General features: G+C 40.0%; 6 protein-coding genes across 10 annotated transcripts; 3 read left to right on the top strand and 3 right to left on the bottom strand.

Annotated features, from left to right (window-relative positions):
• Positions 1 to 72,545: 72,545 nt before the first annotated feature.
• Positions 72,546 to 91,400, bottom strand: tspan11 (tetraspanin 11). 3 transcript variants are annotated; one of them, XM_063501211.1, is made up of 9 exons: positions 91,310 to 91,400; positions 88,316 to 88,423; positions 84,131 to 84,322; positions 80,952 to 81,026; positions 78,540 to 78,644; positions 77,978 to 78,136; positions 76,629 to 76,715; positions 75,564 to 75,685; positions 73,318 to 73,389 (listed from the first exon to the last, which is right to left on the bottom strand). In XM_063501211.1, exons 2-8 carry the CDS (start codon positions 88,400 to 88,402, stop codon positions 75,608 to 75,610), a joined length of 783 nt encoding a protein of 260 aa, XP_063357281.1. In that variant the 5' UTR covers positions 88,403 to 88,423; positions 91,310 to 91,400; the 3' UTR covers positions 73,318 to 73,389; positions 75,564 to 75,607. The 3 variants fall into 3 exon arrangements, with proteins under 3 accessions (XP_063357283.1, XP_063357281.1, XP_063357284.1); XM_063501213.1 differs by lacking the exon at positions 75,564 to 75,685 and having other exon boundaries at positions 72,546 to 73,389; XM_063501214.1 differs by lacking the exon at positions 80,952 to 81,026.
• A 3,101-nt stretch (positions 91,401 to 94,501) lies between these two features.
• On the top strand, positions 94,502 to 96,752 carry LOC134615708 (E3 ubiquitin-protein ligase TRIM39-like). Its single transcript, XM_063460297.1, has 2 exons — positions 94,502 to 94,572; positions 94,691 to 96,752. Exon 2 carries the CDS (start codon positions 94,693 to 94,695, stop codon positions 96,322 to 96,324), a length of 1,632 nt encoding a protein of 543 aa, XP_063316367.1. The 5' UTR covers positions 94,502 to 94,572; positions 94,691 to 94,692; the 3' UTR covers positions 96,325 to 96,752.
• Positions 96,753 to 100,109: 3,357 nt separating this feature from the next.
• prmt8b (protein arginine methyltransferase 8b) lies at positions 100,110 to 113,743 on the top strand. Its single transcript, XM_063501255.1, has 10 exons — positions 100,110 to 100,848; positions 101,477 to 101,701; positions 102,859 to 103,014; positions 103,648 to 103,711; positions 104,825 to 104,967; positions 105,313 to 105,400; positions 107,603 to 107,718; positions 109,280 to 109,430; positions 112,222 to 112,343; positions 112,968 to 113,743. The coding sequence occupies exons 1-10, from the start codon at positions 100,780 to 100,782 to the stop codon at positions 113,049 to 113,051; spliced, it is 1,218 nt and encodes a 405-aa protein (XP_063357325.1). The 5' UTR covers positions 100,110 to 100,779; the 3' UTR covers positions 113,052 to 113,743.
• A 108-nt stretch (positions 113,744 to 113,851) lies between these two features.
• cracr2ab (calcium release activated channel regulator 2Ab) lies at positions 113,852 to 124,162 on the bottom strand. Of its 3 annotated transcripts, none has more exons than XM_063501252.1 (18): positions 124,049 to 124,162; positions 122,974 to 123,347; positions 121,885 to 121,996; positions 121,016 to 121,205; positions 120,742 to 120,888; positions 119,138 to 119,228; positions 118,486 to 118,581; positions 118,025 to 118,212; positions 117,851 to 117,922; positions 117,491 to 117,539; positions 117,322 to 117,404; positions 116,440 to 117,091; positions 116,218 to 116,350; positions 115,681 to 115,762; positions 114,830 to 114,944; positions 114,544 to 114,645; positions 114,386 to 114,462; positions 113,852 to 114,291 (listed from the first exon to the last, which is right to left on the bottom strand). In XM_063501252.1, exons 2-18 carry the CDS (start codon positions 123,127 to 123,129, stop codon positions 114,204 to 114,206), a joined length of 2,433 nt encoding a protein of 810 aa, XP_063357322.1. In that variant the 5' UTR covers positions 123,130 to 123,347; positions 124,049 to 124,162; the 3' UTR covers positions 113,852 to 114,203. The 3 variants fall into 3 exon arrangements, with proteins under 3 accessions (XP_063357322.1, XP_063357324.1, XP_063357323.1); XM_063501254.1 differs by having other exon boundaries at positions 113,863 to 114,291; positions 116,218 to 116,347; positions 116,440 to 116,998; XM_063501253.1 differs by having other exon boundaries at positions 113,870 to 114,291; positions 116,440 to 116,998.
• A 269-nt stretch (positions 124,163 to 124,431) lies between these two features.
• On the bottom strand, positions 124,432 to 126,408 carry ccdc59 (coiled-coil domain containing 59). Its single transcript, XM_063501294.1, has 4 exons — positions 126,188 to 126,408; positions 125,589 to 125,955; positions 125,001 to 125,109; positions 124,432 to 124,899 (listed from the first exon to the last, which is right to left on the bottom strand). Exons 1-4 carry the CDS (start codon positions 126,333 to 126,335, stop codon positions 124,735 to 124,737), a joined length of 789 nt encoding a protein of 262 aa, XP_063357364.1. The 5' UTR covers positions 126,336 to 126,408; the 3' UTR covers positions 124,432 to 124,734.
• Positions 126,409 to 126,749: 341 nt separating this feature from the next.
• mettl25 (methyltransferase like 25) lies at positions 126,750 to 143,832 on the top strand. The gene is made up of 12 exons (XM_063501114.1): positions 126,750 to 127,053; positions 127,612 to 127,791; positions 127,945 to 128,051; positions 128,174 to 128,743; positions 129,051 to 129,198; positions 132,362 to 132,456; positions 134,503 to 134,532; positions 135,085 to 135,158; positions 137,847 to 137,940; positions 138,883 to 138,957; positions 139,383 to 139,454; positions 142,899 to 143,832. Exons 1-12 carry the CDS (start codon positions 126,837 to 126,839, stop codon positions 143,004 to 143,006), a joined length of 1,770 nt encoding a protein of 589 aa, XP_063357184.1. The 5' UTR covers positions 126,750 to 126,836; the 3' UTR covers positions 143,007 to 143,832.
• The last annotated feature ends 347 nt before the right edge of the window (positions 143,833 to 144,179 follow it).

The following is a 144,179-nucleotide window of genomic DNA, read 5'->3' as shown; positions in this document are numbered from 1 at the left end:
TACTACTCAAAATCATGCGGTGCACACACTAGCAGAGAAAAATATTTGCAGCTCTATATCGACTCTTAAATACTTGTTGTCTATTAATCACCTACAGCTGAAGTGTGGTGGGATGAAAAGGGCAAAGAACCCAGAACTAAGTTTTTATAAGGGGCTGAAAGGAAAAACTGAGCGGATACAGCCTTTGAGACATCTGCAAGAAAAATGGAAAAATTGCGAGATTCTGACACCTACACACACACATACACATTGTATGTGTAGGTGTACAGAAAGCATTTTGTCACCGTCAGATGTCCAAGTATCAGTTTTAGGCTAATTTATTTCTGTAAGTTGAGCTAAAGCTTTATCACAGATTCAAACTTCTATCAACAGGAATATTAATCTATGAGAAGTACGTAAAGTAAATCTTTTTAGTTATAGCTACAGGATTGTGCAAACTTCTAATTCCTTTTTTTATGGTCTTGAGCAATAGCTCTCCAGGCTTTCTGAAGGCCTTCTAAAGTTTTTCTTTGGACATTGGCTTTTTCTTTCATTTTCAGTCAGGTCTTTGTATCTGACCATTTTTAGAGGGTTTTTTTTATCTGTTAGTTAGACCACTTAACGCTGACTTATCAATTATTAAAGTAGAATAAGCACTTAACTCAAAGAATGAACCAGTATCGTGCCCACACATTACCAAAAACTTAAAAAAGAACCAATTTTAAATTGTAAATTTAGTATTGTCTAAAGTATTGAAACTGGACAAGAGGGTAAACCTATCAAAGCTTTTAAGATAAAGATCATTTAAAAACTATCCAAGCAGATGAACAGGGTCATGTCCTTAACAAATACAGAAAAATGTAGCAAAGAGCAGACACAGGACATCTGGTGCATCTGGTCCTTCAGTAGATCCAACTACTGTTCACTGAAGCCTCATCAAAAATGGTCTCAGTGGAAGGATGGCTGTCAAGAAGCCATTCTTAAGGAAGGGAAATGAAGAAAAGGCTGACGTATGCCAAATTACACGTCAATCCAAACTGGACATTTTGGGCTAGAATTGTTCTCAGTATGTTCTGAAAGAACATGATTTGGGTCTGCATTTCATCCACCAGTGTTGGAAATTTTGTCAACAGTGATGGAATTATGAATGCAGCAAAGTACTGTCAAATTTTGATCCACCATGCAATATATCTGGAAAGTGTCTGATTAGCAACAGCTTTATTTTTCAGCATAGCCACTGCCAACGTAGTGAACGCATACCTGGACAAAAAAGCACGCAGTGGAACATTTTCAGTCATGTATTGGGCTCTCCAGAGCCCAGATTTCAACAATATTGAAGCAATGTGAGATGATCTTGACAGAGAACGGAAAAAAAGTCAGCCAACGTCCAAAAATGAGCTTTGAATCTCATTAAATGGGGCTGGAGGACTATTCCTGAAGAATACTTTAAGGAATGACTAAAAAGCTGAACAAAGAGAGTTCAGGCTATGTTGAAGAATCATGATCATGCTAAATATTACTTTCAAGCTTGTTAAAACTGTACAAACACTATTTTTGCCTTATTTACACATGAGGTGAGCTTTAAGAAAATTGACCCAAACAGAAGACAAGCCATTTATCAGTCTGATATTCAAAAAAAAAGTCCAAAAAAAGAGCAAACAGAAGTCCAGATAATCACTGAGGTAGGTACATGGAAGGGAAACCGCTGGGGAGCTAAGCAGACAGGAATATAGTATCTTGTTATAACAGAGGTTAGAGGGAGACTGGCACTATATATACAGAACAAGGGAAGTGGAAACAGGAGGGTAATGTGAAACAATTGAAACTAATCAAAGTAATGAAACCCAAGAAATCAAACTAAATGGAGGCAAATGGCTATCAAAATAAAACAAGAAGAAACTATAACTGAAACAGGGAGATACAGAGACAGGAATCAGTAACACTGAACAAAAGTGAACTAGACACAGGGTAATAAGATAAGATAAGATAAGATAACCTTTATTAGTCCCACACGTGGGAAATTTGTTTTGTTACAGCAGAAAGTTACATAGCAAAAATTAGAAAAATGATAATGAATAATAAAAAGGAGGGTGGCACTAAAGACTCAAAATACTTAAGGAATAAATTATGATTAAAATGTAAATAATAACTAAAATTCAAACTCAGAATATTCAATAATAAACAAGAATTTTGGAATTCAATGATTAGCGGCAAATTTGAATGCAGCATGGGAAATTCTTTTATTATCATTCTTTAGAGAAAAGGAAAAATAGTTTGCTCAATTTGTGAAATCAGGTGTCAGCATTTCATTCTTTCCTCCTTTATCTAAACTAAAATGTGTCATTCCCCTAATTAGTCAGTGTCTCAGCATGTCCTCTTTATTCTCCTCTAATAATTTCAACATATTTCTTTCTTCTAGGCTCCTACGACTCTCAAAGTAAAACCCGCGTTGACCCAGAGCTGTGGAAACCAATCACCCACAGCTATGATGCTAATGGTCTTCATGGGGCGATGGTACTGTGCACAATGCAGTCATAAGGGATTAGAGCAGCTCTCTGCACATGGACCCATCACTCATGGGTGAGGACAGCTGAGAGAAAAAGGGAGTTTCAACAGAAAATGATTTAACAACTTTGCATCTGCCTTGAATTCCATTTCTCTGTGTGATTGTGGATTTCCTGCAATGTGACTGTTAAGTAACCCCCCCCCCACCCAAAAAAAAAAACCCAAAACAAAAGCAAAAACACGGATTAGCTTTATTATTTGTGCCTTTTCTCCAACACTTATTCCTTCTGCACGTCCCAAGAATTAGACCATATCACAGTCATATGTATAAATAATCCATTGGCTCACAGTCTGTTATCATCACACTAATCTTCTTGTCTGTTTAATATCAAATGCAATGCTTCTGGAATCAGCTGAAATAACACCGCTGGTGTTTCAAGCAATTAACCTTTTCCACTGTGTAAATGGCTCGGGGGGGAAAGAAAGAGGAAGTCAAGTGGGAATGAATGTCTGCCTGTGCGCTTCATCCAATCTGGGAGAATACATGGCACATTTCAGGGAGGCCCCCGCTAAGTCAGGAATCATGCAAGAACCCTGCACAGTCTGTGCGTGTGTGCGTGCGTGTGTGTATGTTGAAGGGTTTGTGACAAATGCAAAAGAAATCAGTGTGGTCTCCAAAGCGCCGTTTGGAGCTAATATAATGGGGTGAAGGGGGGGGTTGATGTGTGAAAGCTGATGGTAATGGGGAGAAAGGGAGGTAAGACATTAATAAAAACCAAATCAGTCAGGCTTGACATAAACACCCCTTTGTTCTTTGATGTGACGGCAGCAGCCACACAGTCGGGAACGTGATACATCACACACAGGACCGCTGAGGAGTCCCCCCCCACACACACACACACTTTCACCATTCCCTTTCTATTGCTTCATGAAGAGCGCATATACTCACGTTCTCTTTGGCTCGGTCTTCAACTTGTCACGTACACACATACACACCCTCTGAGGTTTAATATCCCCTCCACCTCCATCTCCTACCTAGAGGCCTAATACCCAGAGCTTGATAATAGAGCGCTGTGTCTGATTCGTGTCTGCAGGAAGGAGCCATGAAATTACCTTCCTATGCATCAAGGGCTATAGCATAAAGCTGCACCTCAATCACCAAGAGAATAAGACCTATTGTTACAAGCCAGGGCTTTTAAGAAAGTAAGCGATTTGACTTAGAAAAAAAAGAGAAGATGATAAGACTTGATATCCCTGAATAGTACGACCATCGCTCAGAGTTAGAGCTTTACAAAAATCCAGGTCAAGCCTCTCTGTGTCTTTGAGATCTTGGAAGAAACTCTGAGCATGTGATTATATATTAACCCCTAAGTGCGGGAGATGCCCTGTCTTAAGGTTCAGAGATGTTTTATACTGGTTTCAGTTGGGCTGGTTCCTTTTGTCTACTTGGAAGCTATAGTTGGGGTTATCAAACCTGACAAGAACAAATGGCCATTATCCTCTTTTCTAACGATACAATGGTGTGCTCCATAGAAACAGTGGCATTCAATGACCCTGAACACTATAGGTAAAAACAGTTTTGCTTGGAAGGTCTTTAATGGGCAGGGGTCAACATGTCATGTTTGTGTTGCCTGGAGTGAATAACAATAGAGCGGGGTGGCGATGGACAGGGGACGGCAGGTAGACAGATAATTAGATGGATGAGCAGATTTGGTGCTGAATCTTATCAGCAAGGAACAACAGGGAAGCAGACAATATTTGATGTCCCCGTCTCTTTGGTGGAGCCACATCCACATAAGTCCTTACATTCAATGTGAAGCTAAACAGTACCCGCCTACAAAACAAAACCTTCAAGGCAAATAGTTGAACTGCAGTGTTTGGGATTACGTTGAATGTGTCTGATTGAAGCTTAACAAAGTCAACAGAGACTGAGTTGCAGATGCTTTCTAGTACATTAGCTACACATGCTTTCCATATGGAAAAAAATCATATATCTAGTTTTTGCTGTAATACATATTTTCAAAACAAAAAGATTTTTTATAATTTGTGACTAAAGGTACTAAGTTGCTTTCAGGCTACTGTTTAGCCATTCAAACTGGCTCTGATCCAAGGAGAACATGATGATTTAGTCTGGGGAGGACTGAAATTATTTTTTGATAAGAAACAGGAACAGACCATAATTTATTTAATTTTAAGTAGAATTACTCAGGCCCTCTGAGCAGAAGCTACTCTCAAAACACTAGTGACCAAAAAAACATTATATATGTATATTTGTGTGTCTTCGTAGAAATACCACCCAGGGCTACAATTCAATATATCACATTTAGGCATGTGTCATCTTAGACTGAAATAATAATACAATTTCCAATAAGGTTTATGTAACTTTTAGCGGCAATGTTAAAGCAAGTGATTTAAAATTCATCACTCATGCAGCATAGCTCTGATAGAGCAAGCAGCAGAATAGCCTGTCAGCCTGTTTCCATGATTAACCTCTATGGTCCTTGGGGTTAAGCTGTATAGTATTTTCTTCTTTAATATACTTTAGTCCAAGGTAATATTTTGTCATTTTATGTTTCAAATGTCTGAGGTTTTATTTTGTGTGTGTTGAATTGTGGAATTTCCTGTTCTGATTCCTTATTATTATTGGACACCTTTGAAGCTGTGGAGGAGAGGAAGTCACTGAACAAACTGTTATTCATCATGGATAATCCCGACCACCCTCTGCACCTCTTCCTGGACAGGCAGCACAACACTTTCTCTGACAGACCGATTCAGGAAATCTTTCATACCACAATCTAACAACCGCTATGATACAATACTCTATCATTCTGCCAGGGGATCATCTACCAGATGTTATAAATACCTATATGTATTAAACTTTTTACTAAATATGAGATAAATAAAGAATTTCTCACTCTCACTCATTCATTATTCTAGTATTATGGGAGTCTTAGCTCTTGGATGTCCATTCTAGTGATGAGTGTTAGTTTCACTTGATCTTGTGTTTTGGTTTTTGCCCATTATTACTGATATTTGTATTAGTTTTGCTATTATTTATGCTTTGTGTTATCTAGTTAAAGGTTAGTATTCATATCTGATTTTATGTCTTTTGGTTCTTTCCTGTTTTACTGTTTTAGTTTCCCATTCTGTGTTACATCCTATGTGCCCTCCCTTGATTCGCTGATTGTTTCAACCAGTTGTTGGATCAGTTCACCCATGCCTCATTTCCCTGCTGTAAAATTACCCCTTTTGTATGTTTAGCCCTTTCTCACCTTTGCCCTTTGTTGTCCACATATGTTGCTGGGGCCTGTACTACAAAGTGAGTTCAGCATACCCCAGGCATCTTTCTGTTATCTGGATTCATTTACTGTAACATCAGTAATAAAGATAATTGGTTCTACGAAGCTGGTTATCAACTCACAAGAAAGTGGCAGTGCTGTAAGCATCTGACCAATCACAAGCATGGATACCTGATATAAAACTATAATATTAGAAAACTCTAAAGAGGTTAAACACATGATATAGAATGAAAAAAAAAACATACTGTAGCTGCTGCAGGCAAATCAGAAATTAAAGAAAGTTGACAAACATATTAATTTCGCAACTATATTCACAGACTCTATGTGATCAGCAATGAAAATATGGTGCTAAGTTGAGGTTTTTAACATCTATTTTTACCCCCCATGGATAAAGCTGGGGAGCGAGATTAATTTTGTTAATTAGGAGTCAGATATTCATCCTGAAAGACAAGCTCAGATAAATGTTTACTTAACTGGCTGAGCAGGAACAGTAATTCAAGCGATGGCTGTTGGTGGTTAATGACTTGAGCTCGGCTGATGAGTTCTGTTGTGGTGACAATACTGTACACGGCGATCGATCGAATTTTCATTAACACTGAGCGTCAGGCGTTTCAGAAGGGTCGATCCCGAACCGGGACTGACATTGACCCAGTTCCCTCCCCGCACGAGACCTATGTCAGCGCATGTCCATCATCACCGCCATCAATAGTCAAAGCCCCTGGAGGCAAAATGTGTGTGAATTGATTTTTATTACTTGTGGAAGCACTGGACCTCATCCAAAAACCTGCATCCATCACTATGAACCTCTGTTATCAATTCACCATTATAGTTAAATTAAAGCTCAGCAGATTCCCACTAAAATGTCTCGCTTCATTTCTTAGGTGGTTTTGCTGTGGTTTGAGTGAAAGCACACTTAACTGTGGTCTCAAATAAAATGGAAAATCGTTTGTTGCTTTCTTTGTAAAAGCAAAGCCTCTCAGTGGCTCTAATTGAACATGCAAAGGGTTATATTCCTTCCTCTTGTCTATGTGCTCACACACCTTACAAAGCAGATAACATTGGACAGAAACATAAAGCCACCAGCATTAATAGTATTTTTGTTCTTATTAACATTCAACATGGCATGCAAAGAACAATACAAATTTACCTGTACTGTATTTACTGTATTTCAGTCCAGTCCATGCACCCTGGACTGAAATACTGTATCTTTAAGCACTTTGCTACTGGCAGCTTATTGTAAAAACCTATTAAAAATGCCAAAGATAATGGTTTGATGGGCGTAAAAAAGCAGTTTTGCACCAACAACGTGATCCCAAAAGAGCTATTAGCCTAAAACCTGGCAAATCTCAGCAAGGAATTCAGTCTGTGCTTAAAAAACTGAGGAAATTGGACAACTGGACAAAAAAAGAAGTGACAAGACTAAAAAGCAGATGGACAGGGTAGCTGTCAAGAAGCCATTCTTAAGAAAGGAAATAAGAAGATAAGGCTGAAGTATGCCAAATAACACAATCACTGCACTGAAAATCAGTGGCAACAGGTATTTTGGAGTGATGACTCCAAATTTGAAGTTTTGGCTCAAATTGTCATCAGTATGTATGGAAGAGGTCAGCATGAAAATGATCCCAAACACACTGCCAATACATCAAAAGTATATTTGGTTAGAAAAAATACACAGTGGAACCCTATCAGTCATAGATTGGCCTCCCCAGAGTCCGGACCTCAAAGTCATTGCAGCAGGTTGGGATCATCTCGACAGAAAATAGAACAAAATTTTGCAAATTCGATTATCACTGGAGCCTTTTGGTGTCTGTCAAATCAACATTGTTGATGGTCTCACACCATTTTCAATTTTTTCCGTGTACTGTAATGGGAAAAGTCTTAGCAAAGTCTCTCTTTCTCTCAGTAACAGCCTCGACTACCTCTCCCTCCTCCCAAGGGAGTCACTCCAACAGACAGGACCAATTTTCTGCTAATTGGGCCTCAGGAAATTGCTCCTCATTTTAATTTACTGTTGGATAGCCATGAAGACATGCGATCCACTGCTGCTTTTTCCCCTCTCCCTCCCTCCCTTTCTTCTCTACAGTGCGTGCAGGTGTGAGGATGACAGAGAGGCGTACAGCACAGCACCTTCTCTCTTTCTCTGTTTGGAGAATGAAAGTATGCAGGCGGAGATTAAAGCCAAGCTAAAAGGTTAATTCACCGTGGCACACATATGCATTAAATATGGCACAGTTTAGGTTAAGAGGTTAGACGGTTACACAGTAGAGACTTAATTTAAAGGTATTTAAAGTTTTCCAAGACAAAAGTAAGCTGAAAGAAAACAATGAATGTGTAGAGGCAGAGCGGGATGAACTAGTCCGGATTGACCAATCAAGCTATTTTAAGAAATACAGACTGTCACAATATTATCCAAAGCACCAGGGCATGTTGAACATGCTGTCCAAACAGGAAGTGTATTCATTGGTGAGCGTATTAAGACCCGTTATCAGGTGATGACAGCCAGGACTGTGAGCTCACCAGGATCAAATGACGATATCTAACAGAGCCGCATTCTCTAGACGACTGTCCAGATAAGATTAATTGCCATATAGTGACAAAACTAACACAACAACTGTAACATTAGCAACAGAGATTACTCTGCTAGCAATTACCGAAAAAATATCAGGGAAAATCTACACCACACTTAAGATTTTGAAACCCTGATAGTGATAGATGGGTGTAACACTTGTTCCCTCCTCCATGGCTTACAGGATAAGAGAGCCACATTTATGTTCAGACCACGCTTTAGAAATTTCATTGGAAACACTGACTGGGAAAAGATTCGCTTGGAAAGGAATTTCTTTCAGGCTGCCCCCATAAAGAAAATTAATGATGGTTTCAGTTTGATTTTTGGTGTTCACGAATACATTTTTACAAATAAATACAGCCTATAATGAATGGATACCAGTACTCTGCGTGTAGATTTACAACTTCAATTTAACGACTCACAAATTGTCATACACATTTGTAGAGCTTGTTTCCATTTATGAACTGTGAGACTTGCATTTACCTCCAGTACTGCAATTATTTCTCTCCATACAACAACAGCGCTGCCAATGTTCAACTCGTATAGCATAACTCCATTAGGCTCAGCTGAGACATTTTCTTGCCCTGTAGCATGACAAGTTCCTGACCTAAACATATGACTATTTATTTTACTAAATGAAAGTGTCAACCTTCCTGCTGACAGACAGCCTGCCCACTTCAAGGGCCCATGGATCAGGGAACAATCCAAAGTGTCTGCAGAAGTCAAAGAGAAATGCCTGCGCTTGAACAGCTCTTAATGGAAAATTCCTCTCTGGTCTTTCCATATTTTATTTAGTTTCTGTAACAACATCGATCATTTTCAGATTAATCTATTGTTTTTGTGTTTTTTTAGCCAACGTAAGCAAAGTTAGAAACACTGGTTTGAAACTTCTCAGGCTTATCAGTTTACTTGCAGTTTATAAACTATGATAATGCTGACAGTAACTCTAGATGGTGTTGATCACATTAGCATGGACCATATTTACATCAATAATCCAAAAAAGGTTGGGATACTGTGTAAAATATAAATAAAAAATGAAATGATTTGAAAATCTCATAAACCGATATTTTAGTCACAATAGCACACCGAAAACGCCTGGGAACTGAGGGGACCAGGAGCTGGATTTCTGTGGGAATGTGGTCCCATTCTTTCCTGATATGGGATTTTAGCTGCTCAACAGTCTTCTTTGTCACATTTTCTTTTATATAATGTACCAGATGTTTTCAGTTGGCTACAGAGACAGTAGACAGTATTGTTCAAAGCTATGCTGTTGTAATAGATGCCGCATGTGATTCAGCATTATCTTGCTGAAATATGCAAAGCCTTCCTCAAAAAACTGTTATCTAGATGGTACCTTTCCAAATGTGCAAGCTACCGATTCTAATGCAGTAATGCACCACTCAAATTGAGAGTTAAAAAACAAGCCAGATGGTCCCTCTCCTCTTTAGTCTAAAGGACGTTTTTCCAAAAAGATTTTCAAATTTCCATTCATCTGACCACAAAGCAGTTTTCCATTTTTCCAAATTAGTTTCAAAATGTTCCTCCAGCTTTTTCTTTATATTGCTACTTACTTTTTGTACTTATAAACTCTTATTTTGTTGTAAATAAAATAAGAGCTTATGAGATTTGAAAATTGTTGGGTTTTTTTTTGTTGTACACAATGTCCCGACTTTTTTAGAACTCAGTTATAAAATACAATAGAAACAACAATATAAAAAATCTCTACCAATTTATCTTGTTTTGGCTGTAAGGTATAAGACTGATTACAATGCAGTAATATTTATTTGTGTAGTTTAATGCACTGTAGATTTTGTAGTAGAAAAAAAGAAAAAGGATCTGTGCCACATATACTCTTAAAAAGTGGTGAGTTTGCATGTTCTCCCCGTGTTTGCGTGGGTTCTCTCCGGGTACTCCGGCTTCCTCCCACCGTCCAAAGACATGCAGCTTGTGGGGATAGGTTAATTGTATAATCCAAATTGTCACTAGGTGCGAATGAATGTGAGTGCGAATGGTTGTCTGTCTCTGTGTGTTAGCCCTGCGACAGACTGGCGACCTGTCCAGGGTGTACCCTGCCTCTCGCCCTATGACAGCTGGGATAGGCTCCAGCGCCCCCCGCGACCCTGAAAAGGATAAGCGGAAGTGAATGGATGGATGGATGGATGGAAAAAAAGAAGGTGTAATATGTTAATAAATGGGTTTTGTGCAAATACAAGGACAAAATGGGTGTGAGCATCAACACCCAATTTGCATGTTATCAGTGTGTTAAATGACCATTATCAATTTTAATCAGTCCCACAGATATGGCCAGCAGACACACTCCTACACCTATCACCACGCTCAGCAGGCAGTTATCATCTGACGCAATGAGTGATAAACAGAAACTGATTATGGAGGAGACCACTGGTGATCAAGTATACAAAATTACTATGTGGTGAGAACCTAGAAAATTGGACTTTCTAACATGTGGTAAACATTGTGAAAGGGTATATTTGACCTAAAATGTGATCTTTTTCTAAACATAACCAAGAATTTTTGGAGGATAAACCTAACCAAGCACAGTTTAAAAATGAAAGTAAACAGTCAAAACGCAAATTAGGTCCAAGAGACAATTCTCTGTGTCACTCTGTTACACCACCCCAACCGCTGCTCTTATTTGACCGCTGTTTTAAATTGGAAACACTCCACCAATTATTTCCACTCAGCAAGGTGAAACCACCACTATTTACTGAAGTGACAATTGCTCACTGAGTCTGCTATCAGATGTAGAGTAGCATCTACTGGCAATATACATGTGACTGATAACAACTGATAAGAACTATTGGGTGGAAAGGTAACATTTGAAATGGATACCATCAACATGTATCTATATTCAAAAGTCACAAAGATAAACATCTATGGAGCAATGCTACAGACTCACATAGCCTGCAGAGTGTGCTCCTAAACACGTGTTGCTGAATGACTGGCTCCAACCTTGGCTGACATTCACGCCAACACATCCACAACCCCCTGAGGGCCTGCTCTGACCCTCACACTGTGGTTCATTTGCATCAACGAATCAATACAAGCGAATGTTTTAACACAGAATTCCTCCACTGCTGCCTATCGATGCTGATGTGTTACCCAAGCCAAGCATCCATCAGGCAGACTGACATGTTTTTGAGCCAAGCATGACCATCCATCAGCGGAGGACTTTTATAAACCTAACGACCTTATATGAATCAATAAGTCATGTTTTCAAACATTCTCTGGAGTCGATATTCAAAGACGCACTCCAACGGGAGCAGTGACCTCCACCCAAGGACCTCAAAACACTTACGACAAAGACTTACCCCTATACAAAGATGGCCTTTATGGTATTTATGCAGCAGGCCACTGTGAACAAGCAGGAAATTAGGTTGAGCCTGACTTAATAGTGTTCATTGATCGCGTATTTGCTGAGATTAGTGAGCAAATAAAAGTCTGGTAAAGTAGTCAGGACTGACAAATCTGCAGTGTTTGCTAAGCTATTTTGCCCTCTTTCCATTAAAATGGTTTTCTGAGTGACTTGTCTAAGTGTGTGCAAAATGAAACAGGAGAAGGTGTGTAAGGAAAGGGCAAAAAATGACTATAGAGCACAGACACACACACACACACAAAAGATGCACACATTCAGGCACGCAGACACTTTCAAAAATACCTCTTTCGTCTCATAAATTCAGAGACACACACTCACATGCACACAGAGCTCATTACATCCACCCTGCTGCCTGATGGCTTGTTGACAACTTAGCACCTTCAACTTACTTTTGCACTTTCCAAACTTCCTAACTGCTTGGCCTCTGTGCACAGAGGAGCCTATTCACCCGAATCCCCAGTGGACCGACAGAAAACTTGCAAAATCTGTCTTCCCCAAACCCACAAAGTCTTATCAGCTCGAACTCCTGACTTTCTGCTAGCACTGTAATTGTTCACACACTGACCAAACAACGCTGTTCAAAAGTACTCCCCTGTAAAAGTGCAAAACTCCCCCCCCCCCCCCCCCCCCCCTCCAATGCAAACAAGGTGTTCTGTTGTGACTAAAATCTTCATCCATCGTGCAGATAGGTATGTGTCCCTCAAGGGGACAACAGCACTCTGGCTGTTGTAATAAAGCAGAACCATCAGTCAAGATAGAGCAGACTTATTACTGTCTGTGTGGCCTCCTAATGCTTTACACACTCTGTAAACCTCCCCGCTGCTTCCGCTCACTGTGCAATAACACCACCATTTAGAAACAGTGGGAGTCAAACCCCAGAGTTGCCATGCAGAGCAGGGGGGAAATATATCTACAGTTTACAAACTTTAATGGTCAGTAGTGACAAATTTATTAATGCATTGAGCAGCAAATCTTGTAAAGAAAAGTTTTCATTTCATATTTAATATGTATAGCATTTTAATAATGTAAATAGTCATAAATCAGAGGGAGAGCTGTTTAACTCAGGCTGACTGCTTTTGCCTGTAATTTCTCAGTTCTCATTTCATTTTTTATGTCAAAGGGATTAATTAACTGAACTGACAATGGGCAAACACATTCTGCAACCAAAGGAAAATAAAACAATACGCTGCACTGCGGTCACCACAAAAAGCCCGTGGCTACAGCAAAAACACAAGAACACTTATCACAGATGCAGCAGAACTGCAAAGACAAACACAACTTTTTGTTTTCCCCTTTTCACAAATCTCCCATAAAACACCGCCACTGTCAAAACTATGATTTAAGCACACTTTGAATGAGACTTTCAAATACGGCACAATAGCAACATAGCCTTCACCCTGCTACTTAGTGTTCAGTCCTGTTTACAGTGTAGCTCCATATAAAATTATACTGAAAAACACACAATTACCAGAGTCACCATTTTTCCTTTACCCTCTGTAACTGCGAGGCGGCTCAATAGTCCAGCAGTGGTTTTCTGCTTTATAGAATTTATTTCACAAAGATAAACTCTAGGCAAATGAAAAGCTGAAAAAGCTTGGTGAGTTTCATGGCGTGGTCTTCTGCACTATGTTAAAAAAAAAATCCCTTGGGGCAAAGGGAAGTAAAAGCACTCATTCAAAAGTTCCAGTATTGCTATATGTTCTGCCTGGGTGGTGAGCAGTAAAGATACAGTGGGAGATCAGTGGGAAAGAATGCTATGGGTTTTATGCATGTCAGGTATCACTTGTCAAAAAGAGGTGATATATACAGGTTGAGATCTATAATAAAGAGGGCAGCGCCTGTAAATGAGGTTTCCATATTCGACGGTTAAGGCTATTTTCCACTCTTTATCACGCCTGTGCTTATGTCTTCAGATGTGAAGTGTTTTTATGAATCATGTAGTTCACAAGAAAAGTATCTTATAATGTTTTTTACTTCTTTGTCAGACACTTTTTAAATTACTGGACTGTTATGAGCTCTATTTATTTAATATTGTACCTTTCACTATAATACTGTATTTTACCATCTTCTTATTTTACTTACTTATGTACTCTGTAAAGCAATCAGTGGTAACTAGGCAGAGCTAGCTTACACCTTGGATCTATGTGCATATGAAAGTTATTTGAATTATACTGAAAAAGGAATACTTAGATTGCAAAATATCTTGAAAAAGTTCTCTGTAAATCTCAAAAAAACATTTTCATTAGTGACAATGTTAGCTGGTTGATGAGGATCCTTCTCATGCTAACTAGCTTCCTCACAAGCGTTAGCTAATGTCCCGGCCATTGAACAAAACAGTAATGTGCCATAAACTGACAGAAACCAACTTAAATTAATTAGTTTGGCTATGTATTTTCATACAATTACTAGTGTTTATGTGCTTAAATGAAGTTTGTATTGTGCTGGTAGTCAGCTGTTTGTTCAGAATGTTACCTAGTGATGCAACTCAGCAGTATAGGGAAGAGAGGCATTGATGTTAGGAACATGGTAAGTGATTTAAAAAAAAAAAATCACATCCTTTGGATTTTTCCTTAACAGAAAATCCATCCACAGTCTGTTCAAGTTTAAAAGGCCTTTCACCTAACTCACAGAAGACATTTTAATGGTTTGAAGTAGCTAGAAACATTTGTTTATGCAAACCCTAGCTGGCTAAAAATTAGAATCTAATTTGTTGGGTTTTTTTTCTTTGTCAAATAATTTAAAAACTACCAATTTATATTTTTTAAATTGCTTATGTGCCAAGCATAAAGGCTGACAGAGGCAATGATGATTACAAATGGGTACAGCTGGCTTTAGGTCTTATAAACTGACCTGCCTCAGATTTTGTGTGATAGCTTTTTCACAGCCCAGTATCCAACGGGATTACAGAGGGTGTGGGAAGTGGCGAGTATGTCTTTGGTGTAAATAGGAAGTTCTATATGTACAGAGGTGTAAAATAAGTGAGGTTAGGCTGGTAGCTTGAGCTAAAACTATAAAAACAATACTCAGCATAATTAGAGATTTTTAACATACAATTACAATGTTTTATTTTTATATAATGAAGCAAACTATTTGCTCTAAATAAATTCAGTGAAATACTAGAAGACATTGCAGGTGCTGTGTCAAGGTCTTATCACTGTTATCCCCTGAGCTTCTACTGTCCAAGCAGGGAACATGCTGCAATTCCCAACCCTGGCCTAAAGCAAGTATTTCAGGTCATCTTTTGAAGGACGACCTCTTTCCCTTGCATCATCACATATACAGTCTTACGCTCATCAAGAGCTTTGGGGGAAAAGAGCATCAGGGGTCAGGAAACGGCAATAGCCCTATCTTGATACCCATCACCTGTCATTATATGACCCAGGTAAAGCAGTCTATAGAGCCTTGGGGCTCTATAATCCGTTGTTTTAAGTATCCACAGTCAAAACTCCTTAAAATATCACTGGTTTCCCTTGAGGCTAGGTGACCTTTGACCTCAGGGTCAGGAGACTAATTAGCCAACACCTCTGTGGAGCGCTGGAATGCCCTGAGCCCAGGGCGAGAAAAACAGAAGTGGGATCAGTCAATTCCCTTCACTGAGACTATAAACACTCGCGGGAAGATTCTTGAAAACAGGTGATTGTTATGAGAGTACAGTCACTCATGTGTACAGCGCAGTGGCAGCGGTAAGTGTCAAGTTCAAAACCACAGCAAGGAAAGAGGAGATGGTACGGGAAATTTTATGAGGGCATCTCTAGCCAATAGTACATTTAAAAAATGCTTGTCTCATTGGAAAATCACTCTTTAACTTCACCTCTATTTCTGTGAAAAGTACACTTTTGTCCAATATTCTAACAATGTATAGATATGTGAACCATCAGTACTTTTACATAGTGGTTTCTGTTAGAGAGTTTAACTAATTTTATATGCATATGTTTGTTTTTAGCTTCTGTTTTGTTTTTAGCAATTTTTTATACTTAATCAGTTAATAATGAGCACTATTGCTATAGTTTTTATCTATTTTACCATATTTCTCTTGCTTTGTTCTATCTTATCCTCTTTTATCTTCATTACCAAAGAGTCTGTGCTGGTTGGTGAAAAGGTACAGAATAATTAAATGTGTTTAGACAAAGGGCATGAGCTGAGTTCTAATGACATATAATGATCTGTGTCCTACAGCAGTTTATTGGCTTTTCAAGGACATAATGATATTCAATGGCCATGCATTACATTTCAGACCATGGCCCCCATTAGGTCCAAAAGAATCTTTCATCTTCTACATTCTTGCTTGTAGCCAATAGAGGATCCTATGTCATTGTCAGGAAGCTCTCCCCAGGGTACGGGAATCAACTCCAGGCCACCTTGACAAAGAATTCAACATGATTGATGGTAATTGCTTTTTGTAAAATGCCATGGCCACCAAAGGCTCTCTTTCCTTGTCCTCTCTGCCTTTTATGAAGACCAACTAAAATACTTTATCTGCTCTGCGTGAGGAAGCAGTGGGCATCATATGAAATGCATGACACATTCAGCTCTGTGCACTAAATGGCTTAATTATGCTGATGACATGTTGCAATTCATTGGCCTACTTGGACACAGTGGCTGTGGTCACGCAGGGCCAAATTTAGAAGGGATAAAAAGACTATTTTGTGTGTGTGAGGATGAACGGGAAAAATATATATGGAAAGGCATTCGAAACTGAAACCAGATGTGTGCGTGAGTATGTCCTTGTGTGTGTGTCTTCAAATTCAGACTGCTGGCCATGCCACTGCTTGGCCAGTTATTTTTAAAGAGTTTGTGGTTTTGAAAGAAGAATGTTTGGTGCAATTAGAGAATAAAACGAGTAAGAAGTTACTTGTAAGAAACTGGCTAAGGTTTTGATCTGATTTGTGACCAAGGAAATGGACGAGGCTACTGGAAACATAATATATCCAGAAATGCTTTCTTGACTCAACAAAACAGGCCAAATTGGAGGACAATCTGGGTTCTCGTCACTGTAATAAAGAATGGGCACCAAATTTCACCCGTGAATGACCTGCATGAAACAGTTGTCCTACATAAATGACTGTCCCCCCTAAAAAAGAAAACTCTCCCACAGCAGCTGAACAATGTTCAGCCTATTCAGAACTGCTCACCGTGTCTGTTTAACAACCACATTGAGCACTAGAAAATAATTTCTGTTTGGGGAAGTAATGAAAAAGTGCTCTGGCAAAGCTCAGGACACCATAAGCCAAGAGACTCATTCCAGCACAACTCCACAAATGTCCCCTTCCCTTCCCTTGCACCTTGAATATTTCCAGCCGAGCCAAATAAAATTGTTCCAGGTGCACCAATGAAAAGGACGGGCCCGCTTTCGTGAAAGCGAGGCCAAGGGCTGTTAAACAGAGAGGCGTGAATTCAGCCAGGCTTTGTATGAGCTTGAAGTACTGGCCAGTGGCCCCTGTGAAGGTTAAGTGTGCTCTCTCACAATAGAGAGTCGTGTTTTACTGACAGGTGTCTGCTAACCATTAGAACACATGGCAGATTAATTCAGTCTCATAACATTTGACGGAAATAAGGGTGCGTAGTCCAGAATGGACTTTTACAAAGATACTTTTCCAGTGATACACAGTTTAACTGCATGCATTTGCCATAAGGAGGCTGGAGCATTGCAACTTCATGTTTATGGGATCAAATATCTCACAGATGGCAGAATGTTAGCAGGATTTCAGGAATAACAAGCCACAATGGATATAGTAGATGAGGCCTGAGATGTCGGTTGTAGAGGTGGTGGTACCTATAAAAAAAGGCATAAAATGTCTGGTTACTGTTGGCGTTAACTATTCCTTAATCAAAGCAAGTTTTAGAGGACCTTTAAAAGGCCATGGTGTTAGTCCACAAGAAGTCAAACACTCTAAAAAAGGAAAAAATTCATGACTGCTCTCCTCTCGCTATGAGTGCACATCCCGAAAAAGATTAAACCAAAAAAAGAAATGTGCAATTCTGGTGTTAATGGATGAACTTCAAGCTCTGAAGAAATAAATATATGGATAAATATTGTGATAGCTCTGCAAAAGTCTACCCAGAATCCCACAATACGTCTGGGACAAAGTCCTGTGGGCAGATTTTAAACTTTATGAAAAATGCAATTTTCTTCTCCAATATTATACTTGCAGAGAAAAATATAATCTCAACTCTGTAGAGGTTCATAGGAGCATGGGGACGTTGGTACAGGTTTGGTATTTCAGGGCCTGGATGCTTTGAAATCAGAGAGGGATCAATGAATTCAAAATGTCATCAATTCAACTCAACTCTATGTGATTACTTGCTGTTATTACTCTGTGTCTGTCTTTAATTGTGATTTAAATGATTATCAGACCATATGTTATGAGTAATCAGTGCGGAAATCAAAGTAATTCCAAAGTGTTTACAGCATTTGTCTTGCATCTGTATAAAGTGCATAACGGCCTGGCTCCACACTACGTTACAGATATGTTCTCAGTGTAGAATTACAGCAGATGTCTCAGGTCAGAAGGTGCCCTTCTTTTTGTGTTCCCAGAACATTTTATTAAGTCCAGTTATATAGTATTTATGCACCCTAGAAATGAAACAGTCCAGCTGTTAATCTTAAGTTTAGTCCAACAAGAACCCAACTATCTGAATTACATGTACTTTTGCACAGTTCTATCTGCGCAGCAGTCAAGTCAGCTTTATTTGTTTAACATGTTTAAAAGGCATCAAGTGTCGGACAAATTGCTGAACAAAGGGACAATGCAGTCAAAATAAAAGAAAGAATTAAAATGCTATATCATGTCTTATTTTTATAGGGATTTGTGTAAGTGTAGACACTTTGTTCTCCCATGGTTTTAATAAATGAATAACATTAACACTGTACAATACTGTTCAAAAGTCCTGAGTCACCCCTCTTTTTATTATTATTTTGTTTTCAAAGAGACAGACTTTCTTGTCATTTTTAAAGTGTTTTGAGCAACATGTCTCCAGACTTCCTGAAGGTCTTTTACATTTTTTCTTTCGATTTTTTTTTGTTGCATTTTTTAAGTTACTTTTTTATGCTTGAGCTATGAATCACTCAAGCATAAAAAAGGCACCTAACTAACGAGATGAACCTGTGTTGTTTCTACACATAACAGCAAAGAATCAGTAATAAACTGTATATTTATGCACTTTGTTTATGTGTTTTTGTAACAAGCTACTAGTATAACCTGTTACAGAAACACATAAACTGTTCTCATTTCTTTAGTTAAAGCTATGAAAATTATGTAACTGTTTGACAGACATAAAAAAAGGTGATTTCCAAAGAACTATCAACTGAAACCTTGGCTTATCTCAGCATGGTGTACAGTGTCACATTAAAAATCTGAGGAAAATGGACAAGTGGAGGAAAACAAAAGTGTTGAGTCTAAAAAGAAGATATCTACTAAAGGCTGAGGTATGACGGATGCCAAATTACACAAGAACTGAACTGAAAATTAGTGTCACAGGTTTTATGGACTGATGAATACAAATGTGAAATTTTTGGCATACAGGCGTTGTATTAGCTCAATTGGATGAGCAGGCAACCATATGCCGCATGGCTGAGACCAGCCGGGCCGGGTTCGAATTCGACTTGCGGCCCTTTGCCGCATGTCTCCCCCTCTCTCTTTCCCTCCACTTTCCTGTCAGTCTTCACTGTATCTGGCCAAAAAATATATTTAGAAAAGAACATTTTTTGGCATACAGTCTTAAAATGAGAGAACAAACTATTTTGGTGATTGCCCATGTTAATTTAGGGCAACTGTGGCACAATCTTTACATTAAGTTGTGGTCTAATAAATTGTTCAGTATCAGACCTGTACATAAAAACATAATGGAAGACTATCAGTCATTGATTGGCTTCCCCAGAGCCTGGAATTCAACATTATTGAAACAATCATCCTGACAGAGAAAAGAACAAAAAGCAGTGAACATCAAAGAAATGCTTTGAATGTCCTTCAAGAAGCCCGGAGAATTATTCCTGAGCACTTCCTAAAGAAATAGCAAGAAAGTTTGTCTTAAGAGAGATCAGACTGCGTAAAAGAATAAGGGTGTTCATACCAAATATTGACTTTGAACCTTATTAGAATTCCCAAAAGTCTTTTTTTGTCTTTTATATTGTATTAATATGATTGTTTAAATAGATTGCAGAATATATTTCCTAGCAAAATATAGTGAAATGAGAAGTGGCTTGAGACTTTTGGACAGTTTTATCTGTGTTATGTGCAATAATCAGTGCAGTTAACCAAATGTGATTTCCAAAAAAAAAAAGTTTTTATTGTGTGACATCAAACAGGAAACTTGTGTAATTATTTTATTCAGTTTTATAGGCAAATGTTTACCTGACAGATTGAGAATCAAGAAAAACACTGTTAAAGTTATTATATTAAAAATTCAATATACAAGAAGTTACCAGAAAGTTTTCAAAAACAATTCAGATCGGTCTCATTTTCCTGTGTCATGTGAACCAGAAAACAGACTGTACCATCTGGAACTACAGAGAAGTCTGTGAGTGGAGTAAGCCGGGAGTCCTTTCAAACTAACAGATTGCAGCAACTCTCAACAGCTCCTACTTCTATCTTGGATTTCTTTCTAAAGCACTTAGAATCACAAGGTCTAAAAAGAGCAGAGCTTTCTGTTGAGGTTTGTCTGTGCCAGTAAGCTGAAACCTGAGCAGAGGAAAAAAGGGCTCCTCTACGTATGGAAAAAGTTTAGGTGAGCAGTAAAGTCCCTCTTATGGGACTGATGAGAAACACCTGGGTGTCTGAGAAACAACATCATCTGCACAAATCAAAGCCAAAAAAGATGATGGAGTGTAAGGCAGCAAATCATAGAGGTCTGATACACAAACGGCTGACCCATTGACGGGAGAATGAAACTCAAAACTCTCCCATCAAAGACGCAACGCAAACAAAATACGCATAACAGAAAAATTAAGTTATTAATCAAATACTCAGTGGTAAACATTTAATACACAAGTTGAAGTGTGCATATGAACCCAGTTACTCTCCACAGATCCAACTTTGTGGAACACACTTGCGGGCATTAAAAGAGGGCTGAGCACAAACAAAAATCAAGCCAGTTTGAAAAGAAGTCAAACTGCTTGCATTATTTAATACAGTGTGTGTATTGAGTTTCAGAGTGGCAGTTTCTTCCCCAAATTCGGTTTCTTGACCGTGGCATAAATGATTAAAAACGGGGCACTGGGTTCTTTCTGTGTTTTGGCAGCATGATATTTGATTGAAGTGATTTGAGGGACGCCTGTTGAAAACAATGAAATGAGAGCAGAGGAAATGTAGAAGGGCTGGAACTTGTCTAATCCTCAGCCAGCGCTGCTAAACACTTCTCTCAGCCTGCGAACAGAAGTGTGTCGGGTAAAACCGAGAAGTTGCTATGGGCAATTTCAACCCAGTGTCCTGCAGTTTTGGATGTTTTAACCGGATCATTTTTAATTTACAACATCTTCATTAAACCCAAATGCATCTAAACCAAAAGTCACCATTCTTGAGGTTATACATCGAATGAAAATAAATATATTTTGGATAATAACAGGGGCCTGATGTTTCAATTTCCTCTTTGTGGGGAAGTGATGGCCATTGGCAAATAGTACGCAAGCGGAAATGAAACACAAACGTCTCTCACCCTGTGGTCTAAGATTTGTGATGTGTTTAAGGAGGCACCATGTCAAATGTGCCCTTCGCTGCCTACTGGAAATATCTGTACTTGCACTTGTTCATTGAAGACAAAAATGAAAAGAAGGCTGATGTCACACTCTTTGCTTCGTTTTACAGGATGTCTTCTCTTTACTCTACTCTGTGTTTATACTGTGTGTGTTGCCCTGCTGTTTCTGTGCTTGTATGTTGGCATCAGTACTAATAGGTCTGTCAGATGAGATGCTGCTGAGAGCAGTTGTCATAGCCCAATGTCCAAACTGGCATCATTCACTTTCCACTTCTAGTCCCTGGAGAGAGTTTGACCTGAGTGGAGTTACCACAATGTGCTATCACCCTGCCCAGTCGGTCATCTAACCCTGCGTGCAGACACACACTCGCTCACACACGCCCATATGCAACTCGGCTGATACGCTTTAAGAGTGAGTTACGAACGCTATTCTGAGACCACAGTCATTATTCAGCATTATGCTATCAGCCATACAAGCAATTTAGTCTAGATTTATGATCAAATGTTCTGGTAAAAATATACACGAGAAAGCCAAGTTTCCAATATATGTCATCAATATACATAATGCACTGAGAAGGCTTTAGATGACATCATTTATGGCCCAGACAGGGCACGTTCTCATTTTATAAATGGTACCAGGCAGGAAACAATGTACATGCTCATTTTAAATGCAAGCGCACAACAGAAAGTTATACTGCCTTTCATTAACAATACATCAGCACTCAGAACAGATAGAAACATGACCCAAAACTCATTTTATAAGCGCATTCAATCCATTTCCATTTTTGTTAGTTTTAACTAAGGCTAAAAGGAAATCTGAAAACCTTCAGTGGTGAAAATTCCTCAACATACCATAGTTTTTACCTTTTAAGTATCATAAATTGCATAAAAGGTAGACATACCTATCTAATTTTACCCACTGGCTTGTGAATTCCTGTTTTGAATCCTCAAATTTTTAGTTATTTGTTTTCCATATTTAAATGGAATAAAGAAACAAATAATTCCTATTAAACCTCATGTACTGCAAATCTTCTATAATTTAGTTTACCCATAGGTTAAAGTGGACTGGAACAATCTGTTCCACCTTAACCTCTTAAGCCCCACGCCCCCGGCATTGGGGGCAAAAAGGAGGAGATCACGTTTAATCGGTTATAACGCCGGTTGAGAAATATAAATCCAGACATGTGTGGTATCCACAGAAACCCCAGAATCTCAGCTAAAATGTCATATAAACCATTTCTACAACCACCAAACACACCGAAAACAAGCCGCGATTAAACGAGCAGTTACGTAAATGCGCAGAAGTCCGCTAAACACACAAAACCGAACCAGAAATTCTTCAGACTTCATGTAAGCGGTTAAAAATAGGCTGGTTAGCTCCCAGAGCTATCACTGACTCCACACACCAAGTTTCACCACGATCAGACCAGAATTCACTGAATTAGCCGCAAAAGAAGACCACAAAAACACACAGCGGCGCAAATGCGCTAACACAGAAATTGGCTTACCGTCCCGATTTCCTCCGTTATTTTCGCCGGTAGCCGGTAACCACGTGATTGCTGTTATTTACCATGCCTACCTAGGTGCATCAGAGCCATCTTCCGTCAACAACCTCCATTTTAGACCCACCTACAGACACGTGACTGGACAGACGTCACATGCAGTAAATTTGGACACACGTGGGTTTTGGCATTACAACGTCTGATTGGTTGAAGTGACGTGAACGTGGCATCGTTACTTTGAATCTATTGGCTAAAACGATTAAAAAGAGGTGTCAATCATGCAAATTGACCAAAAGAAACCAAAGTTACAGCCCCTCGGAGTTTAAAGGGCCAGAGGCCAATGAAGCGCTCTATGCGCACGGCAGAAAAGGGCCATTACCATGTAAATGTGTGGTTAATTCTTCAAAAATATATTTTTAAAAAAAGCATTTTTAGGCCTGTTAATAAAATTTATTCATTTCTGCTCTTTAATACCTAAAAAAATTAACTGGCATGGTGTCCAATTGTGTGCCAAAATTGGACATTTTTGTACAACATCTGGATATTCATGTATTGACAGGGCTGTAGTTTTTCACTGTTTTACTTTAGAAACACAAATCTTTGCACAGATTATGCTTATATGTTGGTTACTGGATTTCTGGAACCAAATATGATCTGAGGCATATTTTTAAAAGGGTTATATGCTAAAAATTACAAAAAAAAATTAGGCGAGAATAAAATCTACTTACTTTTTCTGTGTTCCAGTCTCAGTAACTTTGACAGAGTAATATCTGCTTTAATATTTACACCTCTGATTAAATGTCCCAAGTGTTAGCTTCATTTTGATACCAAGATTGTAAGGACAGAGTTTGTAATTGCAGAGAAATAATCAATTTAATTTAGGCATTGCATTTTCGAGCAGGAAGCTCAGAAACCCCCTTGGGGCTTAAGAGGTTAAATTAATGTGCAAATAAATGTGATTATACTTAATATAATCAAGAAAGTTAACTTTTCATGTCCTAAACTCATTGATACACCTGCTTAACAAATGTCATGTTATCTTAGATTCCTACTTTTACTCTCAACACATTTTCCTTCTCAGAGCTGTGATGCTTTCCTGTTGGCAGCTGCCAATAAAATTGTTGTCACAGAAATTCAGCAAAGCCATCTAAGCTGGGTTGTGCTGTTTGTACCACACCGCATCCGCAAGCTACAGGCAGAATGACTGTATTTTCCAGTGACAAAAAGCCATTAATGTGTGATAATGTCACCATTAGATATAGGAAAAGCTGTAAGAAGGAAGAGGTGAAGAAGCCAGAGGAAAGAAGTTTTGTTTTCAAATCTAAGAACTGCTCAGCAAGTGGCATTTGATAAATTAGAAATGTAAGTTCACATGTAATACCCTAATTTATGTTGATTTTTTTTAAGTTTTTTTTTTTTTTAAATCAGACAGCAGAACCCCCTCCCCCCATCGTAGGAAACAAGCTTTTATATTTATATAAGTCACTTGTATGTGTAAAAGTTACAGTAACAGTAGCTTTTTCATAAACCTTTTGCCTAAATCCACATAGGCAAAAGGTTTGAGTGAATCTGAGTGAAGCTGATCAAAGCCTTTATGGAAAGAAAACAGTTCTTCTTAAAATAACAATACAAATGATTAAGTTTTGGACAAAAGCTTTAGCAAATAAGAAATCAACAAAAAATAATGCCTTAACCAAAAGTAAACATTGTTGATAGTGTAGCTACATGAATTAAAATAGTGGTATTTTGGGTAATTGAAAGGACATGGAATTCCATCAGGGATCTTTAAGGCTTACCGGTCAAACTGAAGGTCCAGAGAGTATAAGATATTGAATATGTAGATGGCTTTAGCTAATGCTATCAAGCTTGATTAGCCAGGTGCACACATATGCTTGTATTGCCTCAAGTGGCCATTTGAGGAAGTGCACTTTTTGGCGTTTCCTCCTTGGCTTTCACACTCTCAATAAAAATGACCTCCAGCTTTGCGTGTTTTTGCAGCATCCTGCTAGGAGACAAAATAATGACAAAATGTAACCTGGTAACCCCAGATTTCTTCATGCCACAGAGTCAAGAGAGAGAAAAATGTCATTCTGGTTAAAATTAGAGTCTAATTCTTGGTATCGCTATAGGTTATCTGTCTTGAAACTTTCTCATAAATTCCAGTTTCCGCAGAAAATGTCAAAATAACAATGGCTCTTCCTGCATAGGGTCAGGGTTTGGCCCACAACGTGGATAAATATATATAATCCCCCTTGTGCATGCAAATTTTTAAGGTCACATATTCACGCACACACAGGCTCTCCGCAGTACACAAACACAACTCACTTAAAGCTCCTACTGTGCTCCCAGACGAGGCTGCGAACACAATGGGGCCAGCAGAGAGAGACCTCAGCTGCGATTTAACAGGAAAACAGCATGCCAGCACGTTGGCCAACCAGCAGACACCTCACAAAGAAAACACTCTCGTATTATTCCAACCAGAGCTTGTATTAGATATTTTGCCTGTTCTGCAGCAAGACCTATTTGGTCCTTGACTGATTTTGCAGTAACAACTACTGTCTGTGGTCTACAAAAACCACACAGCTCATGCTTTCATTGGAAATGAATGAAAGTGGTGACCTCAATGTGTTTGACTGGACCACCCTTAAGTGAAAGCTCAGAGAGAAAATCAGTGTCGGAGTTTCAGGCCTTATACAAACCAAAGCTCCCTATTGGGCACCTATGCTGAGGCTTCTCATACGGCCTGTTCAGCCAGAGAATTAGCAGCTGCAGCGCATCCGTGTGCTGATATTTCGAAGAAATTCAGTGGAGCACTTTTAACAAACCTCTGCAGAATGTGCCACACATGCAGACACACAGAAAAACAAACAAGGATGCAAACAAAGAGTATGGACTCAACTGTTTCCACATGCAGATACACTCACACACACACACACACACACACACACACACACACACACACACACACACACACACACACACACACACACACACACACACATACAGTCCAAGTGACCTCAACCTACAAATACCTTAGTGTTTTTCTCCTTTGCCAGCAGTTCTCTGAACACATTATTTATGGAAAAATGTACTACTTCGCCTGTGCCAGCTATTTTTTTCTTACAAATAAAACTGCACTGAAATCAAAATGGAACTCATGCATCTCTGCCTCAGTGTCTCTTTATTAATAAATACAGCTAGGCCATGCTTTGAGTGTAAGAATGCGTTCCTACATGGGGGTGTATGTGCATGATGGTGATTTAATGTGGGACAGAATGTAACTCTTGTAGCATGCTTGTAATGCTTTTGTGCTGTCCAGAGGACAAGTAGAAGGCATCCAGTTCCAAATGACTCTACCTCTGCATTGGTGCTGGCTCAGCAGGCTTTAAGTCTGCTTCAATCGCCTCCTTGATTGCATTGGCCTTCTGTCCACCTAGCCATTGATTCCCATGCCCGAGCCAAGCACTTTTCTGTTTGACTGGCTGTCCTTTCAATACCTACATCCAAAGCTGCCTCAATACTAGTATTACCACAGTGTTACCTGCATTAGTTGTGAGGTCAGTGGGTTTAAGAGGGGATGACTGCTGAGCAGCCGAACACGCATGGACACCTGGCTTAAGGAACATGACATCATGACTTACACACTGCTGCAAAGGCAAAACAGAGAAGGGCTCAAACAATCCCAAAGGTCAGATGGAGCCATTTCATCATTCCGCTTAAGACGTCCATCACTTGCACTTAAGTTGACTTAGAGTTATATTGTTTCCATGATGAAACAATTTTCAGGTTGTGGGAGTCGGAGGCAAAATGCATACAACAATTTATCCAGATGTTCCAAACATTCTATGAAGCAGGACATCTTAAGTGTTGAAATAACTTTCACGTCATAACCATTCGACTACAAGCGCTGGATGAAACTCTTAAAAAGTGAACTTTCTGTGTAACTGACACCGACTTTAAAGGAGTATTTCCTTTCAAGGGGGGGGGGGGGGGGGGGGGGGGGGAAACAGAGGGAACATTGTTTTTGTAATAGCCTTTTATATCAGGAGCATGTCTTTGATAATAATCTGTTCAACTGTACAATGAAGACATTTCAAGACTGCGATGTGTGCCGTCTATGGAACGGTGACATTTGATCTGGCTCCTCTGCTGGTGTTCCAGTATTTGTAACCTTGTATTAGCACTCTCCTGACTTCCATGTCCCGCTATAAGGGAGGTTTTCATAATAGGCAGAAACATGAAACCGGACACAGAAGTGGGAATGTTCGCAGACACAAAATATTCTCAAAGAAAAAAAGAAAAACACAGGAATGCAAGTCAAGCCTTTGAAGATCAGAAACCCAAGCTGGGTGTCTGATGATGTTCTCTGACAGGAGAGTTTTGGGAGTGTCTTTGTCTACCTATTTCTGTTAGAGGAACGCACAGTATTACCTGTTTGATTGTGCTGAAGAGCACTTGAAAGGTGCGAAAGGTGGAAGCCGTATAATTAGAATGTTATAAATAGCTGAATTCTTCATTAAGCATCTAATCACTAATTAGTACAGTGAACATGCATAAATATTTTGTCGGACAGATTTGCTGTGGCATCGTTTTAATCAGCTTATGCAGTTTCACAACATTTATTTCCAGAGTCACTCAAAGATTTCCAGAGTTGCATTATTTTTCTGTTATATCTTGTATTCATTAGGGGAGAGGTGGAAAGTGTTCTCCAGCACGCCCCAAATATTCTCCAAAGGTCTAAACTTTTTGTGTGCAAATGATGTCCCGTTTAGATCCCATGAATCCTGATATTGTCAGCTTGGGATATGTTCAAGCCACAAGGAAAGATTTAAAAATGCATTGATGGAAAAACCTGGTCGTTACTCAGTGTATACAGGTAATCAGCTGACCTAATTTTTGGGAGGACATAACATTAAACTAACTTTAACATTAAACTAAAGAGCCCCAGATCATAGCGCTGGTTCAGGGAGCATTAGACATTCAACACAGTAAACACTCCCTTCACACTGGAACAGGGTAAATCTGCAGTCATCAAACCACAGGACCTTTTTTCACCACTCCACAGGCCAAGCTTTTTGCTTTTTAGCTAATTGAAGTCTTTTTTTTCCCCCATTAGTTTCACTGATAAACAGTTTTAAGGCTACACAGCTGTTTGGTCCCAACCATTTGGTTTCTCTTTGCACTGTGCGTGCAGAAATGCTCTTACTTTCACTATTAAACACAGCCATGAGTTCTGCTGTTGAAATTTTACCATCTGATTTAACCAAACCTCTGATCTCTGATCATTCAAGATTTTTTCCAACCACATTTCTTCCTTCAATATGATGGTTCACCACTATCCCTCCAGGTTTGTTTTTTTTTTAATATCTTGGACAGTTAATGTCTTTTCAATGATCACAGGATGTGTTTGTTTAAAAAATGAGAAGCTACTCACTTCATCAGTTAGGATTTAATAACCTGTTGCTAGTCAAAACATATTAAGCAGTGCAGTAATTATCCAATGGAAGCCTCTTATCTATTTTCTTAGTTAAAACCAGGTGGTGACTTCTTTTTTAGCCAGGCAGTATATAAAATGGTTTCTCTTGGTGGTTTTTGTTTGTCATAACCAATTTGTCCAGTAAAAGTGTAGTACTGTTGGCAAAGCTAGTTGTGTTTATCTATTTCTTACACACCTCTCTTATGAAATAGTTGCTTTGTTGTTCCAACAAAAAAATTGCCTTGAAATTACCCACTGAAAATAACAAAGCGTGAGACTAAAACCGCATGATTTGGAAAACATGCTCAAATGTCTCAATGCAGCCAGCGTAGTGGTATTTACAACTATCAACCCAAATACAAAAAGAAAGATTACAAATACAAAAAGTGAGAAAGAGACGGTGTATGGCAAGAGCAAAATGCAAACAGACTGACCTAAAGAATTCTTCTTAATGAATTCACTCTTACGTGCAGCCTTCCACTTTAATGAAAATCAATAGTGTAATTTTCTACTTAGATAACCCAATCCCTTGAAACAGATTCCCTCATTTCCTCTGGGTGCATCTTCGATTATTCAATCAGCGTGTCGACCCCAACAGCTCCTTGTTACAAAGATTATAGTTTTCAAGTCAGTCACCTCCAGCCCTCGGGTCAATCTTGTACAAAGTTCATGGTTATTCAACTTGCTCACTCCAAACACTCAAATTCAGTAGCTGTTTGTTTTATAACCCATTATTACAAAGACATGTTTCTTATTTATGACTTAGTTAATGCAGATCCTCAGACCTAAAGGCCAATCAATATCATTCCAGGGCTGGTAAAAATCTGTTAAGACCGGCAAGTGTCAATTAAATTGTGCTGATCGGGCAGATTCAGAAGGTGCCTATGGGTTGTCAGTCATTAAGGTTCCACTCAAGTAAGAGCCAGGGATTTAGCAGCATGCTAATCACAGTGAACTTGTCATGTTTTTGCAAATTAAACCACAAAAATCTGTCTTATTTAGCCCAATCAACCAGACCTGGTTCCTTGTTCTTGAACTCTGCTTGTGTTTTCCCCAGAGACATTTAAGCAGTAAGCAATTACAGATCAGTGGAACATCTTCTGTGTTACATTGCTATTTACTCTCAGTTTAATAGTTATGATTCAAATAGTTTTTGGGGAGCTGATTTCATTTTGCTACACTGTTGAATTGACATGTCAGCTCCTCTTACTTGCCAAGAAAATGAGGAAAATGCTAATATTAGTTATACATGGTGGAAGGTACTGCAAACAATTCTAAATGGGTCTAGACATATAAATTGTTCTATTAAGCTGTAAGGATCTTGGATTTAAACCTTATGCATATTTTAGAGCTAAGCAGGGAAAAATGTGTGAGCTTGAAAATAAAACATTAAAACAGTCATTAAAATCTGAAGTTTATTTCTTTTTGGGTGTTGGATGGAGCAAAATTACAAGACTCTAAGGAACAATTGATATTAAAACCAGATTTCGTGTGAGTCAAGAAAAAGCAATTAAATCTTTGTCATGGACACTTTTTTTTAAACGCCATTTAATCAAAAGACATTAGCTTTCCCCGGATTGCCTTCTATGTGAAGGACATGAGAATTTTCCAAGGAAATCCAGTGACTGAGAAGTTTCTGCTCACTTCTGAGCGCCTTAAAGCCTGTTTTCCAAATGCCAACAGTGAACAACACTACCTAAAATTAAGGGCAGAAAAAAATATTTTGCTAGATGCAACAAATAATAACTAATGAAATATATAATAAAAGTGAAAATTTATAACTAACAAATACTTTCTAGAGTAATATCCAATAGTATTTCAAGGCAGATGTTCTTAGGACATAGGTACACAAATAATATTTTAATATCTAAGTCTGAGCACCTGATACTAAGGTATCCAAGTACATGTAGTGGAGTGTAACGGCACTTGTAATATACTTGCCATATGTTTGTGTGTGTGAGCATTATAACACTGGTCTGTATTTCAGAATGCGTACCTGTTGAAGTCTATAACTCAGCTTTTATCATGTGCTGGGACTTCATAAATCTCAATATGTACATGAAAGAGGGGCCTCTGCTGAAGCCATGCCAAAAGCGATTCAGAATCTCATGCGAAGGAATCAGCATCCAGATGCAGTTAGCATGGGGTTTCTGTTTTGTATTTAATCTGTGGTCTGATCTGGGACTGAGGTAAGCGTGAGCTGATTGCTACCAACAGCTGGTATGTGCTCATTTCCATTGTCTGGATCATCTTTCTCCTCTGGACAGGCAGAAAAGCATGGCTCACAAGGTGGAAGTAGCTCACTGAGAGACGATGGAAAAACAGAAGGTAAAGCAGGAAGAAAAGTGACCGGGAAGAAACGTAAGACGGGAGGGAGAAAACATGTGAATGTGTGAAGACAAAGAAGAAAAGGAGACAGAAAGCAGGGCCTCTTGTACCTGATCAAAAAAACTTGACAGTGTGTCAACACACATCTGGAGCAAATACACTCTCTCCTTCCTCATATGCGACTAACTCCTCCCCTTTCCCACATTACCTTAAACCTTAAACCAAAGCAATTCTGTTAAAACAAGAAAACACTCGATATTAGTGTCATCATTAAAATAAGTACTGATCATGAAGAAGACTGACCATGACAGAAATAGAGCTAAACTATGTTAATTACATAAGAGTTTCACTTCTCAACTGACTCCTTACAGTCTGTAAGTACTTGGCACATTTTCCAGTTCTTTCATTCTCTTGTTTGGTCTTGGCAGTCTCATCTTGTTTTTATGGACTGGCCCTTTAATCCTTTTTAACCACAACTGATACAAACAACACAAGGTACTGGAATATACACTGGGCAGTTGCACAAACACAAACATGTCCTAACATTTACAGCTGTGATTGAAGTTGAGGCCTGAAACCTTAGAGAGTTTGAATGAACACATTTCGCAAGGGCAAGCAGAGTGCATATACGCTGGTGTTGATCAGTGACCATGTGCGATTCAAGGCAAGTTCTGGGCAATATTCTTGGCTGATATTAGTTCTGTACTGTAATAATAAACCACTTCATGTCTTTGAACAGAATGCATTGAGTGTTCTGAGGAGCATAACCCTTATTGAAATTACATACCACATGCATAGGGCATTTCTCCTGTCTGATACACACAGAAACTAGTGTTGCCTTCAGTGACCTTAAAATAGTCACAAATAAAGACAAGACACAGACTGAGAAAAATGTTTGTGACATATAAAAGAGGAGAAGAAGCAAATGAATCAAATGAGTCATCACAGTGTATAACAACCCACATGCTGGATACATAACAACTGTTTGTAGATTTAGTCGCACACATGGTTTAAGGATTCACAAAAAAGGAAACAGATATCATTGCGCATGAACACCAATGACACACAAAACAATCCATCCTGAAAACCTCACCAATGACATAACCGTGTGTGATCATTAAGTGACTGTGGCAGGTTGTTTTTGCCCGGGCTGCCCTCTCTGCATCTGTTCCCCATAGTGCCTCATTAGTGGAATTCCTCTGAGAGCTGATGGGCAGGTCAGGAAGAGGGTCCTAGACCTCTGCTGTCTGTGAATCTGACAGAGCTGATAACGCTCATGCCTGGACAGGACAAGGAAGAAAGCAGGAAGAAATGCTCTGATCTGGACCCCTGACCTTTGTGCCAGTGTTCTGATGGGAAGGTTAGGCTGAGGAGTCGCATGGATATAGCGTCCCAGCATGCAACAGTAAAGCAACATGTTCTAGCTAAATCTGCAATGGGCATTGAAATAGTAAGAAGATCTTTATCACCTTATGCATTTTCTTACTTTTACTATATTTATAATCGTTTATCCGTTATGACAATTTTATTATAGATGTGCATTAAATGCAAAGAACTCTGTGGTGCTTTCGTGGATTGTTTCAGACATTTATTTTTTTGAAATCTATTTTGCACACCGTAGTCCATTACTACTTAGTCCACAAACTGAATTTGCATATTTCAGCCATTTTATATTTTCAGTAATCTGATGAAGCACTGAGCAAAACACTTTACTCTTGTCGGTGTTTATGTCAGGTAAAAGCTCCTTGAATAACACAGAAAGCAAAAAAAAAATGTGTTTGCTCAAATAACAATTTGAGGCTGACTTCAAAAGCAAGTTGATTCCTATAGATCCAAGAATAGGCCATCCTATCCATCTATCCATTCACCTTCTCCTGCTTATCAGATTCAGGGTTGCAGGTGGGCCGGAGCCTATCTCAGCTGTCATATGACGAGAGGCCAAGAACAGCCAGGACAGGTCACCAATTTGTCACAGGGCTAACACCTACACCTAATTTAGTATCACCAATTAACCTAACCCCATGCATATCTTTGGACTGTGGAAATAAGCTCGAGTTCCCAGGGAGAACATGCAAGCTATACACAGAAAACACCCCACAATGGATAGTGCTAACCACTGCCCAGCTGTGCTACACCACAAACAAAAGTCAGTTTGGGTGCTAATGATTAATATACCCCTTCATAAAAACTGTACAGGCATTTGGAAACTGCTTTGATTGACAGGTCAGATGTAGAAAATAGCTATCCTGTAGTCTTTACCTGTGCTAATTCGATCACCAAACTGGCCCTTTTAACAGTTCTTGTGCTCTTGTTTGCTAATCAAGCTAGCATTAGCTGATAATTGAGTACTCCATTTTCTGTTTTTTTGCAGCCCAAAACCCAACACAGCTGTCACAATACTAGTGATGATGTACAGAAACTACTATTAACGTCACATGGGCTAGATCCATCTTTTATACTTTACTGACTATGATTTGTATTCATTTTATGGTTTCTATCATACAAGCTAATTCTTAGTTAGTTAGATAATTCTATTTTCCCTGTCCTCTGAGGATGTTTTTTTCTGTACACAGACAAAATTTTCCATTACCTCCAAAGAGCATTTAGCCAGAGACTTCCAGAAATCTCTCAGTCATTTTTGTTGCATAACCAGAAAATTGGGCGACAAGGAATGTTGTTTGCAGGGTTTCATAAGAAAAAATATGCCTGGATCTTAAAGCTTTGCATCTCTCCAGAAAAAAAAAGTATCCCAATTTAACTGAAAAGTCCACTCTGTCCAGAGTCAAGAATTTTTATTGGATGAGTTTTAAATCCTCTGAGCACCACAAACAACAATTCCATCTTTCCCCCTTGTGTTGAGGTTGTGACAATAACTTTAGTGACATCTAAAAATATCAAACTATATAGGAAAAACTATGTGCGTAATGTGAGTGAACTGACAGTTAAAAAGATCATTGTCCTCTTTCATAACACTGCATTATATATTACCCTATTTCTCCACCCCTCACAGTTTATTTGACCAAATAAACTAACCAAATAACTGAGAGACACTTCTCTCTCACAGACTCTTTCCCCATCACCATTCCTTGATAGGATTCATGTAATCAGTGTGAGTCACAGATAAATATCAGTAAATAATGAGTGACGTCTCCCAGCTGGTTTTGATTTTTCCTGTCTTAGTGGGTCAGTCAGCTTCTTACACCGGATCACAAAACCTGAACATGATACCTTGCAAATCCCCGTGGACCACTGGGGTTTGACCGCTCATGTCCATGAATTATACACTTGCATGACTGCACACCTAAGTACTCAAAAAACACACACACACACTCACAATCAATGCCAGTAAAACAAATGGTATGCATGTGTACTGAGCCATATGAAAGAACAATCACAAAGCACCATTTTGAATACATCTTTTATAATCTTTTGTTTTCCAATCTTACAGGATAGAAGGTAATCTTTTCTTTATTAGAGGGATTTTCACCTTAAGTCAACACTTCTGTTGAAGTAAAAGGCATTCTTTAGCTCTCCTGTCCAAGGGTGAGAGGAAGTTCACAGCACGTCGATGTAAATGAACAACTTTCACAAGCAATTAAAGTCATCTTCTGTACAACACAAAGTGAGTAGCCATCAGCTTCTGTGAGGCTTTGAGTCAAAGTATCTTGGCACCATATTCAGTTTTATGTATTGGGAACGCATAATAGCCAAATAATGAGATCGTTCCAAATAAATCTGACCTGTTGTAAGAACATAATGGATTTACACAAAGCTGGGCTTATACAAAGAAAATACACATGGGTATTAAAAGAGTCAGAACAGTATTTGGACAGAATATAACGTGAATAATAGGAAGATTATGCATTAGATCCTTATGTGATATTATAAATAAACTAATAGCAATAAATTTGCCTAATTTATTAAAAATAACTATTATGTTTTTCCTTTTTTATCTGTCACATATTTTGTGTTACAATGGTGGATGTTCATATTAAACAGAAAGATTAAAATAATGTGGCCAAAGTATGTACAAGTAATGCTGATACCTGAAAAGTGAGACAACTGACTGACAAAGAGTTTCAGGTGAACTCTGTGACATTCTTACAAAGTGCTGAATTTATATTTTAGAACTTTTCACGGTTGTTTAAAAAAAATGAGACCTAGAGAGATGTTAGTGCAAATTATGGTGACCATCGCCAGGCTTAGAAACCCAAATAACTAACAGACAGAAAAAACTTTAAAAGTGTCTGTATCAATTATATGGTTCATTCGTAAAAAGAATAAATGCACTGGCATTCTTTCAATAAATAAGAAAAACAACTTCACAAGATCGAACCAAGTTGAGAAAACTCTCAAGGAGCAAGTTTCTTTGTCAAAGTCTATAATCAAGAGATGCCTTCATGAATGGAAATACTGAGGTTTTACAACAAGGTGCAAACCACTGGTTACACTCAAGAACGGGAAGGTCACATTAGACTTTTCACTGATCTAAAAATATGTTTGGACAGATGAATCCAAGATAAACTTGTACCACATAGATCGAAGGAGAAAGGTATGGGGAAGAAAAGAAACAGGTCATGACCTGGAGCATGCCACCGTATTTGACAAATCATGTCAAACACATTGCTGGCAATGTTATGCCATGGGCACGTATGGCTGCCAGTGATTGTTTATTGATCATCTGACTGCTGACAGAAGTAGCAGGATGAAGTCTGAAGTATACATGGATATTCTTTGCCCATATTTAGGCAAATGAGTTTCTCAAGGAATGAAATGGGAGATTCTTTAATGCCCAATCAGTCATCTGATCTCTTACTGAAGTAAAAACTCAAGGCAGAGATACCCACAAACAAGCCATAACTCAAAGTGGCTACAGGTGAAGGCCTGACAGAGTATCTCAAAGGAGGAAATGAAGAATTTGATGATCGCCATTGTTTCTAGACTTCACAGCGTCATTGTCTACTAAAGATTTTTATCCAACTATTAAAGTCATCCAAATTGTAAATGCTCTGAATGGTCTTGTTTAGATAATTTATTCTATACTTTATGACGTCATAGCAAGAGGATACCCTTAATATCCCTACATTATCTCAGACACACTGTGAGCACAGCAGTTCCAAAAACTTGATGTTCAAACATTCTGGCCTAAAATGAAATAAGCTGAAACGTCTTTCTTCATACAGGTAGAGAACTGATGGTGAGGATTAATTTTCACACCACAGCATCAGGCTGACAATTTATTTGTGAAAGGTATTCGTTTTAAAACTTGCTCAATAGATTAGCATCTGGTGAAGTAGTGTGCCTTACAAAAACAATGGCCTGAGTGACAAGCTAACACCAGGTTTAAACAAAGTATGGCATCAGCAAATAAATTCATCAAACCTATTACATTTTATTAGGGACTGTAAAGTATGCTTGAGGTAATCATAAACTTCATGGTGAATGGAGTGTTTCAGGCTTTTAATGATGAACTCATTCCTATTTTTCAGCCAATTCTCTTCCAAGTATTGATAAAAATGTAAAGCAACCAGCTTAGTAATAGCTTAATGGCCCTAAAAGTCAAATGAGTGCCAAGTCTTCACAGACGATAATACACTGCTTTTACTGTAACTGAGCCACAGTCTGGATTGCTTAATATAAAACTGGTTAATCTTCTCACCTTGTTCTTTTTCTGTCATACATGTGGCTGCCATATTTTTCCTGCCCCATTCACGCTCAGCTTCTCAATTGTATCACTCGCAAGGAGTGCAGTTAACTATTGGCAGGTACTCGAAAATCTGGTTGAATTTAATGAAATGTGACTGCCCATTTTAAACAGGCCTCAAATATGAAACTGCGCTCCCTCCGCCTAATCCCAACAGGCTACGAATATCCATATAAATATGTCACATTTGTCTAAATCCACAGATTTGACAACCCACAGCACAAGCGATCGTTTAGGGCTGACAGACACCACAGTGCATCGAATAAACAAAGAATATAAAACAGCAGTTCCATTTTACAATTTCATCTCCCTTCCGTGCTCGTTATATAAGAATCTCCCTGCTTCGAGCTTGAAGACTATCAGTAGGACTTCTCTACATTGGCTTGAAGGGGAATTGCATCCAGATGTGGCCTGAGCCTAGCCCACGATCATTCAGGCCTGGAGACACAGAAGAACTGAATGGAGTAAGGGGTACAGGGAGGAAGCAATGTGATTTTTGGCACACTCCAAGATGCGCTGAATAAACGTGACCCCATTTTGACCCTCACTAGCTAGTCCCCCCTTGGGGAGCTCCTGCAGGTTAGATCTGTTCAGATACCTCATGGCTAACCAGTCCTATTTCAAACTCAATCAGCATCCCACAGGAGATTTGTTATATTGCTATATGGCTACAACACAGACACTACACCACAACAAGGGTTCTTGTTGGTGGAGAGTGAACCCATATACCTACAGGAAAGTCTCTGGCTGTACTGAAGGAAAATAATTCAAACACTAAATTGGGTTTTGATTCTCTTTTCTAACTATATCCAGCACACATACACAATGGAGATGGGGGGTGTCTCCCAGAGGATAACACAGCACGGCACTAAAAGGTTATTTTTCATCTATGCCTCATAGAGCTGTGTCTAAAATCTGCCTCTGCTCCTCTGTAATGGATTCCTGTGGCTGCACTTGGCCGTCATGCCCAAGTTGCGAATTGCATCATGAAAGCACTTGAAGAAATCAGACTTGTGTGTTTCGCTGACGTCCTCTTGTTCTGTCAAGTGTAGAAAAAACACAGATACATGGCGTCACTATTGGACAGCTTAACCACAAAGCATCCAATGGCGGCATTCACTGATATCACCCATGGTTAGTTAAACATGGGGGATTTTTAATGACGAATGGTCCATTGTTCAGCCCTTCACCTCCGATTCACCTCTTTGGGAGAACGGAGAGCAGTCAAACAAGGATGCACCCCTTTTCTATTCAACCACTGAGTGAGCAGCAAAAAGCTTTCACCATCTTGGAATTGACTAAAATGTGGACTTGAAACCTGAAATGCCCAGCTCTCACAATAGTAGCAGGAAAAATTAAAAATTAAAAAGTGCGATTCAAGCATCGTCCCAGTGTTGTTTTCACTCCGTAATGTGGTCGAACGCAACACCGGCCCCTGTGCAGCTCGTCCTCACATTTTCAGGCTGTAACCTACTTTTGTTTCCGAGCTTGCTGTGACTCTGCAGGCATCTTTTAACACTCGCAGCACTAGAATCAGCACTGCAGGCATTTATTTTCACATGCTGAAGAGTAATTACGGAATCTTGCAACTCATTGACGTTCCTCCTATGCCACAGTCAAAGTAATTATCTATTCATGCATCACATTCCTTGGAAGAGTGTTATTGATTCCAGCTGTGATGGAAGCTCTCCGCCGCTTGGAGCAATGGAGAAGACGACAACATGGTTTTGTGTTTGATTAACATTTAAAAACTCAAAAAATAGAACAGCTTGACAAAGATACAAAACAGTCTATTATCACCAAAAAAAAAAAATCAATTCTTACAATTTAAGTGTTAAAAAAGAAAAAGGACAGAGGCACAAAATTTGTTTTTATTTCTAAAAAATCTTATAGCATTAAATTTGGAACTTTGGAGCTGTGTGTTGAAAGATTAAGGAAGCAGAGATGGGCTCGCTGGTGGAGAAACAGAAACAATATTGATCTGTGTGACAATTATGACCTCTTTGCTATTGAATTATTGATAGAAGTCTATGAATATTTGTTTGCTTTATCCTTTGTGTTGGTTTAAAGCACTTTATTCTCTATATGGTCTTTGTCCCACCTAATTGACATCCTCCAGCTAAGTGCCTGCGGCAGGAAAAATAAAAGGTATCTAACTGCTTTCGGGGTGGCTGGCTTTAGCCTTTTGTCTTCATGGTGTCATGTATGTCGACTAATAAATGCCTATTCTGCCGTTTTGCATTTTAACCCATCTCAATTATTTATTAACAAACAGGAAAAACATGTATATTCTATATAGTGTAAAGGCCACAAAGAATGTAAACTCAATTATTAGCTAAAGCACAGAATAGTAATTTTATATTGTTCTTTGTACATCTACTTGTGCAAATAAATTACTGTGCAAAAGTCTCGAGTCACTCCTCATTTCTTTATATTTTGCTAGGAAATTGTAAATTAGTACAGCAATTTAATGAAATATATTCAAACATACATGGAAATACAGTATAGTTATTTTTACAATTTTAATGAGCTTGAAAGTCAGTATTTGGTATGATCATCTTTTTCTCCCCCCAAGACCTAGCCTCTTCTCATTTAGTTCTCAGGAATAGATCTCCTGGCTTCTTGATGTATATTCAAAACTTTTCTTTACATGTTGGCTGGCTTTTATTCTATTTTCTGCTTAAATAATGTTAAGGTCCACGCTCTGAGAATCATTACCATGCTGAAAAACAAAGCCATCGTCAATCAGATGTTTTCCAGATGGTACTGAATGCTGGACCAAGTCTGACAGCAGTCTTCTACATTCATAATTTCATCAGTTTTGATAAGATCCCCAACATCACTCACTGAAATGCAGCACAAAACCATGACAGAGCCTCCTCCATGTTTTATAGGTGCCTGTAGACAATGATGATTATTATCTGAAACAAACCTTTCCCATTTGGATTCATGACTCCATAAGACCTGTCCAGTTTTTGTGTAATGTGGCGTACGCCAGCCTTTACTCCCTGTTTGCCTTCCCAAATAATAGCATCTTTGATAGACACTCTTCCACTGACAAAATTTCTGATGAGGCCTTAGTTTAGTAATAACAGTAGACGAATCAGCTGAAGGGCCAGATACATCTCAGGTCATGTGTCAGTCCTTTGCTGGATTTTCCTGTCTCTTAAGGACAACTTTCAGTTACAGTAGATAATTGTTCGGGTTTACTACTTCTTTTGTCATCCAATTGGCCTGTGATTCATAGGTCAGTGTTAAGTGGTTTAACAGACAGAAAAAAAAAACATTCCCCTGAAAATGGTCAGGTACAAAGACTGGACTGCAGCCAATGACCAAAGAAAAATTTTGGCCTTCAAAAAGCCCAGAGAACTATTGCAATATTGCAAAAGTTACAATAATGTAGCAAAGAGGGTAGACAAAACAGTCCATTTCCTGACAGCTGCACACATGATGTGATTCTGTTGTGAGGCCTAAAACAATAAATCTGACAGAGTCTGTGTTCTGCTGATGTTTGTGTTGGTTTTGTGTGCACAGAATATTTTATTGGCTGCTTTTATTAACGGATAACGGATCATGTTTATGCAATAAAATATGTTGGAATAGAAGCTCTATATATAGCAACACAGAGAGTGTGTTAAAGGTTAACTTTTCATCTTCTGTAATTATTCATCTGGCATAAATGAATCGCAACGTCAAAATAATTTGCTCTTGGAATTGGATTAAAAGCATCCTGACAGGAGGAAACCATCTGAAGGTTTGGCTTTTAGAAATTGTTACACTGTTGTGCAGAATTAAGCATTTACTTATCCCGTGGCTCATCACTGACTGCTATTGGTTAATCATCCAAGAGGCATGAAGTCGACCATTTGGATGTCTCTGCTTCGACACAGATTTCACTAAATGGAGAAGTTATTCTGGGGCTGCAACAAGATCATTTGGACTCTTCTCAAGGCTTTAAATGAAAACCACAAGAATTCGGAGCGCTCAACCCAAACCCTCAGCTAATCAAGCTGGAGACTTGAAGTACACTGAGTGGTTTTCTCACAGGTACCGGAGCAGTAAGTTTGACTCATTCAAAAGCAGACCTTTACAGCAAAAATCAGTGCATCTGCCAGAAAGTACTCCAGTGACTGGCTTTCTGATTTTTCCCATACCACTTTGTGCCGAAAATGAAGTCTTTATGCTTATTGTGGATGTGTTTATACTGCCCACTGTGTGACTGCTAACTATGCTGCAAAAGTGAGTAAAAAAAGAAATGGTTGGCTTTTCAAAAACAGCTCTGCCCACATCCACAAAAATGTTACGAGGATATGTAATGTTTATTTGAGAAAATAGTAGTCACATAGCCTAAAAATAACTGTCAACCAATAACTAGAATCTCATTATCATCAATGGTATGTTAGCTTAAGGTGGTCAAATAAAATAAAATAAAAGCTTCTTGAAGAGGTGTTGGCATATCAGGCCTGCAAAGATTTAAGAAGCCTGTTTTAGGGGAGAAGGTCTACTATGACCAAGGTTTCAGAATGACAGTTTAAGCAATTCAATATGTTTATGAAGGCTGTTGAATACTGTTTGAGTACTGTGTAAAAATTTCTTTTTATTTTGCTTTCAATGAGACAGACTTTTTGGTAATATTTTTAAAGTAGTCTTGAGTTCTCCAGGCTTTCTGAAGGTCTTTCAAACTTCTTTCAATCACTTTTAGTCCAGTCTTTGCACCTGACCAATTTCAAGGGAGGCTTATTCTTTGGCAAGCCACAAAACACAGATCTGTGAGGCAGCCAAGCGTAAAAATCCTATCTAACTCAAGGAATCAACTAATGTTGTATCTATACATAAGAGATAACTTGCCAAAGAAACTTTAAAGAAAGAAAAAAATAAAACTGTATCTTTAGATACTTTGTTACTTGGAGACTGTCACAAAAAATACATCAAAATTATAAAAGTTTTGTTTCAAATCGCCATCAATGTGTATGAAGGAGGCCAGGAGAGAGCTCCAACAGAGAGTGTCTACAGCCATCAGTCATTGTTTGGGGCTGCATTTTAGCCAGTGGTGTTGGGGATCTTGTCAACATTGATGAAATTATGGATGCAGAAAAGTACCAACAGATTTGGATCCACCACTTAACAGTATCTGGAAAAGATCTGATGAGCAACTGCTTCATTTTTAGCATGACAACGTCACTGCCAGTGCAGTAAAAGCATACCTGGATAGAAAAACACACAATAGAACAATTTCAGTCATGGATTGGCCTCCCCAGAGCTCAGACCTCAACATTATTGAAGAGAAGAACAGAATAAAAATTACCCAATATCCAAAGAAGAGCTCCGAATGTCCTTCCTGAAGACTGCTTGAATAAATTAGAAGAATGGTTGCCTAAGAGAGTTCATTCTTTGTTGAAAAATAAAGGTAGTCATACCAAATATTAGCTTTTAAGCTTTTAAGGATTGTACAAACTCTATTTTCTCCTGGACTGTGTTTTTATGTAAGTTTGCACCTATTTTCCCCTTTTCCCTGCAAAATGAGGAGTGAATTGAGAGTTTTGCACAGTAGTTTACTTGGTTTTATAAAATAGAAATACATTTTCATTAAACTTAAGAATTAACTAGGAACAACTAAAGCTCTGTTACAAATTAAGGATAAATTGAACCAATGATGAATGCATGTTAACCCAGCCTGCGTACTGAAACCTCATAACCTACTGTTGTATAACAGTAGGTTAAGAAAGTGTTACCCAATCTATATTCTCTTGTCATAACTTTTTCAGAGATCATTATTCTCCAGAGTCATTTTTTATGCTAAATTATTGAAGACTGGAAAGCTTCAGACATTCTACAACTGAATGAGCATTTTTGCATAACAGACATTGTCTCAAAAGGAAAGTGAGCTCCACAAACACTTTACTGCAAAATCTGCTAACAATACTGAAAAAGGAAACGCCTTAGAGGAAAATTGAATACTCTCCAGATACATTAACTGGAAATAATAATCCTCATATGCTCTTATCCATTACAGGATTACATTACAAGCAAATTAAGATAACCACATGGAATCAGTAGATTGCTATGTAGCTAAATAAAATACCATTTGTTCGAGTCACAATCTTTTCTTCCCATATTTAAATCCTGGACTAGGGGTTGATAAGACACACTTTGAGGTACCCACATGTTTATAAAAGACTGACAGGTCCACAAATAAACCCAGCATCAAAGATTACAACTGAAAAAATAAACAGCATCTGCACAAGGGATTGACTTATGAACCCGGGCTGCCTTCTCAGTTGATTCCTGCTTCTCTGTTTCTGCTATTTGAGCAGATTTTCATGGCATCTCGCCTGAGCACAGCCTGAAGGACATACTTAGCTGGACTTTAAAATGTGTATTTATCTTTTGCCGGTTATATGCGTTTGCAGATGCAGAATGATGAAGTCCATTATTGTGCTTTACTAACTAACAATGATCACTTCCCCATGTTCCAAAACCACTAATTGGGCCACTGCAGAGACTTTTGCCAGCTCCCCCGAAACGAGCAATGAGCTGAACCCCCGAGAATAAATCTGCCATAGAAGGGCTATAGCAAACAATGCGTAGCTTCTGTCAGAGGTCATCGAAATTATCTGTCTACAAATTACTTTGTGGGCTCATGGTAATGTGAGGCCTCAAGCACAGGGGGTGGAGAGCAGCAAATTCATGTATCATGGATAATGTAGAGTTGGTCTGAACCCAAGAAAGCGTCATCACAGTTCAGATGATCTCTCTGCGATCCTAACCGCTGACACAGAGGAAAGGCGCATCACTGCAAAACATCGGATACACAGCCGCAGCTCCCATATCAGATTCCTTAAATTGTTGGTGCTATTGAAATGCAGCCAGATGGAAATGATACAGCTGGTCCTTTGTCATGTTGTGATCGAGGAGGATTTACACAAAATTTCTGATTTATTTTCAGGGAGTGAACATCCAGCGAGCACTGACGTTTACACTTAATAGTTCTCCTACTGACAGCTTTTTATCCTTGTGGGTCTATCAAACTGACACAGTAAAAATTTACTTGACCAAATCTTAATCTGAAGCTGCAGGCTGAATGAGTATAAATATAGAAATCTGCGCTACAAGGCGCGTTCGTTGACTTGTCAGCACCTGTGTCACTGGCAAGTCAGCAGGTGCTTGCCCCGAGTGTTCCCCACAAAACTAGACCAGCACTATTCTCCCGCCAAATGCCCTGACCTGCAGCAAAAGTTCAGCTGTCTTCCGCCCTCAAGGCAGTTAAGGTCAGACAAGAAAGCCACAACTGGCAAAGTAATCACTATAAAGAGAAGACGGAGCTGGGCCTAGAAGGAGGCAGGCACAAGAGAAGAGGACCGGGTGGCTCCTTAGACAAACGGGGTCATTAGCACTTTCAGAGGGAGTCCCAACAGGGGGTCGGGACTTTGGGAGATTGATCTCAGTGAGAGTGTCTGAAGCCATGAAATGTGGGGGCAAACGCAAACCATGGGGAAGGCCACAAACGGTACAACGATCACAGGGCTGCAAGCGGAGCTTCGCTTTAAAAAGGGGTCAGGTGGCTTTTTCATCTCTGCTGAAGGCGTTTGGAAAAAGTGACGTGATGCACAAAGGACAGGCGCTGAGTTGATTGACAGACACCAGAAGACTGGGGGGTTAGCGCTACTTTGCATCCACCCATACAACCTAAACAAAAGGACAACAAAGCAGAAATAACAAGAGAAAATAGGGCAGCCGCAGTAGTCTTGGAGTTCTCCCCGTGATAGGAGGATGAGAAATTGGACACATTAAGTGATGGATGCTAAACTGTCAGTTCTAATAGGCAGCGAGGCAGGAGCACTGTACTGCTGCTTCAGGAGTCCAGGAGAGAACAGTCCAATGATCAACACAAGGGAGCCAATTAAAAACCAGACTTTGGCAGCCAACTGCATTACACAGACCCTCATGTGACTTTGGAAACACATCAGAATCCACGGAGAGGGCTTTTTATTTTGTTTTTATTTTCTGCAAAAACCTACCCAGCATTTTTCAGTCTTCACACTACAGGCTGTTATCGATCCGCGGTCTCCTGTTAAATCACTGGACCTCCGCTATACATATTTCTAACAGACTGGCTGCAGGAGAGTCCCATTTCACCCCCTTGGTATGGTCGAAAAGAGATGAGTGCTGACATCATTCCCTTCTCTGATAAGATGGAGAGCCAAATGACAAGGTCACTGAGGTGGAGGAGGTGAGGCTGCAGTCTATTCTGAAGATAACACGTTTCAGTGAAGGTTTCTTTACGCCGTTGCCTGCAGAGATCAAACACGAGCTGCCTTTTTTCACTCCGCGACTGAATTTGTCTCAGTTCTCAGCGTTAGGCTGTTTTTCTATCACTAATTGGAGAAATGATTCACAGATGCAGGAGATAGCTTGAGCTGACGAAGGTCACTGATATGAAGTTCTTAGTTTTCTTTTACATGCTTTGAAACTGTTTTTAAAGCACTTTGTCTTATCTTAATTTAAAAAAAAAAACACACAAAAAACTGAGACATCTGCCAGGTGTCTGTATGTGAGCGGCAAACATGTTGGCAAAAGAGATCAGTTCTAAATGCAGTGAAGTTATTTTAGTGTGGGAACTTCGACGCTGAAAGATCAACTACGCTGGAAGCAACTAATTATATGTTGTGCAATCAATCAGCAGCCAATCAAAGGAGCAGCACACAAATAGCTTGCGATTGCGACTCCATTTAAAAAGCAAATATCGCTCATAAACGTGTAACAATTACACACTTGCATCTTCAATAACCTATGAGAGGACACCACACATGGAAAACACTTCAGATATAATGCAAAACATATGGATGGGCCCTCAAAGAGAAAAGTGCTCGTTGAACCCTCACAAGCTGGTTGTCTGTAAAAATGATTGCACTAAATTGCACTGTCTCCGCATACTAAAGTACATTAGCAGACTTGGTGACAGAGATAGTGAGTGCAGAGTGTCAAAGATGTTTGAGGATGTCCATCCGCCTCTTCGTCGTAACTGCTGGGGAAGGCGAGGCAGTCTGGAAATAGCACTTCCCAACAAGCCTTTGGTGTCGCCTCATTTTACACTCATATGACCCGCGGTTCCACCTGACTGACATTCACAGTCTTTATATACTCTCTCTGAAAACAAATAAAAGCTCAGTGAGATATTGAGGAGGTTGCGGGTTTGCGGTCTTTAAAATAAGGTGTCAGACTCAGTCATCCTTGTCTTCTAGCAGAGGTGATTCCCCGCATTACTGCGGTTCGTCAGCCGGGAAAAAGCAGCCAGTTCATCTATCACCATTAATCCCCAACGGACTTCCGCTGTCATCCCGTAACATCTGTCAGGCACCAATGCCGAAGAATGATAACATGTCGCATCTGCAACACAACATTAACAATAACTCTAACTCATCTGCTCGAAAAGCATGTATGAAAACACATGTCTGTCAGCCTCATGTTCACGAGCTAGGATCAGCTGAGCCAAAATTCTGGTTCAGTGAGCGTTTCCTGTAGCCAAACTAAAAATACGTGCAGGTTTCTTAAAAATTGAGAATTGAGAGGAGCGACGCATGTGGAGGAGGGGGGCAAGATTCAAACGGTCAACAGGCCGCTGTCAGTCAACACATTTGTCAGGAAATATTTTCTGCCCTTACATCTTCATCTGGTGTTTTGAGTTACGAGCGTCTGGTACAGTGGAAATACAAACAGCTCACATGCTCACGCTGGAATCCGAACAAAGATTCAACAGGTCATTGCACCATAAAAATGCCTTTCAGTCATCAGTCATAAAGATCAAAGATTTGCAGAGCATGATGTTTGGTAAACAATGCATGCTAAAATGTCTAGCAGACCCTTTCCGTTGCTGTTGGGTTAGTCTGAACTGAGTTAAAACCTTCCACTTCAGCTAAATAAAAACTCGTGACGGAGACTCCTTGTTGAGCACCTTCCACATCTGTTCAAAGTATTCAGACAAGCTTTTAATCACATAGTGTATATTGATCTAAGTCTGGTTAGGATTTTAGAATTGTGGTCTGTGGGTGGCGGGAATCTTCTCACCATGCTCTATTTTAGGCTTAGTCAGAGACAGTGTGCAGACAGAATCATTTTTCCAGTTGGGGGAATGTTAGGCTGCCCGTGTGAATTCCTTTCCCCTAGTTTGGGGGATTGACCCCCCGCCCCTTTGCCCCACAAATCTTCAGGTCCGCAACTCCTTTACTGCTGCAGTCCAAGATGGCCGTCACGGCTGGTTAGAAGAAACTAAAGGGCAAAAGGGAAGCCCTCCTTCTCTCAGTCACGTTCATGTGTGATTCCTTAAAGCAGGAATTTGCCACCAGTGGGATGCCTGTTTGCCATGTCACCCACTTTTCTTCGCATAGATGTTTTCTTCTTCTTCTTTTTCAGGCAACAACTAGAGTTCTTCTTCTTTAAGGTTTTTAAAACTATACATGATATATACTCCAAAAACAACTCTGCTGGCTTTCTTCTATTGACTTTGCACCAAATCCGCATAGGCTGGATTGCAATACTGTAAGTAATACCAAAGAAAAACAGCAAAGACAAACACACACAGTCAAATAAATTAAATTGGTACACTTTTTTTCAAAAATAATCTCCGCTTTGCTTTGTTATCTCCTGCCTCCCCCATGCCATTGTTGACATATACATTTATCAAATCTAGATCGTCTGCTTTTGCCTTTAACTCTCTCATTCCCTCTCAGTGTAACTCCTCCGATCCCGCCCACTCACGCCTACTCATTCTATTACCATGTTTCCTCTCTCTGTCCCTCACCGCCTGGTACAGTCAAGAGGATGAAATCACTCTATCGGTGAGTGGCGCCTCCACTGTCACTGGCATCAGACAGCTCCAGAGAAGGCCGTAATTAAACAACTCAAGCTCTGGTAATTACCCTACAGTGGCCCTAATTACCCCATTCTCAGGGTGATTACAGCCTACAGGAGGAGGGGACCAACTACAAAAAGCCCTCCCTGTCTGCATGATGGGGGGTAGGGACAATGGCAGTGGGGAAACCGTGGGGCTTTAATGCAATGTCACTGTGGAAATGGAGGAAATGAGCAAGCGCATTTAGACAAAGGTGCTATATTGGTGTTGACGAAAAAAGCTGTGCTTCACCCTGGAGAACAGGTAGCACTAAAAGAAGCCACAGAATCCTTGAGGGAGGACAGCAGGCTAAAGGTGTTTGTCAGATTAAAGGCTTTGTGCCCCTCATACAAAGATTACAACGGCAACAAAGACCACAACAAGATGGAAAGCTGTTTCCATTGATGTACCACCTTGAAACTTTGCCAAAAGGTTACAGTCTATCGCGTCCATCAGGCAGTGTTCAGGAGTGTATCTTACACAGATCAGCGCATCTCCTCTCTGTCTCAGCAATTTTAGTATAAAAATGGCTATGCTGTTCTAAGCATATTGCTCTCTTCCCTCTTGCCTTCATCAGTGAGGAGGTGCTGACTGGGGGAGGGATCGATGCTCCGCTCCAACAGACAATGGTGTGTCGATTCAGCACCTGGGCAAAGGGACAAGGTAAAAGGGGAAGAAGAAAGTGACATTTCAACGAACTCTGAAGAACTTGTGAAATAATTTGTGAAGGTGAGTCATCTTGTTGCTTATAGGACCCACGGGACCATCGCGTACTTGCCCTGTCCTTCGATGGAAGAATGCAGTAAAATGAGCCCCATTGGGATACGTGCTGCAGCACTGAGACAAAGGTATCCAACGCTTATTAGGTGGATGATTAACTATGGATATGACATTAAAGAGGATTTTTGATTGGTGCTTACTGTAATCAATTTCAAAAACCTATAAACACTCACAAACATGCTGTATGATTAAACCGCTAAAACTAAAACTATATAGAACTTGACAAATAATTCCGACCACCAACTAAACGTATTATTACTAAGCTAACTCTTTGTTTTCTTTGTATTGTATTTGCACAGTAAAGTTAATTATTTCACACAATTCCATTGATCTTTAGGTGGCAGTAACACATTAAGATTTCCAAAAAATGTACCAATGAAGGTTTCAAACTGCAATCATGTCCAAAGAGCCTTTAAAATGGATGAGGACCACGTCTGTGACCACTCACAGTCAGTTTTCATCATCAAAGCAACTTTGGAGCATCAAGACGCTGCTAAAATGGCAAGAACATGAAATCAGTCTGCTGTCTGTTAGCAGTTGAATGGGGTCAAGCTGGTGATTACAGGCAATCTGTTTGTGATAATACAGCAATTAACTGTGGCAAATTGTAAAAATTGCAAAATCAGTTGCTGTCAACATAGAAAGAAATTCACATTAACTATTTGCATTCAGAGTCCAGCCAGAAACTCGGATTTGAAACAGAAATTCAGAATCCTCCACAAGTATTGATGTTGTTGCTGCAGGACAGCAAAAATAACTGCTAAACGACACAGCCATTTAGCAGCCTTGCTTTTACAGACTAGAACCAAGATACAACTATTTGCCAACAAGCTGAGTTAAGTTCTCTATTGCAAAGAGACACAGCGGAAATGAGTAGTGCTCATTGCCACAGATCAGCTCAGATTGACTGCAAAGTACTGGCAACCTGAATGCATTTATATAAACTAGATGCGACTATTGGCAAACTTTTACCAGTCTGTTTGAGACTGATTACACGCTGTCAAAATGGAACCACAAGACAAGTTATCTCCCACAAGTAGACCCGTGCAATTGTTCGGCAATTCAAAGTGGTCTGTAACTACTGAAATGTAAATGCTGAAAACGAAGTTTTATAGGTTAGTATTTCCTTTATCCATTTCTCTTCCTTTTTGGCCATAGTTTGAAACCATGCGTATATGTATGTATTAGGGGTGCAACGATACTTGTATCGATATTGAACCGTTCGATACAGTGCTTTCGGTTCGGTACGCATGTGTATCGAACAATACAAAATTTTTAATTTATTTTATCAACTTTTCTTCTGACGATGCTGTCTGTGTTGAGAGCTCAGTGGATCTGCGTTCGACTACTCCGCCTAGGCTGCACTGGCGAGCGCAGATCCACTGAGCGCAGCGCAAGCTAGCAAGACAGAAGCTAAACTTGTTGCAACAAAGCAAATTGAACCTCCCCCACCCTCATTCAGATCTGACCTTTGGAACTATTTTGGTCTTCATGTGAAGTATGACCCTGAAGGTAAGCGCGTCATGGACAAAAGTAAAACAGTATGTCGGATGTGCCACGCAATGCTCAATTACATGGGTGGGAACTACTGCGTTAGCGCAGTTTGCTCGTTAACGTGTTGACACAGTCCAGCCCCACGCACGGGGCGATCCGCGGTAGCTCGTTAACGGAGATTTGCCGCGTTTCAGATTAACGCTGACAGCACTAGTGGGACCACAATGAATATGACTGCATATTTACTCCGACATCATCCTAGTGCAAAGACAAGTGGAAGCAGACAAAAACAACAAGCACGCATGCTACAAACTTTACCCGAGTCATTTAGACAGCTGTTAGCACATGATTCTCCTTATGGGGGACCTGATATGTTTAATATGCTGCTGAGAGTATACCCCAGAAGAAGCGTATAGTATAGCTTTTATTTTGGAAAGAGCCATTTCTCTGTAATAAACTCTCTTTTCCAAAGATGAGTGATTTCTCCATCAGATATTTATTTTTTTATTACTTTGTCGTTTCAGCAACATTAAATTTAAAAACTGTACTTTTGAGTTAAAATATATATTTATAATTTTAACAAATGACAAATTAAAAAAGCATGAACATTTTTTTGTATCGAAAAAATATCGAACTGTGACACCAAAGTATCGAACCGAACCGAACCGTGAATTTTGTGTATCGTTGCACCCCTAGTATGTATGTGTGTATGTTGGAATGAATGTCTGTTGGTATGTTTGATTATGTGTCTGTATGTTTATATATGTATTTATTGTGAAGAAGCAACAGCTGATGACTGAGGCAAAAAGTGTGGAGTGTTTTTCAGAGCTGTACTGAAAATACAATTAAAATAGTTTGAGGGACGAGTGATAAAACATACAGTGATTCAGTAATTTATTTATGGAGAAGTGGAGGCATTATGGTGGACCATTTAAAACCTAGGGTACCAACCCAATGAGATCATCATTGTAAACTTTTTGTTTCCTAAATGCACAGACTTGAACAGCTATAAAAGCCAAAAAGTCACATATATGTATTAGCACTGGGATTTAGCATTACTTGACATCACTGTTGAAAAGACTTCATATTATTAAAGTGGAAAAAAACATGTATGTATTGTAATAAACTGCAGACAAATATCAAAAATTGTCGTTAAACGGCACTGGATGCAAGAACATGGCCGGCACCTTGCAGCCATTTGTAACCACAATTGGGATTAGTTTCGCCAATGCAACAGAACAACGTCATTAGCATGCATTTGGCATTATTTATACGTGTGCTGGAGGATCAGAGTGGGACATCTGCTATGTGTTGAGTGAGTGAGGAGGGCCATTTGAGTGAGCGTGCTGAGGACCCTGATTGATGTCGCACACAGCAAAAAGTCCCTGCGGTCCCATTAGCAGCTACAGTCGGCATTACTGTCACAGCCGTCAGCCGTGATGGAGGGCAGTTCTGCCGCTACAGCCATCGGTAACCTGTCCTGTCTATGAAACGACACATGGGGACAAATGAATCGGATGCTGCGCTTCCCAAATGAACGTGGGTTGAAACCAGACACACACTGTGCTTTAATGCAGCCCTGAGCTCTTGTGAAAAATCTACCATTTCCAGCAGTGCGCATTTGGCATTCATCAAAATCAATATCACCTTTCAGGCTCATTGTTCCCACTGTGGCCTGTTCTCAGTCATAACAATTCACTTGGGCTTAATAAAAGACGAATTCTGTTGGATTACTTGAAAATATTTACATGACAACACAATGCGATATGAAACGTATGTGCATCAGGCTCAGCTGTTTGTTTTCCTACAACGATCCAGATGCAAGATTTCATTACTTCCTTTTCTCTCCTGGGTGAGTAATGATATTGGGCTTATCCACAGGTGCAACCAGGATACTATATGAATCACCACACAAGTGGTGATTCACATTTATGCTTCCTGAAAAATAGTATACTGTCCTAACTACCAAAAAAAAAAAAAAAGTTGTGCAAAGAAAAGATAGGTCAGTGCTGAACATTCCCAATTGGCTATTCCCATTGCCTCTGGCATGACTGAATAACCCACAAAACCCTAAGGACCATGCGATATGTCATACTAGTGCTCTTAAATTTGAATCAAATATCTCTGGCTGTTTTAATAGCTCTGTGATTGAATACAGAAGACACCACTGTAAAACAAAAGGCTTTTTGTACCCAAATAGTGAGCCTCTTGCCCACAAAGAACTAGCTTCATTCACAACAGCTCCTCTCTGACGTGCTCGTAGAAAAAATGATTTACACTTTCACTATAATTACTCTGATCCCGCCTGCCCCTAAAGGCTACATCTCACAATGGAGCCGTTTGCAGTTAGCTGAGTGGGGATTTTACTTGACATAATTGTGATGAATATGTAACTCAACCAAGACAAACCACCACAGATATTTAGAATATCACACTAATTGAATTAATGCATGACAAGATGTATCACATGCTCAGACATGTTATCTAACAGAAGCTCCTGTTATAGAGAATCAACAGACAAGACTATGGAAGTGTCAGTGCTTGTGCGAACATCTGTGTCCTGTCTGCATCTGAACATCTACATGGTTTTTGTACAACAAGCATATAAATGAATATACTTTAGAACCACTGACAGGGGAAGATATATTAGACAGAAAGAAAACAGCCAGTTCTTGAAGTTGCTACACTGGGAGCAGGAAAACTGGACGACCATAAGGATCTGAGAAATTCTGACAGTCTCATTGTCTAATTGTGATGGTTTGACAGCTAAGTTATACCATTTACAAATGCAAAGTCTTGACATGGCTACTACATACGGAAAGTGGTAGAAAGAAAAATAACCTAAGACAGCATCATGAGTTTGATGATGCTCACTGGGAGTGAAGGATGACCAGCAGACAAGCTGGTGAAAGCTTTACGCTGGCTATGACACAAAAGTATCTCTGATGGGATGCATAGCTACAGGTAAGGGTGCACATGGTGTCTTCTGTCCACTGTTGAAATTGCCTAGGATAGATATGTGAGGGTCAGAATTGTACAATAGCCAAATGAATCACATTTTTTTTCCTTGTATCATGACACTCTTGCAGGTGTCATTTTGACATATAAAACCTACCTTAGAATTGTTGCAGACCAAAATCACCCTTTTCATGACGAGAGCACTTTCTGAAGGCCTATTAAAGCAGGATAATAGACCTCACTATATTGAAAAATGTTTAAAGAATTGGTTTGAGGAAGGTACAAAGAGTTCAACATCCCAGATCTCACTTGGGTAAAGTATCTGAAGGATGAGCTGAGAAACCACCGGATCAACTAACAGATTTTAACGCACATGTCTTGATGCCTGCTACCACCAAACCTCTTCAGAAGTCTACACTTCCTACTCATGTTAAGCAGGTGGTTTTCATATCGGTGTACTTTCAGCATGCAAAGCTTTTTGTGTTGTAAATATACTGTATATACATGTATGGATACACAGGCATGTGTACATCTAAAGTAATTACTCACTATCTGACACAGATGAAACATAATTTAATCAGAGGGATCGTCCTGACTTCAGGCAACTTCAAAGTGGATGAAGGAATTTCAGTTAAAAATGGGCTGATGGTAATCTGAACTCCATAGGACTTTACTAGAGAAGTACAAAAGGCCACTGAAGTCATGCCATTCACACTCCTTGCATTTTTTAGATAAAATTGCATGCCTTGTCCTGCATGCTTGCTTGAGCTTTCCAGTATTAATTATATTTGAAATATTGGAGTATATGTCCAACAAGGGCACAAAGACATTCTCATTAGAATTAAAATAACTTCACCCCTATAGTGTAGCACAACTAAACACAATTTACAGTGTCATTAATGTTCATCTTTCATTGACTCAGTTGTAGATGTTAAATAAGTTGTAAAGATGTTTCTAATATTCTGCCCCCTTCATGTAAGTAAATGTGAAACACCTAAAATTGCGAACACTTCTCAGGATAATGAATTAGATTACAGTGCTATCTTTAGCCATGACTTTTGGTATATAATCAGACTCCTGAGGTAATCAGTGATCTTGTGGTTCCACTTAAGAGTTTCCAGTGCAGTAACATGAGGAACTAAAACTATAAGATGATATTACGTAAATCCTCATTTGTCGTTGATTTTCTGTTCCAGTATCAACATGTGGAATTCCTCAAGTTCAGTACTGACTGGGATCCTTTTAAAAAAAAATTTTTTAATTAAGGATTAGTTATGTATTTACAATGGAGCTGCTTCTTTTTCATGTTACTTGAAAGTAATATATTTTGTGCCTTTTTGTATTGTTCTGTCTCTTTCGAACTGTCTACCTGTATTGTATAGTTTTTGTTTCATACTGTCTTTTGTGTATTTTTGGTCCATTTATGTACTTTATTTTTTACTTTACTTATTAGTTTTCTGCATGCAATGTAAGCCTCCCTTTAGCAGAATTGCAAACATGCTTTGACTATTTCTCCAATAGCTATTGAATATGAACTCAAACTAGGCAATTTTTACCATTACCCCTGAAAGGAAGCCACTCTTAACCGGGCTATTATGCGCGTCACTCTCAAACTACAGAATGATGCTCTATGATCAAAGTGACATCACATCCACTGGAGCTTTGGCTGTCAGCTACTCGTGCACCACTTAATTTTTGTAATCTAACATGTCGTGCCGCCGTAGCCACAGTCAGGTTGAAGATGCAAGCGTGCATGTTAAATGTCAAGTGAGATTTGCAGATTAAAAACAGGGAGATGTTGCAATAGTTTGAAAAGGTGAGGATTTCTGGAAAAGCTCTGAAAAAAATATGATTTTGTTGCTTCTGTTTTTGACTTCTTCTCTTTCTATACCAGTGTTGATATGAAGTCTTGAACTAAGTAGCAAAAACTATAGTTGAGGAGAATACCACAGCAGGTATCTGAACCCTAAGCACTGTTATAAATGGTACGGAGCTGTAGTGATGTCACTGTTAATGATATGATGGGTATACTGAGACCCTTTGTGTTCCGTTCCATTTCCCTCTTCAAGAGGTAGGTTCAGCACAGTTCATTTAACATCAGCTGGCTTTAGGCAATATGACCGAAACACCATCTATCCATTTCCTTAATCAATTGTCTACCAAGGGTTGCTGGTATGACATTGAGCAAGAGGCAGGATGCAGGGTGACTCTCACAGTCACAGCTATGGCCACTTTAGAGTTGCTAATTAAGCTAACCTTTGGACTCTGGGATGAAACAGAAGCACAGAGACTTCCTGCTGTTAGGTGACAGCATCACTACGCCACTCAGGAATGAAAATGTTCCCCTCTCGTTAACACACAGAGTCACAATGTTATTATGCTTGTGAGAGAAAAGACTTTCCCTTCTATTCTGGATGTAGAGAAGACAGGGAGAAGAGCAAAAAAACCAAACTGAAGTGCGCTCAGGCCTGGAACATTTAGCCTGATGTGAGTGCAGGCCAGCGAGGGAGTGGCGGGAGGGGGGACACATTAGTTCTCAGGCATGGTACGTGGCAACCGTGCGAATGGAAGAATGTAAGTATGACCGGCCGCCCACATTCCCCCAGCCTTTGGTGGACAACGAGGAAAAGCAGCAAGAGCAAAGTCGGTAATGAAAATGGATAGCAGCTTGGCTACGCTGCCTCAGCTCCATTGATCACGCAGCTGTAAAGAGCGATGGACCTCGATGTGGGGTGAGAGCTGTGTGCATGTTCCAATTCTTTTACGATCCATTCCAATTTGGCGTTACATTGATAACTTCTCCTCCAGAAACTATTGTAGCACTACGCTGTTCAAAGCACGGAGTAGATGTAAACACCCCCCTTTTGGAGCCACTGAACAGTATCTATCACTCTGATAAAAGCAGATATAATTGGAGACATTTATAGATGGATCATGCCTGCTGTGTGTATGTTCAACTGCATTGATTACTTCTAACTGAAGGCTACGTCAATACACACACTAATGAATATTCTGCGGAAACAGCAGAGAAATTAATCATTTGATTAAGTTATCTGAACACTCAGCTGGCTCGGAGTTTGTCGCCATCAATCTACATGATCACTAGCATTTCAGTGAATAATGCTGAGGTGGATAGGGGAGTTACTGGGAGTGGGAAGTTCTCATCTACACATATTGATGTGGCCTCTTTCTCTGCTCTACAAACACACGTTAGTCCTCATTCTGTCTCTGAAAAGGACTCCTTCTGAAGTGGCGGCCGTGTGTCGCCGAAGGATCAAATTTGATCCAACACCATTAACCAGTACTATTCCCATTTCTTCTATATTTTGCTCCAGTCCATGCCTCATAAATGTCATCCCCGTCTGTCTGAGCATTAATCTCTATGAGGCTGGGGCCCAGTGACTCTCCAAAACAAACCAGTCTTGTTGAACCGCTCCCCTGCTGAATGGTAGAAGCTTGGCAGAGCTAGAGGAAACAGAGAAGTATGGATTGGGAGCAGGAAAGGAGGGGTGTCTTGTCCATTTTTTTAAGGGGGTGGGCAGCAGCAGCAACAGTGGGGTCTCTGCTGGGAAAAATATCAGCAGCATTATGGAGTGCGGCTGAGCCTGCCATCACTATCAATGAGAGGAAGAGGCCTGTCAGAGCACACAAAGGAGAAAAAGACAATCCCAGACAAAGAATAAGAGATGGAGAGAAGGAGAGAGGAAAAGAGGGCAAGAGGGAAACGACATATGAGGAAGTGAGAGTGAGACAAAGAGACAAATTAAAAGCACTCCAATTAGAAATGGAAGAGACAGTGCAGGCAAGAGCTAAAGAGATCACACTGATTAGAGAGTTAGATAAACCACCATAAACACGGAGGCAAATTGAAAGAGATAGAGAAGAGATAGCAAGCTGAAAAGGGAAAGACAAAGCGACAAAGACTAAGCAGGAGCAAGACTGAGCATAAAAAAAGAGAATAGGCTAAAAAGAAATTAATTAATGAGTTAGAGAAGAATGAGGTGGATTGGATCAAGAGGGGAAAAAATAGACAATAGGAGACAGATTTAGATGAAAAGGAGAAAACCGTCCTGTCACAATGGCACATCAGAGCCCGCATGTGGCACCACTTGATAAGAAGCGTCATTGCCACCCTCCATGCTGGCACCCAAGTCCCTCCTCCTCTCCCTTCCCAAACCATCTGTGCCATCCAAATACATCAAGCTGTCCGAAAGTGGCTCTAGCTCACGCCATTACCAGCTATCTGACGTCATCCTGGAGCCTGGCTCCCGATGACCAAGAGGGGCCCCCGAGATCAGTGACATCATCAGCCCACAAGTGGAGGAGGCCAAACAGTTAACTCTAACAGAGGAGGAGGATTTGAGTCATGTGAGTTGGGATTCCGACCACAGCAGCTTAATGGTTATTCTGGACAGGGCACAGAGAGAAACTGAAAGATGGAGACAAGTTCAAAGTTTTGTTCTCCTCCCATTTTTAACTCTCACACTGTCTTTCCATCTAAAATGGTTGTGAACAGCTGTGGTTATTTGAGTTAACCTTATATAGCACCCAGCATTGTACATACGCTGGCCAGGGATGACTGTCATATGACAAAATGAAGACAGGCATGGAACTCAGGGTGGCAACGTTTGACACAAGCATACACGACAAGCAGACCAAGAATCTCATGTTCTCAATGTTATTCGCTGACAGTGTGTAGGAAAGGAAACAACGCTATAAAATAGCTTTAAAAACAGACAATTTTACACTGTAATGTATGGGTTTTTCTCAGTTGAATACCATAAATTCTGTAAAACCACTGAAAGAGAAAATATTAACAGCAATCTAATGTACATTTTGAAGCTATAACAGAGAATTATGTCTTTGGGAAAAGCAAATATTCATAGAAAATTAAATGTTCACGGTCAAATCTTGAATATAGGTGAGCTGTGAAAGCCATTTCACCTATTTTGTATTTAGACTTGTGTTTAGACTCACATGTAATGTGATTTCCAGTATTTGTGTGGCCAAATGGATTGTTAAGTTTAGTTAGCAATTGGCCACCATGACCAAGACTCCTATAACAAATAACCATATTCAACAAGTATTTTTTTAATATTTTTGATGCAGCAAGAACTGTGACAAAATTACAGTCTGTCATAGCTAAAAAGTTTGTGAAGAGGCAGTTGGTACACTTAAACATTACTCTGGCGTCCTCCCAAAGTCCAAAGTCAAGCAGGTAGTGTGGTTAGGTTAATTAGTGATTCTGCGTTAGCCCTGGGACAGACTGGTGATGATGTACCCTGCCCCCGCCAATCCTGAATTGGATATGTAGGAGACTCGATGGATGCATAGATAACTACTAACCGTCTGACCTTAAGTCGTCTGCCATTTGCTGTCTGCCAATTGTCTACATTGTCTCGATTGTCTGTGACAATCAATCACCGATAATCAGATGTAGACCATCCGACAACCACCAGCTGTGAGGAAAAAAATGAGTATTCGCCATCCACTTGGAACTGGTTGGTGGTAATTGCTGGAAAAAGGATTGCTAAAGGCCCACTCACTCAGGCATATAGACCAGTCTGGCAACCACCTGTTGGTATGGAAAAAAAATATGCATTACCCAACCAGTTGGCAAAAACCTCCTTGTGAGTGTCACTACCATACCGCAGTAATTTAAATGAAAGTGACAGACTTGTCTACAAACACTGTCCAGCTACTCTCTCCACTGTAGTGAAACCGTGAAAAGTGCAACACAAACTGGATAAACTATTTGCCTTCAAAGTAAAAGTTGCTCCTTTTGAAACACATTGGCTGAATGTTGCTTCCAGGTCTGTGACCATTCACACTTAGTTGTCGTGTTCAAAGTGACTTTAGTATATCAAGACGACAATAAACTGGTGATAAGATGGAGTCAGTCTGCTAGCAGTTTACACCTGAATGGCAATTACGTTTCCTGTTTGCATTAATATTTATTACAGAGCAATTAACTGTATCCATGCAAAATTTACATTAAACAGAATTCACATGAAATCCTTGCATTGAGAGTCCAACATAACCTGGATAGATTTAAAAGAAAAAAAAACTCTGAAATCCTTCCACAAATAGTGACGAATTTAGATAATCTGGCTAATGCTGCAGTCCCAGTAGGGGAAACTGTGGTTGGAGAACATGAAGACCAAGCAAAATTATTGCAACCATATGCAATGAATGCTTTGAATGGTTTCCTCGAAGGCAGGGAAATTTGCAACCTTGTTTTCACATAGGAACACAACCAGGATACAAAGAGTTGAGTCGAGTCCCCGTCTTGCAAAGAGACACGTCACAGATGATTTGCGCTCATCGCAACAGGCGGATTCAGACTGATAGCAAAATACTGGCAACCTGTGTGCATTTATAAATTAGACATTATTTGTAAACCTATGCCAATCTGTCTGAGAGTGATTACAGTTAGTCAGAGTTGGCTGAGCTCCCACCAGAAGACCTGTGCAACTGATCTTGTTATCTAAAGTGGTCTGCAACCAGTTGGTCACCACAGCTATTTGTAATCACTGGGCAAACAAGTTTTCCTAGTCACAAAGAAGCTGCTGTCCTATTTTTACTCTTGTGTGACTGATCCATAAATGAATAATCTTAAAGAACAAACTGTTCCTGTTTTTCAGTTCAGTTTGCTTGTAAAATAAATGAATGACTGTTGAAGTTTAACTTTTTTTTAAAGTAACACCTACAAAGATGACTGCCAGAAAAACAGCAGCTCTTTTTCACCTCAACATACAGAAGACGAGATGTAATACTTTCACACAATCAGCCTTTTGCTATCTAATCACTCATGCTCCAAGGGCTTTGTGTGTGTATTTTCAGTAAAACACAACTAAGAAGGAACAAAAAGTAATATCCGAGCCAAGGTAACAAATCAATTATCCCAGTCAAGGTGAAGCGACAAGTAAAGGAAAAAGATGAAACATCTATAAGACATCCTCAACTGGTCAGAGTGGGGGAAATTTTTTTTAAAAATGAGAGCACTTTGTCTTTCTCTCACTCACGCACGCACATTACATCCCTTCATGAACTGAATATCAGCTGAAGTGGAAGTGTTCCTGCACTGCCTGGCAGTATATAGGAGAAGCTATAACAGTTCTTCCTCCTTAGCCCGGGCAGGTATCCAAACAGCCTCCGCAGGCTTTGATGAAGTGTCCTGTCATGATGTCAGCCTCCATTGGTCTCTAGCTCACCTGGGACCTCCCTCACTCTTAACAACTCCTGGCTGAGAGTAAAGAACAAAAAAATAATAAGAAAAAAAAGGAACAAAGGGGAGGGAGGGCATATCAGGCCTCCTCATACGCTGCCTTTGCCTGTGCTTCTCACTTCTCCTCAGTGCCTTTCTTAACTAAACAATAACAACACAAACTCCAATATGGATTAAATCTTATCTCCAGATTCTCCTCTTTTTTCTCTCTCTCTCCTTCCTCCTCCTGCTCGCTGGCTGTCAGCAGGTTAAAAAATGGCTCGGCACTAGCTAGGGAGAAACAATTACTCATGGCGCAGGCTGTATAGACATTGGAAGCTTTGTACTCCTCTGCGATCTCAGGGCCATGTGTTTCTAATTAAACGGTGTACTGGAGGAATTATCAAAGCTCGGGATTGCATAATGAGCCCTGGCAGAAATCTGCGGCAGGCGGTGACACTCTTTGTCTCAAGAGGCGCACAGTGGTTATATTGAATTAAAAAGGAAGCATGTCAATAAGTGACTGAGAGAAGCATTCCTTTTTATTGATGTGTGTGTACTGTAAAGGATTTGTTGCGGCAAACCCCTCAGATGAATCACTTTACAGCTCCGGTGGTGGCGGTCAAAGATTAGGGGCTTCACTTAAGGAAGCTTTCAGCACAGTTCTGCCTTCAGATCCCATCTCTGTGCTCGTGTGATGGTCACCAACACCCACCACGTTTTTCATCGCACAACACCAGTTGGCCATAGACGGGCACGGATGATTTGGCTCGCCAAACGGAGGCATGTTCATCCTTACGCAGAGAGACACTTCTGTATTAGATGTCAGGCCAGATTTTTTTGTAAAACATCACACACGAGCCTGCGAGTGCTTACCTCACATAGCACACGCGCGCACACATACACACATACTTAAAATCCGGTCTCCATGGTGATTGTTTTAGTGCCCATGTGAACTTGCCCCCTGCATCTGTTTATGTTTGTTGGATGCTGTAAAGAAAAAAAATAAATTAATTATTCATAACCACATGACCGCTATTCTCATTTTCTAAAGCATTCCCCGAACAGCATAAATGAAAACAATAAATTCTCTGGTCAGAACACAACACAAAGAAATAAGTACAAGGAAAAAAAACTGTTTTCTGGTTTCTTTCGAGGCATGCAATCTTGTTAAACCCTGGTCATATTTTACTGTGGATTGCTGTAGACATGATTCACATGCTCAGCATCGATGCACGCCACCATCACAGCCGTCGGCACACAGTCCAAGTTGAAGGTTTACACGTCTTACAAGGAGAGAGGCTGGAAAGGGACGCCTGCCGAGTGCCAAAAAAGGCCATTTAGAGCTCCGAGTCCATCTGGTGGATGAACAGTGAATCACATGTAGGTCACGCTCCACTTTTCACTGTCATTTTACTTCATCCTAATCCTATTATTTTAGTATTCAGCGTAAACTCTAGCCAACAGTTAAAAGCAAGCACTGCTAAAGCAAATTGGATTCTCATGGGGTACATCTCTCATGCAAACATACATAAAAAGATAAGCCTGGACGCACACAAAAATGCAGGCAACTCACTGTGAGCGGCTAGGATGACGCCAGGAGTAATGTGAGGCATGTGTGTTGGAGGCCGTCTATGTTATGTGTAGCATGAATCCTCTTCTGGCAGAGGAAAAGGAGTGAGTGTCTGCGCAGTGGTGTGCTGGAGTCATCCAGAGTTTCTCTTACATGCAGAGAAACACACACACTTGTGGTCACAGTATTGGTGAAACTTTCCTTGCCACACAGAAGACAGCTTACCAATGTCTGTTGTACCGTCTGAACAAAAACCACACTTAAAGTTCAAACTATCATATAAATCTTAAATCCGTCTAGTCAAGAATTCAAATCACCTGAGAAGGAAAAGCAGAAAGAAAAGCTGTGTTTGCATTAGACTCCTTCTTGTTTTATGGATCAGATGCATTTTTACAATTTTTCATTTACAGACTTGCTCAATCATCATATTTGTTTATGTATGAAAAACTCTCTATATAGCTTTATATCCGCACATAGTAGTATTAAAATGGCAATTCATAATCGATATGCCGTGTCGGCTGACATGCAAAACATGACAAAGTGTTATATTTATTCATTTTTAAATTTTGCATTTGGTCAGTAAATCTTCAAACATTATGGAACTACCTTAGAAACCTTACAGCTTCATTTGAAGAATGAAGCTGTAAAGCTGCAAGAACTGTTAACCAAGAGATATGACATGTGCTTTCTACACGGCTTCCTCAGCAGGAAGAGTTGGAGGTTTTCAGTATGTTTATATTCTTTGTTAGCTGTTCTGCATGAATTTACATAATGCATCCTTAATCAGAGTTTTCCATCATTTGGAGAAGTTATATGTATCAAGATCACATTCTACTAACAGACGCAACGAGAAATTTATAGATAATTTTAGTAGCACGATATTTGGTTCCAACATACACTTTTCTCTTACTGTCTCTTATTTGCATCACTAGTGCAGATAGTACAATATTTTCCAAAAGAAAACAACTTTATCATAAAATAACTTTATTAACAATTTAGAGGTCCACTGAGATAGACTCTCAACTGCAGGAACATCCTCAGGGATTTTGGTCCATATTGACATGATAGCATCACACATTTGTTGCACATTTGTCTGCTGCACATCCATCATCTTCTTTTACCACATCCCAAAGCTGCTCTATCAGATTGAGATCTGGTGACTGTGGAGGCCATTAACTGTCATGTTCAAGAAACCAATTTGAGATGATCTAAGTTTCGTGACAGCCTGAAAGAAGCCGTCAGAAGTTCGAGTCAAAAGGTGCCAAGAAAATATCCCCCACACCATCACACCACCACCAGCCTGAACAATTGAGACACAGCCCCAAATGCTGACCCTACCAGCTTAATATTGCAGCAGAAATCAAGACTCATCAATCAGCCACCATTTTTCCATTCTTCTGTCCAATTTTAGTGAGCCTGTGCAAACTCTAACCTCAGGTTCCTGTTCTTAGCTGACAGGAGTGGGACCCGGTGTTGTGTTCTGCTTCTCTTCTGACCTCAACAAGGCATTTTTACCCAGAGACCTGCAGCTCACTGGAGATTTTCTCCTTTACAGATCATCTTGTGTAAACCATAGAGGTGGTAGTAAAATCAGCAGTTTCTCAAATGCTCAACGTAGCCCACCTTACACGGGGCAACCTTGCAATAACCAAAGTCACTTTAATCGCCTTTCATTTTGATGCTCGGATTGAATATCAGCAGGTTTTCTCTATCATGCACATGTGTCTAAAACCACGTGATCAGATAATTGTGTTAAAGCGCAGCTAAATTAGTATACCTAATGAAGTGGCTGGTGATTGTCTATCTTGATTGGATACAACAAAAATCACGGTCACGATGTAGAGTTTTAGATACCTTAAGTGAACCTCCCCCAAAACTGACGCAAGCCCTGTTTGGAAATCACATCAGCCTGCAATTATTTTGTTTGCAAATATGTTCCACAGATGGGATGCACGAGACACCAGGATCCAGTGCTACAACATTCAAAGTCATGTTCACCGGATAAATCCTGATTTATTGGGACACATTTCATGTAAGCCATGCCGAAAAGAAAAGACTCCACAGCTGCACACCTCAAGGCCTCACACGCACCTTTCTGGCTGCACGGAAGGAAATCAAGGTCGACGCTTCAAGATATGAATGCATAAACAGTAAAACACTCCCATGAAATTCCATACACTATTTATATTTCTAAATCTGCCCGAGTCATTCATAGATGTCAACACTGTACTCATATCAAGGCTAAGATAGAGACAAATACCTCAAGCGCACTGCTGCCGTGAAACTGTCAATTTGGATATTAGTTTGTGTAAACATAATTTCCCGTTCAGCCACGGCACGAGCAAATCCATATGGCTGTTTTTTAAGCTGTATTAAAGGCGTTTAAGGAAAAGAACGTTGGATGATTAAGTCAATAAAGACGATATGATTGTTGACAGATGTTGGAGAAGTCAGAGAACTCAGTTTAATTATTGGGAGGTTTGTGTCAATACTCCGCATTAGGGTAATGCACATTTGAAATAAGGATTATTAGCAAAGATTTTAGATGGTAAAATAAAATTAACCCTTAGTTCAGTTAGAATAACTATAGTTAACATTTGTTATTTCCAGCTGCAGTAATTTAGATTGGCTAATATCATTTGTTCTGGGACCATCCCATCCTCCAGTGCCTACATGTGAAAAGCACTCAGTAGGTCAAACACAACACAACAAGAACAGGGTGGGATAGAGGTGGGTTGCAAAGTAATTATAGATAGGGTAAGTCAGATTTAACAGTGTGCCATGCATAAAATTTGACTACTTGAAAGGGTCCCAGCTGATATGCTGGGATTGTAGTTTCCTTTATCATTGTCGTTCATTGGTGGGACTTTTGCAAAGCAAGCAGCAGTACAACAGTGAGAGTCAGTAAGATTCTATAAGACACAGTGGAGATCCCCAACACAGCTCATGGTGTTGGGGATCTTGACAAAATTGATGACATTAATACAGAAAGGAAGAGTCAGAAATAACATCTGGAAAGCCTCTGACTGAAAACAGCTTCATTTTTCAGCATGACAGGGATCCCACATGCACTGCGAATACAGTCAAAGCTCACATGGATAGAAAAATGCATCAGTCTGTCCTCCCCAGACCCTGCACCTTAACATTACTGAAGCAGTGTGGGATCATCTTGACAAAAAATGGAACAAAAGGCAGCCAACATCCAAACAAGAGCTGTCAATGTCCTTCAGGAAGCCTGGAGGACCATTCCTCAAAATTACTTAAAGAAACTACAAGAAAGCTTGCTGTTGGAGTTCATACTGTGATGAAGAGTAAAGGTGGTCAGACCAAAGATTGACTTTGAAGCTCATTAGAATTGTACAAATACTGTTTTTGCCTTATATACTATATTTCCACATACGTTTGCACATTTCATAAGTTGCACATGAGGGGTGGCTCAAGGTTTTCGGACAGCACTATATAACTAGTGGTCCCATACGCAGTTTATAAGAAGCTGAATCATTTTTGAGCAGCTGGAACAAAGTATTTTGTCTCTTTTTTTAATGGGAGTGACTGTAGTATGACTCAGTAAACAGCCCGAATCTCTGGATGACAGTATCAAAAGATGCTTACAGATATGCAAAAAAACACCATTTGGCAAATGCTTTTGGAAACAATGCGTACGACAACATGATGCCTGGGCTCATTTAGTCTAATTTCTTTATTAAATTTTGTTTTTCATTTTCAAACTCCAGACATCTTTCCCCTCCCTATCAACCAATTTGCCATCTGTCTTTATTGCAACCATTTAAATCCTCAAGGCCATACGCTATAATGGCAGAGCGCCTAATGTTTGTGTGTTTACTTCCTAAAGGGTAAGAGAGAGGCTGTTTACTGATTAAAAACTCTCCCTCTCTATTTCTTGCTGAGCTCACAGCACTCTCATGACCAAGTCAAGGTCACTCCCATGCTCTCCTCCGCGGCATCAATCTCAGAGGAAGAAGCAGAAACTTCCTCTCACGATATTTGGTTCCTGTGCGTCCCTTTTTTTGTGTATGATGAATACAATCTCCCTCCAAATATCATAACTTCTTCCTCTTCCATTCATCTTTAAAGCACAAACAAACACAGGTTGACAGACAAATTTGTTTTTATGCAGCAGTCCTATCCATCCAAGCTCTGCTGTGTAGACCAAACCCACTTCTCTTCATTTTCAGTCACTGACCTAAAAATGTGATATTATTGATATCGTGTTAAAATCTTATATATATGCACAATGCACATATGTGCAGCTCAAAAAGTACGCACACAGAAAAGACTATTTTTCGAGTATTTTTGCAAAAAAACACTGCCATTTATTCTACATTAATGCTGCTTTGAAGAACCTTTCAAAGCTGAGCATGTAGTTTTTGTTTCTGCTTGCTAATCACATCCATAGGGTGTACAGACAGACTACAGCCAGCCTGTAAAAAATTTAAAGACTTCAGCCCTCGCTTTAAACAGAAACACCACTCAGCTCGTATAAATTACAGTGTATAGACACCATCAGTAAATGCCAGAGAGGCCATGTTAAAGTAAAGCACCCCTGACATACTTGAAGCATGAAATTCCATAGCCTTGTTGGCCCACTTTGCCACATGTAAGCAACACAACATCCATCACTTTCAAGCTTTTTTTTTTTTTTTTTTTGACTCAGCAGACACTTCTCTTTGACTTGTGCTGGGAAAAAAGTCAGTTAAGTACATTGTAATGTAAGCAAATTTGATCACACACCACAAATCACAACAATCTATTCAGTTAAAAGAATGGGCTTTGCACAAACACGGTGATACACAAACCTAGATTATATAAGCAGGATAATTTAACTGTCAGTATTTATCAAAATGGTTGATGTTGGTCAGTACACAATAGGACATCCCCCTGACTTTGTGCCATCTCACAGGAAGCGTGAGTCAGAAACCGCAGCGTCCTGTTACAACTTCTAAACAAATTCCTGCTTTATCATCATTTAAACAGATACCGCCATGGTACCTGTGCTCGAAGTTCAATCTGTCACAGCGTGGCTGCCTAACCTCGACACCACCTCGACATCTGTTTGTTATCAATCACCGCCCTCATCAACCTGACGCTCATCATTATCAAAAGGAAGGCTTTTGAAATGCCGTCTTGAAACGCTTTCTGAAGTTTGTTTCTATCTAAGCTCATTCTCCCATGGACAAAGACCCTCCAACGCGCACAGTGAAACATACACATGAATACCTCCGAAACCACAGCTTTCTCAGCTATGAGTACTGAGAAGCAAGTGAGAAACACTTTAGGGCATGAGGCACTCATTGCCCCCATTTCAAATTACTGTGTATGAGGAATCAAACATACGACAGCAACTCAATGCATTTAGACATGCAGAAAGATTCAACTTCCTATATACCGATGGATAGCGAACCTTTAAACAATTTAGCCATCATTTCGTAACTTCTTGACCAATTCAGGCTCAGAGGAAGTCTGGAGCCTGTCTACACTCCTGTGGAAAAGAAAGTTTTTACAAGACTTTCAGGAGTTCTGTGACCCCATGATTCATTTGCTTATAGAACCACCTTTAGCAGCAATAAATTGAAGTACTTGATTTCTGTATGACTTTATCAGTCTCTCACATCATTGTGGTCCAGTATTCTGGACCACAGTGTTGCTTCAGTTCATTGGGGTTTGCAAGGATTCGTTTATGTACTATTCTTTTAAGGTCCCGGCACAGCGATTCAGTTGGGTTGAGGTCTGGACTTTTACTGGGCCATTGCAATACCTTGATTATTTTCTTTTTCAGCCCTTCTCTTGTAGATTTGGTGCCGTGCTGCAGATCATTTATTCTTTGCATCATCCGATTTCAGCCAAGCTCTAAAGTACTTTGGTATACAGAGGAGTTCATAGTTCATAAATCCATGAATTTTTACATTTAACATTTGATTAGGAGCACCTGGTTGCTATTTAAACTCTTAATTTTTATGAGTCAAAGATGTATTTTTTCACATGACTGTAGCTGTCACTGGGCAAAAGGTCGGGGTACACCCATTGACGGGTTGCCAGACAAAGACAGCAATTCATGCTCACACCCACACTTAATAGCAAATTCAGAACAAGCAAATAAGCCAATGCATATTTCTTTGAACTGTAGGAGGAAAACCACAACACCCAAGAGAGAAAGCCTGAACCCAAAACATTCTTACTTCTTCTGGAAACAGTTTATGTCCTTGTTGGTACTTTCTAAATGACAATCAAAGTATTTGTTGCTCAATTAGGACACATATTAGGTTTTGATCAATGGTGACGTGCCGTTCTTCAGTCTCCTAGGCTTTGACGTCCAGTGTTGACATTACCTAAACACGCCACGTCCTTTCCTATGCTTTGATCTCATATGAAATCTGTCAAACACATTTATGGCCACAGCTAATGTGCTGCAGACCAGATGCAAACTCGCTGAGAGGTGAGTCACAGTATAGAGGTCGGTGCAGATTTAGAAACAAAATCTGATGCAGAATTGGTTTTGATTGGGACTAAACAGGAACTGGTATTACTTATACTTTCATTTCCGTAGTTTATAACAGAAAATTTGAATGTAATTGCACTTTTCCATCTACTAATTTGTGAGCGGTTAAACACCAGCAGTACTTGACGCATACTCTATTACAAAGGTAAATTTATATTCTTCCAATACGGTACTGTGCAAAGTCCCTCATTTCTTTATATTTTGCTAGGAATATGAGAAATATGTGCAAACATTCATGGAAATACAGTATATAACACCTTTATTCTTTACCACAGCCTGAACTCTCTCAGCAAGCTTTGTCATAAGTAAGTAGTCGTCGGGAATAGTTCTCCAAGCTTCTCAAATGACATTCAAACTTTTTCCTTGGATGCTATGTGTCTTTTGTTCTGTTCCATCTCAAGTTGATCCCACACTGCCTCATTAATGTTGAGATCCAAGGTCTGGAGAGGCCAATCCATGTTTTTCTATCTAGGCATGTTTTGACTGCAGTGACAGTGTATTTGCCAATCAGATGTTTTCCAGATGGTATTGCATGGTAGATCAAAATCTGACCATACCTTTCTGCATTCATAATTCCATCAGTTTTGACAAGATCTCCAGCAACACTGGCTGAAATGGAGCCCCAAACAATGACAGTGCATCCACCGTGTTTTACAGATGGCTGTAGATACTCACTGTTATAGTTTAGGCCTGACCTGACCTCCATAGATACTGACGATGATTTGAACTAAAAATTTAAAATTTGGATTAATTACTCCACAAGACCCGCACAGACACACACACACACTTTTTCAGGACATGACTTTCACATGCTGTTCCTGTACATAGTTTTTTCAAGTTCCCTCAAATTTTTTAAGGACACACTGCACACCAGGCTGAGATGTGTTAAGCTGTAAGATAATCACTCTTTGGGACTTTGTTGTTCCAGAAAAGATACGGTCTGTGAATACTGCATTCTCATTGTGTGCAGATAACTCAGGACTTTCAGACCCCTTGATTGAACTTTTTAGCAGTGTCTCTTACTGTGACCTGAGTCTTAATCATTTCAGTTTTCTTTTTAGTCTTTAAAGACCAGGCCTTCCACAAAAGCACAATCTCAGTTTTACTTAATCAGAAAATGCTTACGGTCCTCAGGAAAAACAAAAACCAATGCTACAACAACAAATCTTTAACCAGACCTTTGGGGATGTTCCAGTGAACACAAAATGTGTTACAGAAGTTCTTTCTGTGTACATCTATTATGCTAAAAGGACCACAACATTTAATTACCACAACTAAGTATTTCTGCACATATTGAGCACAGGTGTATTTCTTGAGGCAAAAGTGGTTGTACCAGATTTTTTTTTTAATTTTCTTTTTTATGAGTGCTCAACAAATACCTTGCATCCTAAGAAATGTTAAATGTGTGCTGTCAGGCTGATTTGCAAGGGTGCACATGCTCTTCTGTGAGCAACACTGCCAGTATTTCAGTGTGTTACCTTGTACATGCAAACACACATTCATGGTCCACTGATAAATGAGACTGCAACATGTGTTCTTAGGTAACTTTAAGACATCTTGCTGAAATATCATCCCTATGGCTACAATGTGATAGGTAGAGAGGATATAAGCAGTGTGTATTTGTCCTTGTGATGCAAAGAGGCCTCAACACATGAGTGGTGAATCTCCAGCTGCTCCCAATTCTCCCTCATGGGTGTTTTCTGGCAAACGGTACAGACGGCATGCTAATGTGTATAGCCTCTTGGTTGTGTGCGTGCACGTGTGTTTCTGTCTTGTCAATGTCTTTACATTGTAGCATGTGTGACATCTGTAGGAAATGAGAGTCACCCTCCTATAGTTGATGAAGACAAAGAGACTGACACTTTCTATAGGCTCGCCGAAGCCAAAATGTTGGAGAACATCCAAACTCTTTTTAAAACTTTTTTCCTAAATGGGTGACAATGATAGATCGCCCTGAACCGGCGCAGCGTCTTGTGAGTAATCTGGAGCAGGGCAACAAAGAGAAAGGGGAAAGCTGGTGCCTCAAAGACAAAGAGCTTGAGCATATGGCAGCAATATAGCACAAACAGTAACGCACAAATATCCTATGTGCATGGCACAGTTCTTTAAGATATGGAGATTTTTCCTCAACAATAGCCTAAAACCACACAGACATGCACAAGTGCTGCGCCACAAATAAATGCGGTTTCAGCTGGGAACGCTACGAGATTTTTCCGATGTGGAATTGTGGAAGACCCCACACGTAACAAAAGCTTTCCCAGTGCCCTCTTACTTGAGCTCACACATTATATACAAAGTGAGATGTTCATCCAGCTCACATTATCTTGCAAGACTTTGACTCTTTATTTACTACAATGCACAGATTAAATACAAAGGGACAAGATTACAAAACCGCCCAAAACCATGGCTGTAAAACCATAATGAGAAGATTAATTGAAGAGTAAAGTGAATTTGATGTGTGTATAATCAGCAGGCACTGTTTGTGACAAACAGACAAGTGATGCATGTACAACATGAATGAATTCAATTGCGTTGCCGCTGCTCATCTGTTACAGTAAGTAGCCGAGCAGTGTTTAGTTCTCACGGGTATCAGAGTTTGCAATTCAATCAGTGGTTAACGCACAAAGAGACCTGCAGTTTACATCAAATGTGTTAGTTCCAACTTGGCAGATTTCTGAGGGCCTGTCAAAACAATCTTTTCAAAGACTAGAAGTCAGTCAGGTATGATGTGTGAGAAAGCCACTCTGAACATATGGCAAAACCAAAAGGGTTCAGTCGGGTCAACACTAAGTTGTGCAAGTTTGCATCTCTTCAAATGATGAATCTTTGTCTCCCTCTAGTGGATTTTCTTTTACTTTTACCTAAGCTTACGTTTTTCTTGGATATATGCACATGGTGTAATTCAAACATGTGCTGCAAAATTGATAGATTCTCTGGGATAAACATGTGATTCTGGTCTAGATAAATAACAAATTACTAATTAATCACATCAACTAACACAAAGCTGGAATCACAGCATCACAGGCATCTGCCCAAACAGAGTGTTAATATTACCCTTTCATGAATACAACAGTTGTTTAAATGCAACATTTAAACATTTATTTATGAGTTCTAGATCCACATTTCAAAGAAAACAGTCAGTAGTTGAAGCACGTGCCAGTGTCATATCATCAACAACCAGTTACATATATAAGCACCCAAAATTTTAAATCAGAGAAAACAACATACCAGTGGGGGGGGGGGGGGGGGGGGGGGGGGGGGGGGGGGGGGTGGGGAGTTTATGAAATATTGACATTTTCAGGATTTGTCCTTTAATTTCTCATCTTCACTTTTAGACAAGGATAATCAAATTTAATTAAAGTGCTACAGTAAATACCTCTTCTCCTAACTTGTCCAAAAGTTGCTTGGAGTCAGGTGTTTTAGTTAAGGACATGAGAAAAGAAGTGTTAGTTCCAGACACGCCATTCCTTTAATTTTTGACAACTTTCAACAAACCTTGGAGGGTAGAAAAAAGACATTATGATTCATACAGCAGAAAGAGCCTATAAAAGAATTTCTGAACACCAGCTGGATAATCCACAACAGACAGATGAAATGATAGTTGAATTGTTCAGCAGAGATGGCGCGACAAAAAGAAAAAAGCCGCACAACAACACCAGAACTTATTTCCAGCTGTTATGCATCATAATGGAGGCAGCAGCCCATAACCTGAGCATAGGAAAAGTTGGGTAATACCAAAAGCGGACAAATAAATAAACAAAAAAATCTCAGAAAATGAATGAAATTCAGGTTATGGGATGGTGAGGTCAGATTTCTGGCCTTAATCTAACTGACATGCTGTCTCATGACCTGAAGACAGCTGCTAAGTTAAGCTGTTCAAGAAGCACCAACGATGGCCCAAGATTAAATTTCACTGTTGTTCAAATTGTCATGAACATGAATAAAACATGTGCTGGAGCTGTATAATATTATATTACAAAATATATTTTCTGGTGAACGATTAGTCAGTAGGTTTAATATTCTATATACCTGAATAGTAATATGTGGCAGAGCCGTTTAGAGGGCAATTACTGCTCTCCTTCTCATGCTGATCCAGTGTGCGTGGTGTGAGCAATCACAGAGGACGGAGGTTCAGAAGACAATGAGATTTGTGTGTTATTGTAATGAAGTTGAGTTCAGGCAAATACCTGCAAGCACTCAGTAAAAGGTCCACACAGCGTGAATAAAAAGTTCAGTCTGTCCTCGAGCCGTTGTTCATACAGAGAATGCATGAAAAGCTGGGACTATTTTTACATAACTGTTTGTCCATTATTAGGTCTTGTCAAATTGTCTTGGCCTACAGCTATGACAGGAATAGATGAAAACATTTTAAGAATATTAATTGCGAAAATCTAGCAATTCCAAAAGGTTTTCTCAAATCCTGTAAGGTCCCTTTACAGAAGGTGGAGTGCTGAGAATGGCATCACATTTTGGTAGATTTAAATAGCCTGAAATAGAGACAGCCATTTTCCACTGTTTAGCAGCTAAAACATCTATATTATGGTGGCTATATAACAAAGACAAGGAAAAAAAAATAAATAAAAAAAAATAGGCTAGCAAGGCATATAATAGGCAGCAAAAACAGGAAGAACCGTATTCAATTTGACTCACCGACTCACCGATATAAAAACCAAAAACAATCAGCAATATTAATTAATATATAATTATATTAATATCAGCAGTATTAAAAGCTTAAAGTTCACAAAAGATGAACAGTTACATTTACCATCCTCAAATCAAGTTACCTATGCTGACCACTAGATGGAGCTCTAAATTCAGAGATTTAGCAGCCTTTACAGAAAATTATCACTTTCTTAAATGGAATAAAAAATTTTCTTTTTTGTAGCCATACATATGAGCATTATTGATACTGCAAAGTTTATTTTGATTACCATCACTCAGCCAACATGTTAGAATTAAAGAAAGCTACAAATATAAACATGACCCCGTTCATTTGCTGCAGTTTATCACAGTGTATTGACAGCTCACTTTCAAGACTTCAGGCACTGAATTTATACATAATTATTTACCAGTAGAATTATGTAAGAGGCACATTGTGTTTACAAAAGACAGAAACACACAGATAACTTTCCTTCTTTGTACTCTGTGCTCTTACTCGGCCTACTCGACTTGGAATTGTCGAAACACTCCTATATAAATCTCCTAATTATAAACAATTAAATTCGCACCCTCATGAGTTGCATAGAATACCACACAAATTAAGTCGTTCCCTTTTTTAGTCATGTTCAAATTAAAGCATGCAAAAACATCCAGCCTAGACTAGGTAACAGAAACTCATGAGCCTGAGTTTCTATCGTGTGTGTCCAACGCTTAGATCATCAGATCACAATGCAGGGATTTAAAGTTTGGTTAGGTGTCAGCAGGTCATGCTCCATCTGTTGAAGGTGGTGTGCAGGGGTCATGTTGTGCTCAGTAAGGGTCCATCTTGATCCTTCTGTACAAGCAGCAGGTGAACACCATTCCACATATCTGAAAACAGGAAGTGCTAGGTCACAGACTGCAGCTTAGTCGCCATGGAAAACTGCAGGAAGCTTGAATGCTACCGACTGTGGGGCAGAGAAGGTTTAAAGGTGAAGAGGTTAGAGACTGCTGGAAAGTATGAAGCTGGTTACTAGGTGGTGTCAGGAGTCAAGCAGCCAATATTTCACCAAAACGTATGCGCACAGACTTCCATAAACAAACTATATAAACCTGGGTGAGGTGAAAAAGCAGATTCATGCATTTACATCTCAATATACTGTTTTTCCTCTTTGCAAAAGCTCTGGGGACCTTTTTATGTTTACTCAGACACACAAAACAAACAGATAACCCCCCCAAATTGTTTTGTGTACTTATTTATTTACTCATTTATTGTCTCCCTGTCTCTGCTTGGTTCAGCTGGTTGTGTTTTTATTGAGTTACAAAGTGATGTGTTGTCAACAGGGAATTTGTAGACTGCCCCGTGCTGGAGAAACTGCAATATCAGTCATAACATGGTTGAAGGGTGTTTCCCTCGTATCTTCTTTAGATTTTAAACTGTCATTTTTCAGCTAATATAAATGTTGAAACCAATAAATGTCTATACCGACCAGTGATATTAGTCCCAAAATAAATTTAAATAATAATAATAATAATAATAATAAATAATAGGCTTCCAAAAATATCACTATAATAAGGGAAAACAGACCACAACAGTTGTGCTAGTATTTTAAATGAAGTTTTTTACATTTAGAAATTTGCTGTCACATCTGACATCAGTGTAAACACACAGCTGTATGGAGAAAAGAGATGCACAGATATTGTCCCTGCTGACCGCTACTGGCCTATCAGCAAACTAGACATTATATCGATTACATGCATTACATCTTAAATATTCAAACATGGCATAATGAAGCATATCTGCATCTTTTATCAGCTGAACTGTTATAAACATCCTTCTCTGCCTAGAATTTCACCAGCAGCAAATTCCTAATAAGGAATGAGCATGTCTAAAATTACTACTACACAGCACCAAGCAAAAAGTCTAAAAACAAAGTAGAATAAGGGAAGCAGGAGCTGACCAAAGCCGCTGGGTCTACAAGCTTGATGGCCAAATAGGCAAGTGTCCAGATTCCATTTCTGTGCCTCTAAAAGCTTCCAGAGGAAGCCTGATCAAGCAAGTCAGAATTTAATATTGACTCATAATTTCTCCTCGAGCAAGGTTTTGTTTTCCTCTCTCTTCTCAACCATCAGTGACAGTTATGCACAAGGATAGAAGATGCAGTCATTTTGGCTGAGGGAACATGAGGTGAGAAAAAAAAAAAGAGGAAAAAAGCCACACTGTTTTTTAGTTTTCTTGAGGCCTAATTTCAGAAGACGCTAAAAAACAATGACGTAACAGTGTTAAAAAGTAAACTCATTAGAGACAGAAACATGCCATCTCGTGGGATGGCAAAAAAACACATATCTGGGCACCCCAAACAACTCCGAGTCCCTATTCAATGATGTTCATGAAAGCCCAGTCTATTTTAGATTGCAAGTAACTATAGCAACAACACTAATGCTTTTTTTTCTGAGTGGTAATGTAATAGAAGGTGTCAGCATATTAAATAAATAGGTGTAATAAGTGCAGCAGCTACTCTGTAAATTTTTGTAATTTTTTTAAAAAGAGTATTAAAAGCATGTTAATTATTTCTGCATTATTTCTGCAGATTAAGGTTGTATTGTTGTATACCGTATACTTCCCAACACCCATAATGAAACATTAAGGTTTGAATTCAAGGGATATACAGCAAAACACTGCTACATGCTGTAAATACACCTGTCCCTATGGTGTTTTCCCCACTTCTTGTCAGCGCAGGTGCTACATAGATGGAAGCGGTGCTGCACGAATCATGACACTATGAACCAAAGCACAGTGAAAAAGCAAGTCAGTTGTGCTATCCTCAGGATGCATTTGAATAAGCTGTCACATCCTCATCACCCACAGCAACACATCATCACAAAATGCATAGCAACAAACTGTAAAACGTAACCAAATGCAAAGTCGCTGCATGCTTCACGACAAATTAAACATGTTAATCCAGTAAACATGCAGACAGCAGGTCTCGCATTTAACACAAAGCAGGAAGCCACGCAAGGACAAATAGGCAGTCAAATGTGAAATATCTACAGTGCCCTCCAACCTTGCCTCTCGATTAGATTAAACCAGCAGCGCTCTAGAGCCAAATTACAATGCACCAAAGTCCTCTTCCTCTTCTTTATAGAGCAGATAGATAAAGCAGGCTGTCAAGAGTGCCCCGACCAACTATAGTGATAACAAACACACACAGAGTACAACACACCAAAGACAGATTAGTGCACACCGACATTAAGACAGACTGAACATTTAACAAAGAGGAGACATAAAGTTGGCCTACATTACAAAAAAATGCTAATATGTGAGTGAGAAGTGACAAAATTACACTGTGTACGTCATGTATTCAATATATTCACAATATTTTCAGCACCTCATTTAAATGCTCAACAAAGTCCCTTCAGATGGTTCTTGTGAGAAAGTCTTTATATTATAGCCACTGCTCTGCTTAAATTCCCTTTACCAATAGCGGTGAGCATCACAGAGACTGCACGGTTGGTCATCTCATCTTTTGCTTTTTGCAGTCTTTATAATTATGGCAGTGAAATCCTGGCTTCATGTCTTTATTCTCAGTCCCCTGGTGCCCAATTAAAACTGAGCTGTATGTAAAGTGGTGGACTTGTCAGTCTTAAAAACACCACTGGAAACAATAAGAGGAGATTTGTTTAGTTCTAGGTTGACCTCAAGTTAATTTAAACGTGGTTTGCCGCTACAGTAAGACAGGGTGGTTAGCTGGTAGAAAAGTCCAAAAAAAATAAAAAGAGAAAAGAAAAAAAAACTATCCTTGGGCTCTGCAATACTAAAAAGCCCATCTTAGACTAAACTGAATAGGCAGAAGGACCAAACTCATATAATGATGACAGAAAGAATCGGATGAGATGAAAAGACGTGTCCGTTTAGAGGATCCTGACCTGCCAGGGTACATTCAGTAATAGGAGTGTTTTTTTCTTTTAATTCAACATGGGGCAGCATTCCACTCACAAAAGGTAAAAGCAGTTTCTCATTTCTGATAACAACTGGGCTTGTATAAAGCACTGTATGCTCAGGGAGAAGGCAGTAGAAATGCATCCTGCTTCTTCACCAACCATCTGAACTGGGTGTATATATTACTTACCTGCAGACAGGCCACTCCTATCCCCACTGCACCGATAACCAACAGGTGATCTGCCAGGAACTTTTCCAGCTTAGTGATGCAGCCACCCTACAGAGTTAAAATTTACACTAGATTATGAGTTAGACAACAAAGCTTTGTCTGCATTTCTGCATAGCTATAGTTTAAACTGCTTCAGCAAGCAACAAGACATCCTTCAGAAATTGTGTGGTTTTACTGAATCTGGGATGTTCTTGATTATTTAAGTATATTTTCAGTCCTTCTTTACTCCCTCATCACCCCACAGGCATATTTACAGAAAGAGGGCTCATAACACTCACAGTAAAGTAAAAAAAAAATAAAAATCATCCTAAACCTACAAGTGAACATAGATACAGTCATCATTCACAAACCATTTTATTTAAATTCTCAGGATATGTCTTCATGCTTATGTCTTTGCACATGATGCAGGTAGCGCATTGTGAAGGATAAGAAGAAACTGAGTGATTTGACACGAGAAGGCGGAAGAGCCTCTCCTGTGCAGCGTGGATAAGCATTCAAAACCTCATCTTTTATTCATTTTTCTTACAGCTCATTCTATCAGAAGAAAGTTTTAAACTCGTGTTTTTGCTGGCATTTTTTGTGAGTCACTCTGTTTAATTTCAGGGTTGCACAGAGCTGCACTGCCTGGCACTGTTGCCTCAAAGCAAGAAGGTTCCTGGTTCAAATCTCACTCAGCTCGGGCATTTCTGTGTGGAGTTTGCATGTTTAGCCTGTGACTTTCCTCTGGGTGCCACAGCTTCATCCCAAAAACAATTGGGAGGTTAGCAAAAATAATGCCCACAGATCTGACAGCATGAACAGAGGTTTATCTCTGCCTTTTGCCCTACGTCGACCTTGCAACCCAGCAGCAGTTAGGAAAGTAGATGGATGCTTTTCATTTCAGGAAATGAAATATCAGCCTCAGATATTTGAAAATGGTTTGGCTAAGACCAGAAGTGAAAAAAACACCAGTTTAATTTCTTCAAATATGGCATGAACCAGAAAAAAAAAAAAAAAAAAAATGGACTGTGAAGATGAGCAATCACCCTGAACAACTGGATAACACTGATTTCCTTTGATTACTGCCTACACATAGTTATTAGTATACTCACTGCTTCCATCTCTTTTTTCTGTTTTTAGGCTATCATCACTCATCTTTGATTGCAAAAGCACTCAGTTGATATTTATAACTCAAGTCAGGGATATAGCCAAGTTGCAACACATTTCACAAAACTGTACAAGAGATTATTGTAAGATATAGAGCCTACAGGAGGAACAGTCAGGCTGAATAAGCCTGCTGTCATTTTGCCAGAAGCATGTATTGCACTGACCTCCACTTTGTAGATGTTGGAGGGGTGGTCTCTCTTTCCACAGTGAGGTGTGATGGTCTTACAGCAGCTGTCAGGTACCGCCCTGCCTTCTGCTTGCCCTGACACAATGTACTTGCTCACAGTCCAATCATGAGAGTTGTTGCTGCCACAGCATTTGAACTGGAGAGATAGAAAAAGGAAAGTGCAGACTTTAGTTCCACAGTGTGAGACCATATCCCTCATTCTGATTAAAATATGGTTTCATGTATCATCTAGTGTAAACAAATTCCTAACATCAAGCCACTATATAAATATATTTTCACAGCAGTAATTTTCCTCTCAGGGACTACTTTCACTCTGGCTGTTCCACTTGTCATCTTTGGAACAATGCTCTGTCTAAACCCAGATAGAATACACAGAGTGATGAGCCATTTCTTCTTCTGCTACACATCAGCATAATTTTCAGCTTCATATATCACATTAATTTATAACAAGTACAAGTATACTTAACCACGCATGCTGAGGGCGAAATATAATCTTACAGAAACTTGACACCAGATGAGTTTGTAAATATATTTCATACATCCTGTTGTAGATTGTCAACCGCAAATGTGACTGCCTCCTTTCCTGGCTGAGCGTAGTTCTCTGTCATAGTGTGGTTGAGATGCTGCTTCAGCTCCTCACTCAGCTGGAAATGAGGAACAAAGAGAGAGACAGCAGGCATACACAGTGAGAAACAGTGTGTTTGAAACAGAGTAGATGGGAAGGCTGGAGGGCTGGGTGGGGGGGATCATTTTGGGGTAAAAACAAATGTTTTTATGGTAACCCCCCCACGGGCTGCTTAATTTATGATTACACGTGCGATGTCTACAAAGAAGGGCATTGAAAAAAGTGATACGTAGGTGCAAATAGTGTGGAAGTGAGGGAGAGGATAAGGGGATGATAGATTGGTAGCATTGGGGAGTGCTGTGATGCAGAATACAGATAAACAAGACGCTAAAAAATTGACTAGAAATACAGCCTTTGATGTCTGGATATATTTTCTTACACTCACACACAGTGCAGGAAACAATGCAAATCTTTATCTTTAAAGTGATTCTATCCCGTACTGAACCCTCTTCCATCACAATAAATCTGCCCAAAGATTACATGATGCACTATGCAGCCCTCACTGACTGAAGCTGACTGACAGCCAGATGTTTGGGCGATAACTAAATGCCAATATTATCTAAATGTGTTAGATAAACTTCAGAGAGTCAGGTCATCAGATGAGGATCACTAAGGATGCTGCTTTAGAAAACCTTTATTCCTGCTCGGTTCCACACTCTCACTCGAATGTTCCCTTCTGATTTTTACAATACTGATGTCACTGTATTTTCTTTTATTATAATTGTTTTTAATGAATAATTTATCAATTATTTATAACTTATTATATTATTAGTCTCTTTGATTCACAAAAAGCACAGCTGAATTCATTCTTAAACAATAGGTAGCCATCATCTACAGCAATCTAACATCACCCTGTTGATCCTGTAACTGCAAAATACAAATGAATGAAAGGATCATCACTGCAGCTGACGTCTGAGCTTGTATAAGTGAAAAGACCTGACGGGAGAAGTTTGCCTTCAGGGCTTTCTTGCAGAAATATGTTCTGACATGTGGTTAATGTTGTAAAACAGACCATTTTGACCCTCTTTCACAAAACTTAACCAAGCAGTTTAACCAACTTAACCAAGTTTTGTTGCCTAAAGACTGAAAATTACTTCTTTCTTTCTCTCTATCCATCCGCCAGTCAATCATAGGGCAGGTTTTACTGCCGTATCGCTCTGAGAACGCCCCATTTTATCTGATCTCAGAAATTAAGAAGCGATCAAGGTGGATGAGTACCTGAGTTGGAGACTTTCTGAGAATACCAGGTGTTTTATTATAATTATTTAACTTTAAAAAAAATATCTTTGTTTGTTTGCTTGTTTTTTTAAGTCTTCTTTGACACTCTACTACATTTCCATGCTTTAGTTTTATTAAATCCTGCAAAGGGGTCATTTTAGACCGCTAGTACGTAGCCATCAAGCAATATAATGACTTTATAATGTATAATGCATAATTAAAGTTTTGTGGATGTAATCATCATGAACGATTTTGTGAATATAAATGAAATAATGATAACAAATCATCAAATAATAATGACTACATAATAATATCCGATGCAGATAAGATGTACCTGTGTACAAATTCTGGCCGTTTAACTCCACGTAGGTGTAGGAAGAGTCAGCAAATAAACAGATTTTGTGAATTATAGTTGAACTCACCATGATCTCCTCCCTAGGGGCCTTTGTTTTTTGGCTTTTTAATACTAATTTTTCCCCTACGTTACCTTTCCCAGTCACAAGTTGCCACCACAACAGCCTGACTGGTAATCTGCAATTTTTGCTTCAGCACAGGACAATCTAATACTAGCAGCAGCCTAAATGCACACTAACGAAATGCAGCTTAGTCAAAGGTGAGCTGAAAGATGTTTCAAATGCCAAGCAAGTGCTCAAGAAAGAAAGAAAAAAAAGATATGTTCTGTTTATTTTTAGCCTCTGCCCCGTTTCCTTACTGACATCTTGACATGTGAATGTTCAAACTTTTCTTGCAGAACTTTATCTGCTTTGCAAAACCCCTGCTCTTTGATATATACCAAGAAGGGAAAAAAAATCATAATATGTATAACTCAAACCCAAAACATGATTATGATTAACATCCAGTAAATCACAAACGATTCCTATATCTAGTAGTCTCTCTGCTATCCCATCTGTAGTGTATTAATATGAGAAATGCCCAAACACACTAGTTTGATGATGGTCATCTGGATAGAAGTTTTTTTTAACCCCATTTTCCAACGTGCCTGCAGGCATAGATTAGCTGCTGCAGTTATTTCAACAAGGATAAACTGCAGCTTGGCTCATCACTGCAGAACATCACTCAGCTAAACCAGTAAAAAGTGACCACTTACCCTCTGGTAGTATACATAAGCTAGTACTCCGGCCACAAGTTCGATCAAGAAGATAAACAGGAGGCAGATAAAATACTGTGGATGAGAGAAAGAACAGAAAGAGACAGCAAAAAAAGAATTTCAGTAAATTTGACTGAACACTCATTAGCTCAGTAGTCGCCTGAAGTATCTGGTTGCTAACTCAAGTTGCTCACGCTTGTGATGGCTCAATATAAACTTTCATCAACTGTCACCGCACTGCATCTGTCACTTCAAAGGCAGATGGCAGTCCTGCATGAAATGAGACAACCAGAAAGCAATTTGACAGGCTGCAGAAACCCATTTCTCCTGGGCATCTTTACAGAGCTCCCCACATTACTAGAATAAAGTTTCACTATTTATCATAACTGACGTCTGAAATTATCTTAGAAAAAACAAAACAGTATTAGCACAGTATTTGAGCGTCATCCTCAAATATTATTATTTGAGGGTAGTGTTTGCTTAGTATTTGAGCGCTACTCTCAAATACTGTGTTTAGTTTTCCTCTGCAAGAATTAAAAAGAATCAGACGTGAGATGAGTGCTGAGGCAAAAAATAAAAATAAGAATAACAGAGGCTTTAACTGTAAGCGTCATTCTTAATGCCAAGCACTGTTGTATGTACTGTTATGCAAACAGTGTGAGGAACTGATTGCCCACACAGAGAGTACTTTGATAGACTGCTGCAAAATGAGCAAGATCAAAACTCCAGCTTTCCCACACTTAAATAACCCAACTTTTTATTGTTCATCAGATGGTTTGTACACCCATCAAAACATGGCTCATTCCACATAACGCAAGTCCATATACAAACAGACACACAAACACGCACCTAACAGGGACCAGCTGTCACAGAGCGGGGGAAACAACAGCGTAACTCAGAACCATTATGGAGACACAGATGCTATTGCACAACCTGCTAGATGCACCAAACAAAGTGATTGAAAACTATTGGTAACAAACAGCTGTAAGGAAGAAATATTTAACACACGCACAAACAGATGTTCTTTTTGTTTTGCAGCTATCGCAGTAATGATGCTGAGCAGAAACCCAGCCTGCTCTGCGTCTCTCTTGGTTACAAGATTGTGAAAAAAGCACTTCAGTCTCTGTGTGCCTGCTACCCACACAAAATGCCAACTTCACACTTCTCTATGCACACAACACTTACTGTACATGCTAGCATCACTCATTATTCTTCCCAAACAAATCTATAAATAGCACAAAAATGCAGTTGAACCAAACTGCACCGCAGATTCCATTTCCTCTACACATCTACCTCTTCACTCCTGCAAGGCCCTTTCTCTCTCCATCCGTCACCAGTAGATAGACAAACCTATAAATAGCCCTGCGGCAGAGAACGTTCACCTCCCGCCTCCTTCTCTCCCACTGGGTCCTGTCTCTGTAAAATAATGAGGACAGCGAGGGCCCCGTCAGCGTCATTCGTCAACATCTAGCGATAGACCTTAGACCAGGTTTAGCATGGATGAGCGCCATCGCATGTTGCCACATTTGGGCGAGCATCTAGCTTCTCACAGTGGACAATCTAGAACCACGAACCAGTAGACTATCAGGGCTGTTATTACATAACTTATTATTTATCTTCTGCAGTGTTTCCCCATTCAGTTACATTCTATTTATGCTAGAGTGGGACTGCTGTGCTCAACGAGGAGGCAAGCACACCCATGCTTTCTTAAGTGAATTATTCTATTCTCGTTCACCAGACAGAGTCCGAATCAATCGTCTTGGACTGTAAGAGTGTTTTTCCATCTCTGCAACCTTGGCGTAATGACATATAAAGCCAGTGTGACCACAACACAAGAGACTGTTAAGCTGCTGAATAATGACCAGGGATGCCAAAATAAAAAATGGCCCAAACTGCCTACAAGAAAGGAAAACGTGATGGGAAATGCAAGGGCTAGCTGGCTAATGCCGGGCTCACACTGTGCGATTTTTGGCCCATTTTGAGCCGATCTTTGAGTCGTGCGACCGTTTTAGTGATCGGCCCGATTCTGGCCTTCATCGTGCGTCGTGCATCGTGTAGTCTACGTGGGGTAACGAGAAGCGATTAACACCTCACGACCAGCTCCCGATCATCAATCGCTTGGCCTGTTTGAAATCCTCACCGCAGCTTTTCACACTGCGCACACGCAAACACAAATGTCAGCGAAAAAGACGGCGCAGCACGGCTGTGCAGCGCGTGATCTGGACACAAGCGATGGAGGCACAACTTGTAGAACTATGGCAAGCTCACCCGAGCCTTTTCGATGTGGCCTCACAAAATTATCACGACCACAACAACCGTGAAAATAGTTGGATTTTAATTGCTGCTCAATCACAGCTGCCTGATCAATGTTTTTCATTAGCAATATAGCAAAGTTGATGGTGTGCGTGTCTGTGTGAGTGAAAGACACAGAGGGAGAGCGAGCAACAGAATTTCTGTTATAACCTTCATTTTATGGACGCACAGTGTGAGCACTCAGGTCGCATCAGAGCATCGGGCCGTATAGTGTGAGACCCTGCATCGTGACCTATGAACTTCTAACCCCTGCGAGTCAATCGTACAGTTTGAGCAGGAGCTGAATCGCGCGACTGAAAAAAATCGCACAGTGTGAGCCCGGCATAAGTGGAAGTGACCTTTCAACATAAAAAAGTGGATACTCCACTAGCAAATATGGACTCGCAGTCTTGGATGGATGGCAAATTAAGACAAAAATATTGCTCAAACTCTACATTAATAAGTATTATTAAACAGATTTTTTAGGTTTTCCAGATGCAGTGTTCTTTAGTCAAATCACAGCAAAATTACTGTCCATGTACACTTTCACTCCCCGCATTGACCATCTGCACTTTGACCTCCTATATTACAGCAAAAATACCCTTGGAAAAAAATATATATATAATTAACTCTCTCATGCTCATTCTCAAAAAAACTACACTCCTCTAAACCTTTAAATTACAAACTGGTAACTGTTTCAAAAGCATTAGTGTTTGCCATCAAAATATAATTTTTGTAAGATCTGAGTTATGATCTACGTGCAGCTTAATTTTAAACACAGACTCTACATTGAATCCTAAGTGTAAGCCTAACCCACACCTTTACATCTACAAACAAATGCCTGGATCTCAGCAGAAACCCCCATCCATCAGTCTCTCGTCTCTCACCGTGGACAGACAGCTTCTCTGCTCCCGGATGACTGCACAACAGCCCAAAAAGCCTGTAACTACCACCAGGCTGCCAGCCAAGATGAGGATGTATGCTGACACAGCAAAAGTGCTGGAGGCCAATAGGCTCAAGTAGTCGCTCTTTGCCACCAGTGTCCACACGCCCACACCCAGAACAGCAGCTCCGCCCATCTGGAGAAGAATTAAGAGAAGCAGAGAAAAAGTAACAGGATTAAAACGACATCTGAATAAAAACATTAATAAAAATGTTTAGTGCAGCACGAAGTGTCATACAGAGACAAAAAATGCACGAGATATGAAATTTAACAGAATGTAACTAAGTGTGCTATGTCAGTTTATTATTAAAGAATAGCAAAACACAAGTACTGTAACATTCAAGCGAAACATTTTTCAGGGCAGGAAGTGATCAATTTAAAGTGAACTCAAAGCTTTTAGATGAGTCACTTAGGAAAAGAAAAGGAAATAGAACAGAGGAAGAAGGCATAAAGGAGGCAAGAAAAAAAGAGGAAACAGAATGAGAAACAGAGAAAAGTGGCCATGCGTAACAACTAACAGGAGCGGTGAGACGTCTGCAATCAAGCCAGGGCATAATGACCACTTCCTTAGAAACAATACAGAGTAACTGATCCAGGGTGGCTTCCTGATCTCTTTTTCTCATCTTGCGAGTTTCAAAGGAGGGCAAATAGGAAATGCCTGACAGAGTCTTTCTTCATCCTCCCATCCCTTTCCTTTAGAAGGAAGGACCTCTTATTCACAACATCACATATTCAACCGAGGACCAACCAGTGGGAAATCACCCTTCTCTAACACTGTAAAGACATTTCTTCTAACAATTAAGTTCCACTGAATTACATTTTTTTTAAGTTGGCTATCACTTTTTCTGAATGTAGTTCCCAATACTGTTCTCATATCTCTGTACTGTCACTGCTCAAAATAAAATTACCACCTTAGTATCTGCCAAGTAGTGAAGCTGCACTTTACATCCATGTCTATCCAGACTTAACCTTAAACATCTTACATAACTTGAAATGTTGCCAGAAATGTTTTACCACAAAAATCTAATCAGTTCATTCTTGAGTCCAAGAGGAAATCTTTGCCAGGTTTGAAGAAAGCAGAAAGCTGAAAACACAATCACACCATCCTCAGCTGTAACTGACAAGGAGGAGGCAGAGTAAAATGGCAGTACAAGCATCAGGATGTGGTTCATGCGATCATGTGAGGGGACCACAGAGTAGCTATTTGCCGATATATCAGTGCCGGCGTTTGTAGCAGTCAATAGATGATAATTAAACAAGAAAAGCAGAGACAGGAGGAACAACCTTCACCCATGTTGAGTATGGATGCTACATAGTTTCACCATCAGAGTGTACTTGTCCGCCAGACAGTGTAAATTAATAATCTAAGATTATGTCAATAAATTAAGATTTTTAAACTGCATTGGTATATATAACTGTGCCTAGCATGTGTGAGGGAAACGAGTTTATGTTTACCATTTTTGAAAGAAAAAAAAAAATATCGGCTGATATATAAAAGATTTAAAAATCACTAAATATTGTTATCGGTCCTAAATATCCTATATCAGAAAGGCTTGACACACTGCATTAGTAATATATCCATATACAGGGTGGGCCATTTATATGGATACACCATAATAAAATGGGAATGGTTGGTGATATTAAAGTCCTGTTTGTGGCACATTAGTATATGTGAGGGGACAAACTCCTCAACATGGGTGGTGACCATGGTGGCCATTTAGAAGTCGGCCATCTTGGATACAACTTTTGTTTTTTCAATAGGAAGAGGGCCATGTGACACATCAAACTTATTGGTAATGTCACAAGAAAAACAATGGCGTGCTTGGTTTCAACGTAACTTTATTCTTTCATGAGTTATTTACAAGTTTCTCTTTGTTCACAGCCATTGACATGTCAAAGAGGTTAACACGTGAGGAGCGGATCGAAATTGTGTTGATATCTGGTGAACGCAGTAACCAGGTCATTGCAGCAGATTTCAATGCAAGACACCCTACGAGACCACCCATCTCCCATGCTACAGTTAGCAAACTGCTTGCTAAGTTTCGTGAAACTGGTTCAGTGTTGGATTTGCCAAAATGTGGACGCAAGAAAACTGTCACTAATGAACAAACATCAGTGGCTGTCCTAGCTTCATTCAGCAAGAGCCCACAGCGTAGCACTCGCCGCATGTCACTGGAGAGTGGCATTAGTCGAACATCCCTTCGGCGGATATTAGCTACTCACAAATGGCACCCTTACAAACTCCAGCTACTGCAGCATCTCAACGAGGCTGGTCTGACACTAACCCACATTGGATGGATCCCTCCAAGACTGTTGGAACAACAAAAGTGATGGTTTGGTGTGGTATATGGGGTACAACGATAGTGGGTCCATTCTTCATCAATGGAAACCTCAAGGCCACTGGATATTTGAAATTGCTACATGATGATGTGTTTCCCTCTTTATGCACTGAAGCTGGCACGTTCCCTGAGTTTTTCCAGCAAGATGGTGCACCACCACTTTATGGGTGCCAGGTCCGAGCATTCCTAGATGAACAGTTTCCTGGAAAGTGGATTGGTCGTCGTGGGCCAGTTGAATGGCCCCCAAGGTCTCCCGATCTGACCCCCTTAGACTTTTATCTTTGGGGTCATCTGAAGGCAATTGTCTATGGCGTGAAGATATGAGATGTGCAGCACCTGAAACTACGGATACTGGATGCCTGTGCTGGCATTTCTCCTGTGGTGTTGCTATCAGTGTGTGAAGAGTGGGAGAAGAGGGTTGCATTGACAATCCAACACAATGGGCAGCACATTGAACACATTTTATAAGTGGTCAGAAACTTGTAAATAACTCATGAAAGAATAAAGTTACGTTGAAACCAAGCACACCATTGTTTTTCTTGTGACATTACCAATAAGTTTGATGTGTCACGTGGCCCTCTTCCTATTGAAAAAACAAAAGTTGTATCCAAGATGGCTGACTTCTAAATGGCCACCATGGTCACCACCCATCTTGAGGAGTTTGCCCCCTCACATGTACTAATGTGCCACAAACAGGACTTTAATATCACCAACCATTCCCATGTTATTATGGTGTATCCATATAAATGGCCCACCCTGTATAATAAATAACATATAAAAAAATCAATTGAAAAAGTCAAATTTGGAGGGGAAGGGGAAACACTACGATATACTGCCAAATTTATATTTCATTCTACCCTCAATTAACCAAACAATCATGCTTTAACCGGGCATTAATCAGATCAGCTGGATTATTTTCTGAGCACATGTCAAACATTACTTTATTAAATTTTGCTTTAACTAATGATATCTGTGTTTTTGATGACTGCCAATAACAGCGCCGTGAAAAACAGGGACAAATGAGAAATCCCTAGATGATGCACTCTCTTTTAAAAGTAATGTGCTAAGAAAGTGAAAAACAGAAATGGCCAATGCCAGTTCATCCTCACAGAGTACGCACTGCTCCCCCGCCTATGATTAATTTGTGTAGGGGGTGGACAAAAATGCCCTCTTAAAAAAAAAAGTGTTGCGAGGTGGAGGACAGCCTTCAGAGGAAAATGATACAATTTTTCCTCAAGAGACTGGTTGTTAGGTGGCAACAGAGAATTTAGTAGAGGCCTAAAGCTAAAGCTTGATCCCTTTTCTCTTTCTAACCTCTCCCACTTACGGATCTGTCTCTCTCTCCTCAAAATCTTTTTTTTTGACTCTGTAAGCCCGAAGACTCTGCACTGATGCTGTAAGAGAGCGGAGCTTTAGCGGAGAGCTACAGCAGCATAAAGTGTGGTGCCAGAGAGCAGGTTTGATACACTGTGTGGCCAGAATACACTGACAAGCCCTAAATAATCTATGACTCACTTTGAACTCAGTCCATAGCTCAGCCTTGGAAGACTTAAAACTTTCCTTAATCCTCTTCCTGTTTCTATGTGGCTCTGTATGAGCAATGTCTCTAAAAAAGCAGTTTTAAAGGAACACAGACATGTTTACAGTGGACAACTGTGAGAAAACGCGAGTTGCTACTGATGTTGTCAATAACGATCCAATTCACCAGGAGGTTAAATGTAAAGTTTAGTTATGGTGGTGAGGTCTCTGTGAGTACATATTACTTGAAAGGAGGATTACTAGCCACTTACCCAGAAGAGAAAGTTGAAAACAAAGAGCAGGTACTTGAGGCACACGGTCACCCAGTCGTTCTGGTCATCTTTATAACCCACCGACATCTTTTTGTCTTCAGTTGAGTTCTGAAAGTGCAGATTTGTTTGTTGGAAACATTACATTTTCCTGCAAAGTACTGCTAAAAAAGTGTATCACAATAAAAAAAAAAAAATCTTACTATAGTTTTCTTTAGATGTTTTTTTAGCATTTACATTCCTTTCTTTACCCAAAAATAGCTAAACAAGTATTGTTCACACATTTACACTTATCCAGCTGCACATAAGTCCCATGTCCCAGACTTCTCACTGCACGACATATTACTAGTTGTTTAGTGATGCAGCGTCCAAGGCCCCAATATAACATGCTTTTGTTATATCACAAACCGCATCTTTGAATTATTACTAGGACATGTCCCTATGAATCATTAATTGAGCTTATAGTCTTGGCCCTGTAAATAAAAGGCCGTGGGTGTGGAAAGCACTTAGACCTATACAATTGATCTAAATAGCATCCTTCAGCGGACAGAGCATAAAAGAAAATGGTGCAGCTTTTCTGTCTGCCAAACCAGGAATAATACACATATCACTGTAGGTGTAGATCTGAGAGGAAAAGTGATGAATAAATCATTTGTTGGGGATGAAAATGAATAAGGTAAACACGCAAGCTAGTAAGCTTGCTAAAGGGTCAGCTTGTCTACAAAGGAAGAAGGAAAACGAAAGGAAAAATTGTCTCTCCATGCATGAAATTTTCACTTCATTCAGGCTTTGAGATATTCCATCTACCTTCACTCATAAACAATAAATGGGAATGGGGTTTCATCTCTGCATCTACAGCATTTTCTACAATACTTCAGTTATCTCTTGATAATTTACCTTAATTGCCTTGTTTTTAGATTTTATCTGACATGTTGTGGAGCAACAATGCTCCAACAATGCTCTCTCTCTAAAGCATTTGTGACTAATATATGAAGAACAGAAAAAGGAAACAAAACTGACGAAAAAAAGCATAGGTGTGTCTATAAATAGCAGTGAATCAAGTTTTATTTTGAAGTTTCAATAAGCAGTTACCTTGAAGATTTTGTTTTTTAATAATTCATTTAAATGTATTAATAAATTATTCTATAGATTATTTGCTTCTCAGCAGCATAACAAGGAAATTATATTCTGCTGAGTTGCTGAGTCAATAACTATTATTGATCAACATAATGTATATGCTTCTGAAATGGGTCCATTGTATAGAAGGTGAGAGGAGGTTCCAGATCTGATAAGTAAACCCAGTGCAGCAGTGGTAACATCCATTATTACCATTCTTTCTTTTTATTTAATTATTTTTTCAGCCAATAGGGGGCGACTGTGGCTGTATAAAGACAAGGTTCGTGGAAAATAAACCACTCTTTCAATGGCAATGGAGAAAACTGTATAAATATAAATTTTTAAAAAAGGGAATAAAAAACAGGTATCCATCAAATAAATCTTTTATGATAATTTACCCAGTCACTGGTGTTCATCTGTAGTAAGTATAGTCTGCAAGATCTCTGTTTACCAGGTGCGAAGCGTCCACATTTATTTACCCTGGAGGAGGCTATAAACTTTCTATAAGTCCAGGAATCTCACTACTGACTGATGACAGTGAAAGTGAGGTAAGTCACTGAGGTTATCCTTAACTTTTCCTTAAGGTTTGTCATCTTTTTTTCAGGAGACGAAGCTTCAAGTGAGAACAAAGAGCTGTAGGTGAGGGAGGAGAGAGCAGTGGTGGGAGAGTTGGATGAAGAAGAGGAGGAGTAAGAGGCGGATGATGTGGAGATAGCAGGGAGAGCGAGCAGGGTGTATAAAACCCAAAGAGGTGACAAGGAGACAGGGTCGGGAACAGCACAGATGAGTGCCTTTGAACCACCATGTAGTCCAGCTTCTTCAGTCCGGCCCAGTGTGGTTCAGCCACATCCAGTATCTGTGGTCAGTGAGCTTCTTATTAATTTGATTGAGTAACTTTATTTCCTATTTTATTTCACAGTAAGGAGGTCCTGGGTTTGAATCCATTGGCCGGCTGGGGCCAAACTGTGTCTAATGTTTACATGTTCTTCCCATGCAATTATGCATTCTCTCCCAATACTTTGCATTCCTCCCAGAGTCCAAAGTCATGCATGTTCTATATGTCTATATGTGTAAGCACTGCCATAGATTTGCAACTAGCCCTAGGTTTAGCCTGCCAATTGCAATGGAAAATGACAGAAATTGAACAGAGTAGAGCAGAGGAAAATCAAGCCAAGTAGGTGCTAGTGGACTCTTGTGCAGTTCCACTTTTTATGTAATGCAATCTGTAGTGGGGCACTACAGATTGTAGAACACTACAAAAAAACAAAAACAAAACAAAACAAACAAAAACACCCTGAGGTTTACTTTTAACATAGTATTCCCCACGCCCCCCTTATCCTCTTGGTTCCCCTTGTGAACCCAAATTTGAAAATATCCTTTAACCGCCCCTGTAAATAAAGCCATGTTTCCTTTCTGTGTTCGTGCCTACTGCAAACTATGAAATGACAAATAAAATTGAAATGAAATTAAACAGTTTGTCTGATTTTAGAGCACCTAAGCTGGCCGTTAACTCTTTTCTAACAAGGCCTTCCTGCTTTTAACAGTCTGTCCAGAAGAATTAGGAGGAAACGAACATGGGTCCCCCTTAAAAAAAAAAAGAAAAGAAAAGAAAAGAAAAAAGCCCGGTCTCGGACATTTTAGACTTTAACCTGTGCTGTTGTGCTCCAGCATCACAAGCTACGAATCAATACACAGACACTTAAGTCCTTTTCCGTGTAAGTCAAACTTTCCCCCCCTCTTCTTCAAGATAGCCGTCCTGAAAATCCTGAAAAAATAAATGTCCCACCTGCGTTGCCGATGGCAGGACAAAGTTTAACTACATTATCTCACAGTTAGACAGACAAACAGGCGTTTTCATCTTATATCTGACCACATACTCACCAGACCGACGTTTAAGGCTGAAAAAAGAACCTCGTTTATCTCCGTCTACTCGGAGTGTACGGCACCACTGCAGTGGGCGTTTTGTCCGGTCCAGTCAAGCTTGTTGCTTTCAGGGTGTCCGACAGTCTGTGCGGATGGTGCTTTTGCTTGCAGCTCGTATTTTCGAGTTTCAAGAAAATTAATTACATTGATTTGTAACAAATTGTAATAAAATGAACTCCATATATTTGCAGGTAGACACTAAAACGACAAAATGAATCAATACAAATAGCCTGCATGTTTCAAATACAACAATTATTTCTTACAAAGTAGGTTACAGTGAGTTCCAACAATGACCTCTCTACTCACACGCAAAATAAAACAAAGTACATCATTTACTTTGTTGGTACAGATATTGCTGCCGAGTAAAAGTATGATTGTGTAAAAGTATTAAACAGTCTGGATAGTAACAGATATCTGCATAATAGGCATAGCAACTGATAGTCAAGGAAGGCTGCAGTAGTTAACCGTGTCACGTAGTAGGGAGTGACAGAGAAGGAACTGACTCAATACCACTAGGTAGTCTGAATACCACAGTGCCATTAACAGCATAACCTTGGTTACAATGTAACCACAACCCCTCTGAAGAATTTTCCAATAGGGTGTGCATGAATAACCAAAGACAAAGTCAAAAAAGCATACTTTACTGTGAGCATAGCCTTGGCACATTGGCTTGTTTGCATGCAGGTTCTATGAATATATTCATTTCTATTACTACAGTAATACAGCAGAAGCCCTTACTACTGAGTTGGATAAATCTGATTAATAATTCTAGTCATGCCACTCAACACATTTCAATTTGCTCTTCATAATGTGAAGTTGACTATGAAATTATTGAACAGAGCAACTCTGTGACCTCAAAGAGAAAAATGGAAATTTGGTATTTCGGAAATGAGCCTATCAGCATTAATTTGATTGTCTAGACTTTGTTTTTTACAATTCAGCAATCATTTAATCACCAAAGAATACAAAAAAGCAGGGAAAAATAAAGAGATAAGACTGTAAAAATATGTAAACACCATGGTAATTCTGGTACTCACTTATATCAATGTTAACAACATAAAAACCACCTTACTTCTATGTTGCTTCTGTTGCTTTACATCCCTGTCCAACCAGTGTGTTCAGTGATGAGTTTTTATTGTAATGATAAATCTTTATCACAGCAAGGCATCCTTTTCTGAGCAAAACAGACTCTGCAGCGGGCTGTTTCCTCTATTTCCACCTCAGTAATTCAATGTGCTTGCAAGCTATTAGAACTAGATGGTGGCTGCAGGCCTCGGCAGTGGGCACCTGGACTGGCGACAGTCAGTCTAAGAAAACAGCATTACTTAGCAGAGGATGTCATGAATCAGGTCAGGTTTTCCCCAATAAATATTGTCTAATCAGAGTGTGATAAAACAGGCCATCACCGTCCCATGGCTAGCAACTTGGAGCCTGTTTTCCACTTTCTCATAGGTGAGACATGGCAGAATAAACAGAAATCTGGCTTAGTCTTAAGCCAGCTCTTTTCAGTGCCAGACCATTCCCTCTGTGTCCAGTCCCATTCTGCTGGAGTTACTTTATCACCTTTCATGGTTTTGTAACCCACTAAGCTCTCCAATTCTTTCTCTCACAAAGGGGTAGGAGTAGGTCATGACTGAGTGTGCATGTCAAACACAAACAGGTTAAGGGGAAAGCAAACATTGTGTGCACTGGTGTGTGCATGTGTGATTATTGCAGTATTCAAGAAAAGAACCGTGTTTGTGTGTGTGTACAGATAGAAAGAGAAAAAATAACATAGATTTACAGACTGCAGTGCCCTGCATCCATTCATTTAAATTTCACATTCTTCCTAACCAGTTCTTAGCACCAGTTGCTTATCTAGCCTTCTATTCAAGTCATAAAGAGAAGACAAGACATTTAAAATTATAAGTGAGATGCATATCAACAAGAAATGATACTTGTTTAAAGAGCTACTCAGATCCTACTTCTTATGGCTGACTTCTTGTACCCAGACTGCCACGTGCTGCAGTGTCTGCAGTACAATTCAGGCAGATTATAGGTGCCAAATTGCAAGAGATAAGAGACCTCGTTGCTATTTTTCTTTGATGGATTAGGAAAGGTCAGGATGAACTACAGGATTTCCTGGACATGAACTAAGCGGGTGCTGTAGATGATATAAGAAATTGTTACAGCGAAAGCTTAAGGGACAAGTCTTCCTGCCTCACAAGACACAAGCATACGCACAAAGAACTAGAGGACTAGAGAAACACAAGCACAAAGAAGTAGAGAAACACAAGCAGTGAAAGCAATCTGTGTGTGGGAACTCTGGGACAATGTCAACAGATGGAACTGAGCATACTAAGCAGAGCAACACCATGTAGCATCAGCTGACAGATTCACAACGGAAACAAGGGAGATTGGAGTAGCCATAAAAAAACTATAATTAATCCCAGAGTGTTTTTTTTTCTTTTTTGTTTGTTTGTTTGTTTGTTTTTTTTGAAGGCACTCGGGATTTTTAATCTTTAGCATGGAAAATGTGTGTACACCTTATTCTAGCTTTACAAACCATCTCAATTGTCCATCAGCTAGCTGGCCTGCAATTCTGGTCCAAGTAGAAATCACAGCTGTCAGTGTGAACACTTCTCCATACATGCATTTTCCCAAGAGGACGGATCCGAATGATTTGAGTAATGCGCACACGTTCCATTTAGCACCCTCTGGAGGCTAACACCTGTGGGTTTGAGCAAACGGTCTCAACACCTTTACAAATACAAACAATACAATTCCTTAATTTAGTACATTTTACTTTATCCTATATCAGTATAAGGTTTTAACACGTAACCAATTTACTTTATATAATTTGCAGTTGTTAGTCTATAATTTAGAACTTTCCGGGTTTTTCTTTTCCTATATAGCTTTTTTAAATCCATAATGAATTTACCTACATCAAATCCCAAAACGAGCTTCCCAGAGCCCCCTTAGTTAAGTTCTTATCTTTTTTTTTTGCACACTTAAATTATATATTTTTTAATGCGACTCACACCAATTTTAATCTCATGAAAGGGTTAAAAAAAATAAAGAGGCGTATCATAAGTGACCACTGGGGGAGGGCCGCTTCTGGACGCCAACGTGTTGAAACGAAACTTAAGTAAAACCCCTCAAAGAAAACAGTTTTTTAAATAGAACTAGTTTGCTTTCTATTTTTCGCAGCTTTTATTAATCAGAAACTTGAGACTTTGCAGGTATGGTTACTTTACTGGTTTCTTACACAGTGAGCAGTTTGTTCAGTCCATTGAGTTGAATTGTATTAGTTTTAGGTTATTAGTATTCATTTATTTATTGTATTTCGCTCTTGTGCAGATATGGCAACTGCCAGCAGTCTGTTGTCAGAGGAGAGGTTCTTATGCTGCATCTGTTTGGACGTGTTTACCGAGCCAGTGTCAACCCCGTGTGGTCACAACTTCTGCCGCCCGTGTATCCACAAGTATTGGGACACTAGTGACGTTTGTCAGTGTCCATTTTGCAAAAGGACATTTTCTTCGAGACCTGAACTCAACGTCAACACTACCATGTCTGAGTTAGCGGCTGAGGTTGCAAAGCTGGTCCAAGTCAAAGTGTCAACTTCAGACCGAGAGCTCCCAGAAGGAACAAATGTGCTTTGTGATATCTGCACCGGGATGAAAGAAAAGGCCGTTAAGTCTTGTTTGATGTGCCTTACTTCTTTCTGTGTAGTCCACCTGGAGCCTCATCAGAGAGTTTCAGTGCTTAAGAGCCACAAACTAATCGATCCTGTGATTAATCTTGATGAGAGGATGTGCAAAAAGCACAACAAGATAACAGAACTGTATTGTAGGACTGACAAGGCCTGTGTTTGTGTGTTGTGTTTCAAAAGCGATCACAAGAGTCACAATGTCATCTCGCTAGAGGAAGAGTATGAGGCTGTGTTAGCAAAAAATGATGAGGTAATGGAAAATATCCACAAGATGATACAATCACGATGCGATAAGATAGATGCGATTGAAAAGTCACTTGATGCCAGCCAGAAAGAAGCCGATGAAGAGAAAGAAGCCAGTGTGCAGATGTTTACTGACTTCATTCGCTTTATTCAGAAGAGTCAAGCTGATGTTGTTGAGGTGATTGAAGAGAGGCACAGAGCGATGAAACAAAAGGCGGAAGGTTTTCTGAAAGAGATGAGGATGGAAGTTGCTGAGCTTAAAAGCAAAAGAAGCCAGCTGGAGCAGCTGTCACGATCTGAGGACCATCACTGTCTTGTCCAGAACTTCTCAAGCTTACGCGTTCCTTCAAGCAAGGACTGGTCCAATGCTAATGTTTACAGCAACTTGTCTTTTAATGAAGTGAGAAGAGCCATGGCTCAGGTGAAACAAACAGCTGATAAAATTTTGGAGAAAGTTCCAGAGATCAAAATGAAAAGAATGAGAGAACATGCAGTAGACTTGACTATTGATCCCAACACAGCACATTGCTCACTTACCATTAGTCAAGACCGAAAACAAGTTGGAACTGCAGAAAAGCAGAATCTTCCAAAAAATCCGAAAAGATTTGAGATGTATCCAGAAGTCTTAGCAAAGGAAGGCTTCACAGGGGGGAAGTTTTACTTTGAGGTGCAGGTGAAAGATAAGAGTAAGTGGACTGTTGGAGTGGTGAGAGAGTCTGTAGATAGAAAGGGAGACACACGTCTATCAGTTTCAGATGGTTATTGGACCATCGGATTAAATGAGGGCAAGTATTATGGATATGAAAATTCAGCTGTTATATTGGTACAGTTAAAAAAGCTTCAAAAAGTGGGCATCTTCGTGGATTACGATAAGGGAGTGGTTTCTTTCTATGATGTGGATTCCAAGTCACACATCTACTCTTTCAGTGGCTATCGCTTTAAAGAGAAACTTTATCCATATTTTTGCCCTCATTATAACACAGACAAAATGAATGTTGCCCCTCTTGTCATAACACCTGTACCTCACAGATTAGCTTAGTATGATCCTCATTTGCAGAAGACAAACTAGGCTTCAACATTTCCATAATCAGTATGTAAAACTATATCTGCTTGGAAGTTCATCACCAGATCATTCTATGTGTTTGCCTTCTTTGTCTAATGTACTATGCTATGATGTTAATATATTTCAGTGGCTAAAATTACCAGCTGACTTCATAATGTAAGTAAGATAGACTTTGACAAGATATTTTTATGTATATTTTCGTATTTAGACAAGGTTACATGCAAGCGAATTAAAAAAAAATACACACACACACACACACACACACACACACAGAAATACATGCCAGACCTTTTGCTTTTTGTTGTCAAATTCAAATTAAAAGCTTTATCAGATTCACTGAAAGAGATGATATTAAGATGAGAAGATGAACATTGACAAACTCTCTGTTTAAGTTGTCTTTTGTAATTAGCAGTAACTGGAAATGAATTGATTTTATGTATTTGAAAAGTTATCTGAATAAACTTCACCTCAAGACTGATTTTCTCATATCGTTCATTTATATTGCATTCCTCATAGTTTAGGCAGAACTCATATAAATACAAAAGGACTGTAACGGCTTCCCTGTGCCATTTTGACCCATTGAATGCACTACATTGCTTCAAAAGATTACAGTGGCTTTGGTTAAGTGTGTGCATAAGACATAACACACCTTGAAGAAGATATAGAGATATTTAATTCTTCATATAATTACAGGCTAAAGGTCAGTGTCGCCGAGCCTTGCTGCTACCCTGCTTGGAGTCTTTAACACTTCAGGTTTATGATGGAACTCGCTGCGACTCACATCTTTGTCACGCTCACAGCTTTGTGAGACTTATAAGTCAATCAATAGTATTCTGCCCACTGCTTTCACTCCTGACTCCTGCCTGTGTGCTCCTGCCCCCACACTGATTTGTGTGCATGATAAAGTGGATGCGCTCGCATTATCCTCAAGTGTGATGCGTGGGCTGATCTTCTTAAGCACTACTGATGGAGCTCACCCATAACTGTGACTAAAAACCAGTGTGTTTCATTGTGTGTTGTCTGTCATTAATGGGAAATGAGCCCATTTTTCCTTGCGACAAATGTTTTGTTATGTTTTTCAAAGTGGGTTACTATTAACTGAATCCTTTGATAGAATATGAAAAGACTGAGGGAGAGTAATGAAAGAGGTACGGATACCTCTGGAAATGGAAATCAAACATTGTGCGATGAAAGATATTTTGACATACTTTTTTGGAAGAAGGCAGCGTGAATATTACATTGCAGGATTTAACTGCATTATTCTCTCACTAACATGATCTTCTATCCCATCTTAAGCTAAAGATATACTTTTTTCTTTTAGTCGTATGTCTAAAAGACTGAGGGCCAATTGTGTAATCCGGTGGAAAATAGAAATAGAAATAGAATGATTTAGGGTCAGCTCTACATGAGGTTGATGTGAAATACAAGGGGAGGAATCTCTGACCTGAAACAACACCAGGAGAGGGCAGTGAATATCGGAAGGCTACTGGGAAGGAAAAAAAAGTCTAAAAATGGTCAATCACACTTCTCTCTATTGATTCAAAGTACACATTTGTTGTGCTTAGAGCCACAACACAATCAGTGATGACACAGCAGGTGTTTTGACTTTTGCAGTCACTAAAAAAGCACCTGCTGTGACTTCTGATTGGGATGAAGAAAGAGGGCAGCATGCTTAAAAGTTACAGGAGTTACAGTAATGTACAAAAGTCTTGAGCCACTCTTCATTTCTTTAGATTTTGATTCCACAGAGCCAGACTTGCTTGTCATTTTGTATAATGGTCTTGAAAAACCTCCAGGCTTTCTGAAGGCCATTTGAGATGTAGCTGGCCCTTCATTTAAACAGCCTACTGTTCACTGAAACCTCATCAAAAATTATCTGAGTTGGAAGGGTGGCTGTTAATAAGCCATTCTTAAGGAAGGAGAACAGAGAGAAATAAGGCCGAGGTGTGCCAAATTACACAAGAAGTTGACTGGAAAAGAAAATCAGTGGTAATATGTCTTATGGAGTAATGAATCCAAATTTGAAATATGCATGGAAGAGGTCCGAAGAGAGATACAACAGTGAATGTCTATAGCCATCTTTAACACAGCGTGGACACTCTACCGTGCTTTGAGGCGGGATTTCAGCCAGTGTTGTTGGAGATCTTATCCAAATTAATCAAATTATGAATGTAGAAAAGTTCCACCAGATTTTGATCGACCATGTAATACCACATAGGAAGTGTCTGATTGGCAGCAACTTCATTTTTCAGTACGACAATGATCCAAACACACTGCCAATGTAGTCAAAGTATGCCTGGATGCTGGATGAAACAACACATCAGTCATGGATTGACCTCTCCAGGGTTCGAACCTCAAGATAATCGAAGCAGTGTGGGATCATCTTGACAGAAAACAAAACAAAAGGCAGTGAGCATCCAAAGAAGAACCTTGGATGTCTTTCAAGAAGCCTGCAGAACTACGAAATTACAAGAAAGCTTACCTATTAGAGTTTAAGCTGTGTTGAAGAATGAAAGGCAGCTTTAACTGAACAAAAGGGGGGGAAATCCCACATTGACAGCTTACTCAAGAGACAAAAAGCATTAGAACTCAAGTCATTACCTTACTTAAGGATAAATAAGTTAATCAATTACACTAACGCATAAGCAGAAAATAACCTACAGTAACTGGTTTCTATTAAGGGACAGAAACGATAAGAAATCAAGGACAAGGAGTGTGGTGTAGATAAGTGAGGAAATCCGATCATTACTACAAATTTAGTTGAAATGTAAATATTTTAACTATGCTGTGTGAGGTGGGCCCCTGGGCGCCTCCTGAGCGGGCTTTACCGGGGATGTCCTACCGGGAGGCTACCCAGGACACGCTGGAGATTACATCTCTTGGCTGGCCTATAGGAACGCCTCGGTGAGTCCAGGAGGAGGGGAATGGTTTGCTGAGGCTGCTGTCCCCCGACAACATAAAATGGATGGATGGACATATTCTAATACTTAAAATAAAGATTCCAAAACGGAAATGATCGAATAAAGTATCTACAAATGTCCTCAGAAATTTATGTATATGTGCATTGTTTGAATGGACCTGCTCTGACTGATTTTCATATGACAACGAATACATGACTGTTTCCATGCCTTGTCTGCGGTAGACTACTCAGTCATGAATCGGGCCAAATAACTTTTTGTGCGTTTTGGTTGTAACACTGAAAAAACATATCGTCAAAATCGTTTTTAGCTTTCCACAAATTGCCATGAAATTATAAACGGAATCAACTTTCAAGTAACAATGTAACTATAACATGATTCAAAGTTTCCTCTGAAGCTGATTGGCTTTATGTCTAGATAATTCTAAAACGTTGGTCCTCGATTCTGATAGGCTTTGTGCCAAGTAATTCAAAACTATTTACTGCTACTAATCGGAAGCTGCACACCTGTAATCGATTTACAGCTAATCCAGATATCATTAAGGGACCTATAGGTAGCGTACACCTCTGTCAACATTAAACAGCCTCATGGTCAGAATTAGCATACCACGTTCGTATTGCAGTTGGGTTTTTTTCCTTCTCCAACTCAAACACCTGTGTTATATAAGCGAGCCACTGAGAATCGTGCCGGTTGCCTGGGTCCTTTAACTGTGGGAAAGTCTGGTGTGAGAAGGAATCTAGCTTTGAGAAGGCAGAGATAAAGCTATTCTTTTTGGTGACAGTTGTATTTTTGTCACCACTCATTTCATGTCGTCAGCGGGGTCCCAGTTTAACGGGCAGGCGGGTGCACACTAAGCAGTTTGAACTCCCCTTTTTTAAACTTTCTCGTCGGAGAAAGCCTTCGGCGTTACAACTAAAAGGGCTTTAACACAAAAAGATGCGACTTTTGGTGTCGGAGTCCCTGTGATGAGAGCTGTTTCCAAGAGATGAAGTGGCTGATGAGAAGCATTTTTGTGGAACTGCCTTTGCAATACGCGACTGAATGTCTTTCTTGGTGGTGGTGCGGCTACACTTCGCGTCTTCTCTGATAGCCTGCTTTTACCGGAGATGTAAAAATGAGCGAGCGGGTTACGCTGAAGCGGCGCACGAGGGTTTTAACGGAAGGACCGACTAGTGCTGGTATCAAACCTACAACCTTCTACTCGCAACACCATCTCTCCAGCCAATAGACTGCTCTGCCTCCCTGAGTCCTCCCACTAAAAACAACCTGTATCGCATTTATAGTATGGATATCCGAACGTTTCACCTCGCTCAAATTCATATTCACAACTTTCCACCGGGAGTGGGTTTAGCCTAATTTGTAAGAAATTGTGATACATTCTTAGAATGACCCTCACTTTTCCGTGTGTTCCAGTCATATTCTGTGGCTCTCTGTTATTTTTCCCACGTTTCTATTAGGATTTCAGAGCCCCCGAACACTTAAAAGAGTTGTAGCCTAAATCTCGTCAGCTCTCATGGGACTGAGGCATTCGTCGCGTTGTTTGCTGCTACGGCGGAAGATGGCGGAGGCGGACAGCTCAGAGGTAGGGACCTTGTGGTGTCCTGCACCGTATTTAGCGGGACCGGTGAACTCTCCGTCTGGTATTTTTTGATCGTGTCAACACATTTGGTGTAGATATTATGCATATCTCTGTATTTTTCAGCGATAATTATGAAGACGAGTTTAAGAATAGATTTTGCACTGATGGCTTGTAAGCTAAGTAAAGTGCATTTCCCAGTGTCCTGCAGATGTTAGGACAGCTCTAGACTCAAAAGACGCATGCAATTGCAGTTAAAATAGACGATGCATATGGAATATTTGCATTTTGATTAAGTGGTTCATTACTGATGCACGGACATGGGCTGCTAAACGTGATAATGTCCGCTGTCCTTGGTGCTGAAGCGGAACGTGCATCTCTTGCCGGCTCCTCCATGAGTGCACTGTGTATCACCGCTGTATCATATGTGTTATGGAAATGGCTTTACAATACAATTTAAAAAAAACATTTCAGAGTTTATTCTTGGTTTGAATTTAATGATCTCTCTAGAAGACCATTATTAACCTGTAACCTATGTATTCCCATAATTTCGTTTTAAACCATTAACTTGACTGTGATGTCTAAATGATGCTACAAACTCTCCCTTTTTTCTTTTCTTGTATGTCCTTAACAGAGGCAGCAGCCTGTAATGTCCCCCATTTCTCAGTCTGCTCAGCCCTCCCCACTGCCTAAACCAGTGCCTACTACCCACCATGTGCCCTGCGTCCCCCATACGCCTCATGTAGCAGCACTGGCCACCTGTCCTGGTCGAGGCAAGATTGCCAAGTTCATCAGCCCCGAGGAAATGACATCACGGGACTACTACTTTGACTCTTATGCTCACTTTGGCATCCATGAGGTATGCAGACAGGGCTGGAAAAACAGCAGCTTGGTATGATTAGAATTTAAAGAAAAAAAGGCACCCCCTTGACTCTTTCTACCTTTGCCAAGGAATTTCAACCATGCTTGGCTGGCTTTACACTAGTAGGATATGTCAAAAAATAACCTAAACTGATTTAACACTATAATATACAAGGACAATTGGACTTTTATTTTGATTTTGATGCATATTCTTATGCTGTATTTTCAATAACTATGAACCTTGTGCATACAGAAATCAAACCTTCAGTTCAGTAGATCCACTTAAGGTAACAGATGCCAAGGGAAAGCCTAACGAACGACTAAACGCAACAAAATGGAGACAAATAAAAACAGAACTCTCAGAATCTGTCCTTAAAAGGAGTTTGAGATTTAAACAAAAGCATCTGCAACATATTTGAAATTATTAAATTTATCGAATAATAAACTCCCAGCATGAACCAAACTTTAAGTATTAAAAGTGATTTCATGAGGGGAATTTAAGAGTAGCTGACAACTGACAAAAAACAAGGCTTTTCTATTACCAAGTACCACTAAAAAACATTATAAGCATGGTAAAAATCCATATTCAGCACTCCAGTAGTAAAAAGTGTTTGTCTTTTAAAACTATCTGAAGTAAAGTGCCAAGGCCACAGCCCAACTAATGACCTTGGTATGTGTAAAAGAGATGGTGGAAAAGTTTAGGGACATATAGACCTCTTAAACAGTGTCTGCATTTAGCATATAGGTCAGCTTTTTGTCTGCTTGCAGTCAACCAGTGTGTCCTGATTAAAGCAGTGCAAAGTGAAAAAGATGGAAAGTGGGATATGTGAATGGGCTCAGGGAGATGTCCCCAAAGGCTTTGTGTTGTACTCCTGTCTATTTCAAGAAGCTCTGCCACTGTCACTAAAGCTTTTGGCCTAAATACTGCCTTTTCCATATCATTACTCATGGAAAAAAAATCAATGTATTCTCAAAACTGCCCACACTTGCCACAATGTAGATCCATTATGTAACATAATGTGTAATATGTATTCCTTTGAGGATTTTTATGAATCACACCGTTCTTTGGTAGTTGAGTTTTTGGTCCTTTGTATGCGTGCCGGTACTGGAAAAATCATCAGGTAACATGGACTCTTACTCTTATTTTCACTGCAGGAGATGCTGAAAGATGAGGTGCGGACACTGACCTACAGGAATGCCATGTACCACAACAAGCACGTGTTCAAAGATAAAATAGTCCTGGATGTCGGTAGCGGCACTGGAATCCTCTCAATGTTTGCTGCCAACGCCGGTGCCAAACATGTGTACGGGGTGAGACAAATAGATGAACTGTCTGACCACAAACAAATGCTTCACTGCAATCAAACATTCACTGCTGTTGTTTAAATCTTTATGAGAGAAATAGTTGCAGTCTACACATATTTGACTTCTGACTCCTCCATATCAAATACATTTATTTTAAAAAAGTATCCTGGCTTTTTTAAAATGTATCTTAAGAGCTTGTCGGGCAAACTCTGTTAGACAGAGGCAATAAGAGACATCTGGCTCCCCTTAGAGAACAGCTATAAGTGACAGGTTGGTGTTGTAACCCACAGTTATGTATGATTTATAGGCTGTAGTACACCCATGAATAGGAAAGTTTAATCATGAGTTTTCATTTGGCACCAGATCTGAGATGACTTATCTGGAAGAACAGCAGCTGCATCCATAGACACTGTTATTTGCACTTGAAGATGCAAAAAGCCCCTTAGTGTTTTTAGATGGATTTGATTAATTTTTTGTGTGTGTTTACTCACACTAAAACCCATGAAATATTTTCTAATTATTGATAAATTGATCAAAAAAGTGTTTGTTTTTTTTTGTTTTTTTTATTTAAAGATAGACCGATAACTCCATGTCTCAACCTTTTAACTGGAAGTTTTTTTTTTTTCTGTGATCCTGCAGATTGAATGCTCAAGTATATCTGAATATTCAGAGAAGATTATCAAGTCGAATCACTTGCACAATGGTAAGAAGAAGTATTGTTTCTCATTACTGCCATAATCCCATATCCACATATCTGAAGACAGAACGATGCAAATATATCTGGTTGAGAAGTAGCGTGTAAAATCTGTATATTTCCATCATTACCGTCACACTTGACAATATTAGTCACAGTCCTGATGGTTAAATGGCAGCTCGCCTCTGATGTCAAATAACACTAATCTTTGCCATCAATCAGAATCCCCTCAGTGGGTCTTATTACCATTGTAAAATGCCACCCTGAACTTCACAGAGGGAGGATGGGAAACAGATGCTTGGTTTTATAACCTACATATCTGACATTAGACTGGTTTTAATTTAATCTTTTATATTTACATTTCAGGTACTTGGCTTTTGATCCCCTAAACATAGACTAGTTGATTCCCAAAAGGCTAGTGGTAAAGTTATGTCTGGACCTCCGTTTATGCATTAATAACTACAGTATAAATATTCCAAAAGTAGATGTAGAACTGACTATCAGTCATTAGAAAAAGGTAATTTAACCTCCAGTTGTGTTATTAGGGGCAGAGTATTGAATCGCTGAATTTTCCTGTAATTTCTGAATATTTGATAAATGAAATTTTGTGACAAGCTCAATTTACAAAACCTTGGCATAAATTCAGTAACTGCCCCTTTATGCTACTTTAGAAGGAAAGCATCTGTGCACTGCATTCATTAATATTGTGGAACACAGATGGCTTAAATTCACTGAATGAATGAAAACCTGCCCTGAGAAAATGTATACATTTTTTAAAATTGTTTTTCCTTATATTTAGTAATGAAATTAATTATATACTGTACATCATAGGTCAATTGGTAATGCCAAACTCCCTGCCGTGTAACACCTCTTTAAATTGGTGTCTTCTTCCTCTGGAGGTCAAAGATGTCAGAATGGGGAAATGAGACAAATAAAATGCATGCACCAAAAAAAAAAAAAAAAACAGGCACCAGATGACAACATTAATTAAGTTGTACTAATTTACAGCAATCCCAAGGCATACAAACATTGTCATTTGAGAATAAAGTCATTTGCTCTAATCTGATGAAGAAGCTGTGAAGTAATTTACTGCCTGCTGTTTTGTGGCTATGCACACTGCAGTCATTACCATCTTCAAGGGCAAGGTGGAGGAGGTGGAGCTGCCTGTGGAGAAGGTGGACATTATAATCTCAGAGTGGATGGGCTACTGTCTTTTCTACGAGTCCATGCTCAACACGGTCATCTTTGCCAGGGACAAATGGCTGGTAAGATGGTGCTGCAGGAGGTTTGGGGAGTTAAGCAGGGCTTTATGTGCGTGTGTGTCTGTGAGTGGCTGGCTGGACAAATAAGGCTATTTGACACATAAATACAGCACACAGCGATGAAGTGGAGGATTTACTGTACCCTCGCTTGCATGTGTCTGCTCGCCAGATGCTGAGGTCATACATGAATGATCAGGTTGCTAACCTCAATGGCTGTCAGCAGGCTTTGAACTCAGCACATGTGATCTTTTATTACATGCCAGGTGTGTGAACAGTATGAGTGATTGATGGCCTTTGTGTGTGTGTGTTCACTGGATACCTGACTTTTTTTTTTCTTCTTGTATTCAGAAACCTGGAGGCCTGATGTTCCCTGACAGAGCAGCACTCTACGTGGTAGCCATTGAAGACAGGCAGTACAAGGACTTTAAGATACATTGTGAGTAGTTACGGTACATTTGTTGCAGTTTCATTTAAATTCTTTTGGTCTTCCTCTCAGCTGTGTTTAACTAGTGCCCACTGTTGCCTCACAGCTTGATGGTTCCTGTGGATGAGTAGTAGATAAAGTGCATAGAATATGAATATGAATGTTTGTTTAAATTTGGTTTGTATTCCGAACTGATTTAAGTAGTCAGTAAAACCAGATTACAAAAAGTCCAAAAGTTACATTTCAGACTCTACAGGTGTGAGTTGGCATGTTAATGTTTGTGGCAGTACAAGTAGAAAAAGACTGAACAAGTGTTTACTTTGCTGGGAGAAAGCCTCTGTGAGGGTGAAAAGTAGCAGCCTAGGTTTGGGTCAGACCCGAGGCCCTTTCTTTTCCCACTTCATGCCTTTCTGTCTACTTTATATATGGTCTGATAAGGAGTCATGCAGCAAGACAATGATCCCAAGCAAAGCATCAAAGGTACAACAGAATGGCTAAAAATGGAAAACAAAACAATACTGCTGTTGCAATGCCCCAGTTAAAGCACAAACCTGAGTCTGATTGAAATGCTGCGTTGAGGCCTTAAGAGTTGTGGATAAACAAATTCCCACAGACCTCAAGGAACTGAAGCAACACTGTAAATAAGAGTGGGCCAGAATTCCTCTACAACAATGTGAGAGACTGATAAAGTCATGTAGAGATTGCTGTTAAAGGTGGTTTTACAAGCTGCTAAAGTGCATAGTCCTGTGAAAGGTTTCTTTTTTTTTTTTTTTTACATGACTGCAAATGAAAGTCAGTTTCTTTGACCAGCTTTAGACTTCATCATTTGCTAAATTAAAATACTGGGTTCCACTCTCCTCACTAGTAGAGCAACTTGTTTATAATGTAATAATAGTAATGTATACTTTATTGATCCCCATGGGGAAATTCCTCTCTGCATTTATCCCATTCACTCATTGAAGCAGTGGGCAGCCATTGGGCACCCAGGGAGCAGTGTGCAGGGACGGTACCTTGCTCAGGGGGACCTCAGGGTAGCCGTTCAGTGGATTCGAACCCCCAACCTTCTGATCATGGGGCCACCACTCTACCTACTGAGCTATTCCTGCCTGCCTCATATGCTTCAGATGTTTTCAGTGCATAGTCCTGTGAAAGAGCTTGCTACTTCTAAGACTGAACCAAAACAGTGAAGCTGTAGGTTATAAAACCAAACAGTACTTTATGTGACAATGACAAGTGATAGATTGTTCTTAAATGCTGATTAGTGACTGCAAGGGGGAAAAAAAACAAAACATGCCACAGTAAAAAGCAGTACCTTCTGCAAAAGTGGCTAAAATGTACAGGGTATTTATAGCGTTATAGCCATAAAGACCATAAGATTAAAAATTGGGTGAATGCAAATAATTTTTAATTTGAGTGGAAGTAGTTTAATCTAGCATTGAAACCTGTTGTGCAGCAAGAGGTTCAAAAGCATTTAAACCAGTGTGTTACTTTTTATCCTGAACTGCTTTCTCTGCTCCAAACTCACGGCATGTGTTCAAATAGCTAACACAGCTGGAGGGCTGAGCTTAACCTTGTGATCCAGTATTAAAGGTGCCATTCAAACCTGTACGTACATCGGCTTTGAATCTGGGTCAATAACGCCTACTGAGTTCCCTTTCACTGCACAGGTGGCCTCCTGTGCTTTATTACATCTAAACATACATAAAGGTACGTTCTTTCACATAAATCCCAAAAGAACTCACTTTACCCCAAACCCTCACACTCTTATTTTTAGTTTTTTTTGCGTTGGTGGCACACTCACCATCTCATGATACAGACTTAGTGTTTGGCCTCCTGACAAAGCAAGGTGGAGTGAAGGGAATGGGGGAGGGAATGTGTTTTTTGGTGTGTTTTCAGCCCAAATTATAATAAAACAAGGATGCCAGACATTCTGGAGGAGGTAGAGGAGGAGGCCAGAGTATATTTTCGGGACGGCTTGTCTTTCTCCACATACGGCCTGGATAGACAGAAAGACAGCGGGACTGTTCTTCCTGGCAGAGTTAAGCGCTCTGTTTTATTTTCTCTGCTACCTTTTTTGTGCTGACAGCTTAGCAGGAACAGGGAGAACAGAGCTTTGCTTGTGCCTGAAAACTGAAGGAGAAAAAAAATCCAGAAAACACATATTGTGTGCATGGTCATTCACATGGGTATCTGGTTTGTTTTTTGTATGTACAGGGTGGGAAAACGTATATGGGTTCGACATGAGTTGCATTCGCAATGTGGCCATCAAAGAGCCTCTGGTAGATGTGGTAGATCCCAAGCAAGTGGTGACGAACGCCTGCCTTCTGAAGGTTAGTCTGCATTTGCACCAGTTTGTGAACGCATTTTGTCTACAGTATGATTTCATACCTGTTTGTGGCACATATCCAAACACTTTCCCCCCCCTCTATCTCCTGGGTACATGAATTCCCAGAAAAAGTCAGACAGCTGTGATACTCTGTCACTGTGAACATTCCCCATCTATTGAGTCTATTTTCTAGTACATAATAGAGATTTCTGGCCGGCTGTAATAGGCTGCAGCTCTGTTTTCATGCTTGAAGATACAACAGAAGCTTGTCTTTCATCTCTCAAATGAACAGAGGATGAGAGCATTCACAGAGGTGATAGCCTTTTTGTTTGTCCCCTCTACCTTTACCTTTTCTCTATTTCACTGTCCCTTTTCTCTCCATATATCATGTTTCTTTCTATTCCGAGTATTTTATGTCTTCATTGCCCCTTTTTTCATTATCTCTTTCTCACATCATTTTATAGTCTCATTTCTCACTTTCACTTTTCTAATCACTCCACCGTTCCTTTCATCTTGTGTCCCATTCTCTGATTTTAAACAATGTCAGGCCTCAGTAGTCTGAGTGAATAGGGAGGTCTCACTCAGTCTCTCCCTCTGTGCGATGGTGAAATGTCACACAAGAGCAGGCATTGAGTCACCAGTGGGAATGAAATGGGCTCTCCATCAGTGTGATAAGCGATGGTCTTGCTTTTGTGTTCAGAAAAGGTGATTCATGTGTTAGGATGGAGGGGCTTAGCCACTGACATGCCTGTCTGAAATTTTATTCTCACTGCAGGTATCTTTTTTACATGTATGTATTCAGGGCATCTTCACCCCAACCCACCCCTGCCAGCCACTTCACCGCGTCTTAATTCAAACTGCCAGTCATTCCTCGCATGCTAAAATTACAAAGTCGCTCCCAGGGTTTTTTTTCCTCCTACAATTTGCTGTATACGATACTGGCCTGGTATCATTGGAAAGGACAGAGGTGTTAAATCACAATCTGTCATGGTGACGCCACATGGCTGAGTGCTCCAAAGCCCAGTAGGCTGGGCAAGATGAACAGGTTGCAGTTTAAAATAAAAATCCCCCTCCATCCTCCTAAATACAGCATCATCTACATGCAAAGCAGAGATGCACCTGCTCCTCCTCTATTTTGAAACCAGTATGATGCCTAGCAGGTGACAAAGTACTTAGATCTGTGGCTACCTCAGTAAGGCAGAGTTTGATATAAAACACACACACACACACACACACACACATGCACAAAACCTCCCTCCCTTGTAGACATGAGGGAGGACACCCACACAGCATGTGTAGTGCGAGCAGGCTTCATTTGCCAGCCGTGATTCAACCTGTGGGCTTTCTCACACACACATATTCTTGCACATGCACAGTAATCATGGTGAATAATCAAGAAGCATTGACATACATGTGCCGCATGTGTATGTGAGAGATCGCAAATGGTGGTGGCAAGTTGCAAGCCTGTGATTGTACAGTGGCTCTATTCTGAAATAGCATGGTTAGATTTCAAGCTCATTTGCCCTGACATGTATAACAGCAGCTACTGGCAATTTTATTTTCAGGAAGTGGACATCTACACTGTGAAGCCAGAGGACCTGTCCTTCACCTCAGCCTTCTGTCTGCAGATTCAGCGCAATGATTACGTCCATGCTCTGGTCACCTATTTTACCATTGAGTTCACCAAATGTCACAAGAAGACTGGTTTCTCCACTGGTGAGGCTAAACAGGAGCCTTTTTTTATTTTAAAGACTTTTGAGATTTAAACCTCTGGGTCAATCAGATAGGAAAAAAATTGTGTCATATATTTTGGTACAATGTGTGTAAAAGTCTTGATCAACCCTTGTTTGGTTTTTTTTTTTTTTTAAATATTTTCATTCTAAGTAACCAGACTTGAAAATTTTAAACTGGTTTAACTGGTCGTTCTCCCAGCTTTCTGATAATCTTCCAGGGTTTTTCTTTAGATATTGGCTGCTTTTTCACTTATTTTAAGGAAGAGGAATATTTCTTATTTGGTAAGCCACTTAACACTGACCTATGAATCATTCAAGCGTTAAAAAAAGGCACCTAGTTCAAGGGATGAATCAGTTTTATTTCCACACATAACAGATAACGTAGCAAAAAACGAATTGTAGTTTTATCTTTTGGAACTCTGCGACTAGCAATCCATTGCAAAAATACATAATTTGTTCCAATTCTTTAGCTGAATCTATCAAAAATTCCAAAGACACCACAGTTTAACAGCCCTAAAATACTATTTCTGGACCAACAAGGTGATTCCTAAGATCTATTGTTAAAAACCTTGACATTTCTGAGCATGCTGGGTAGTCTAATTAACAAAATTGAGGACACTGAACGGGTGGAGGACAAAAGAAATGACAAAATTATCTACAGCAGATGAACAGTGTCTGAAATGCATGTCTTTTAAAAAATAAAAAAAACTCCAGGAAAGATGCATCTGGCACTTTGGCTGATCCATCTACGGCTCAGTAAAGTCTCATGAGAAAGGAAGGGTGCCTGTAAAGAAGCCATTTTTAAAGCAGGAAAACAGGGATGAAAGGCTGAGGTATGCCAAATTACACGAGAACTGGACAGAAAATAAGTGGCAGCAGGTGTTATGGAGTGATCAATCCAAAACTTAAATTTTGGATTTGTTTAAATCATCAATATGCACCAAGGTGTTTAGGAAAGAGTCACTACAGCCATCTGTAAAACACAGAGGCTCTCTCATGGTTTGGAGATGAATTTGTTGTGGAGTTGGAGGTGTGTTGGGGATCTTGTCAAAACTGATTCAATAACAAACACAGAAAAGTGCAGTTAGGTTTGTGCCACCATGCAATATAATGTGGAAAGAGATTGGTAACAGTTTGATTCATCAGCATTGCAATGATCCCAAACACAGAAAAACACACATGGAACTATCAGTCATGAATCGAACTATCAATCAGGGGTTGGCCAAAGCCTGAATCTCAGTTTTTTTTGAAGCAGTGCTGGATCATCCCAACAAGGAAAAGATCAAAAGACAGCCAACATCCATAGAAGAATTCTGAATGTCCTTCAAGAAGCCTGGAGAACTATTCCTGAATAAAACTCAAAGAAATGACAAGAAAGCTTGTCTAAGAGAGTTCAGGCTGTGTTGCAGAATAAAGGTGGTCATACCAAATATTGACTTACAAGCTCATTAGAGCTGTAAACTCTATTTTGTCCTATATACTCTATTTCCATTTACATTTGCACGTTTCAACAAACTGCTGCACCTATTTCCCATCATTGAAGGAAAATATACAGAAATGACGGGGTGATTCAAGCCATTTCCACAGTACTGTACTATACATTTTTGATATTACTTTCTCCATATGGTGCTTATATAGTGAGGTTGTGTTATGCTGCATAGCAGACAAGGACAATTACTTCCCAGGATTGTCTATCAGGACTCTATTGCAATGTACCCAATGCGATGCAACAGAAAGGCTTATGAAAAGAGTGGGCAACTCCTGTAGTTCACTTTCAATGATAAAACAATTCTATGGAACTTTAAATGTCTACACTCACAAAAAGTTCGGATGTATTAATCTTTTCTGAAACTTATGCCTTAAAACACACATTCTCCAAATCCATTCGTTATTTAACTGAAACACCAATGAGTGACATTTCTTTTTCACTTGTGATCAGTTTTATTTGTCACAGCAAGTGTGTCTCAGAACTGAACTGAGGTGTTCAGCGATTCACAGATTTCAAAACCTGAAAGAATAAAACTACATGTCCTTCAGGGTTAATATGAGAGGTGAGCGAGAAATATTATTTCTCCTAGATTATTCAGTTATTTTACACCACAAAAGTTTATAAAATGTATAAAACTGTAGCCAAGGATACATGAAGATTTGCTTGCACCGTTAAGCAGATTCACATTCTGGTTCGCCCCGCAGCCACTTGAGTAGTTTGAGCAGTGAATCAGTGGATATTAAATGGATGGCGCTCCATTTCTGCACCTTAGCTCTTGGCTACACTCTGCTGGTGTTACGTGACCAGTGTTTGAACCAGCAGAATCACCGAGCACACGTCATCATGCTGTTGAGGACACCTATTATAGTGAAAGCTGTTATGCAAGCTTATGTTAATACATTCACGCATCCGGTGCTTACATAATATCGCGTAGAGGAGGTTCTATTTTTTGGCTGTCTGTTGGCCCTGAGGCTGAGCATCACCGAAGGAGATCTCTTCTATCTGCCCCTGTATTTTTCCCATTGGATGAGAGAATTTCAGGCACTTTGCTGTTATATTTCTTCTATGCTAACATGCCGAAGGCAGTCTAGTGCCTGTCAAGACTATTCTGTAAATCTTTTTATTTCCCCTTACTACTTTCCTCCTTGCCTGTTCTTACTGCTTCACCACCATTCCTCTTTAACCTAATTTCAAATTCTCTCCTCCTCTCTCTTTATCATCTCCACCATCTTTCATTTTCACTTCCCTGCCTTTTCCCTTGCACTCCATCACATCCTATCTTTAGCTCCAGATGCCCCAAGCACACACTGGAAGCAGACTGTGTTTTATTTAGAGGACTACCTAACTGTCAAGAAGGGAGAGGAGATCTTTGGCAGTCTTGCTGTCAGGCCCAACGAGAAGAATGTGGTAAGAATGAAAATTTTCAAGATATGAGAGGTGATTTTCTAGACTTAAAAAGGGAATATTGAATCCTTTACCTAAATTAGAACAGCAGCAACATACTTAGAAATATAATAAAGATATGGCTACAAATAGTGGAAAAAGTCCTCTTTTTACTATAGATACACCTTCAATTAGTAAAAAATGCCATATTTTTAACATCCTGTTTTACTGTAGACTGCCTCCAATAGCGCATATTTGCTTAGCAAGCAAAAAGTAGCTGGTTTAATTCCAGCCTGAGCCACAAAATCCCCTTTGGGGCTGCGTCAGGAAGAGCTACCCACTACGGTGACCCCTTGTGGCAAGGGAGCTGCTGAAAAGTAGCTGCTTCTTCTGTATCCTGACCACACACCATTAAATAACAGAAAATATTCAAATAATGGTATGTGTCCTATTTTCCCTGTAGTTATTGTTAATAATAGAAAATGTCCTGTTTATTTGCTGTGTGCATGCTATTAATTAACAGAGAATCGCTTTTCTTTTTAATTAAGGAAATATTTCTTACAGTGCTGCTTGTCCTTCGCCTTTTTGGTTGTGTGTAATTCTTTGTAACTGATTACTTCTATTCGCTTTTGGTAATGTTTGTTGCAGCGTGACCTGGAGTTCACCCTTGAGCTAGATTTTAAAGGGCAACTATGCGAGGCCGCCATTTCCCACGACTACAAAATGCGTTAGGAACAACAGACCAAGCCGTGCCGCAGACCTAGCCTCAGCCCCTCTGGTCAGCGAGGGGGAGGGCACAGGCTCTCCAACAAGCATTCCAGTTTGCCAGGGAGGGCATCTGGGCGCATCTGATTGGATGCCATCAAGTCAGCATCTAGGTGATGTCATCACAATAGGCACGCATCTATCAGCAATAGTGCCATCATGTGTACCAACTTGATTGACTCGGGCACCTCATTGAATGTATCATCCTACTTGATTTTTTTTTTTGGTCTGTTTCTGAGAATTATTTTGATTGATGTATGAAATGAAAATCATTTATTTATTATTATTACAATGAATGGAAAACGATTAACTTGTGTGATGTTAAGAGGATTATAGCACAGTCATTAACTGTTTTACCTTTAGTAACATTTATTACATATTGTATAATTGTATAGAGAGTACAGTAATTCATTGTTTTTTTTGTTTTTTTAGCAAGTATCTGCATGTGAATCCTTTTTCATTTTTTAATTTCAGAAAGATGTGAAATGGAATTTATTTCTTTAATTACTGAGAACTTTGGTGCCAGAAAAAAGAGAACAATGCCTCAGAACAGTAACAAACATGATGCAATTATGCCATGTACCACTTTGTTTAGAGATCGGATGAACAAAGAATATGGAAAAAAAAAAAGAATGTGGTGATGAATAAAATGTCAAAGAATCAAATAATTTATCCCGCTTTCATTTCAAACTTGAAGCAAAGATTCAGTTATGAAAAGGCTACAGTATACTTCTGATTCTCTTAGCTAAAAGGATTTTATTTAATTACAATAAGGAATATTCTAAATACTACAAAGAGACAATTGTGATTTAGCATTTACAGGTAATGGCACAACTTTTTGTTTTACTGTAGAGAAGCTCCTTTCCATTAAAGTTTGACAGCAGTTTGTTCACACAGACTATACGGACTTCTACCGTATATTGCATTTACTATTAAGCATTTACTGCCTTCCTGGTTTTAAAGTCCATTACTCTTTTCAGTTTTGTCTTTAAACATTTTAATCTCCACAGGAAAAAAAAACAAAAAACAAGATCTACCTCTCAATAAACTGAGTATAGCAGTACAAAGATTTTTTTTTTTTCCTATGGTTTTAGGTTTTCTTTGTGTTAGCTTGAGTCTTCACTTGCAGCAGGCTTTCTTCTTCACAGGCTGAGTGCTGAGTATGACTGTTGTATCTCTCACCCTGTCCTCCTGCTCCATTAACACTCTGAGTAAACAAAGAGGGAAAAAAAAGGCTTGACATCTGCTGCGAATCATAATGCAGCCCCAGTGTGCTGTGTATCAGATTGTTTTGATCTTACCTGGCCAGGTGGGTCAGGGACTCTGTCACATTCTTTCCCGTGTAGGCACTGACCTCAAAGAACATCACCTTGTTTTCCTGCAAAGGGTGTGTACACAAATTCAGACCCACTGTTGTCCTAGAACAGGCAATACTTGCACAAAAATGCATTAGATTTACATAAGCAAGTTGCTCAGCTTCTTTAAATGACACCTCCCTGTCTTCGTCCATGTCCATTTTGTTACCTAGCAAGAGAATAGGGATCCCTTCTCCTGCTGCTTCCTAAGAAAATAAAGAACAGTGTTCCAGAGCTTCCCATTTCAGGATTTGCCAAAGATGTGAACTGCATAAACGTCATGAGCAATAACCCCAGCTTTTAATAATGTGAATTCCAAAATTGGATGAACTGAACCATGCATGCAACAAAACGAGACTTGCACAGGACTGAATGGGTCAAAGGTCCAACCTGAACATTGGTGAGCCAGGGCCGCACAGCCTTGAAGCTCTCCTCCACTGTAACATCATACATCACCACCACACCATCTGCCTTGCGAAAGAACTGCTTGGTTATGCTGCGGTACCTGTGTCAGTAGCAGGATTTGAATGTCAGCACAGTGGCCCATTTTTTCAAAAGTGAGTATAAGAATACATTATGTACATCCACCTCAATACTGCTACAATAATACTACATGGTTATTGTTTTATAGTGACTATTCATGAAGAAAACATTCAAGTGTTGGAAATACGACACATTTTTTTGTAATTTTGTTTCTGTTCACTTCTACGGAGGATTTGAAACACTCAAGAAGTCCATAGTATTGGATTTAATTCAAAGGTTTTGACAAAAGTAATGCATTAAGTGCAATAAAAACCATTTTTATACATTATCTCTAATTTTCAGTCTTCAGAAACTTATTAACCTAACTGTATATACTGTATACACTTCCATTCATGTAAAATAAAGTATTGCAAGAGGAATTGTGTTTATTAAGAGGGCATGTTAGAACAATTCTATAAAAAAAATTTAAATATAAAAAAAAGTAATACAGAGGCAGGGTAAAAGCATAATTAAAGGGAATTTGCAAGTGTGAAATTTTTTTTTTGAGATTGCAAAGTCATAATTTTTATAAAAAAGCTCACAATTTCTCCCAGATTAAACCTAAGATTGGAGAAAGGTTGCAATAAACTGACTATATATTCAGACTTTTGATATGATATTCTTAATTAGTATTTTATTGGTAAGCTTCAAGTTGCAAGATATTAGTGGTTTATATCCAACCAGTTAACTGAAATATGCTGAAGGAAGGGGTCACTCACCTCTCTTGGCCTGCAGTGTCCCAAAGCTGCATGGCTACCTGCATATTGTCCAATGTTAATGTCTTCACACTGTAGTCAATACCTGATTTAAAAACAAACAAACATATAATAACATATAATACATAATAGAACATAATATAAGGACACACTTCTCACATTTAAATTAGGCTTGATTTTACTTCTCATTTTCACTACAGAGGAGCAATGATATAAATGGCCAGTAGGGGGATCAAAGTGCCTGTGCTTCATTCCAGCAGAAAAAGGGGTGAGAAAGGTGGTGACAACAAGGCATAAAAGGAGGATTGGAAAAGATGAAAGCAAGGATAAAGAAAATTCATCCAAAGTGACATAATCTGTAGTACAATGAGTGCCAGGGCTCTCAGACAGGCAGTGTGACTTCACAAGCCCTTTCATGTGATGCTAAATCGCCCCCCAGTATTCAGGAAAGGCATCCACAGCCACACTCGCACACATGCCCTTCAGATCTGTTTAAAATGGGCTGAAACATCAATAAAATATGACTGCCTTTCTTCTCACCCACAGTAGCAGTTGTGGAAGGGTGGAAACCGCCCTCACAGAAGGAGCGCAGCAGGGATGTTTTCCCAACGCTGGAATTTCCAACCAGGACCACTTTAAACAGGCGGTCTGGGGCAAACAGTTCTTTCGCCTTCTGTAGGCGAGCAATTAGAAAGACAGTTTCATTACCTCTCCAGTAACTTATATAAAAGCATATATAAAAGTGGGGAGCTGTAAACACACCTGTGAGGTCTCCTTTCCCACAGGCTGTCCTCTTGGAGAAACAGGCGGGGTCTTCTTCGATTGAGTAAAGTAGGATTTCCTTGCAGGAGGAGCTTCTTTTGACACTGAGATGTAACGTGGGGAAGCACTGAGGTCGCTCCTTCCGGCATCTTCTTCCTCCTCATCCCTCTCGTCTTCCTCCTCGCTGACCTGGTGCAGTAAGGGCTGAGGTCCTCCTTGGAGCAGGTGGGGTAGGTGGTCCTCTTCTATGGAGATGACTCTGCGGAGGGGCCACCCGTCCGGCGGGGCATCTAACACCTCCTCCTCTTCTGCCACCTTCTTATCAATTTCAACTTTCTTTGATTTGTCTCTGCTTCTCCCCAACACCCTCTTGTTGGTGGCCATTTTGGTGGACAGCCTTTTGGCCTTTGTCTTCATGTCGTGCACTTTAGGCAGAGCGGGGCTGATGTGACCATTGGCTAAGCCAGAGTTCCTATTCGCTGAAGGCCTTTGTTGGCACACAGGGCTGCTAGCAGCTGTGGTGGAGGGAGCAGGGGTGGCAGTGGTGGTGTCATCTTCACTACAGGAGGAGGAAGCAACAAAAACGATTTGAAGGTGCTCTATAGGCAAGGCCTCCAGAGATAGGTAGGACCCATCCACCAACAGTGAGGCTCTTTGGGGACAGAGGAGAAACAGAGGATTTACTGGATCAATTCACTTGAGTTTTCTAATATTTCTAGTTGTTAATTTGGCTATTTTTTTGTGAGTATAAGGAATCAGACATCCTCTGTTTTTCCTCCTTTGATGCATGATTTTTACATCACATTTGTCATTGTTGCATAGGAAGCAATCTGACAGGGATGAATTCTGTTAAAAAGAGTACTTGAATGATGAATGAATCACCTTTTTGCCGGCTGGCTGCTGTCATCAAATATATTGCCGAGGCCCGCTCTCTGCTTCTGCTTCTTTCTGAGTGAGGTTCGAGGCTTGTTTAAAAAAAGAAGGTGCATTACTCAGCTATTCTAGTGCTGTAATCGAGTTAATGCAGTTACATAAAATACTATTTACTTACTACACCACAGCACAAGTCTCGCTCATCCTTTAAATGCTTGTTCATCTCTCTGGAAAGTTAAAGAAGGGATGTTAAAGAGTGTTTTTTGCTTTGCAAATCCTTGAACCTTGGAGTTTGATTCATAGGGTTTGGCCAGTTAGGACTGAACCAGGAGCCAAAATGAGTAAAACAATAGTTGTGGTCAGAAATTTATATCCACTCAACATTGGCATGAATGATTGTACAACTTTTGGATTGTCTCCAGTCCACACAGGCTCAAAAGTGTGCATACAGGCTCATCAAAAACTCATGGACTTATGCAGTGGATGTAAACTCCAACTAGTGCCCAAGTTTGAAAAGTGCTGGGTGTTCTCATTATACCTGAGGAGGTCAAGCTGCTTCATTAGACTTTGCTTTTCCCTCTGCAGTCCTTCAGTTACTCGGTACATTTCCCTGAAACAAGACAGAAGAAACTTGCTTTTAAATAGCTCCTCTATGGCATCTGTTTGCACACTGCAGGCAAACACAGTTAATACAAACAATGCTTATACGCACATTTCTTTCTCCTGTTGTAGCCGGGAGGCCTGTTCCTGCAGCATAGACAGCTGTTCCTGGGCCAGCACCAGCTCCTGGCTGGTGCTCTCCAGCGCTCTGGACAACTCATTGTTGGTCATTTTCAGTTTGACGTTCTCTACGTGGCTCTCCTGCTTCTCACTGCTCAGCTCAGAGCACTGGTGCTCTAACTAAATAGGGAGATATTCACAGGAGTTATAATACACTAATGCTGGGTAAGTGTACTTAGGGGATATCTGCACAGGGAACAAAACAGTGAGGTTTGGTGTAAATCCTCTCTACACGACAGATGTAATGCCACAAGCCCACTATTCAATAGTTACACATAACAAATGTTTTTACAGAGAGCTTAAATTTTTTTTGTCATGCTGTTACAATGGTGGATGTTCTTATTAAACATGACTGCAGAATTTCTTTGGGATGCGTTGTCCATATTAACTTACCCGTTTCTGCTTCTGGAAAAGCTGCTCCAACTCTCTCTCCTTCGTAAGAAGCTGGTGCTCCAGGTCCTGGCTGCGCAACTGAAGCCGCTCAGAGTCCTGCAGGAGCAGAAGAAGAAAAGCTTCAACTTGCGGTTAAAAGAAAGTGCACAAAATTAGCTTGAAAGGTAAAAACACTGCTGTCAATACGATATAATCCTTCCATAAGCAAAGCTACGCTTACATCATTACTACTGCTTGTTCTCTCTCTTTGAAAGACCCAGAATTTATGATAATGCAGAAAGTGGTCTTCCACTTTACTGAAATAACTGTCTAGTGGTTGACTGTGGAAGACTATCAGCTTCCATAAGGAACTGCTTTTTTTCCTTTTTACTTGTGTTCCATCCATTCGCTTCCGCTTATCCTTTTCAGGGTCGCGGGGGTGCTGGAGCCTATCCCAGCTGTGTTGAATTCAGATTTAAAATGAGCACACAGAAAGTTATTTAAATTTGAAGTTAGTCATCTTGTGTCAGAGAGTGCACTTCTGTACAGTGCAGTCCAGCATACAGAACTGGACTTTAAACATCTTGCTTTGTATTTCTGAATCTTTTTTACTTCTTCGGTTGCCAAGGAGATGCTTCTTTGTCAGATTTTCTTCATGTCTGAGCTCTTTTACCTTTAGCAGCAGCCGTTCTTTCTCATTTTTGATCTGTGCCTCCATCTCTTCATATAAATACCGGATCTCACTGTCATGTGTTGCTGCCTTCCTGAAATGACACGTTAAGGTAAACTATTTATCAATGAAAGACACAAGGTGGTACATGTAATATCTAAAAACAGAACAACATTGCTGTCTACACTGTGAGCACTTGACATGCAAACACATTTTCAGACTACTGGTAAGTACAATCCCTGTGATGATCGTTAAGACCCCAGCAGCCAATTAGTTAAGTTTAGAAGAATAACAAGCTGTAACATGGTGCCACGCAGTACCATGAGTAAGCCTACATCCCACTGATGCTCACGTTGCGTTTACAAAGACAAAAGACTATAATCATCAAGTATGTCATTCTGCATATCAGGGGAGTAAATACATTAATATACAGTACAAAAAAAATCCCCCTTTGCTCTGTGTTCACTCAATCATATCATTAATGTGTTTCCACACCAGTAGAAGGCAATCAGAGTGTGGATCTAGATTAGTGGTCATTTGACATGGATAAAGATGTTGTTCTATAGAGAATTACAGGTAAATCCCATGCAGCAGGCTCTGGCTGGAGTCCACAATGTAAACACAATCCCACCCTTATGCCACTGATTATTTAGGGGCTAATGCATAAGAAGCATATTGGCTTTATGGTGGTTTTTGGGCCATAAAGTGTTGGTTAAAACAAAGTAAATAAATAAAACATTGTATATAGCATATGCATTTCCTTACTTATAGTCTTGCCAAAAACCTGGCATCTCTTGAGATGGTATGCAGTGTCGTTAAAATATGAGGACAAGTGGAGGACAAAAGAAGATGAATAGTATCTTAAAGTCATGTCCTTAAGACACAGGGGAAAAAATTCAATAAAGACATCGCACAACGTCTGAGAGATGCATCTGGCCCTTCGTTTGATCCATGTACTCTTCACAGAAGCCTTGTCAGAAATGATCTCAGTGGAAGAGTGGCTGTCAAGAAGACATTCTTAAGGAAAGGAAACAGGGAGGAAAGGCTGATGTATGTCTTATGAAGTGATGAATCCAGATTTGAAATTTCTGGTTCAAATCCTCTTCTGAAGAGGTCAGATAGAGGTACAAACAGAAGTTAGTGTCTGACTGAATTATGGACGCAGAAAAGTACTATCAGAATTTGATCCACCATCAACATCATATGGATAGTATCTGGTTGGCAACAGCTAAATTTCTCAAAGCACACTGTAAACACACAAAACACACACACACACACGCACACGCACGCACGCACGCACGCACACACACACACACACACACACATGTTTTTTTAGCATGAAACATAAAAACAGGACAACGCTGCCCACAATCATCATATGAGCAATCCAAACAGAAAACAGGCAACCTGTTTTTATATAAAGAAATTAGGGGTGGCTCGAGACTTTTGCACAATGCTGTATTTCTTTCTCTTTCCTTCCCTATATTGAACCTCATGTCCAATATTTCTTCCACACTCATAGTGACTAAAAACCTTGTGAATGGGTAAAACACCATGAAAAGCCCCTTTTCCCTTGCCCCTTGTGTATGTGTTTTCTGCCCTACTACCTCTGGAGGGCGCTCTCCATCTCCTTCTTTTCCTGATGAGCTTCCTTGATTTGATGGGTGACCCTGGCCAGAAATTCCTCAAAATTGGACAAGAGGTGAGGCTCATCACGTCTGAGCTGGATCCAAAGGCTGCGCACCTCGTCTGGACTGGAGAAAGAGAGGAGAAGGAGATAAAGAGGGAGAGACAAAACTCAACTTAGCTCACAGGTTTGTCAAGAATGGATCGTGACAAAAAACAATAATGCACATAAGGTTTTGTTGTGATTAAACTCACTCTTCAAATACATTACTGGCTCCCAGGCTTTCCAGCAGCATGCAGAAGTGCCTCTCCTCCTCATCCTCAACTCCTGACAGCTTGGCTTCCCATTGGCTCTGATAAAGGGCTTCCTTAGCCCTGAAGACTGGGCCAGGGGCCTGATTTTGGTCATCAGTCACAGAGATCCTTCGACCATGCAAAAACTGACCTGAAACACACCCTCAGCTTTTAAGCTTGAAAGATAAATTCAAAAGCTTTTCATGACTTCACACATCTTTTCTCAGCTGCTCCCATTATCTGCCTCCCATTAGGCAAATGATCGCTACAGTGGATCATCTGCCTACATCACTAAATCCACAAATCTTCTCTGTGGTCTTCTACTTTTCATTATTGTCTGGCAGCTTTATCTCCACATCCTTTCTCTAGTCTCCTACCAGCCTATCCTGGCCTCTCCAAAACGCTCTACCTGAGCTGTCCCTCTGATGTACTCATTTCTAGTCCTGCCTACATCTGGTCACTCCTGATGAACACCTTAACACTCCAGCTCTTCTTCCTGTCTTTGCTTTAGTATCACCATCTCCAAACCATAAGTCATAGCATGTCTAACTATCATCTTGTAAACTTCCCCTTTTACTCTTGTCACAAATCAGCCCTGCCTGCATTTTTACAAACTATTCCTTATTATTGTATTTTGCACTTGAAGCCACTCTGTTTTTTTTGTGTTTGTAGAACTACAAGATACTTTTAAGTATTCAAAATCAACTTGAACTCAACTTGATGCTATAGTAATGTCTTCTATTTCAGGTTCGACATAGAGAAAGCTATTTGGAGTAACAAGTGTGATATGTGTGACCCAAGCTAAGAGCCTCTGATGGCAGGAAACCTACTGAATCCAGAGGTGAATGCCTCCAGTGTGAGGTAACCCGTGTGGTCTGTATCCAGAGAGTCAAACACGTCTTCCAGCTCCTCTGCGGACAGAGGCAGCTCTCTGTGGAGCCTCTGCCAGGAGAAACACATAAACAAAAAGGACTTTAAAATACCACTGTGGTGAGCTGAACTCCACTTCAAAATGAAACACACTCACTGTAAAACCACTGCAAGTTACTTTTAAGACACAATAAATAAATGTCACATGATAAGTTCGCACCTCAAATCTGCTACAGTACATTTTCCTCTGTAGTGACACAGCTCAGACGAAGCTTACACTGACCTAACAGTTGCACTGAGTTTTTTTTTACTTTTTTTTTTAAATGTAAGAGTGTTTTATTAAAAAACCTCAACACAAGCCCACAAGAGCTGCCCTAATTAGCTGGAAACACAGCTCGCTAATGGTCAGACCTTTAAAAAGAGGCTTGCATGCATTGTTCCTGCCTGTGCTCTTCACTGCAGCCTGTGCGCTGAGAGAGTGGCATTATATTCATAAACATTTCCATCAGCCGTGCTGCTCCAACACTTCTCAGGCTGTTTGAGTGCTCCGAGTTCTTTAGCAACGGTAATATGAACTGAAAAAGTGACACTGAGTGTTCCCTGCTCGGTGCTCACTGTTATTAAAGCCCCGCAGGACACTAAATTGTTCCACAGGTAAAAGCGTGTCCTTTCGAACTGTTGTTCTTCTTAGCAGCGGCTTAATGCACTCACAGGTCCTCCACGGATTTTTAAAAACCGCTGAAAGAGTAAGAGTGTCAAGGAAAAACTGACCCCTCCCTGTTTTTCAAAGGAAATAAATATTCATATTGAGCTGGCACAATTATTAAACTAATTGGTGGAAAATGTTTACAGTAATGATATTAATAGATGGATTGGTTAAGCTTTACTTTCTGACAGTATATACACTGAATGATTAATCCTTGATTCATTAACTACCATTTAAAATGTCTTATATATATCTGCCTTAATAATGTAAAATTGTCAAATGCCTGCAGACTTTACAGAAGAGTGTAAAGTCCACAGAAGCACACACAGCCTCCATCTCTAACCCTCATATCAGTGCGAGTGATGAAGCCTTTTCCCTCCACATCACAGGTCTGGAAGAACTCCTTGGTCTTGTCCAGCAGGGCAATGCGACCCCAGTCAGAGCCCCTCCTCTCTGGGCTCCGTCCAAAGCCATTCACCCCGTCCTCCTCCTCCTCCATGTTTCGCTGTGTCTCTCTTATTGTTATATATTTATTTTTTTATGATCACTGATGGGTGGTAGGTTGCATGTACTTTGAAGTCCTCTTCATTAGCCCTATATTCAGTCCTCTGGGCCTCCTAGAGTCACCATGACAACAGAGGCAGGAAGTAGCAGCAGATGACGAGATCACTGATAACTTGGTGGCTTACAGACAGACTTAAAACTGGTTGCAGGTTCCTGTAAGACAGACAAAGAACTGTACTCAATTAAAAAATAACATGATGACAATTTTAAGAAAACTAAGGTGGTTACACAAGTAGCAGAGCACTACAGCTAAACTGCACTTCCCTTTTCTAGTAAGCCACTGACAAAGGTATGTAAATACACAGTAAAGGATTATCTTAATACTCCACCATACAGAACACATGACGGCATAATGCCTGCAAGACTGCTGCAAGCAGCAGATGAATTAATGTGTCCCCCTATGTGTTTTCCTCGCGCCTTTGTTTTGAAGTGCTGTCTTGTTTGCACTGCTCCGAGCTGGAGCGCAGTTTATCCTGTCAGGAATTCTAAATCTGCAGCAAACACTGCTGAAAGTGAAATATCAGAGGCAGGTGTTGGATTGTCAAGTCTTGAATTTGGATTTTTTCTGAAGGCTGTTTAATTAGTGCAAATTTTAACTTGGCTACAAACTAAGTGAGTACATACTACTAAGCAGCACTGCCACCTACTTTGTAAGCTCAGACAAATCCCCTATAATACAGGCTAGTTAAAAGACACTTAAACAATGTAAGTAAAGTTCTGGGCCTTCCTCTGCAGCATATACAAAACTCTTGGCGAATTCTTTCTTTCCTCAGCTCTTGTATCTACAAGTTGCACAGGTTTGCATTTGTCCCTTTTTTCTTTAAATAAGTCAGAAACGGAAGGAAAGCTCTTACCTTCTACAAATGACGAGCACAACAAACTGAAACCTTTTGTATCCGCTCTCAGTATTAACAGAGCTGTGACCACACTGTGTTTAGGAAGTCTTGCCTCACAGACGAGTGTTAGACAAGTCATTCTGCAACCATGTGATGTCATGAGGAGGCAGCCTGAGGCTTTTCAGCCTGGGTCCACCCGCTGCTCTCACAGAGATGGGGCTGCAGAGTGAGCTTACTCTATGCAGGCTACATGTGTGCAACATGTTTATGTAGTGCGTAATTAAGACAGCAGCATAATGAAGGCTGTCAGCGGGATGAGTGTTATTGTGTTTTTGGAGGTTTACTTGGAAATAAAAGCTAAACTTGTTGACTACCAGAAAATTGGCCAAAAGAAAGTTTTATTTATGGCTTATTTCAAAATAAAAGCACATTATTGGAAATTATATATTTATTTATTTTTAAAAATAAAAGCATGCTCTGTCATCACTTCATTTCTTATGATGCCATCTTGTGGTTGGACAGTACAATGACTTTCAGTGGTCAGAGCAAATAATACTGTGAAATCACAATATATATCTCAAAGTAATTTACGATCAAAACAACCACAAGTTTCCACTTTGATTTTGCACAGAAAATCGCAACCTTGATTCAGCCTATGAGGTTTTAAGTAAAGTCCTCTACTGGCATTCAGTTCTGAGGAGGAGTCATTTCCCAGTTCCTTGTATCTTCTGAAGTAAATATTCCATTTGGAGGTTTAGATTTGGCTGTCCTTTCTTGGTCTTTTTGTTTAGGATCTGGAATGTCTCCATCTTTTTCTGTTTGTACTTCTGGATGGCCTCTTCTCTCTGTTGCTTGTTCTTCAAGTACTCCTAAAAACAGCAAACACACAGTCTGCTGTTTAAAAACTTTTTTCATTTAAAAAATGAAAGACTGTGATCTTACTTTTCTTTTACTTAGTGAAACATGTTACCTCTTTCTTCTTTCTCCGCTTCTCTTGGATCCTCTCAAATTCTTCATTTGTCTTCTGGTAAGAGTTTTTCCTCTCCATTTTTTTTCTCATGCGATTGCTCATTGGAAGACTGGTGGAAACAAGCAAACATTTTTTTTTTAAACCCAACATTATAAAAGCTGACTTTGTCTATGCATTCTCCACCACCCCACCCTCTCTTGTTTTAAGTGTTGTGTAAAAGTTGTGGTCCACCCCTCATTTCCTTATAGGACACAATGCATACCATGCTGAGATATGCCAGGTTTTCAGTTAGTAGCTCTTTGGGAATCAAACTGTTTTATCTTTGGCATTTTTTTTAGGTAAGAACAAATTTGTTTTTGCAACAAACTGCTAGCAACAAAGTGATTCAGTGTAGCCACAACACTGTTCCATCCTTTGAACAAGGTGTGTTTTCTATGCTTCAGTGATTCATACGTCAGTGCTGAGTGGCTGAACAAGCAAGGAAGTGACCAAAAAAGCAGTCAATGCTCCTTGAAAGCTAAATATAAAGTAATGAGGATTGCTTCATGATTTTGGCACAGTGCTGTATGTCTGCACAGACTTGCTAACCTTTCGCTCTGTGAAGCTGATGTTGGCTCAGCTTGGTTCCCGGACACTGACTCTTTCACCTCAGATCCCCCACTAACTTCTTCTTCACCAGCTGCCTTGGTCTGCTGTGCCTCATCATCATCCTCTTCATCACTTTCCCCCATCTCTTTCGCCTGCCCTTTCATCCTCAGCTTACTCCTGTTCACTCTGTTCGTCCAGGCTTCTTTCTTCAGTTTTTCTGCCTCTGCCTCGTACAGATGCCTGAGGTGTTCTGGATACTCTTCTTTGTAGAGGTTTTTGGACCCCGGGTTCTTCTTCTTCTCCTTTCGCAGCAGTTTGTTGTATTCATGTTTGACTTTCTGCTTCCTGTTGAAAGCAAATCCTTGACCTGAAGAGTTAAGACAGAGATTTAAAATACAGGCAAATCAAACCATTTAAAAAATCAGATTCAATGTTATTACTTATCTAGACTATGCTCATGCTCTTGTGTTGACAGTCGTTTGAATTAACCCAACACGGATTAACTTCTAATCTTAATATGAATTGATTTCTCACGGTTCCTATGTTATTTAAAGATAGAGGCTGTGTAGTATTTACGTGTACGTTCAGCCTTATTGTACCTTCTTTTACGCTGCCTTTGAATAATTTCTGATCGGAGATCCATTTTCTTTTCTTTTTGACACCCTTCGCGCCATTTTTTGTTTTCGCCAAGTCACCCTCTTTCCCTGCAAACTTCTCATTCTTCGTTTTTTGATCTGTTGGTGCCATGTGTGTTCAGTCTCCTCGGGAAAACTCAAATGTTTACAACCTCCTCGTCGACTTCAGCTAGCATGCCGTTTCGTTACAGACGCTGTGTGATGACGTGAACAAGACAAGACTTGATAAATCGATTGCGGAAGGCCCTATTTCAAAATGTTCCTTGTTGAAATTCCTTGTTATAAATTAATGCTGTAGTGAACAGGTATAAAAGCAGGCTTCAGTTAATTTTTTTTAAATAGCTTTTGAACAACTTATCAATAACAACGTGAGTGTTATTATTTTTTCTTATCGGACTTCCAAGTATGTTGGTTTTTGATGAAGTGTAAACGCCCTGTTACACTGTGTAAACTCGCCTTGTGTGTGTGTAAAGCGTATATTATTGAAAAATAAAAAGCAGATCAGTAAATTCATCGAACCGTTTTTTCTACTGCCAATGTCTAGGCGTACACCAGAAGTGGGACGTTTGCGTGCTTGCCCTGCTCCTCTTCGTAGAGCCTTTTATTAATTAACATGAAATCCTCCTCATGCAGCCTCACAGAAATTCAGCAACGGATAGATGAACTCACTCGGTTTCTATCTATAACTCTTAATATTGCTAACGCCCACACCGTGGAGTTTTACACTCACGACGTGTGGAAACGGTTCGTGGCCGTATCACCGGAGGACGTCCTGTCAGCTGTAGGTTCCGGTAATGACCAGCAGAGGGAGCCACAGCACAGGCGGAGTGGTAAGCTAGTTAAGACCAAACAAGAGAGCGAAGGGCTTTTATTTTATTTTATTTTATTTTATTTTATTTTATAATATGGAAGCTTGTTTCCTGAAAAAATGGCAGAGAGACCTCATTTCTTAAAAATTTTGAGATAACAACCCCAAACATTGACTTATGGATGGCAAAAAATAAAATAAATAAATAAACTTTTCTGGGTTTTGGAAACATTCTTCCATGTTTAGGAACAAGGAATAACCTAATACTAATAAAATATATATTTTTAAAGTGTTGGTTTTACTTAGACTTGAAGTTGTTAGTTACTTTTGAAAGAAGGTAATTATTAGCCCAAATGTGTGTGGATCATATCGCATCTGGAAAGGGACTGCAGATGTTCTGGACCAAAATCTATGTTAGTATCAACTTATTAACGATTTGATCCCCGGTATTTATAACGTAATATAAATTATCAAGGCATAAAAGCAAAACAATTTATACATGGGCAGAAACTGTGAATTTTAAATTATATTCTGTGTGGACTTTATGTTACAGATATTCCATATCTGTCTCCCTAAACAGAACAGCCCAGCACCACATTTGGGTTTTGCAGTGATACAAAGCGACTGGTTGACACCCAGGAACTTGTGCAGGCAGCTAAAGAGCACTCTCTCCCTGGCCTTGGACTCTCCATGAGCCGGGAGAATCTACTGCAGGACCTCAGGGACACCAGGTCCGAGTCTGGTACTCCAGAGGAGACAGGTGGGGAAGGATTGTTTCCCACTGAGAACAGGAAGCAATCCAGGATTGTCCTGTTCAAATCACAACCATAATTTTTGAACCTATGTGATGTAAATTTTGGGGAAACTGTGAAATTTTTTTCCATGGACTTTTTTTTTTTTTTTTTAAATATAGTGTCTGCTTTTGAGCCAGAGGAGTTTATGACTTCTAAGAAATCCCATGAAGTCCAGTCCATGTCTGAGGTGGTGGCCTGCCTAGCTCAGCACTGTGGGGTTAATCAGGTAAGGCAACATTTTTAAAGGTACAGGCAATATCCTAAAAGTAAATAAAAATATGTAAAAACAACTAAAAAGCTCTTAACATGTACTGTTTTTGTTTTTTTGTTTTTTAACTTGACATGCAGGTGATAGATGTAGGCTCAGGGAAGGGCTACTTGAGCTCCTTCCTCTCTCTTCAGTATGCCCTTCGGGTGTATGGCATTGACTCCTCTAGCACCAACACCCACGGTGCTCAGGAGAGGAACAGGAAGCTAAAGAAGTTCTCGAAAGCATACCAGAAACACACCAAAGCAGCAAGGACGCAAGCAGAGGCCACACATTCGCCTCAGGAGGAGTTAATAGAAAAAGAAACTGGGCTGAATGGAGACAGTAATGGGCCAAGAATTCGGTCACAAGAGGAGGAGATGGTGTTAACAAGCTCGTCAGACATCAACCCCACAGTGGAAGGACATTCAGAGCAAAACCCGGAAACAGATGAGCCCTTCCTGAGTGCTTTATCCGTGGATGTAATACAGCCTGCATCCCCCAGAGTTCCCCCAAGTCAACTCAGTGCTGAGGAGAGAGAGAGGAGGAAGAGAGAGAACCTGGAGAGGAAAGCTCAGAGCAGGGCCGACAGCACCGGAGCCGTGTTTTCACCTCTCACATCTTACGTTACTGCAGAAACAGAGCTCCGAGACCTTATCAATGAGCTGGAGGTGAGCAAACCCAAAGCCAAAAGTAAATGTTTAATAATATATGTAAAAAAAAAACCCTTCATATATATTCAGCCAGCTGTAGAGCATAGTAGCATAGCTTGATTCCCATAGCAACTCCTAGAATTACAATTGTGTCACAGCAGCTGGAGTTTGCATTACTGGAGTGAGTCTGGGGTGTGACTGCGGTGCCAAATCTGCAGCGCGTCATCATCAATAAATTTTACCATCGATCTCTACTACTCCCCCTCCTTGCTTCCACCTCCTTTTCTGTTCTCTCCCATCCCTGTGTGATTTCTCCAAACCCCAGGATGCAGTCATGGTTGGCCTGCACACTTGTGGCGACTTGGCTCCCAGCACGCTGAGGATGTTTGTGGCTAAACCGGAGCTAGCCGCAGTCTGCAGTGTGGGCTGCTGCTATCACCTGCTGTCTGAGGAGTTTGACCCTGCCGGACAGGGTAAACAAACACACATGCACACACACACACAATTAGAGGTGTAAATCACTTCCAGGAGTCGGGAGGTGTGTTTCTATCTGTCTCTGTTTGAGTTGAAAAACTGTAACTGTACACACGAACACACACACACACACACACACACACACACACACAGTCTGTGGTTTCTCATGTGCTGTTTATGTCTATTTCTCTCTCTCCTTATTTTCACTGACACTTCTCCCATAGTCCAATCTCAGACACCTGCACTTCATCAATCTGCTCTTATCAGAAATGTAATATTATATTCCCACAAAGAGTCACATAAACACTTAAACCGAGCCACCACAACATTAAAACCACCTGCCATTGTTTGTGTTCCTCCCGCTTGTGAGCACTGACCTATAGACACAGATCGGTGATGTTCTGCGGTGTCTGTCACCAGGGCTTTGGCAGCTGAGTCTTTGGGCCCTGTGGGCTGTGGGGTGGAGACTGCTTTTAGATAAAGCCTTGAATCTTCCAAGTCCCAGTCAGTGCAGTGGTGCTGGATTCAGTCCTGTAAGGTTCAGTGTAAACCACTATAGTCAGAGAAGGATTATCCTCTGTATTTTTCCCATGTAGAGATCTTTAGGGTTTACAGAGAATGGTCAGAGCAATAGAAATTATCCAATGAGCAGCAGCTGGCTGGGTGAAAATGATTTGTCAGGGGAGAATGGCCAGGCTGTTTTGGGCTGATAGAAAATTAACTAAAATAGCCACTCGTAAAAACCAAAGTATGCAGAAGAGCATCTCTAAACATACAACAAGTCAAACCTTGAGGCAGATGGGCTACAGCAGCAGAAGACCACATCAGGTGGCAATCTTGTCAGCTAAGAACAGGAAACTGAGGCTACAGTTCATACTGTTTAACGGAAATTAGACAATAGAAGGGCAGGAAAATATTCCCTGGTGATCCAAAACATACTCGCATGGTGGGAAGGGCAGCAGCAAAACCACCTGTAGAGAATAGCGCAGGCATCAGTGATAACAGATATGACACTGATTAAACCTGACGTAGGCTAGAGAGAGGGAGCTGGGGTGGAGGAGAGTTGCACGACAGCTTGCACCTTTGCAGCAACTGTAGGTAGACTCAGTCAGGTTGAATGGTGTGCTTTATATGAGATTTGCAGATTGGATCCAAGAGTCCTCCATATCATGTCTGAGCTAACTATTTATTTAATTTTCCATAGCTGGGACATGCCCAGCCACACTGCAATGTTGTGGCTGATTAGTGCATATTCCTACTTTTTAGTAAACAAGTCCAATATTCCACTGAGAATTCTGAGACTCGGCCTAGTTACCCTTCTGGAGATTGAGTTAAGCTCTGACGCCTACTGTTACAGTCATTAGACTGGATTTATGGATTTAAAATGGCTGTTGAAGGCTGCTGAAAATGAGAATATTTGACCCTTGTATTTAAAAACAGAATCTATTGGAAGGAATTGATTCTGCAGCCAGCGTGAAGTATTTTGTGTTTACGGTGTCGTAGTTAGCCCCGAGTTTCACACCGAGGAGGCTGTTTATCATTGTCTGCTGCTGCCCTAACTTGACGGCAACGCAGGTGCCAGAATGCAGACTGATATCATCCCTGTCTCATATATTCCTCCACTCCAGAGTTTATGAGGTATGAAATTGTCTACATGTGTCCTCGTGCTTTGTCTGTAGCCTCTGCACGTCTGCAGGAAAAGAGGCCTCGCTGCAGTCGATACAGCACCACGTCATCTCTTGTTAACAGTGCGACCCTCGACACTCGAGATCGGAAAATGCTATCATGACAGCTGATTGAAAACACTCCTTTCCACACTTGTTTCTCGATCATTTAAGGAAGGGAACAAAGGCCTTCGCTCACACACGCACACAGTTTCACTCCCCTGTTGGCCTTACAGTGCAGTCTGGGCTGCAGGCCAGCTCCTGTGGTGGCCTGCCTCAGCCCAAAAAAGGATCCAAAGGCCTGAAAGCTTCGTTAGAGAAGGACGTTATACATTTATGTGATCAGCTCATTTAGAATTCAAGGAATTCCTGAAGTGCAGCATCCACATCTGGTACTGTAAACTTTCTATATACTCAAAACAGCAAAAACGACTCCAAGACGAGTACAGCTTTTGAGTGTACATGTCCGGTCACACACTAGAATATCAGAAATATTTATCTGGCCACTTCAGAATGAACTCTGTGACCAACACAAGCAAAGCTACTATAAACAGCTCTGTGCACATACTGTACTGAAATCCACCGTTCAGATGTCACAAAGCCTCGTCCACTTCAGTTGCTTCTAAGGGCCTGTGTTGGCGGCCATGTGCCGGGCAGACGTGAAGCTAACCTGACTGCTAATATGCCCCCGTGTCCAGAACAGTTTGTGAGAGCCTGACCATCCACAGCTGCACATGTTATTAGTGCTTCCTTTGACTGTACTCCCACTGGATTCGCTGTGCCTTGGCCTCAGTCTTCCAACCTTTTTAAAGGGACATGAAAAGGATGGCATGCTGTCAGCACTCGCCACCCTCCCACTGGGAATCAGGGTTTTTGAGTACTAAGAACTCCTGCGGTTAGAAAAATGGGGCTCACATTGCTATTTTTCCACACAATAATTAGAGGTTAGCCGTACTGACTATTTAGGGGGTAACATATGAATTTACTTGCATTAAAAGACAAGTTTGAAGTTCTTTTGGGTGATTTCCTGCTGAGAGTTAGATTAGCTTAGCACAAAATGATTAAAAATTAGGAGGCTGATGCTCTTGGGTCCTCAAAGGTAACGAAACACATCTATCAGCATCTATAAAGCTAAATAATTAACGCTAGGTGAAATTTGCTAAACTGTACAAAACCTCAGGACTGAATCAATGTTATTTTTAGGCTAGGCTAGGCTTGCTTTCCCCAAGGTTTATCTTTTGTGCTAAGCTAAGCTAAATTCCTGCTGGCTGTGTCTTCGGATTTAATTTAACGGTAACTAATAGGTCATTTGAATCCACTCCCCTGGGATGTTCTAAGGCAATCACTGCAAAAAAATAACAAAAAAAAGTTTGGTACTTTTGCTATCTTGATGTTTCTCTTGCAAATATTTGAAATAGATGAAAACAGCATGAAAAATCCCACTGGTCAACTAAACTGATTAATCAGTTGACTCCTATTCCTGTGTGTCCTCTCACAGAGTGTTTACAGAGTGTGTGTGGTTTCCCTCTGAGTCAGTACCTCCGTGACCAATCCTGCTTTTGTGGCAGAAATGCCAGGATGTCAGCATGTTTGGTAAGTTTCTCATGTGTTTTTTTTTTTTTTCTTTTTTCATGGCTGCATACAAAAAGCCCCCCAAACAAACAAAAAAAACTATTAGCTGACGGTAAAACTTTACACTGATGAACTCAAGAGTCTGACCATCAATGGATGAATCACATACTGTTCATGTTCTCATAACCTTGGTGCATACCGAGGTCTGGTGGATACAGTCAACTGTATTTGTACAGTCGCTTCCAGTGTGTATAATTTTGCTTCTGTACCCAACCACAGTGGATTTGAAATGAAGCAGTGAAGCTGTGATTGAAGTGCAGACCTGCAGCTTTATTACAAGCGGTTTAAAAAACGTTGCATGGCAAATTACACCCATTTGTTATAAAGCCTTTCCATTTTCACAGGCTCAGAAGAAACTGTCCCCCCACCACCACACACACATACACACACACATTCACTTGAACAGCATGCTCAGATGCATTGAGGTCACTTGTCTGAATTGGATATTTAGGAACATTACATTTGTTTGCCTTACAAATCTCTGGAGCTGCTTGCACAGCATCATCCATCGTGGCCCTATTTTTATGCTGCAGATCTGAGCACCTTGGCTGGGAGTCCATTGATTAGCCACTTATTAATCGTCACACAGTTGCTTAAAGACAGACTCCCCAAGGATTATAGATAGAAGCCAGAAATCTTCTCGTATTAAGGTCATGTCTCCCTCCTCTGTGACCAGTCCAGAGATGTGTTCGTAGAGAAAACATCATCAGTTTGCACCAGTTGCCCATATCCTACATCCACCAACGCATCACTGCGGTTTTGACAGACACTTCGGTATTTTTTGTGTCAGTTTTTTCCCAATAGTGTGCACCATGAGGCAAGTCCGGGTGTGCCCTGATCCAGGTGTGCTTTGGTATTTTTGTACAACCATTGCATTGTTATTGCAAAAATATAACTGTTCTATGTGCACTGTAAGGGTCCGAAGCCAAACAACTCTTCTGAAAGAAACTTGGCCTACCTTAAAAGAGCACTGGATTCATACCAAAGGCTGACAAGTTAACAGAGGCAAAGTATTGTTGAGTGGTGACAACTTTGCAATAAATTACAAATGGCACGGGCTGTCAAAGAGTGTTATTCTGAAAAGGGAGAACACTTTGGGTGACAAAGATTGTTTTGCATAGATACTCCGTAGTTGTGTCTTGCTCGCAAAGAGTTTGAAAACTAATACTTTGGACCATCAGCCCTTTCATTCTGGCCCAAGGTAAAAGTTTTTTTCTTCACCAAGGCAATACCAAGAATTCTTCAATCATCAAGAAATTTCTTGCCTTCCTTGGGTAAATGTCTCTGTTATCCACGTTGCTGAACTTTCCGGTGCATCCCTTCTTTCCAAAAACCTGCAAAATTGAACTGGCAACCCAAGAGTTTCCACTATCTTTCCAATAGATCTCTTTTGTTTTTCACCCTAGCGATGGCATTCTTCATGTGCGCTGACACATCTTTCCATGTCTGTAATATTGAGAGTTCCCATGAGCAGCTACCAAATTCAACTTCAATATGTGGCATTTTACAGATGCAAAAATGCAAAAATTGTACCACTGTTCAAATACTTATGTACTTAATATACTAGACCAGGGGTGGGGGAACTCCAGGCCTAAAGGGCCGGTGTCCTGTAGGTTTTAGATGTGTCCTTGATCCAAGACAGCTGATTTAAATAGCTAAATGACCTCCTCAACCTGTCTCAAAGTTTGCCAGAGGCCTGGTAATGAACTAATCATTTGATTCAGGTGTGTTGACCCAGGGTGACATATAAAACCTGCAGGACACCAGCCCTTGAAGCCTGGAGTTCCCCACCCCTGTACTAGACAATAGGCTCAGAAGTCTTGTAGAGTCCATCTGCTGTTCTGGCAGCACACTAAGGACCAAGACTATATTAGACAAGGGTGATCATAATGTTTTGGCTCATTAGTATAAGCAGAGCATCAGAAATGTTTTTTTTTCTTTGCTCCGACAGCTCACTTTTTTCCAGGAAAGTTTTTGTCTTAACACTTTCCCATTTGTCTCAAACAGGCACTGGAAAGAGTTGCACTTGGCCAAGGGGTAAGTAAGGCGTGCATACTAACTGCAATCAATATCATAGACAAATAGCCATCATTGCAAAAGAATGGAAGCTCTTTCTGTAAACTGTCATTACGCTCATCAAAACAAATACATCAAATGATTTCAAATCACAAGTATGGGCTTTCACAATCACCCAGCACCGTATTATCTTCATTGCTGATCTCCGGCATGCATTCAAACAATCAGCCCATTAATTCTGCTATTGTTTTAAGTCTGTGATTGACTACAGTGTATTTATTTGAAATGCAGAGCTTGGAGGCTCCAGGCCAAAGCTGATACATGACACCCGCTGCCATTAATATGGAATGTTTATAAATATTAATGCAATCATGGAAAGATTGATTACTGACTGGAACAGAACTCTGAATCCAAAAACAGGCTTGATTGCTTGCTAGTGTTGCACTAAGTTTGCGAAGTGTCAGAAATATTCGTCGGCCATTTGTACACGTTTGGTGAAGGAAAAAAAGACGTTTTTCACTGTAAAAGCTGAGTTATGTTAATTCAAATAAACAGCTTTGTCCTTCCCTGCAGATTCAGATGGAATCTCTGTTCTACCGAGCAGTCCTTCATGTTATTCTGAGGGACCACTACCTCTCCTATAAAAGGTAATCTACAGGAATTCACATCTGGACCAGTGGATTTCTAGTGGAGTATGAGAAATGAGGGCAAATGCATGTAATTTTTAAGACCTTTTTTTTTCCTTCCCCCGTCAGTGTGTACAGTATCAACTGTGTTTGGTTAGAATGAGTTAGAACAGAACAGGTGTCAAGCTTTGATAGCAGTCCAAAGGTTTTGTTTTATTTGTTGTGAACCAGAAATGAAAGGTTTCTCTCTCTGGCTTGTTTAGGTTACAAATGACCCAAGACTTGCCAGCAAAAGCCATATGTACTCAATTCCTGGCCAGATTTGGATGTATTGTTGTATCAGGCCTAATGAATAATAGACTTGAGTGTTCAAATGAGCTTGAAGTTTACATATAGATCAGTTAGTGGACAGAAAATGAACTGACAGGAATCTGAGTCTTAGGTAACCTATGGCAATGCTAGCGGCTAGTGGACAGCTACAAATGTTTTGTTCTGAAAATGTTCAAAGATCATTACCCTTCAGTGTTATAGTGATGTTTTCAGTACAGGAAACATTATAAAAAAAATTTGATTAAACCAGTTTCCTGATCTTGCAGATATTATTTGCCAAAAAATAGGAACATTCCCTACTACATGCAGCGTGACCCCACGTAGGACAATGCTGCTTTAATCTAAATGCTAACATAAGCTATGTTATATGTTCATACTGTCTGCGCTAACACATAACATAGCTGGAAACATTCCTCAGAGATTTTGGCCCATGTTGACACGATGGTGTCACACAGTTGCTCCAGATTTGTCGGCTACACATGTGTGATATGAATCTTCTAGTCCACCACATCTCAAGGTGCTCCGATTGTTTGAGATCTGGTGACTGTGGAGGTGATTTTAATACAGTGAACTCAAAGTTGTGTTCAAAAAACAGTTTAAGATGATTTGAGCTTTATGATATGGCATATTATCCTGCTGTAAGCAGCCATCAGAAAGCAGGTATGCTGTGGACACGGTCAGCAACAATACACAGCTAGGCTTAGGTATTTAAATGATGCTTAGTTGGCAATAAGAGACTCAAAAAGTGCCAAGAACGTATCCCCCCACACCATTAAACCAGTGCCAGACTGAACTGCTGACACGAAGGAAGATGGATCCATGCTTTCACGTTGTTTACACTAAATTCTGACCTCACTGTTCAAATATCACAGCAGCAATTCAGACTCATCAGACCAAGCAATGTTTTCCCAGTAGCTCATGTGCTTCAAAGTTTGATGTGTTGGTATGCTCGTCTGCATACCTTGGTAGTAATTAGTGGCTAGCTGGGTTATTGTTACCCAAAAGCAGCCTGGCCATTCTGTTCCGAGGTCTGGCATCAACTACATCTTCACCCAGGGAACTGCTGCTCACTGGATATTTTTCCTTTTTCAGACCATTCTCTGTAAACCCTAGAGATGGTTGTGTGGGAAAATCCCATCTCAGAGGAGGTCATCACCACGCCGTGTTCAAAGTCCCTAAAATCACCTTCCCCATTGTGATGCTCGGTTTAAACTTCAACCTAAAGTCGTTGAATAATTACCTTGTTTGATTGATTAGATATTTGCGTTAGAGAGCATTTGAACTGGTGTACTTAATAAATTGTCCAAGAGTAAATACTGTTTACCATCCTTATCATCTTACTATTCAGAGTTAGCATTGTAACAGTTACTGTTAGCACTAAACACAACAGTAGTTGGTCAAAAATGACAATTAAAGTGATGATGGGAATCTAATGCTAATGCAATCAAAGTCATTCCAATATATACTGATGGGAAGGTGAATGTACCAAATTTCATAGCAGCCCATTAAACAGTCTAAAAAAAGCCAGTAAAATCATTAAAATTTGTACTCTGAGAATCATGGTTGTTTCTATAAAACTTCAGCTGCTTTTAGTTATTTCTCTTTCGACCAAAGTGGTGGCGAGACTAACTGGTGGACATACATGCCATAACTGACTTACTTAGATCCACAAAACTACTAGGAATAAAAGGGTGAACCGTTGCCTGCAGAGAATTTAAATAAAGGTACCAAAATATGAGCACATATATGAGAAGGTAGCGTCATAATGCACACAGAAACATGTTTAGACTGGCAGTGGTTCTTGATTATGCATTTTAAGTTTAAAATTCATGCTAAACTCCACATCTCCTTTTTTCTTTGTGAATTTTCTAGTGTTTGTTGTGGATTTTTGCTATTTTAATGAACATTTGTACATTTTCTACATTACTAGAAATACTGTAAAAAGTAGAAATTCTTAACACCATCTGGTAGCAATTAAGGCAGAATATGCAGGTATCCTTCAGGCTTCAGTTTGTCCTTAATTCACCTTGCTATCCAAAGAGTAGCTGCTGCTTTACACCCCAGCCCATTCTCACTCCATTCCCTATACTGTAAGGCCTTTCAGCCAGTGTGGTGCACATCTTTAGTGACTGGCTTTGTCGGGCAGATACAATCAAACAATAGAAGGAAATGCTGCAGACCTCAGTTTACTCTTATCAAAATATTATCAGTCCAGACACCATCAAAGAGAACCTGCCTGCTGACCTTTGACCTTCATCAGATCTGCATTGAATACCCATTAGTTTTCCCCAAACACCAGCTATTCCTCATCGTTTAATCCTTAGAAACATTTGCTGAGGTGTGAATGCATCACTGAGCAGAAACATGTTTGTTCCACAGTGAAAAGCGAGTTGGGAATGTTTACTCCAAGGCAAAGTCATTTGTGGACTACGTTCGGCGAGCTCTGCGCAGACTGGAACTGGATGAATCAAAGGTCGGGAGCAGAATATTACACTCATCTTTACACCTTCCACAAACACACAAGAAAAGAAATAAACACGCTGTCCTTCTGCATTTTCAGCTACAGATTTAGGTTAGAGTCCAGTAAGTGGACCATTTCCAATCCATATTTTTATTCATGACCTCAAACAGAGGAGCTTTGCATAATTCACAATTCAAAATGATCCTTATTTGTTTTATACTGACCGTGTTGTGGTCTCTGAGTTCATTCTCAGCTGTTTAAGCTCCTCTCTCTTTAAGGCCACCCTCCCTTTGATCCAGCTGGTCTTCTGATTGGCTGCATGGGGCCAGTCCCAACCAGCCAATCAGCAGCTGGATGGGCCCAGATGTTTTGACATCTTACAGAGCCATAAGTACAAAAAAGACTGTCTGACAGTGGAATTATACTTCTGCACCTACTGCACTGTGACCTGACATGCAGCTCCCTAGGAATCTAACTACACGTCACACCCAGTGCGGCCTCCACAGGTATAAATGCTAGCAACAGCTTTAGCTACTTGTGAAGCCGACATCATAGGCTGCGTGTAGATGAGGCCTGAGCTTTTGCCTCTCAGGGATTACTTTCACATATGCTGACCTCATTATTTGAAAATTTGAGCAACAATCATTCTAACAGCATGTATGTGACAGGATATAAGTAAAAACCTAACAGGTTGATTTAGGTAGTATAGTATAGTATAGGATCTTATTATAGGATCTTTCACGCTGTTGAGAAGTCTGTCATCTGGTTGCTCTGGGTAACAGTGGGCGATGGTGTGCTTCTGTCTGTCCCATGTTTCTCACAGCTCTTTAAAAGCATATGCTATTTTCTTTCACTTGTCCCACTTCACATCTCCCTCACAGCTTGCTTCCAACTTCTTTTTTTGTCATTCTCCTCTCTTTTACTTGCATATATAACACGTCGCTCTCTCTTTAGCTCTCTGACAGCGACATCCAGGATTACCACAACACATACAGAGTGCGAATGGATGAGATGCATGCTTTTAACATGGTAAGTCTTCCATACATCTTGGTTCTCTCCTTGTCGAGCATCCTAGTATTTAATTCCCACCTTCGACTCCAACAACACGTTTAAACCCATTTTTGTGTAAAAACCTTTTCAATTCTGTAAAAAAAATAAATAAATAAATATTACAGACCATTAAGTGAGGTCATTGTATTCTACGGGGAAATAATGAGAGAGTGATTGCTCTGAACGAGAAGAAAACCAGCCACTTTTTTCCCTCTTCTTTTCTGAGGCCACTAATTGTGATGTCAGCCAGCATACCAGTTTTCTTTCATGACACAAACCAGTAAAATAGGTTTTGGGGAGTTGCGGAACTACTTGGAAGACACAAATTTCGCATATGTATCAAATAGAGTAAAAAAAAAAAGATATACACATGTGCTTTCTCTCATGCCGGCCTCTTTCTACAGCTGAAGGTGACCCTTGCTCCCTGTATTGAAGGTCTGATTCTCCTCGATCGCCTGTGCTATCTGAAAGAACAGGTAAAAAAAAATCAAAAAGAACCTTTGGTTTCATCAAAATGTCAAATCCTGCTTAAATGAATTCAACTCTGATGGTGCTTCAGAACATTCACGGCACAGCTTTGGGGGCTTTTTCCAATTTTCTGTCTGGGCTCATCTTTATGATTCGCTTGTTCAGCTTGTTGATTGGGATATGAAATATACTGCCCAGATGATGAAAGTGAACACACAGAAATGTCAGCTGAAATCTGGAAACCTCTCTTTGTTACTGACAGTAACATAGGTGTCGGCTAAATTGAAGCCAGCCTGCAATTTATCGTCTCGTGCTCCGGCAGCCAAACACAACACGCTAATCTTTGGTCTGAGTCATAACGATGAGATGTGTATGATCGGAAAGCTTTGAAGTTCTGATTATGCGAGATTATATGTCAGATGAACCTCAACGTAATCAAGCTATGTAACATCAAGTGCACTGGTCAGCGTTTGGGAGATCTCCCTTGAGGTCAAGCAGAGGAAGAGGGGAAAATAGGAGATGATGAATGGATGTTAAAGTGATCCATGCAGTGATAAGTGTGCAGAAGCACGTTCCGCCTTAAACAATCATGTAAGCACACAAAGATCAGGTGTTGAATTGATGTGTTTTCACTGAATTTGCAGGCCCTGATAGTAGAACATTGATGCACATATTTCAGTAAGAAGAGATCATCTGGAAGAAGAGAATGAGATTTATTACAAAAAATATGAATATGCAAATTTAGACTCAAATGAGAGGCGACATCATGGAGCAGATTCCCAGATTAAGGTAGGAGATTGGTTGGACCCACAGGAGTCAGAGACACTGCTTGTGGAGCAGAGTAAGCAGATGGCTGCTGAGCACTTTTGGATGAGATGCCCTGGAAAACTTGGATGATGTAGAGATGGGGAGGAGGAGGGTTGCACGACAACGGCCTGAAAGGGAGACTTTACAGATCACTTTACAGAGCGAATTTAAAGGACTGAACAGGGGACTGACTAGAGGCTGACTGACCTAGAGAGTGTGGGCAGATAGATTAATTTTGGATAAAAGCAGAAATGGCAACATTTTCATAGAGGTGAGTTTGACAGCGTGGAAAATCGAAATCACACTGGGGCGGCGCAGCCGAGTGTGAAACGGCTGGGTTTAGAATTAGCACCTCCAAGTCTGAGGCCATGGTTCTCAGCCGGGTGAACTGCCCACCCTTTGTTGTGGTGCATTATTGTCCCAAGTGCAGGAGTTTTAAGTATCTCAGGGGTCTTGTGAGGGAAGAGTGTAGCAGGACTTTGACAGATGAATTGGTGTGGCACCGGCAGTCAAGTTTCAAGTTTTATTGTCATGTACAGATAAACAGTGTAGCCACATTTACCCATAATGAAATTCTTTGGCTCATGCTCCTCAGCTTTACATGAGCATATAGAAAGTGTGCAGTTATATTAAGAAGAAAATAACAGAAAATAGCAGTAATAATAATGATAAAAGAGAAAAAAGAGAGGAAAAAAGTATTAAATATTTAGAGAATTTAAGACATGTTGGTATTTACAGTTTGTGCAAAACTTGTGCATGAGCATTTAAGTGGCATTTGTTGAAGTGACAGTGTGTAGAGTCCTGTAATTATAGTGAGTGTGTAATGGTGTGTATAGAATGTCAGCAGTTTAAAAGCCTGATGACTTGTGGGTAGAAACTGTCTCTGTGTCTGCTAGTGCCGGTCTGAATGCTCCCGAATTGCCTGCAGCAGGAGTGTGAAAAGTCTGTGGCTGGGGCCATGCAGAAGCTGTACCGGTCTGTTGTGGTGAAGACGGAGCTGAAAATAAAAGAGAAGCTGTTGATTTCCTGGTTGATCCGTGCTCCTAGTGCTTATGGCCATAAGCTGGTGTCAGTGACAGAAAGGATGAGATATGGGTACAAGTGGTGGAAATCAGCTTCTTTGCAAGAGTGGAGGGTCTCTCCCTTAGTAATGGGGTGAGGTTTTCAGTCATTTAGAACAACTTGAAGCAGAACCAGTTAAGGTGGTACAGGCATCTGACCAAGATGTGTCCTGGAGGTCTCCTATGTGTGGTGTTCTGGGCATGTCCTATTCGGAAGACCCAAGAAATCCTGCGTGGACGTGGCCAGACAGAGGGAGGTCTGGTTGTCTCTCCTTAGACTGCCATCCTACAACACAGACTCACATAAGCAGCAGAAAATGGTTGGATCGCTCAGTGGAAAAAACTGAGAGAGAGAAAAAGAGAGAAGCACAAAGAGATATTGGCCCATATCACCAAGAAGAATGGAGACAGAACATGAAAGAAGAGATCTTTCTGTATTGAACTCACATCAAAAACTTCGATCAGCACAGTGTGTTCTGTGTATTCTGTGTTTCAGTGTAGCACTGCTGTCCACATTTCTTAATCTAATCGCAGTCACATCAAAATGCGGGTGGAGATCAACAGTTTTAGAAACAAAGTCAAAGGATTGTACTTTTCAGCCAACAACAGCAGCAACAAAGCTCTTGCTTGTGATGGTTTAATGGATGACAATGTTAATCAGCTGCTCAGTCCCCTATTTTGCATAGGCCTTCCTGTAAAATCCCCCAGCCACAAGTTTTTAATCCAGATAAAAACTCTAAAGAGTGTTCACAGGTAAAAGTTCAATGTAAAAAATACTATTTTAGGGGAGGAATTCCCAAATGCCTCACAGCAAGAGGGTCCAAGATCTGAATCCTCTGTCTGGCCGGGGGCTTTCTGTGTGCTGTTTGGATGTTCTCCCTTTGTTTGCATGTATTGGTGTGACTGTGAGTGTGAATGGTTGTCCTTGTTAGCCCTGCAGCAAACTGGTGACCTGTTCAGGGTCTCGCCCTAAGTTGAAGTGAATGGTTGGATGGATGACATGATCACTTCATCATGTATGAATCATATCAGAGTTTCAGAAAAGGTGGGTGGGAGTAAGCGACACAGTATGCTTGTTTTATTGGTGTAAATGCTCCCCATCTGTAGATATGCACTTCTGTCCATGATAGCACAGTCTTATAACTTACAACAGATATTTTTGAAGACCCCTTGGCTATGAGTTACAAACACCTGCTTTAAGATTTTTAAATGGACTGAGTACAAACATGGTTGTGGGGTGACTGCCTGAGAAATTTCTGAACACACCCTAGTCAGCACTAGATGATGACAGAGAGAGAGAGATTTCCAGCGCGCATACAGCCTCTGGGTTGGCTATAGTTCTACAGCTAAACAGCTTAGCTGCCAAGGAAGACAAACTTGTTTTGCACATAAACATGAGCCCACCTGAGTGAACACTTGCACAGATATTTCTTCTCTGGGGATTCAATAGAGAATTCTTTTATAGAGGAAACATCCTTCAGCTGTAATAAAGCCCAAACTGGGAGCAGAATCAAGATTTTTATATCAGCTCTGTTGTGTGTTATTTTTTTTTTATGGGTGGTTTTTTTTTTCCTTGTATACCAGGAGGACGTGTCATTCTCTGCACTGGTGCAACTGTTTGACCCCCTGTTGTCTCCCAGATGCTATGCTGTCATCGGACTCAAGAATGATGGAAAAAGAACTACAAGCTGAGGAACTCGAACATATGCACATAATACAATGATTCAAGGTTCATGTTTATACATGAACGAAGCAGCAATCACGCTTTGAAAGTGATTGTATTATGTATGCATTCCCAACTGTTTGTTTTAATTGCAACATTTCATCTAGTTTGAATCCTTTTTTAATGTTATCTCTATTTGTGGAACACATGGTGTTACTTTTAAATGAAAAAGTATCTGAAATATTTCTACTTCTCTGGTCTTGGCCTTGGGTTCTTCTCAGAGATCAAACCCATGCTCGAAACACCTGGAAAAACTGCCTTTTCTCTTTGATAGCATACTATGTATTGCATCCTTTTAACATGTTTTTGAAGACTGTTTAGGGGGTTTGAAGCATTATGGGATTTAGAGTAACCAGGATCCCCTCAGCAGGTCTGGAAACTCCATTTCTAGAATCCCAAACCAGAGGAAGTACAGGAAAAGACAGGGCATGTGGTGCCCTTGTCTCCAATCTTAATATTTACTTTTTTAAATTTACCTCTGCCTCTGTCTTGGTTATTTAATAAATCATATTCTTTGTAGATGTTTGAAAATTAAAGTATGTGGGGTTTTTTGTTTTTTTAGCATATATCTCTTCTTCTGATCTTTCTCTGTAAAACCCGTAAGATGGTTGTGTGTGCAAATTCCAGTAGATCAGCAGTTTCTGAAATATTGTGACCAGCCTGTCTAAAACCAGCAACCATACCACATTCAAAATCACTTAAATTACATTTCTTTCTCATTCTGATGCTCAGTTTGAACTTAAGCAGGTCATAAAGACCATGTGTCTTTTTTTTTAGTTGCTACAGTGTGATTGGCTGATTAGATATTTGCATTAACAGGCAGTTGAACAGGTATTCCTAACAAAATGGCCAGTGAGTGTATAGTTAATATGGTTATTATAGGAATAAAACATTAAATTAATGGGAAACTGTTTAGCTACCAGGTTAATGGATGACAGCTTCTTACTATATGAATAAAATATTTAACTGGTTAAAATGTTAAACCTTTGTCGAGTGCAAAACTTGACCAAAATATTGTCAAAATAACCGCTTTTATAGTGTTAGTTTATCTAACAAGGCTGCAGTTGAATAAATAAAACATAAAAGTGTTTGGAAACAATATTTTCTTCCTAAATAATGAGAATTAGTTCTGTCAAGTTGTA

Source organism: Pelmatolapia mariae, linkage group LG17, assembly GCF_036321145.2.
Source record: "Pelmatolapia mariae isolate MD_Pm_ZW linkage group LG17, Pm_UMD_F_2, whole genome shotgun sequence".
Lineage (NCBI taxonomy): Eukaryota > Metazoa > Chordata > Actinopteri > Cichliformes > Cichlidae > Pelmatolapia > Pelmatolapia mariae.
This window is presented reverse-complemented; position numbering and strand designations above follow the sequence as displayed.

Excerpts from the sequence above, each read along its gene's own strand:
- tspan11 (XM_063501211.1), bottom strand. The coding sequence starts at position 88,402 with ATGTCGGTGGGTTATAAAGATGACCAGAACGACTGGGTGACCGTGTGC. Across the intron at positions 78,137-78,539 it reads TTGACAATCTACAACAGGAT|TTCAAATGCTGTGGCAGCAA; the intron begins GTATGAAATATA and ends CTATCTCTCCAG. Across the intron at positions 75,686-76,628 it reads TAGGAGTGGCCTGTCTGCAG|TTGGTCGGGGCACTCTTGAC; the intron begins GTAAGTAATATA and ends TTATCACTATAG.
- LOC134615708 (XM_063460297.1), top strand. The coding sequence starts at position 94,693 with ATGGCAACTGCCAGCAGTCTGTTGTCAGAGGAGAGGTTCTTATGCTGC.
- prmt8b (XM_063501255.1), top strand. The coding sequence starts at position 100,780 with ATGGGACTGAGGCATTCGTCGCGTTGTTTGCTGCTACGGCGGAAGATG. Across the intron at positions 101,702-102,858 it reads CTCACTTTGGCATCCATGAG|GAGATGCTGAAAGATGAGGT; the intron begins GTATGCAGACAG and ends TTTTCACTGCAG. Across the intron at positions 105,401-107,602 it reads CAAGGACTTTAAGATACATT|GGTGGGAAAACGTATATGGG; the intron begins GTGAGTAGTTAC and ends TTGTATGTACAG.
- cracr2ab (XM_063501252.1), bottom strand. The coding sequence starts at position 123,129 with ATGGAGGAGGAGGAGGACGGGGTGAATGGCTTTGGACGGAGCCCAGAG. Across the intron at positions 120,889-121,015 it reads GCCAGTAATGTATTTGAAGA|TCCAGACGAGGTGCGCAGCC; the intron begins GTGAGTTTAATC and ends CTCTTTCTCCAG. Across the intron at positions 118,582-119,137 it reads AAGAACGGCTGCTGCTAAAG|GACTCTGAGCGGCTTCAGTT; the intron begins GTAAAAGAGCTC and ends CTGCTCCTGCAG.
- ccdc59 (XM_063501294.1), bottom strand. The coding sequence starts at position 126,335 with ATGGCACCAACAGATCAAAAAACGAAGAATGAGAAGTTTGCAGGGAAA. Across the intron at positions 125,956-126,187 it reads CAAAGGCAGCGTAAAAGAAG|GTCAAGGATTTGCTTTCAAC; the intron begins GTACAATAAGGC and ends TTAACTCTTCAG. Across the intron at positions 124,900-125,000 it reads AGCGGAGAAAGAAGAAAGAG|GAGTACTTGAAGAACAAGCA; the intron begins GTAACATGTTTC and ends TGCTGTTTTTAG.
- mettl25 (XM_063501114.1), top strand. The coding sequence starts at position 126,837 with ATGAAATCCTCCTCATGCAGCCTCACAGAAATTCAGCAACGGATAGAT. Across the intron at positions 127,054-127,611 it reads GCCACAGCACAGGCGGAGTG|AACAGCCCAGCACCACATTT; the intron begins GTAAGCTAGTTA and ends CTCCCTAAACAG. Across the intron at positions 132,457-134,502 it reads CCAGGATGTCAGCATGTTTG|GCACTGGAAAGAGTTGCACT; the intron begins GTAAGTTTCTCA and ends TGTCTCAAACAG.